Source organism: Perna viridis, chromosome 11, assembly GCF_037379345.1.
Source record: "Perna viridis isolate PV_CMFRI_1.1 ecotype Kerala chromosome 11, ASM3737934v1, whole genome shotgun sequence".
In the NCBI taxonomy this organism is placed as follows: domain Eukaryota; kingdom Metazoa; phylum Mollusca; class Bivalvia; order Mytilida; family Mytilidae; genus Perna; species Perna viridis.
The window spans coordinates 32,875,440-32,997,335 of record NC_142455.1 but is presented as its reverse complement, the minus strand read 5'-3'; the positions used below and the strand labels follow the sequence as shown (position 1 = coordinate 32,997,335).

At 32.2% G+C, this 121,896-nt stretch overlaps 3 protein-coding genes across 8 annotated transcripts; 1 reads left to right on the top strand and 2 right to left on the bottom strand.

Moving 5' to 3' along the window:
• Positions 1–11,860: 11,860 nt before the first annotated feature.
• On the bottom strand, positions 11,861–40,809 carry LOC148603775 (calcitonin gene-related peptide type 1 receptor-like). Its single transcript, XM_088553531.1, has 11 exons — positions 40,354–40,809; positions 34,848–34,945; positions 34,325–34,416; positions 28,340–28,475; positions 26,709–26,859; positions 20,564–20,630; positions 19,015–19,081; positions 18,482–18,564; positions 16,860–16,983; positions 16,084–16,125; positions 11,861–12,666 (listed from the first exon to the last, which is right to left on the bottom strand). Exons 1-11 carry the CDS (start codon positions 40,775–40,777, stop codon positions 12,469–12,471), a joined length of 1,482 nt encoding a protein of 493 aa, XP_088409657.1. The 5' UTR covers positions 40,778–40,809; the 3' UTR covers positions 11,861–12,468.
• Positions 40,810–46,748: 5,939 nt separating this feature from the next.
• On the bottom strand, positions 46,749–93,269 carry LOC148603774 (calcitonin gene-related peptide type 1 receptor-like). Of its 6 annotated transcripts, XM_088552053.1 has the most exons (14): positions 92,987–93,258; positions 92,134–92,168; positions 91,089–91,183; positions 86,401–87,111; positions 57,510–57,607; positions 56,997–57,088; positions 56,521–56,668; positions 53,239–53,389; positions 52,331–52,397; positions 50,789–50,855; positions 50,217–50,299; positions 48,868–48,991; positions 48,303–48,344; positions 46,749–47,669 (listed from the first exon to the last, which is right to left on the bottom strand). In XM_088552053.1, exons 4-14 carry the CDS (start codon positions 86,822–86,824, stop codon positions 47,430–47,432), a joined length of 1,536 nt encoding a protein of 511 aa, XP_088408179.1. In that variant the 5' UTR covers positions 86,825–87,111; positions 91,089–91,183; positions 92,134–92,168; positions 92,987–93,258; the 3' UTR covers positions 46,749–47,429. The 6 variants fall into 6 exon arrangements, with proteins under 6 accessions (XP_088408179.1, XP_088408178.1, XP_088408181.1 ...); XM_088552052.1 differs by lacking the exon at positions 92,134–92,168; XM_088552057.1 differs by lacking the exon at positions 92,134–92,168 and having other exon boundaries at positions 47,467–47,669; positions 48,290–48,344; positions 92,987–93,269.
• Positions 93,270–116,411: 23,142 nt separating this feature from the next.
• LOC148603773 (uncharacterized) lies at positions 116,412–117,847 on the top strand. Its single transcript, XM_088553119.1, has one exon. The coding sequence runs from the start codon at positions 116,516–116,518 to the stop codon at positions 117,668–117,670; it is 1,155 nt and encodes a 384-aa protein (XP_088409245.1). The 5' UTR covers positions 116,412–116,515; the 3' UTR covers positions 117,671–117,847.
• Positions 117,848–121,896: the final 4,049 nt, after the last annotated feature.

The following is a 121,896-nucleotide window of genomic DNA, read 5'->3' as shown; positions in this document are numbered from 1 at the left end:
CTAATTCCAGGTAAATTTTCATCTGTAAATACACCACTAAATGGATTGTCAAACGTTCAGACAATTCTTAGTACATTTCAATATTGTGCACACTCTTCTTTAGACTTTGACGCAAATCAATGTGGAGTTGGAAAGGTGCATTTTATCATATGAGGAAGTTTTCAATGCAATGAGCACTGCTCTACTTTAATTATTATATCTTTATAATTATTTTCAAAAGTGTTTCCTTGACTACCAGACACTAGTTAGTATATTTAAATTGTATTTGTACAACAAACATGCAAGTACCAATGCTTTCAATGCCTGTCTTTTTTTTTAAAAATATATTCATAATACACCATCGGCCAGACGAGCTAATATATTAGGTTAAAACACATCATTTGCTATGATGAGTACTTCTTAATGTACTGAAAACACAGTTCATTATAGGATATGTTCATCAAAACACATTTGTAGATAATCAAAACGATACAGAATCGCTGTTAATCAATTGATCAAAACGGAATTTAATAACACTCATTAGAAAAATCCTTGATCACACCGTATGAAGATGCAACTTCTAGACTATTTTCTACAACCATTTTAACTGCGGCTCTCCATTATTTCAATTAAACATTAACTTTTTTAAAGCATGCAAGCTAGGCAATACCTTTGTAAAAATACAGAATTGTAATATAATTTAAACACAGAAACATTCGTTATAATGGAAATGTTGAAATGTAATATTCTGAAGATAAAACAACTATTGATAGCTTTAGGCATATAAGTTTTAAAATATGTGTGCGCTTAACAAACACAACTTATCATATACACCGAAAGAAAAGATAATCGGATGCAAATTTGGGTGATCTAGAAACAGTTCCTGCTTCATTTCTTGCGAAACACAAGCTGTGAAGTCAAGTCTTGTGAAATAAAAGAAATCACTATTTGATTCATGCAAAGGCATTCTACAGCATTTATGAACACAGTAACAACTATAGATTTTTTTCGAAGCGATGGGCGTAAGGATAAAACAATAGTATGTCTGTTTCCTGCTACCCAACTCTGCCCTATTTGTTGTTGGCCTACTCTAAACATTTTATGGCTATTTCAGGTTAATTATTGTTAAAAAGTGTATTTTTTCCATTAAATCAGTGTAAGATTTTTCTGAAAAAAATCTCTACCTACCTATCAGGTCTTAATTTGAGAAAGATTTTTTAAATAAATCCTTGTAACTATTTTTTTTAAACTTTTCTTTCAAGTCTTGAATCAGTTATGAAGGTATTGAGAAGGCGATTATTGATTAATAAATTTAACATCCTAATTATAACTTAATTATATGATCATGAATATTAAACTGCTGTAATCATTAATGTATTTGACCTTAATGAACTTTGGTGACTACATATCGTATCTCACCTCTTCCTGATACGTATGCTATGCTCTAAAAACTACAAGCTCTAAACATAGAAACAGTTCTCAAATGTACAAATTAGCAGCCAACATAAAAAATACACGATCAATTATGTGATTTTGTCTTGATACAAAAGGAATCATACATGTATTAAATATAACTTAAGATATTAGATTAAATTCTAAATAAATGAAAAAAAAAAAACAAAACAAAAAACAAAAACAAAAACAAAAAACAAAAAAAAACAAAAAAAAACAAATAAAAAAAAACAAAAAAAAACACTATATATGATTCACATGTCCGTACAATTTCATTTTCGCATTTGTCTTCTTCGTTTTGCAAAATGGTATAAAACCCACAAAATAAAACAAACAAGTCAAACAAGGTCACAAATACATGTATATAAGAAATCTGGAGATTTCGATTTGGTGAGTCAAACTCATGATTAAAAGTATATAAAGATAAGCGCAAAACAAATGATACGTATGCTATGCTCTAAAAACTACAAGCTCTAAACATAGAAACAATTCTCAAATGTACAAATTAGCAGCCAACATAAAAAATACACGATCAATTATGTGATTTTGTCTTGATACAAAAGGAATCATACATGTATTAAATATAACTTAAGATGTTAGATTAAATTCTAAATAAATGAAAAAAAAACAAAAACAAAAACAAAAAACAAAAAACAAAACAAAACAAAAAAAAAAAACAAAAAAAAAAAAAAAACACTATATATGATTCACATGCCCGTACAATTTCTTTTTCGCATTTGTCTTCTTCGTTTTGCAAAATAGTATAAAACCCACAAAATAAAACAAACAAGTCAAATAAGGTCACAAATACATGTATATAAGAAATCTGGAGATTTCGATTTGGTGAGTCAAACTCATGATTAAAAGTATAAAAAGATAAGCGCAAAACAAATGATTCTTACAGTTAATATAGTCTTCTTCTGTGCTTCAAGTAAGACCTTAGTTACTCTATCAGAAACGTTTTGAAAAGGATCCATGAAACTGGTTGATATTTCATAAATACTTATATCTTTGAGCGAATGATTTACTTAAGTTTTTTGTGATAATTGTGATGATATAACATAATATGTCAAACACAAAATACATAGAAGTAAACTAGAACTGAACTATAGTACATACAATATTGATTTTTCCATCCATTTTTCCAAATGCAAAATATATGGTATGGACACAAATATCTCTGTATGGAGGCTTTAAAGAATATGTTTATGTATATATATTAAATGGTGCAACAAATCAACCGGGGCCTTAAGTAACATTATAGTCCAAGGGTCTAAAGTATATAAGCAATCTGGAGATATCGATTTGGTGAGTCAAACTCACGATTAAAGGTCTTTAAAGAATATTTATATGTTTATATATAAATGATGACTACATTTGTCATTTATTGTTTCTTTATGTATTATATAAGCAAAAGAATCTGTGTTAAATTGAGAAAATTCAAGACTTGAATCGATTTGTTGAGGAACAAATAAATAAAATGAAGGAGAAAAATACAGCGATGAATTATTTTAAATAAGTTTCTTAAACAAAATCACTGTAAAGTACATTACAACAATAAACACAACATAATCCTACCCTAACACTTATTATACGCCAGTTTTTAGGCTCACGGTACAATTTTATAACCTTTTAGTAAACGGGGTTATATCTATTACTGTTGGCGCTTCAACTCCTGTTAATACTCAGTTATAGTACATTATAAACAAGTAGGTTGCAATAAACATCATGTATAAATGACAGGACTGATCGATAGATTCCATTATAAGAAACCATAATCGGTATTTAGCGCCCTAGAAGCGTGATATATTCGAAGTACAAATGTAGTTGTCAATTATTTTCATTATAACTATAACTCGCCTACTATCTCTATGAAACATATACTTCAAGTTGATAATGGTTCATAATGAACCTTGACATACAATATAATACACCAAAACATTAATATTCACATATAGATTCTTCTTGAGTAATGAGAAGTTTAAGTATTTTTCCACTCGAAATCGTTAAATTATTTCTTTTAACATGCGAGCCTAAGTGATGTTTACCTTTGAGAGTGGATATAATCTTTAAATTTAGTATAGGCTAGAAGAGCAAAATCACGAGCATTTTTAATAACGACTCAGAATAACGTTTCTTCGTTACGTTGTGTAAACATGGAGAGAAAACCAATGGGTACATATGATTCTATTGGTTGTCTGGGAACAAAGGTCCAATACATAATACAATCTTTTCTTTCAACACTACATGTAATTTCAGAAGCGAAGCAGAGAAAAGTCCTTTGTTCGACTTCAAACATCCAAGCACACGAGATAAAGGAGAAAAGATGCATGAAAGACAAAATCTGAAAATGTCAAATTGAAAAAAATTCTGACTCTTCATAAGGAGTTCGCATTGCTATACCCAGATAGGAAATATTTAGACATTATTCCTTTTTTAATTTGGAACATGATATTTAGCATGTATTAGGTACTTGGATTAAAACATGTATTTATTACGCTTTCTATAATAGAAGATTTCATATATTCCACACACGCACTGTGACTGGGCTTTGAGATGTGTTGATGAAACCAATTCACGAACAAACTCTTAACATGTATACAACACACGACGAGTCTAGATTTATTTAATCAGATCCAGTATTATCTTTATCTTTGCTTACTCTGACCTCACACAATGTTTAATATTTCATTATGTTTCTTTTTGAGACTTTAATACTACTACTGATTGACTGCGCAGGTTCAAGGAACGGAATTTTTTTAAATCAAGAGGAAAATTTATTCCCAAAGCAAAAAGAACATGAAGTGCACCTTTCTATTTAAACGATGTGTGCATTTATCAAAATATTTAAGCTCGCAATTAAATTAGTCCTTTGGGCAACTGTGAATGTCTTGCTGCCCACGTATAAGTTAAATCATTCCATACAACAGATGGTGTCGGCTTATGGTAAAATATTTCTAAAATGTCGTGATATGATCATTTGCACACACGCTGCATTAATATGTACATCATCTTAGTTCCATGTGATATAGGATTTCATGTGTGTTTCGTTTGCGCTTATACATACCTTTCATTTCTGACTTTTTTGTCACCATTTTTATCACTTAGAAACGTTGAGCTTTGAAAAATATTCGTTTTGTAATAATGAACTTTAATGAAAAAAAAAAAAAGAATTATGCGGATAATGGTGAAGCGTAACAAATGCATCGGTGTCATCTAATAGCCCAAAATAGTAAATACTTTCATAATAGTTTCTAAATTTTGATTACAAAAGGCATTTCATACAAACATTTAATGATTTCTGCTTATGTCTTAGAATCGACTTCCATGTAGAAAAATCAAATGTTACTCGATGCTTTGGAAGAATAAAATCACACATCTGATGTTGTCCAAAATAATAACGATAGCTGGGAATAAACGTCAATACGAATGCTATTAATAAAAACATAAGACAATTTTAAATGCATTTATTGGGATTCATCTACATTTATCACTCATTTGATGTTGTATAAATGTTAAATAAACCAAGAGTGGCTGTAAATTTCTATTTCTAATCGCTTCATAGAAGCATGTTTATGTCTGTAATGTTAACATATTTTGCTGCGCAAATTAGCATTGTTACTAGCTTATAATATCCATTGAATTTGAATTTGATGTAACATTTGTAAAGGAAACCATTTTCTATTCCTGAACCTTTAGGTATACGATGTTACTTTGACACTGTGCGCATAATTGCATGCAAGTTAAAGATAAGAAGCGTAATGGGTACAAATTAAGTATAATTTGGATTCAGTATACCTGACGGCACGAGACCAGAATGGAGTTTTCTACTATGTTTATTATAACATTTTTTTTTTCAAATAAAAAAGAAATCAATTTGCGACAACGAATCACAATTTTCCGAGCAGAAAATGTGATACCTCTTATAAGACAGTAATCAAGGGAACCAACACGATAGCGGTAATTAAAATAATGTATTCCGGGGACAAAAACCAGAGATCGAAAACAGACTTACACAACAAAGAACATAAAGTAACTAAAATTATGCATACAAAGTAACGAATGCAAATGAGCAACTCGGACTCCACTAAAAAACTGTGAGCATGTACCACGTGCACCGATAAGGCAAGCATCCTCTGCTTTTCTAGAAACACCCGCCGAGTTGCTCATAAAAAGTCAAGTCCGGGGTAGACGAAAGAGGAAAGGAAAACTATGACACGTTGATCAAATCAGTTTTCGTGGCGCAGATGGATACACCGTAACGATCCACGAGTTCATGATGACGACAATAAAAAACTTCCGTAGTGATGACTTCAATCTTGTAGCAAAATAACCCTGTTCTAGAAACCTTTTTGTTAGAATTCTAGCGCGATACAAAAAGTCTGCGTAGTATCGGCAAGCTCTGGCATAACGTATGAGTTAATATGAACACTTCATACGCAGGTGCTGAAGGGATTATGCCACAAATGAAAGGAAAGTTGACAATTCTGAAAAGTCATCAAATTTGGTCAACAGTTTTCCTTCACCATCGATTTCTAAGTGTAGGTCAAGATATGAGGCTGACTTCACAGTGTCTGCAGTGTCCTTTATCTTAAGTTCCTTGGGTTAGATGCGATGTGTCAAATCTCCGAAATTAGTATTGTTTAAAGACAATACGTCATATATACAGCGGAAACTGAGATTAAAGGATCTAGGTAAACGATATTCTTTCTTCCGGATCGAATCAGCTATAACTTACAATTCGATAATTTCGCCATAATTTTCTTTTCATGGTCCATAATTACAGAGATAACCAAAATGGCTGCTACAAGTAAATGAAGTTGACATTGTTTGAACCCACAAAAAAAACAAACAAAGTATCATGTCATTTTTCAACCCATTTATTAAATTGATTTCATTAATCATTTTCCATTTAAGCACAACAATTTAACGGTGGTTATGAAAAGAGTCTACCATCAAACTGCTACGGAAAGATAAGGTCATACTTTGAAAAAGCGGCTTTGATCTCAATTTTGGAGATTTTTTATTAAAACCTGAAAAATCCTCCTTTTTAAAAGAATTTCATCCATGAATTTATATAAAAATCATAATAGCTAATTTTCCATTCATGCCAGTTATTTTTAATGTCATATCATTTCTTCTGAATTTAATATTCAAAAGCAATACATCTTTTATTCAAGTATGGTGTAACTTTTGTTGTTGAGTGCAGATATGTCCATGGCCTGTTTTCCGTTAATTACATTCGAGACCGATCTTTTTCATATCCTTTAATGTCTTTGAATGTTATTGAGATCTTCGTGTTTTTACAATTCGTGTATATGCGACAGGACTTTCGTTAACCTCGACTGTAAATATTGTCTTATATCATATTTTACGATTGAAATATAACTTCTTTGTATATGGATTATACGTGTTTGTTTAAACCATACATCGTCTACCCTATATTGCATATAAAATCATCTGAAATATATCAATAATATAAGGTTTATGTGTGCTATATCTTTATATACTGAATATTACATGTCAAAATCTGTATCACATGCAATATCAACCCTCGTCCTATATTACCTGCGGGCCGGTGGCCCTCAGCTGATGTAGGAGTCTCGGGTTGATACAGCATATGATACAGATTTTGACATGTAATATTCAGTATATAAAGATATAGCACACATAAACCTTATATTATTGATATATTTCAGATGCTTTTTAAATCTAAAAAATATGAGTACTTTTATCATTATGATAAAAATGATGACTTTCTATTATATATTCCCTGCTATTATAAGGCATTTAAATAACACTGTAACCTTTTTATGAATCAGCTGATAATTCACTGTTTCCATTTATCACACCTCCTATTCTATTGTATTTCTATATATTTGATATATTCATTTGACAACTTGCAGCTGTATATTCCCATATAGAACAGTCACCATCCTCAATATGAACCTATTCAGCCAAATTATAAAATCTGATTAAAGCAGTGAACGCATAGGGAATATTAATATGTATACATAATGTGTTAGACTTTTATACAGAACTAGAATATTTGATGCTTATTTGTAATTGGTCCTACTGGACATTAGTTTTTGTCTATTTGCTGTCGTTAGTCTGTACTGAGTGTTAAAATTAAGATTCCATAATATTAATACAAAAAATATAAATAGTATTACTTGGCTACAGGGTTCTTATATGTACAGAATCAAATTGGCAGACTAACGAAACACAATCTGTTGAGCTATATTGTGAATGTAGACACATTGCTGTCATCCATTGCTGCAAGCACGTCTTATTACTTTTCACATTAAAAAACGGTGATAATATTATGATCCAATCAAAAATGTTGATTTGTGCAAAGACCTTGATATGAAGTACATTTTCGTACCATTGAATGAATCATCTGTATTAAACTTTAAAAAGGTAACAAACAAGTCTGTTTTATTCACTTATTATTTTTAGCTTTATTGTTTATCTGGTTATTGGTTTATTCATTTATTCATTCGTTTTTAGCATGTCATCGAGGCAGGTTTGTGTATCGAGTTTTGATATCTCTGCATCGTTTTAAGTGCAGTTGAATATTAGGCAAGCGTGTGGATAACAAGAAAGGTGAAACAGGAACCAGAACTGTCATATGGAGTCAAAGCAGTTAGTTCACTGATTCAACGTTTTTAAAATGCTAGAGTATCTTCATCACAATACAACTGAAGGAACTATTTTCCAAAAAAATAATAAATCAGAGTTCCTTCAAAATAGTAAGTCAAGGGAACCAAGATTCTGGCGGAAATCAAAAGAATGTAATCTAGACCAGACATGAAAAACAGACAACTAAGACCATATTATGAATAAAATAATACATATAAAGTAAGAAAAGAAAATGAGCAACTAAACTCCACTAAAAACTGGCAGCATAGAAACACCCACCGAGTTGCTCATAAAAAACTAAGTCGGGTGATTACAAAAGAGGAAAGGGAAAAAACTATGACACGGTGACCAAATCTGTTTTCAAGGTAGAGATTGATACACCACAACGATCCACGAGTTCATGATGACGACCATAAAAAAATTAAAGAGGCTAGATCCTCTGTATTACATATCGATATTTTGAAGATGGTCACTGCATTGACAAATTTGAATTTAGAGAATTAATACCTTTCATTCATCTGCCAGAAATAGAATTTAAAGACTTTTTCGATTTTCACTGAAATTGATGTTTCATTTTTGCTTTTATTCAATTGTCAAAACTAAATGCGGTAAAAATAGTAATACAGATAAAGGTGAATTATTTTTGTCAAGAAAAATAATAAAATTCTCTGAATAGCGAACACGTTTTAATTCTCATCCCAAGAATACGACATAGAACGCGGCGATAGTGAATAACCTTCCCGAGGAAACAATATAATTTCAAGGAAAAGGTTTAACAGATAACAGATGAATAATTCGAGATATCGAATAAATACAATTTTGTTCCTTCCGTGTTTGTTTGGATTCCTTCCTTCTTGTTGTTTTTGTTGTTGTGTGTGTGTTTGTGTGTGTGTGTGTGTGTGTGTGTGTGTGTGTGTGTGTGTGTGTGTGTGTGCGTTGTTTTTATATCTTGTGTTAATAACGACTTCTATCCGGTTGAAACAGTATAATAAATATCAACAATAATTTTCAAACATTTTTCATCAGTGATACATGCATCGCACAGCGAAGGCCCTTGGCACAAATGTACTCAAGGGTCCGATGATAAAATCAAAATTCGGTTGAAAAACATCGTCGAGATTAAAAGCAAATTTCTATACATTCATAATAGTTTGACATTTATTTTATTATGTATTATCAACCCTCTCATAATACTGTTATAGTTTTTTTTTAATTTGGCATCATGGGAGATAAACAAACGATTAAAAGGAAATACTTATAAAAATGATGAGGAATTACATCACCCACGGTAATTGTTTTATGAGTTGATTAAATTTCAATTACAAGTGAAAATCCAAATTTAACAATTTTATTCCCCGATTTGGACAGATTTGCTCTTAGTTGTGTCATTAATTATTTATACTTTCAGACATGATCATATTGTTTAATCCGATTTTCAGTCAAATGTATAATTTATATTTTGTAAGTTTCTTTGGGAATATGGATGCTTACTGAAAGAGTAATCAAGGGAACCAAGGTTATAGCGATAATCAAAAGAATCCAATCCAGGGACAAAGACCAGACATGGAAAACAGACACACGCAACAACGAACATAAAGTAACTAAAATCATACATACAAAGTAATGAAAGCAAATGAGCAACTCAGACTCCACTAAAAACTGGGAGCAAGGACCATGTGCACCGGTAGGGTAAGCGTCCTCTTCTTTTCTAGAAACACCCGCCGAGTTGTTCATAAAAGTCAAGTTCGAGGTAGACAAACGAGGAAAGGAAAAGTATGACCCGTTGAATAATCCAGTGTTCATGGTGCAGATGCATACACCATAACGATCCACGAGTTCATGATGACGACCAGAAAACTTCTGTAGTGATGACTTCGATCTTGTAGCAACATAACCCTGTTCCAGAAGCCTATTTGTTAGAGTTCTGGCGCGATACAAAAAGTCTGCTTAGTTTCGGCAAGCATATAAATGTATCCGAATATATGTAATTCCTATGTATTGGTTTTCAGTATTCAACCTTAGAATATTATTTTTGTTGATTTATTTCGGTCACATTCTCTATACATTACTCGTTCTTCTAAGTACAATTAACAATTATATTGTACACCCGTTCAGATCACAAAAGTAAAGAAATCAAGATATTTTTTAAAAAATCAAAATTCAAGAATCAAATGTCTTTGTCAACCGTTGTTCTCATTAAAACTAAATAAAATTAAATTTGTAAGATGACATTTGATTTATTAACATATTGTGTGTACAAAAGGCAATAAAACGAAAACGCCGTAAAAGAAATGTATAGAATGTAAAAAAAATCTTTTACGTAGACCCGAGAACAAATTCTAACCACAATATCATCTACTATAGAAGTTCAAGTGTGGTATTAATGTTTGTCTGTTTCATTTTTGATACATTGATGGAGAAACAGGTACAACGTTTTTAAGGTTCGTGTACAATCATCTTTCCCGCAAAAAAAACATGTATTACACTCCCAGCAATTCACTATGAAAAAAGGTACTTAATTCATAATACAAACAAATTCGAATTTGCTTAGACAGAAACAAAAGAAAAGATGTAATAAACAAAAGATTGTTTAAGTCCTGTAAATATATGTCTTTTTGAATTTATCCAACACACTTGGGTTTAAACTTTTATTATGTCGCTCATATTGTCAGTTATCTTGTCCGTCTCGTTGTTCTCGTATCCAGTACTCTGGACCGACATTAACAACAGTAAATTAACGCTATCCCCAAAATAGAAAACATTTTGACACATTCTCTACAATATGAGCTACACGTGTCTGGTTTCTAATTCTAATTTGGTGATAAAAGTTAACTATGGCATTTAGTCAGTGTCAATAACCAATGAAAAAACATATACTAACAGAACGAACAGCCTAAAGAAGCACAACTATAGCTGAAACAAAAAACAAAAACATAAGACCTAATACACAGGATAGATAATCAGGGTACTTTAAATGAAACATACTGAAATATGTGAGTTTATTGTTAGCCTTCCATTTACAGGGTACCGACCTACCTCTAGAATGACTAATACAAACATTGTAATGCATGAAATATCGTCCATATGTCGTTAAACCACAATGAATTTATCAATCAAGACAGTGTGCAGTTGACAGTGTACAAATCTTTTCTGATACATATCATTTCGAACTATTCACAAGTAGATGTCACAGAAACAAACGAACACCTTTATCGTCACATCAATTCGATGTCATCGGAAGTTCATACCGCGGACAAACAATTATATCATGAATGATTAGAATATAAACGTTATAACTACAACAACAGCCTTTATTTGAACTTTACCTAATCATTCAAATACCACAGAGAGAAAGAAAAAGGATATTTGAAGGTCAAAATGTTTTCTACAGATGTCGAAAAAAAGTGCATAATTAGAATTGTTAAAACTGTTCAATTATGTGTTTAAATAATATATGTTATATCAAAGTGTTAAAATTGTTTGTGTGATGCAAAGGCTGCTACATGTGACGCTGCATTGTTTTTTTGATATTTTTTTTATTGTTTTTGTTTTATTTGTATACTTCCAAAATGATGCAAGTTATTTAATAAAACAGATTTGATTCGAAACTATCGTGGACATGCATGATGAATCAATCCTAACAAAAAAAAAAAAAAAATAGCTTGTTTATTAGACAAAAATAAAACTATAATAATAATGCGAATTTCAGCAATTTCCTGTTTTGTTACCTATAAAAATATCGTTTATCAAGGTTGGTCTGCTGTGCATGGTTTAATAACAGAACATGAGTTAGTCAACAGAATGAATACACGAAAAAGTTTGTTTGTTTGTTTGTTAGGGTTTAACGTCCGAGCAGCAGTATTTCAGCTATATTCAGACATTACACAAAAAAGAGGCTGCTGATTAATTTCATAGAAGCAAGTGTCTCGTTTCTCAAGTCGTTCATGATTTGTAAATAACTATTTGAAAAGCAGCTAGGTTTATATATGTTTTTTTTTTATTTCTGCATTTAACAATTATCAACATGTGTATACTATATACCTTTGTTTCTCGAAGTTACGAAATTCTGCCAAATTTAGAACAGCTATCCATACGGTGATAGTATTAACACCAAGTAAGAACATATCTTTGATATACATAATGACTTACATACAGCACTAAGTAAAACAATAAGAAATTAAAAAGAGGTAAGGATAGTAAAAATGATACAACTATATTACAATGTCAAACATTAACATTCATAAAAAACAAGTATAATGACAAGTCGATTCGTCCTGTCAAATGTCTTTTATTTGAATACATGTATTTAATATTGTCTGAGAACTTCTTGTTATTCTCTGTGACTTCAGAAATGAGAAAGTACTATCCAACTACATCGATGTTGTATGAATTATTCTATGTATTATGACCATTTGGTTTCATATTGTCATCTGATATTGCCTTGTGAGGTATATTATTGTGCTCGATTTGTTGAGTTCCACGACGTCTTGACGACACATGAGTAAATTGAGTTCCTGAAGCCCTACCTTTTGCTGTGTATTTGAATGAATTTGGCCATCTCTTTCGTAGGCAGCTTTTTAAATGCGTGTTTACCTATTAAGAAGAAAATTTTAACAAGAAAATGGGAGAATGTAACTATATCTACTGTTGAAATAAAAGCGAGGATTGACATAAAATATAGATAGTCGACATTGGAATGTCTACGGAATTTACGCTGTGAATATTGTTTACAGTTGCTTGAAAACATTTTATATGTATCAAAGTGACTGAACGAATAGTGGATTTACATAGAAAAAAAAAACGTTATTAAATTTCTACTGATTTTGTGTTTATAAGTATGCAATAAAACCTTAATTGATATCACTATTGCGAGAAGAACAATGATTAGGGAAAAATAAATCTACACAAAGGCAAACCATCTACATGTTGCCAACGTTAGCCACAACAAATAAATACTTAAGCGTTAGTTGTTATGAACTGTACATATGAACAGCATTTATGATAATTATGGACATTTCAATGTTTATATAAATGTTAATGGATATTGTTTTACGTTTTTGATGTTTGCTTATTATATCAATTAGTATTGATGGTGACTTTGCAATTTAAAGTATGGCATAATGCCATTTGATACGTTCACATTGAATTTTAAGGTTATGTTAAATTCATCTGTGTTACTTTACTTTTTAACAAGAGATATTTTTGCCTAGGTATCTGTCTTTTCAGAGAGAGGTGTAATTCTTTTACCACATGAGCCAACTTCACTTTAGGAACCAGTCTTTGACGAAATTTCAAGACGGGAAAGGAGTCATGGCCATCGCCACTATACGTCACCTAAGTTACATGATGTCTCCATAGATGGTCTCCTTCCGTTCATACAAAAACCTCTTGGATTTCATCACATTAGAACCAAACTTTATTCTATACCTCTCACTCTTCTACGCTTCCTTTACAAGGCAAGTCTTGACACTCCTGTTTCTGACACCCCACCTCATCATTATACAGACTTGTTGCCTTCATTTTGGATATTGGATTCTACAGACTCTTTAAACCAGTTTGTGTGAAAAATCAAAATGACGAAAAACGATCATTTCTTCCACTGCGGTTTGTAAACAAACGTATAGATGAAATTAATTTGGCTTACATCCTCCATAAAAAAAAAAACGTTACCAACAAAATTCCCCCATATTTCAAAGACAAATCCATACCAATTATTTCATATTCCTATACGTCAAAATTTTCAGTTCTGAAAGGCTATTGCAGAACCTCGAGATCAAAGCTAAACCACCTGACTGTTCTTGCAAAACCTCTCCATTCAAATATGGTCCTTCTGGTCACGTCGAAATTTAACCATCATCGAAAACGAATCTCTGTGTAATATACTTTCTAAAGGTCCCTAGTACCGTGAACCACGCTACATATATTGGAACTATAACTTCAAAGTTCTTATGGATGCCGTAGAGGACTTTTCGAGAAAATGAATAAAACGAAAACAAAAAGATATTAATTCTCTGTCAGAGTAATTAAAGACCAAGAGGTCTTTAATTTTAAAACGAATGAAAGTTGTAAGTAGGTGATTGAGTGCCAAGGCTACATCAGTTTTCAAAGACCCCGATGTAGCAAAAACATTGTCTACTATACATGACAAATGTTGTCGTACCAGCAGACAAAGCCCAAAACAACATTGTTTTTGTCGGCTTAACGTTTTACATCCAGTTTATTATCAGAGGTAGACGTAGAAAATATTAGCAGTGATAAGACCTGCTATAGAAGAGATTGTGGAAACCGTTATCTGTGCTATCCTCTTTTGGTCCCTCTACCAAGGACGATGATTGTGATTTACCGTCTATGTACTGGATTCCTAAACTCCACAAGAATCCATAGAAACAAAGTCATAGCAAAAAGGATCTGCAAAATGTACCACCAAACCTCTTTCAAAACTTTTAACTTCTATACTCACAGCTGTCTAAGAGGGTCTGCACTCCTACTACAACACTTGTTACTCCCGTAGTGGTATTAATTCAATGTGGATCCTGAAAAATTCGAAAGATCTTTTGGAGACAATCAACTCAAGACTACCATCTGAATATGATAGCATTGAAACCTATGATTTTTTAACACTGTATACTTTTATTCCCCATAATCAGTTAAAATCCCGACCTGAAACATTATATATCGTTTTTTTTTCAAAACTGATGGTACAACTAGATACAAATATATAGTTCTTGGTAGAGATACTTTGTAAGAAATAATTCCAAATCATCTTCCAAATATACAGAGGAAGATGTTAACAAAATGCTGGAATTTTCAATCGATAGCATATTTGGTGGTGGACGAGTTTTTTCAACAAACGGTCGGTATTCCAATGGGAACAAATGGTGCTCCTTTATTTTCCGACATATTCCTTCATTCTTATGAGGGTGGCTTTATAGCTGATCTGATCCGAAAGAAATAATATCGTTTGGCTAGATCCTTTGATATCAGTTTCCGCTAAATAGATGACGTATTATCTTTCAACATTCCTAATTTCGTTATTTGATACATCGCATCTACCCCAAAGAACAGACACTATGAAGTCAGCCTCATATCTTGACCTACATTTATAAATCAATGATAAAGGAAAACTATAAACCGAACTTTACGACAAACATTCAGAATTCAGAATTGTCAACTTTCCTTTCATCTGTGGCAACATCCCTTCAGCACCTGCGTATGGAGTGTTCATATCACAACTCATACGTTATGCCAGAGCTTGCCGAAACTACGCGGACTTTTTTGTATCGCGCTAGGGTGCTAGAACTCTAGCAAATAGGCTTCAAAACAGGGTTATGTTGCTATAAGATTGAAATTATCACTACAGACGTTTTCTGGTCGTCATCATGAACTCGTGGATCATTATGGTGTATGCACCTGCACCATGAAAACTGATTTATTCAACGGGTCATACTTTTCCTTTCCTCGTTTGTCTACCCCGAACTTGACTTTTTATGAGCAACTCGGCGGGTGTTTCTAGAAAAGCAGAGGACGCTTACCCTACCGGTGCACCTGGTCCATGCTCACAGTTTTTAGTGGAGTCTGAGTTGCTCATTTGCTTTTGTTACTTTGTATATATGATTTTGGTTACTTTATGTTCTTCGTTGTGTATGTCTGTTTTCCATGTCTGCTTTTATTTGCACTGCTATTTCCATATCATCTTTTTAAATTTTGATAAATGTTGCAACTTCACTTTGTCTCATCCAGTCAACGATTAGGGTACAAAGACTCACGTGTTCGAATCGGAACAATCATGTTTACAAGTGGTTGCGAAGTAAATATTTCCCTGGAGTTGTGAGTTGTTAAAGCATATCTTAGCCACCGGAGAAGAAACTTTGTAGAGATTGAAACTATACAGATGAAAATATGTGGCTTGACATTATGCTCTCCAGATGTTCGAAACCCCCCCCCTCCCCCGTCCACCTTCCTATTACATATAACCCACTCCAATAAGCTGATTTAACCCATAATCCTTACCTCCTCGTTAAAGATACAGAAAACAAGGGAGACAATTGCGCCCTGTAAGAACAATAAACAGTATTACCGATATTATTAATGAAGCCTCGCTATTATAGTTCATAAAGGAACTGATCCTCTGAAAAGTCTGTACATGAGAACGATACGATAATCATTTTCCAGAACGATGATTGAATAAGGTGACAAAATATTTTTTTTGTGCGTATACTTCAATTTGACACTATTTATTTGAACTGTCCTATGGAAAGTAACTGAAGAGAAAACTTATGTTTAAATGTTTTACTACTGCTAAAAAGTCCAGAAATGCAAATAATACAACGACTTATTTTTCATATGATCGTTTAACACAACTGTGTATTTGTATACCAAAATAACTTAGGATACCTAGAACAAAAATGCAATCTAATGTTGCTGAAGCGTAACGTGTTGTAAGAATCAGACAAAATGAGAAAAATCAGAAACATTAAAATCCCACCAAAAATATAATATTACTTAATGATGCATCCTTTATTTTTGAAAACACCATTTTTAAAACCTCTGCATCACTGGATATGCTCAGAAATATTTTCATAAAATGTTAAAGAAATGCCGTTTGACAGATTTATCTGCCCTTTAAAATTTTCATTTCAGTGCATTTTAATGAAATTACAATCCAAGTTTTGTTGTTTCCTTGATTATGATTGGTTAAAATAGTAACATTAAACTTTCATAATGGTGTTTGTTTTTCATACCATGTTTCACCCACTGCCTGATTCCTAAAGAGAAATGACACTTACCTGTGTATATGGTATAATAATTCTGGTAACTTCATACCATAATGTAAATTCTGGCCGATACATTACAACTGTCCAATGTATTCCAAATAATGGGATTAGTACAGACATAGCCTTTAAGGCACGTCTAAAAAGAGACGAGAAATACTTTGGATTTGAGTTTCAAGAAATCGCTTTTTTGTGGTTATACGCCGAGTTACTCGTAAACTTATTCAAACAAGATGTTGTAACACGACAAATCATAAAAGGTATACAATGTTATCCTTTCTACACTTTTGATATAACATAATTGTAATTTTGTATCATGAACAAAGGTCTTTTATATATTGAACGAGTAGGAAAGAATATTGTTACTCTTTATTGTACAGAACGTACGTTTCTATGACATTTTCACTTACCAGTGTTGAAGTACTTTGTATTTCCAATGCTTAAAGAGCATTTAATTCATTAAAGGTTACCAATTATGCAGTAAGAGTTATCAAATTGAAATCTCAATGTTGCTGTTGACCAGCTGTTTTGTATTAAGGATATATACAGTGTATTCTATGAATGGCCGTCGATACCATATCAAAGGTCTCAGAAAAAGATGTACATTACATTTTTTTATCTGCTTTGTGAAAAAGGTACATCGGTTCTCAACGAGAAAAATATTTTTTTGTTAAGCTGGTTACAGAGTTTCCTGCTTTGGTAGTTTATTCTTCATTTTAAAACATTATCTATAGTCCACTGTCATCATAGTTATTTATGCTTATGTGTTCTGAATGACACAGGCGTTTTTGAAACAAATGTTAAAGGTGTTTCTGCAGATGATTCGGAGTTAGTTGACCAATTATTGCATATCAGGGTAAAAGAGTAATCAAGGGAACCAACATTCTAGCGGAAATAAAAAGAATGTAATCCAGGGACAAAGACAGGACATGGAAAACAAAACATAAAAAAAAACAAAATAATGCATTCAAAGTAACAAAAGTAAATGAGCAATCGGAGGACTCCTTTAAAAACTGGGAGCATGGACCAGGTGCACTGGTAGGGTAAGCGTCCTTTGCCTTTCTAGAAATACCCGTCCAGTTGCTCATAACAATTCGAGTCTGGGAAGACAAATTAGGAAAGGAAAACTATGACACGTTGAACATATTGATTTTCCTTATAAAGAAAGGTTTATGATGACGACCATAAATTTTTTGTAGTTATGACCATAATTAAAAGTACACGAAACTTTTCACAGAAGCCATGTTTACAAAATACTGAAAAGATAAAGACAAAATGGGGGTTCCTAACATATTTTCATAGTGAATACTTTTTAGAATAATTAAATGATTTTTTTTTAAATATTGGAGAAAAATGGTGTAAGACCCGAAGATCTTTATTTAGTAACTTACAAAGTTTTCTTTAGTAGATCCCAAAAAATAAACGCAAAACTTCCGCAGTTTATCATAAGAAATGCGCATCCTTAATCTCATTTCATTCTGCCCAATAGTTTTATTTGTTTAGAAGTGTTTGGAAAAATGTTAACAGACGACGAAAATTGAAATTAACAATTCGTTCAAGAATAAACTTGAGTTTTAGTTATAGGCATATGTACATGTGTATGTTAAAGTTCTAATCATATAAGACTTTGTAATTACCTGTAATTACTGGGCTCATTTGGATGTGACTGTAGTTGAGTAAGTAATATTCTCAAAATATTGACAAAAAATACTACATTCGTCTACAAATAAAATACCGCAATTATTAGAACACGTTGTACCTGGGAATGCATGACCTATTAGGTTGCTTGAATAATTGTTTTTTTTTCATTTTAATAATCAAACGTATATTAATTGATTGAGATGAAATGAATATAAAATAGTGAAAATTTCTACAAATAGCTATTCTAATAACTTTATACATTTGTAAAGGATGGTAAAAGCATTGCAGAATAAACGGAATAAAACATGAATAGTAATATTAGTTCAATACATCCCAGCTCGTAAGTAGTATCTGCCCGCTGTCTGTTGGTCTGTTGGTAGTTATATTATAAATATTAAATTGTAAATTGTGTAGCTTCTTAACGGGTTCTTTATTCGAAAAAAAAAATGATTGAACTCATTAGAAAGTTTACGTTTCACATTTGCAAAAGAAATGTACTGGCATAGATGGGAATATTAATAAAACATACAAACAAGCATAAAAGTAGTGGTATATATATTATCCATTCAAAGTGATTTGCGTTTGGTACCCAGCATCTGAAAAACAAAAACCACAAAAAAAAATAAAAACATAAAAAAACCCAAAAACAAAACAAAAACAACGTAGATAACATAAAAAAAAATGTTAGCAAGTTTTTAAAAGCGTTCTAACAAACAAAAAGAAGATCCCAGGAGCTTGAATCACTCACCTGGTTAAATTTTGTCTTTCCAGGGCAATAAATTTTACGAGGAGGTGTCAAATAATTTTGACTAAAGAAGATTTTGGTAGGACTTATCAAAAAGATCATTCACCAATTTAAAGTTTCTTTCTATCAATTATAGGTATATATTGCAGTAAACAAATTCTCATTGCTTCCAATGCAAACCCATATTTTAAGTGATTCCCCTTGTAAATAAACCTTTAAGAAATCAAGTTTTATGTATCACTCTTTAAGGTTCATGAGCCAAGATATCTTTTGCAACTTTCAAAACATAGGGTCATGTAGCATTTTTTTTTGGGCAATATTCATGGCTTGTTTACGTACAAAATGAAAATGTGCTAAATATTTACCCTAACACCTTTCTCGTCATGTATAGATACAAAATCCCAGAAAATTTGCCTGACAATACCCCCCAAAAAAAGGATTTTGAGGGATCAATTTTCACATAATTTGACAATTTGCATTATATTCAACATAAGTAGAGAGATAAGACAGTTATTTTAGTCAAATTTATTGAGAAAATGAATTTCTTATGTCTACGGATGGCCAATTTTCTAGTGATTTTTTGCCATCCTTGTCCTATAAGATGAAATAGTGCACTCCTTAAATGTAAAAAATGCAAGAATTAACCTTTATATGTTTAGGTTTATTGAAAAACACAACTATTAGTGTCCTAATAGATTTCTTAAATAGATTTTTAAACAAACAAAGAAGGGCTTGATATATTACAGGCCATATGGCATACATTATTTAGTTCTGTTATGCATAAAAATGAGTCGCGACAGGAAAAAAGTTAAAATTTTACATTTCTTTTCTTGCACAAACTTACAATAAACATGACTTTGAGTATTTTGATCCAAACTATTGGTTTTCATAGCAAAACTATTTTGCATGAGTGTCAAAGACAAATGATCAGAAAACTGCTTATTCATAGCACTCACAGCCTTACATCTCCTTTAAATTTTAACCTAATGGGTTTGAAAGTATGAGTATGCACATAGTTTTAGTAACAAACCTATTTGTACAAACTCGATTAAGTTATTTGTTTGTTTGCTGGGAAGTTTTCTTTTTCTTTTTTTTTCTTTTTTTTCATGCATTTGTTGTAACTATGCAAAGTTATCCAATAAATATATTCAGCCTTTATATAACAATTCATAATGCATTCTAGGAAATGAAACTATTTCATATAACTTATTTTATACTGCAATGTTTGCTTTGAACACCATTGTTTCTGATGTAAACTTGTTTGCTTTCTGGAGTTGAAGCGATTGGTTCGGTATATAAAAACATCTCTATGTTAAGATTGATTTGATTTTACCTTTTGTTCAGATCGTCATTTGTAGCACGACGAATGGCATAAATAGCAACAGGTACACATGAAACACCTATAAAGATCATCAAGCAGATACACATGAAACACCTATAAAGATCATCAAACAGATGCATATGAAACATCTATAAAGATCATCAAACAATACACATAAAGCATCTATAAAGATATTCAAACAATACACATAAAACACCTATAAAGATCATCAAACAGGTACACATGAAACACCTATAGAGATCATCAAACAATACACATGAAACACCTATAAAAATCATCAAACAGGTACACATGAAACACCTATAGAGATCATCAAACAGGTACACATGAAACACCTATAAAGATCATCAAACAGGTACACATGAAACACCTATAGAGATCATCAAACAATACACATGAAACACCTATAGAGATCATCATACAATACACATGAAACATCTATAAAGATCATCAAACAATACACATGAAACACCTACAGAGATCATCACACAGGTACACATGAAACACCTATAAAGATCATCAAACAGGTACACATGAAACACCTATAGAGATTATCACACAGGTACACATGAAGCATCTATAAAGATCATCAAACAGGTACACATGAAGCACCTATAAAGATTATCACACAGGTACACATGAAGCATCTATAAAGATCATCCAACAGGTACACATGAAACACCTATAGAGATCATCAAACAGGTACACATGAAACACCTATAAAGATCATCAAACAGGTACACATGAAACACCTATAGAGATCATCAAACAGGTACACATGAAACACCTATAAAGATATTCAAACAGGTAACCATGAAACACCTATAGAGATCATCAAACAATACACATGAAACACCTATAAAGATCATCAAACAATACACATGAAACATATATAAAGATCATCAAACAGGTACACATGAAACACCTATAGAGATCATCAAACAATACACATGAAACACCTATAAAGATCATCATACAATACACATGAAACATCTATAAAGATCATCAAACAATACACATGAAACACCTATAAAGATCATCAAACAGGTACACATGAAACACCTATAAAGATCATCAAACAGGTACACATGAAGCATCTATAAAGATCATCAAACAGGTACACATGAAACACATATAAAGATCATCAAACAGGTACACATGAAACACATATAAAGATCATCAAACAGGTACACATGAAGCACCTGTAAAGATTATCACACAGGTACACATGAAGCATCTATAAAGATCATCAAACAGGTACACATGAAACACCTATGAAGATCATCAAACAGGTACACATGAAACACCTATAGAGATCATCAAACAGGTACACATGAAGCACCTATAAAGATCATCACACAGATACACATGAAACACCTATAGAGATCATCAAACAATACACATGAAACACCTATAAAAATCATCAAACAGGTACACATGAAACACCTATAGAGATCATCAAACAGGTACAGATGAAACACCTATAAAGATCATCAAACAGGTACACATGAAACACCTATAGAGATCATCAAACAATACACATGAAACACCTATAGAGATCATCATACAATACACATGAAACATCTATAAAGATCATCAAACAATACACATGAAACACCTACAGAGATCATCACACAGGTACACATGAAACACCTATAAAGATCATCAAACAGGTACACATGAAACACCTATAGAGATTATCACACAGGTACACATGAAGCATCTATAAAGATCATCAAACAGGTACACATGAAGCACCTATAAAGATTATCACACAGGTACACATGAAGCATCTATAAAGATCATCCAACAGGTACACATGAAACACCTATAGAGATCATCAAACAGGTACACATGAAACACCTATAAAGATCATCAAACAGGTACACATGAAACACCTATAGAGATCATCAAACAGGTACACATGAAACACCTATAAAGATCATCAAACAGGTAACCATGAAACACCTATAGAGATCATCAAACAATACACATGAAACACCTATGAAGATCATCAAACAATACACATGAAACATATATAAAGATCATCAAACAGGTACACATGAAACACCTATAGAGATCATCAAACAATACACATGAAACACCTATAGAGATCATCAAACAATACACATGAAACACCTATAAAGATCATCATACAATACACATGAAACATCTATAAAGATCATCAAACAATACACATGAAACACCTATAAAGATCATCAAACAGGTACACATGAAACACATATAAAGATCATCAAACAGGTACACATGAAACACCTATAAAGATCATCAAACAGGTACACATGAAGCATCTATAAAGATCATCAAACAGGTACACATGAAGCATCTATAAAGATCATCAAACAGGTACACATGAAACACCTATGAAGATCATCAAACAGGTACACATGAAACACCTATAAAGATCATCAAACAGGTACACATGAAGCACCTATAAAGATCATCACACAGATACACATGAAACACCTATAGAGATCATCAAACAATACACATGAAACACCTATAGAGATCATCATACAATACACATGAAACATCTATAAAGATCATCAAACAATACACATGAAACACCTACAGAGATCATCACACAGGTACACATGAAACACCTATAAAGATCATCAAACAGGTACACATGAAACACCTATAGAGATCATCACACAGGTACACATGAAGCATCTATAAAGATCATCAAACAGGTACACATGAAGCACCTATAAAGATTATCACACAGGTACACATGAAGCATCTATAAAGATCATCCAACAGGTACACATGAAACACCTATAGAGATCATCAAACAGGTACACATGAAACACCTATAAAGATCATCAAACAGGTACACATGAAACACCTATAAAGATCATCAAACAGGTAACCATGAAACACCTATAGAGATCATCAAACAATACACATGAAACACCTATGAAGATCATCAAACAATACACATGAAACATATATAAAGATCATCAAACAGGTACACATGAAACACCTATAGAGATCATCAAACAATACACATGAAACACCTATAGAGATCATCAAACAATACACATGAAACACCTATAAAGATCATCATACAATACACATGAAACATCTATAAAGATCATCAAACAATACACATGAAACACCTATAAAGATCATCAAACAGGTACACATGAAACACATATAAAGATCATCAAACAGGTACACATGAAACACCTATAAAGATCATCAAACAGGTACACATGAAGCACCTGTAAAGATTATCACACAGGTACACATGAAGCATCTATAAAGATCATCAAACAGGTACACATGAAACACCTATGAAGATCATCAAACAGGTACACATGAAACACCTATAAAGATCATCAAACAGGTACACATGAAGCACCTATAAAGATCATCACACAGATACACATGAAACACCTATAGAGATCATCAAACAATACACATGAAACACCTATAGAGATCATCATACAATACACATGAAACATCTATAAAGATCATCAAACAATACACATGAAACACCTACAGAGATCATCACACAGGTACACATGAAACACCTATAAAGATCATCAAACAGGTACACATGAAACACCTATAGAGATTATCACACAGGTACACATGAAGCATCTATAAAGATCATCAAACAGGTACACATGAAGCACCTATAAAGATTATCACACAGGTACACATGAAGCATCTATAAAGATCATCCAACAGGTACACATGAAACACCTATAGAGATCATCAAACAGGTACACATGAAACACCTATAAAGATCATCAAACAGGTACACATGAAACACCTATAGAGATCATCAAACAGGTACACATGAAACACCTATAAAGATCATCAAACAGGTAACCATGAAACACCTATAGAGATCATCAAACAATACACATGAAACACCTATAAAGATCATCAAACAATACACATGAAACATATATAAAGATCATCAAACAGGTACACATGAAACACCTATAGAGATCATCAAACAATACACATGAAACACCTATAAAGATCATCATACAATACACATGAAACATCTATAAAGATCATCAAACAATACACATGAAACACCTATAAAGATCATCAAACAGGTACACATGAAACACCTATAAAGATCATCAAACAGGTACACATGAAGCATCTATAAAGATCATCAAACAGGTACACATGAAACACATATAAAGATCATCAAACAGGTACACATGAAACACCTATAAAGATCATCAAACAGGTACACATGAAGCACCTGTAAAGATTATCACACAGGTACACATGAAGCATCTATAAAGATCATCAAACAGGTACACATGAAACACCTATGAAGATCATCAAACAGGTACACATGAAACACCTATAGAGATCATCAAACAGGTACACATGAAGCACCTATAAAGATCATCACACAGATACACATGAAACACCTATAGAGATCATCAAACAATACACATGAAACACCTATAAAAATCATCAAACAGGTACACATGAAACACCTATAGAGATCATCAAACAGGTACAGATGAAACACCTATAAAGATCATCAAACAGGTACACATGAAACACCTATAGAGATCATCAAACAATACACATGAAACACCTATAGAGATCATCATACAATACACATGAAACATCTATAAAGATCATCAAACAATACACATGAAACACCTACAGAGATCATCACACAGGTACACATGAAACACCTATAAAGATCATCAAACAGGTACACATGAAACACCTATAGAGATTATCACACAGGTACACATGAAGCATCTATAAAGATCATCAAACAGGTACACATGAAGCACCTATAAAGATTATCACACAGGTACACATGAAGCATCTATAAAGATCATCCAACAGGTACACATGAAACACCTATAGAGATCATCAAACAAGTACACATGAAACACCTATAAAGATCATCAAACAGGTACACATGAAACACCTATAGAGATCATCAAACAGGTACACATGAAACACCTATAAAGATCATCAAACAGGTAACCATGAAACACCTATAGAGATCATCAAACAATACACATGAAACACCTATGAAGATCATCAAACAATACACATGAAACATATATAAAGATCATCAAACAGGTACACATGAAACACCTATAGAGATCATCAAACAATACACATGAAACACCTATAGAGATCATCAAACAATACACATGAAACACCTATAAAGATCATCATACAATACACATGAAACATCTATAAAGATCATCAAACAATACACATGAAACACCTATAAAGATCATCAAACAGGTACACATGAAACACATATAAAGATCATCAAACAGGTACACATGAAACACCTATAAAGATCATCAAACAGGTACACATGAAGCACCTGTAAAGATCATCAAACAGGTACACATGAAGCACCTGTAAAGATTATCACACAGGTACACATGAAGCATCTATAAAGATCATCAAACAGGTACACATGAAACACCTATGAAGATCATCAAACAGGTACACATGAAACACCTATAAAGATCATCAAACAGGTACACATGAAGCACCTATAAAGATCATCACACAGATACACATGAAACACCTATAAAGATCATCAAACAGGTACACATGAAACACATTTAAAGATCATCAAACAGGTACACATGAAACACCTATAAAGATCATCAAACAGGTACACATGAAGCACCTATAAAGATTATCACACAGGTACACATGAAGCATCTATAAAGATCATCAAACAGGTACACATGAAACACCTATGAAGATCATCAAACAGGTACACATGAAGCACCTATAAAGATCATCACACAGGTACACATGAAACACCTATAAAGATCATCATACAATAAGAATTTTACAACGGTGTGTCCAATACTTAAGAAAACAATATCTTATTCAATACTATTCTAAGGAATTATATAGATGTATGACAATTATAATGAAAAACAAACAAAAAATTCAAACATAATATCCAAGATAAAGTATTGATTGTTATTGTGAATGATTGATAACTTTTTTAATTGACATGATTGACATATTTCCAGATATGATTGAACGTTCAAGTGATTGATTAAAACAGTAAAACAAAAAAAAATATTAATAGATTTGTGCTAATCGAAACAAACTTGAAAAATATACCCACCCCAGCCAAATATGTAATATCCGATCAGGCCTTTTGGCACGTTGAAGGCGTGCACAACAAGTCGATGAAGATAGAAGCCTTCACAAAACATCCAGAAAAAGTTGGATGTCTGGGTGTATCGTAACAATGAGTACAATAACTTACATCCATCCTACAAAATAGTTTAAAGACAAATAAAACCGTGAAAACATGACAAATATAACCGTAATGAAAACAAGAGCTTAAGTGCTATAAACATGATTAAACCATTAGCAATGCTTCTACTATGTCAGAGCATATATATATATATATATATATACATATATATATATATATATATATATATATATATATATATATATATATATATATATATATATATATATATATATATATATATATATATATATCGCAAACCTGAGATCTTCTAGCTTCTTTACTATTTTATGACATGAATATCTTTCAAATGTTTCTTCCAAAATTTAAAACAGAAAAACACCATTCCTCTGCGAAGGAAAAATACATAATTAATTATTAAAACATGTTAGAAACAGTTCAGAAAGCTTTCCATCAACAAATTTCCCATCTTTGTTGTCGCCAATTATCAAAATACACATATCACATCGTTCAAGTATGCACAATCTACAGCACATTCACTTCTCCAAAACTCTACAGACTTACGACATTTTTCACGCCTACAATATCATTATTATTCTTTGAACATAGTGTCAGGTGATCGTATTCCCTGTCATAATCTACCAAACAGACATGTAGTGATCATAATAAATCTTCTGTTTGAATTAAAACATCCGTTAAGAACGTTCCAATATTTCAGTAATTATAATTAAAAAGCACAAAATAGGTGCAAGTAAAATCAAAAACATTATATGCATTCGACAAAGGACGTACATATTTCTCTGAGCGCTATAAATTGAATTTTGACAACTCATTTAAGAATAATCAAGGGAACAAAGGTTATAGCGGTAATCATAAGAATGTAATCGAGGGACAAAGACCCGACATGGAAAACAGACATACATAACAAAAACATAAAGTAACTAAAATCATACATACAAAGTAACAAAAGCATGAATGAGCAACTCGGACTACTCTAAAAACTGGGAGCATGGACCGGGTGCACCGGTAGGGTAAGCGTCCTCTGCTTTTCTAGAAACACCCGCCCAGTTGCTCATAAAAAGTCAAGTCCGGGGTAGACGAAAAAGGAACGGAAAACTATGACACGTTGAACAAATCAGTTTTCATGGCGCAAATGGATACACCGTAACAATCCACGAGTTCATCAGTCGTTTATTTTTTCAACAGTGATATTGTTAAAAATACTGTTACTCTTAACACATTAAAAATGCAATAAATGTGTGTTATTTTTAATTGAAAAAAAAATTGTAAAAATGTTACAATTGAAAATTGGTAACAAAAAAAAAGGAGCAAACGAATAAAAAACAATTGCGGATAACGACGGAGAACGGTAGATGCGAAATAATGGCATTGATTGACATGGTAATCTAAATTCGGCAAATCAGACTTAAATGTAGAAAATGGAATCGTTTTCAGTTTGTAAATATTTCAACTTATATTTTAAAAGTAAACAAATGTCTAAAACGAACTTTACCACTTACTTTGTTTTTACTTACCATAATGCTCTCAGATTCCGTCGCCAATCTGTTAAAGTGTACCAGAAAGTCCCACATTATGGTAACTACTGCCATGAGTATAAAGGAAGTGAAGAAACAGATATGAAGCTTGATTCTGTCTTGACTTCTAAGCTGCCTTTAAGAACAAAAAGAACACACCTTACAAATCAAAGATATAGGCCTCATAGTAAAACTTCTCGAAGATGGATTTTTTTATTTTGATAGTTTTGGTTTTCAGTACTTCTTGTATACAATAAATTTTGAGATATAGATCTACAAAAAACGTGTTTTTCAACAATTAGCGACAAAACATGATGAAAAATTCAGTTCTGAGAACCTGCATGACTAATTTATATTTTTGTTACGGCCAAAATCGGGATATTGCCCATTCCGGAATTTCAGTGCATATTTCGAGATTTGTAAATGGAACTTGCTAAATTAGCTCTTACACTCTTTTTCATTTTTAATTAAAAAAATTGCTGTAGAACAACACCTTATTTATCCATAAATCCCCCCAAACGGTGCATTTAAGTGATTTTTCCCTTTTACACTCAATAATCAACTGAACTTTAAACCATAAGCGGATATACCATCTGTTATATATTCATTAATTTACTTGTGTTACTTTTTGTGTATTATTTTAGTTACTTCATGTTCTTTTTTGTGTTGATCTTTTTCCATGTCTGGTCTTTGTCCCTTGATTACATTCTTTTTTGATGGAATTGCGGCTCCCTTAATTACTTTTTTATTATACACTACATTATTACCATATATTTTATTTTATATTGGTTAATTTTGTTGCTATAGAAATATTTCTATTTGAATTTATTTCTTTAATAATTTAATTTTTATGTATATAATCGACAAAAATAATAAGTTTACCATTTCTAATTTACATTGGACAGGGGAGCTGCCAAAGAATTGTAGTCACATTTCTGTTCTTTTTTTTCGGCTACATGTTTAGCATGATGGAACATTTTATTCCTAATTGACTCTATCACATATCATGATAACAATGATATGCAAAACACTTGGTTATGTTTGATACATTTAAATATTGTGGCAATATTGTATTACAGATAATTTATTTTTTCTATTAGTTCCACCGTTTTCATCAGAATTAGAGGAAATAAGTTCTTATTTGTTGGTGGGTTGATTGAACTGAACAAGAATAAAGAACCATGAAAGATCCTAAAGATTATTTTTCCCTTTTTCTTAGGATGAAATTTATTGTTACAATCACTATGTAATCTAGCTGGCAGGGTTTAATAATAAAGTTCCTTTTCTACTTTTATTCGTACAAATGTTTTTACTTTTTCCTGTTTAGCTGTATTTGTATATATATTGCTAATTGGGTGTTGATACTTTTCAAAACTTATGGAAAGTTCGACCTTGTTATAGGGATCAGACTGCACTAAAATATTTACACTGTATTTTTAAATTGAAGATTTGTACTAAATAAAACAATGTTAATACTTGTTTATATATGTTCTATAGACATTTGTACTGAATATGATGTAATCTTCTTTTTGTTGAGTACAAAACAACCACCTGGTGTATCCTCGTACTGGTAATAAATTCAATTTTAAGATGAGAAGGAAATTCATGAATCAATGTATAAAGACTGCACATGGAAAACAAATGCATTCAAAAAGCTTATACTAATCAAAATAAAAGGTACAAAGATGAGCAAATTTCGTAAATCCTCAAAATTGGAAGCATGGACTAGATGCACTTGCAGCGTAAGCATGCTTTACTTTTTAATAAAGTTGTGCCAGTTAACACAGAGGAAGTTAATGGAATAACATATAATGTTTTATTACCAAATTAAAGGACCAAATAAGGCATGTAAAATATTTGGGACTGATAACTCTAGGTAGAAGGAAAGAATGTAAAACACGATTTCTCTTTCACTGAAATAAAGGAAGGTTAGAAGCAAATACATTTGAGAATCAACATAAATGAATGACTTTTATAAGTTCTATATGTATGTGAACAGTAAAAACACCGAAAACAATAGTGTAATCAAAGTACCGAAGTACTGAATCAATGAAGGCATTCATGATTTGCTCTGTTCACTTTTTTAATTATAAAAAAGAGAGTATAATATTAAAATAGGGACAGTAGTTTTTAAACCCCCTTCCGGAAGGATAGGCATACACTTATACCCTAGTCCGTATATCCGTTATTATTTTGTTCGATATGTTGCTATAATAGTCAGATTTCGCATTTTTAACGGCTAGTTTACACTTGTTTCTTATTTTTTCTTATTTTAGATTTTGGGAGGTTTAATATTCCAAGAATGGGTAAATGGAAGTGAACTTGATCTAAGAGATGCGGACCTACATCAGTGATCAACAGGTTGATTGAATTGTTTAACATGATATGGTCAATAAGGGATGATGAGTGTTCAGTAAAATAGGTAGGTTCACTGAATACCTGCTGAAGGCTAAACATTTGAAGATCTTTAATTGTATTGTTTGAAGAATTAGATAGTTGATAATAAATAAAATTACCTGTTACAGCAATGTCTTTATCAGTATTCAGGGCTAATTCTAAAGACTCGGAGACTTCTTCTTCCCATATATTATCGTTACTATTTGGTGGAACATAAAATGTACCGTATAACACGATTTTCTGTTTAAGTCTTATTTCTAACCATAAGCATTCTAATGGACCAACTCAAAGGTCGGGACGCCAAATACAGTCGATATTGGATCTTACATACACAACAACACCCCACCCAAACGAACTAGTCTATCTTTGCGGAATGGTTGGTATCCTGTTATCGATATTTCATTATCAGGTACAGTCGTTATATTCAATTGATATTTGCTCAAGTTTTGGTTTTATGCCTTGCACGTTCAAGTGAAGACAAAATAGTGAATTCTTCATGATTTGCGAATAACTTAGGTTTAAGCTGGTGGCGTTTGTATTAAATGGTTCTGTGCTACAACTGGATGTAGACGAGGGCCCAGGATTAGATTCAATACCAGCAATTATAAATAAAATGCAAGCAATCATGTAGTAGAAAATTTCAATTTTTATTTGGAAGTCTGGAACAGACTGAGTATAACTCTTTTCCTCTTTATCTCGGTACTTGCTTTTGTATTTAGTTCCCGATTTAGCTCATGATCAAAATGGACTATGCTTAGCAGAAGTATCAACGGGACGGGACGGAGGCTAATCCATAAGTGATAAATAAACAAATAAATTCGATATTCTCTCTCTCTCTCTCTCTCTCTCTCTCTCTCTCTCTCTCTCTCTCTCTCTCTCTCTCTCTGTCTGTGTGTGTGTGTGTGTGTGTGGTATATCATCTGACATCATGATCACTTAAGACAAGATTTTATTGATAGCCTCAGACATAGTAGGTGTACAATAGGACAACAAAAAACAAATACAAACATTTACATACATGTAAATAAGACAAATACACAGACACAATACACAGAACAGTCAATACCATTAAATATGTGAATACATACAGATTTACATTTATATTTTAACACATTCACTTTCACATGATATTATCATTTTTCGTAAGAAACGCACACATTCTTTTGTATAATTGAACATTACAGATAGACAATAATCCAAAAAATTGACTCATATTTGGGTGCTTTGAGTCGTAATCTGGGATGTACCGAGATCTTAAATACTTAACCGTTGGACGAATATGTGAAATTCATCTCCCATCCCTTTTTTTACAAGGATTACATATTCTTTGACTCCATGGGATTCCAGACCACCTTCCAGTTTCTATTGGCAGTTTTAAGTTAGGACATCTTAATTTTATCAAATGAATACGTTCTGCTGGGGGCAATCTGAGAAGATATTGTTCAATTCTGAATTCATGTTTAAAAGTGGTATAGAATTCACCACGAGATGTGTTGTTCATTTGTAAAAACCAAGATTAATAGAATTGATCACATAATGTCTGTTTAACTGCGACCTTAGGCCAGTTAATATTTACTTTGACGTGTACGTTTCATAAGTACCTGAGACCCGTATCATCCAAGATACATTTATCATGATAGTTATTCCACCTAAATTTGGTTGGATTATTGTCATGCAATTTTAACATGAGCCAAAGCATTTTATTTGACAGCTATTGTTCTTCTGGCATAGTTCTTGCCCAAAAGCTTACCATTCTGACTTTAACAAATATTTCAAGTGGAATTCTACCCAACTCTCCATAAACTATAAAATTGGAGTGCTGCTTCTCAGCTTAAAAATATTTTTACACAATTTAAGATGCACCTTTTTAATGTTTTGCTTATTTTCAAACCCCAGAATTCAGAGAGTAATTAAGGGAACCAAGGTTATAGCGGTAATCAAAAGTATGTAATCCAGGGACAAAGACCAGAGATGGAAAACAGACATACACAAAAAAGAACATAAAGTAACTAAAATCATACATACAAAGTAACAAAAGTAAATGAGCAACTCGGACTCCACTAAAAACTGGGAGCATGGACCAGGTGCATCGGTAGGGTAAGCAGAGGAATATAAAAGTATCGGTGATATCAAAAGTATCAAATAACTTCAGCTATAAATCTATTTGCGGTGGAATGTTTCTTTGTTTTCTATAGAGAGCAAAAAAAGCTTTTTGGGTTTGATCTATTAGACGCTTTCTTGCAATAGTGAAACTCCCGTTGTAATTGAAAACCGTGTTTAGAAACATGTATGTATACGACTCTACTATTTCTATATTTTTGTTATAAATTTGGAATTGAAAATATTGTTTACATTTTATTTTACTGAGAACAATAACTTATGTCTTTTCAGTATTAACTTGTAACTTCCATTCTTTACAGTAATTAGCAAACACGTCCAATGCTTTTTGCATAGCTTCCTTTGTTTCTGATATTATAATTGTATCATCTGCATAAAGCATCACAAATATTTTGATATATACATTAAAAATTTCTGAACATGAACTTTCTATTATATCTCAATTTTGTACTTCATTGTCTTGCAAAAAGATTTCTAGATCATTCATTAAAATTGGGAACAAAATAGGCGACAAGTTTTCCTCCTTGTCTTTCACCAACTCCGCAGTTAAAAAATGCAGAGAGTTTACCTTGATGCCTAATACAAGACTTGATATTCTGATCCATATTGAAAATAACTGAAAATATTTTCCCTGTTACATTGGATTTTTGTACTTTTAGCCACAGACCATCTCTCCAAACTGTGTCAAATGCCTTTTTATAAAGTCAACAAATGTGCAAAATAGTTATACCTTTTGAAAAATTTATAGCTAAAAGGGAGTGCAACACAAAAATGTTGTCAACAGTAGAATAACCCTTTTGAAATCCAGTCTATAATTCAGATAAAAGCTCAATCTCATCATAAGACTTCGTAAGTCTTCCATTCAAAATGGATAAGAAGGTTTTCCCTAAGCATAAATTTAGTGTAATGCCTCTTTTGTTATAATGCCGTTATTGTACAGGGTAAATATCAAGCTTTGACACAAAAAAAAAATGTTTTTGAGGAAAAACAGTATTTTCAATGCTTCAGAAAAGGTGTCTATTTTATGAACTCAAAATAAAAGTGAAAGTAGAAAAGGTCTATTTTTAGTTTGACCAGTCCTGGTGTTCCAAAGTTTGTGCCTTTTTTGCTAAAATGGACATAAAAATTATTTTTGACATTTCCTAAATAAAAAACATGGTTAAAAGTTGAAACGCATTGTCTATTTTTTTTAAACAAATCATGAAAATTTAAGGTATACTATAGAAGTCTATGAGGCAAAGAAGGCAAGACTGAGACATATTGTTGAGTCTGCTATATTCAAATAAATACCGCCGATAAACCTGAAATACCGTTGTTTATTTAATAAACGAGATCGTCCCATTCCGGAATCGGACGTCCTGAAACGGAATAACGTGGAATCTCACGTTATTCCAATTCAGGACGCGTCCCATTTCGACCGTAACATTTTCATTTACAATCATGTCATAAGTGGATTATTACTATACTTACTTGAACGACAGAAATATAATACATGATGGGATAAGCAACATCAAACTGATTATGTTACAAGCAATGCTGATGTAGGCTAAACTCATCGGATGCTAAAAACATATTTTTAGTTTGTTAATAAAATATAATTGACCGGTATAAGTCAAGTCAACAATATGCTCTTCTACTATAATGTGTAAATGGCCAAAGGCTTAATATATAATAAGGTTATTTTACATTATGTCTTTGTTGTGTGTGTCTGTTTTCCCTGTCTAATTATTGCCTGGAAGTCATTCTTTTGGTTTCCGCTAGAATCTTGGTTTTTTTCATTACCCTGGCTTGTCGTTGTGAATTTTTAAGTGGTTTCTTTTTTTTTTTGTAAGTATTTTCTGTATCGTTATAGTATAAGATCAAAGTTAGGCATATAAGGCAACCATTCATTCATCCATTTCTTACAAAATATGAAATCCTTTTAATTCTATATGTTTAAGTTAACATTTATTTTCTATTTATAATTTATTTATATATCACGGTATATACTTACCTCTAAAGGAACACAGTTAGTGTAGTTAGTCCAGGTTCTGTTAGTGTCTGGATTTACATACCAAGTACCATTCACCGTACAATATTTAAATGCTTGTCCTGAAAGAAGGAAATTATAAAAAAAAGAATCATACAATGTTTCGCAGGCGCAGCATGGCTCGTTCATAAAGTCTATCCCTTAACACTTGGGGCAAGTATAGCCATACCATTCATGCTTTACACAGCTTTGAATTATGATTTCAGAAAAAAAAACATTGGACGACGAATTAAAGTTGATCAGATTAATAGTAGTCCTTTGTTGTACCTTATTTAGTTATCGTTCCATTGTATGAAAATCTGACCAGAACATTTAAACTTGACAATCTGTAATGACAGAAAACTTTCAGAATAACCAAAGTAGCCCCTTTTGCCCTAAATTCTGCTTGGGTAAATAACAACCTTCAAAATTAATCAAATTTTTTTTTTGTGGGGTATGGCAACTTGTTATACAACTTTAAAGAGGTCCATTCCCTATTAATCATGTTATTGTGTAGACAAACAAATCTTTGCGTATTGCTTTTTTTTTTTTGATTGCTATTCCTAATTTGTTTGAGTAGAATAAAATGTAAAATTTCAAAAAATGTAGAGTAAAAAGATTGACAAAAATCATGAGGAAGGGATGAATACATTACTATTTTATATAAACAGGATCTTATACTCCAACGAGAGAGCAAATATAGTAACAAAAACCAAAATATCTTAGTATATAGAAATGAAAGAGTAATAAAAGGGACCAAGATTCTGCAAAACGAATCTGTCCGTAACGTCCTTTCTAAAGGTTCCAATTACCGTAAACCAGACTCCATAAATTTCTGAATTATAACTTTAAAGTTCTCATGAGTGTGATGGAGGACTACGCAAGAAAATGGATAACATAAGAACAAGAAGACATTGATACTCTGTCAGAGTAGGACAAAGTTATGAGGTCTTTAATTGTGAAACATATGAACGTTTAAAGTAGTTCAGTATTAAGTCCTATGTTGCCACTACACTCTACAAAGAAGAGAATGAGAATCGCCTTTTCGATTGCATGGCAGTGCACGGTAAACGAAGATTTAACGGCTGTCCACGTATGTTTTTTTTACGAAACAGTTTGAGGGTACACATTGAACTTGGTCAAACATGGGCATAGCCTTAAATCATATCATCTAACGTTAAGTATAAACTACAATCATGATACATGTATGAATAAAGACAAACACAACAAAGACCATTGAGTAACTAAAATCATATATACAAAGTAACAAAAGCAAATGAGCAAATCGAACTCCACTAAAAACTGGGAACATGGACCAGGTGCACCGGTAGGGTTGGCGTCCTCTGCTTTTCTAGAAACACCCGCCGAGTTGCTCATAAAAAAGTCAAGTCGAAAGAGGAAAGGAAAAATATGACACGTTGAACAAATCAGTTTTCATGACGCAGATGGATACACTGTAACGATCCACGAGCTCATGATGACAGCCATAAAGCCTTTGTAGTGATGACATCAATCTTGTAGCAACATAACCCTGATATTCAGATACAAGATTGAGAACATAACTGATAGTCAGTTATAAGAAAAAGAAAATAATAATTAACAGACATTTATGATATTTTTTCCATGTTTGTGGTACTGCATAAGAGAGGGTGGTAATTTGATCCGAAACTGGTCAGTGAGACCTAATTATATGCTTAAATGACCTTCCCTTACACATACATCAATGTAGAAAAGTGAACACTCATTGTATATAAAACTATTTGAAGAAAGTCTTTGTAAATAGAATAAAAATAAGTTTCGATCTATCATGCACAACTATCAGATTAAATGGGGTAATGTTCTGGCAGGTCGAAGTGGGTGAAGGTGAAAGACAGAGTAGGGCATATTTTGACCGAGTATTATATATCATTTTAGAAATTTTGAAGCCTCCGCCAGCACCAACCAATGGTTTTGCTAATCCTTACGCTTCCTCAGTCTGAGTGAGACTCAAAAGAATAATCATGGTCGTAAAAAAGACAAAAAAGGAAAGTTCACTCAACGCGAGGGGACAGTGACACGTGGTCAACCGACCCTTCGGCAGCGTGAACTTCAATATTTTCCGCTTATAATGACCTTCGTTTATTTACAGTAACTGCAGAAAAAATTAACAGTTCTACGATCATTTTGAATTTTTTTGAAATTGTTTCGAGGGACATGGTGAAGGATCCTCTTTTTAGGAGGTTTATCCCCTAACCCCTTTGTAAAAGGGGCTAAAAAGGGGGTCATACTTAACATTAATAGAAAAGGTTATAGTTGATCCGATTTTGATGATTGAGATGTCGGTATGTCACCTCGGCAATTCTGTTTTAAAATTGTTTTCTAATGAAGACAGACTCATCTTTTACTTCACATCATGAAGGTGTATGGGGCTTCGGGGCTTTTTTTTTTACAAAAGTGGTAGCACTTGACACACCGAAACAAAGTCAAATTCACAGATTGCAATTATCGATATTCTCTTTTTTATTTGAGTTCTTAAATAATTCGTGAGCAGTGGAGGGTAGATATACATCATGTAAAGTAGAACAGTAACTACCATAACATTTTGTTCATTACAATATAATTCGAAAAAATTCGTGTGTGAAAGGGTTTAAAAGCCTGAATGATTTACATGAAAAATAACAAATAAATGTATACACAATAAAAATGTTTTCGCTTTAAGGAGGTAGACATAGGGTAAGGGACACAACTCTTGAAATCTGTGATATGTTTTTATTATTTTCAATTTCACCAAAGCCTTTCAAGCTTTGGTTTGAAACAGAATGAAAGTTACTTTGATGCTTACACGAGATTGATGTAAATTGGTAAATACAAACGTTCCAATGACTTGTGAGAGTTGTGTCCCTGACCCTAGACCTATCCCCTAAAGCATGTAGTTTCGTTTGTCTTCAAATTAGCATTTCAGATATATATATATAGAGAGAGATAGATATGAGATAATTTAGTTGTAATGTTAATTGCTATGTAAAATATAGGATACTGAATTTTGTTGTTTTGCATGGTGTCTAAACGTATTTAAACACTTCTCACGAAACTGAAATATTGAAGCAATCCATTTATATATATTTACATGTACAGAACAAAACAATGGCTCACAGAGCTAAAAGGGACTGGGAACAAGTAAACGAGTAGAATAGAACGTCAAAAATAGAGCTAAAATTTGTTATGTCATCCAAAACAAAACCCAACAAATCATCATTGAAAGCAAGAAACATCTGTGTAATATAGAAAAAGTGAACCGCGGTAATCAAAGCGAAATTAACCTTGACTTTAAGTCTGACAGGAAGTTAACCTGTAATACCGAGTATTGATCTTCACTGGTTTTGTATCTAAAATAAAATATCTATCTGTTTAATACCTTACTTGTACATATTGGGTAAATTATGAAGAGAAACATGTCCTACCTGGTGTTATATTTTATGAAAGAGTAATCGAGGGAACCAAGGTTCTAGCGGAAAGTAATCCAGGGACAAAGACCAAACATGAACAACAGACATACACAACAAAGAACATTAAGTATTTAAAATAATACATACAAGGTAACAAATGCAAATGAGCAACCCGGACTAAACTAATTTGTTTTTTAAAACAACACTCCCAGAACCCCATACTCCTTATTTTGAAAATGATCGATGACAAACATTTGCCTCATTTGGTAAAATCGTGATATTTTGTGTCCTTTCTTATTATTTTGTATTGCTTACGGTTGAAAAATACTTGCATGCTATTTTATAGATCTATATCCAAGAATTAATTGTATACAATAAGAACCCAAAACCGAAACGGTCGAAATAGAAAAAAAATACATCATCAAGAAGTTATAATATGTGTAAAACAAGAAATGAAGCCTACATTTTGAATTTGTAATGTGTGTCTTTTTTGTCCATAAAGGCAGCTTAGAAGTCAAGACAGAATCAAGTTTCATATTTGTTTCTTCACTTTCTTTTATACTCATGGCAGTAGTTGTCATTATGTATGACTTTCTTGTACACTATAACAGACTAGCGAAAAAATCTGAGAGCATTTTGGAGAAAAACACAGTAAGTGGTAAAGTTCTTTTAAGGCATTTATTTACTTTTAAAATATAGTTGAAATATTTACAGAAAACGATTCCATCGTCTTCATTTAAGTCTGATTAGCTGAATGTAGGTTGCCATGTCAATTAATTCCATTATGTGGCATCTACCGTTCTCCGTCGTTATCTGCCATTGTTTGTAGTTTGTTTCTTTTTTTGTCTGTTACCAAACAAGTTTCCAGCATTTTGTTTTCAAATTTTCAAATTAAACATTTTTACAATTCTTGTCTTCGAAAAAGAAAATAATAATAAACTGACATTTATTACATTTTGAATGTAGTAAATCCATCTTAGGTTTAAGGATTTATGTTCCTCTATCCTATTATTTATCATATTTATCTGTCCAAGTGCTGAATAATAGTTGTTAGTAATTCATAAATTCTGTATTGAACTTGTTTTCTACTCTTGCCGGAAATTGTGATAATTCATTTAACATTGTTAAACAAATTATCGGAAATCAATTACACAACGGATAATGAAATGTGTTAGTCCTTTGTTGAACGCATATAATGTTTTTGATTTTACATGCAACTTGTTCGTGCATTTTCGCGAAAAATTATAATTAATGAAATATTGAAACGTATTGGCATGTTTAAATTCAAGCAGAAGATTTATGATCACTACATGTCTGTTTTGTATTTTTTCTATTTTGAATTTTGGAAGAAACAATGGAAAGATATTCATTTAATAAAATATTCAAGAAGTTAGAAGATCCCAGGTTTTGCGATTTATATATATATATTTTTTCAAAACTAATTGGTTTTATTGTGACGTAATACAAGAGAACACATTGCGTTAAAATTTTAAAAAAGATAAATCTATATGTGCACAAGAGACACTCGAGCAATAAAATCCGTGACATAATTTACAAATATCATTTCAAAGGTTTATTTTTTAACTTTACTTTAATAGTTTTGTACTCTATAAATATGTGGTATATTTGGCGACGAGTAAAGATATACATGGAAGTGGTACCTGTTGGACATCGATAAGCGCTCTTCATAGGGATGGTATATGCGTTGGACAGTGAGGAGAGCTTTACACAGACGACTGGTATATTTGTGTTCATGACGAGAAGAGCTCTCCTTAAAAGTAGTTTATGTTGAGGGCAGGACGAAGAGAGCTCTCACTAAAGGTGTAGGACAACGACCAGAACTCTATATATCTACATATATAGTCAGTAGCATTATTTTGCACTGATCAAAAACAGAGTATTAAGAAAACAGTAAAGCATTTTTGTAAATCCCCAAAATATGCGTGGAAAATAAAACTTAATGCATGAAAAATCTATTTGCACATTATAGAGTGTTTATTTGTGTAAGCGTTAAAACCCAAAATACACCAGGTAGATTTTCCTGAAACTTACAAATATTGACTTACTATTGTTTCCATGTTCGATGTAGGACGGGCACTGAACATAACTCCGGATGCCAGGTAGTGTATCGTGAAAACACTCATATCCGTCCCAAATCCTCGGACAGTAACTTCCGTTGTAGATCTGTGATGTTTCAAGTTGTTTTTTACAGCATGCGATAGCAGCGTTGCAGCATTTTTTCCAACGCGAACAATCCTCTTCTCCCGTTAAAACATTGCACACTTTAGTCGTAAATGTTGAGTTTATTACATCAGCAGGAATCCTTGTGCCCTCTTGATATTTTGATTTGCCTGAGGCAATTAATAATTCTCCTTTGTGATATAAGTTATTATTTTTCGGAAATAAATATTGATAACACAAAGAACAAGTCAAGAGTTTGAAATACTGCTGCGGATGAGTACCCGCTACAGAACGACATACACCTTCCATTCCGATTTGCAATGTTTGAATTTAAGTCTACAACTACGATGGCCTTTCAAGAATTTTGTTTACCCTGGCACTAGTGGTTTTTACAAAATTGTTCTAAAAATGTGTCTGTATACTCCAGGGTTTATTTCAAATGACAATAATTTATTAGCAATTATCGCCTATTAGTTAATTGCATTTTAATCGCCAGATGGTGCACATGCTCGCCGCTGTTTCGTTCAGTGTAAGATTTTCAGCAACACCCACAGAGTTAATTTGAACTTTCTCAATTGACGCTACCAATTTATCATAATTTGTCTTGGAATTAGATTCAGGAATTTACATCGGCATAATATGTGTCAGCTAAACCAATGCCTGGAAGTAAGAAATCATTCTAAAAAAGCGGCCATGCCGGGAGAAAGGAGAAGGAACGCCTTGGGCTTGATGACTAATAAATAGACTAAGCGTAGAAGGACAGAGCCTGAAATTCCGTCCGTTAGCGAAATTGACCTATAATTTTATTTACTAAAGTTATTCAGTAAACCAGTGACTTGGGTGAAAACTATCCCAAGAATTTTTAAAATAAATTAGGCTTTTCACAAATTAAACCAGTTGAAATAAAAGGATATATGACGCTATTTGTAACTTCATTATCCGTAAACTGAAAGAAAAAGTCTGGATCAATGAATTTAACATCCTCTCAAAATCACAAATAGAGTTAAACAATTCCCCACTGCACAATGGTGAAGTTGTTGTTAAGGACAGGCACATGCAAGTGGAATCCTCCCTTCTTCTAACTTTTATTCCTGGACAAGCGCATTCATGATACACACTACAGTCATCACAAGAATCACTTTACCAATGAAAGTTTTCCGAAGCGTCTTGTTCTAGTTTCAAAAGATTAAAATGGAATTACACTAATACCGGAAAAAACATGGTAGAAACACAAGAACTTATTTTTTTAATGATAGTATAGGGGACTATGATTTTGGAATCTACTCAAAGGGCAAATGGTGCGACAGTTAATGGCCCAAAGACTGAGCCGACATTACTCTTACTCCCAAAAACCGTTTTAGAGATATTCCCTATATATGAGTCCATTGTTCTGTGGTGTCTAACTTTTTGTTTACACTGATAATGAGGCAGTCCTGTCTGTGGTAAATAAAAAAAAAATGTCTAAATAACCTGAGGTGATGTCAGTTGTACGAAAACTTGTATTTGAAACGTTCAAGTTATATATAGTCAACAACATTCTATTGCTGACGCTATTTGTCGTTGTCAGCCAAAGTTTGGAAGCTAGCTCCAGACGCATAGGCGATTCTTACAGCTTTAGCAACTATAGAATTAGAACCGAATAGATTGTTGGCCAGTTCTATATCCGACAGTGCACGTAAAACGCATGAAACATAACGATTCATATTTATATCATTTTAAAAACACTATTAGTTAGACAATGAACAGCTTACCATATTTATAGCATACCTTAAATTGGAAAGGTTGTCTGCCAAACAAGTAAAACATATATTAGCGGGATTTTCTACTACCATAAAATACAAAGTACAAAGGACACAGCCAAAAATTATGTTATTTCAAAATTGTACGTTTTCAAATACCAGGGTCTTTCTATTACAAAAAAAAAATACTACTTAAGGCTCTCCATAGTATGTGTTCAAATGAGTACGAATCTCCTTTGCTGTAACATTCTTTGGCGTGGTTAGGGTTAGCGAGTTCACTTCTAGACGCAAAGGAGATCCCAGTGCATCAACTATTCAAATGTATGATGTAAGCATAACTGACAAACAAGTGCGTGTAAATATTAGAAGGAGTAAAACCGAATAAATAGGTTATTCTAAGGTCATCGTGATTAAATAGTACGCAAATTGCACAAAATGTGCCACGTGGTTAACATGAGAAAGTTTCTAAAATTACGCTCGAAAATTCCGGGATGTCCACAACTCTTCATTCATTTCCGCGGTTCTCCATATCAGTATCAGGTGGCAGCTGTGCGACGTAAAACAATAGATATTTGTGAAATTAGTTGTTTTAGCACCGATAAGATTAAATGAGGAATATGGACATCAAGTGCTAATGAAATGTATATTCGAATTTATATATAAACGATTAGGTAAATTCAAATTTTGGTTGCAGGTCAAATTGTGGTTTGGATACATAGGTGCTCAATTCTACACTGGCTGGAGAAGCAAAGAAAAGCGATTTAGCGTGAAAAACCTGAACCTTAAAAGACAGAATGGAACGTAGAGATACACTGGATAAATAAATCTGATTTGAGAATGTGTGAATCTGTCTTTGGGACGAGTTACATGTCAGGGAAAAACCAAATTATCTCTTTGTTATTTTAATTTTATCAAATACTAAAGAACATCACCTGTTCCTTTTTAATAGCAAAACGTTTTGTACCAGACCTAAACATAATTTGGTCGGATATGTTGCCAAGACCTTATTGGCATGAAACACTGATGCCAAAAAAGAACAGATAAATCAGAGGACGTTCTCACGTTTGGTCCACTCTTGCATGTGAATAACTAATGGGGATTCTTGACACCAGCGGTATCACATGTACAGGTCTAGGGTCACCGATAGGCCGCATCGACAAATCTGTCGATCGGTTTTTGACTCCATGCAAAAACTGTTTTCGCTGCGACCAATTTGTATTCCAACAAATTCTGGAACGTGCTGTATTACATTATTCTTATTTCTTTAATACAAACTATTAAAACATTTGCTTCATATTTGAATATATCATTTACGACAAAAGTTCGTGTATTAATGACTCTTAGACGTCCTGGAGTTTCTGCTGGTTAAGTAGCCCATGTATTATATTCTCCACTTAATTTACTCGTCTACTAGTGATAAACACTCCAAAGACCAGACAATTGATGACATTGAGGAAATAAACGCATATTCATTATACATAATACAAGTTGGGTCATACAAGCGCTTCTTTTTAATTGATATACAACTTTGAACACAGAAACTATGGCAATCTTGTCTCATAATGAATTCTAAATGAATGAATGAGTAAACAATATATATATCTATTATAAATATCTCTCGCTACTTCATTATATTACGAGTCTTTTGACATATTTACATGTACAAGTACAGTAAGCATCGGCTACATGTATGGATGGGAAAAATTTTAAATATTTTAAATTGTGAAGGTTCGTGTACGTTTCATTCTAAAAATTATGATTTTCTCCAGTTTTCAAAACCCGCCGTATTTTTGTGAGACACATAGTACTGGATGGTATTAGTTTGTACAAATTTGTTGATTATAGTGAATCTTATCATATGATGTATGATCATTTTTGTGACGAAGAATCCCTTAGTCACCAACACCATGTCACAGGTCTATTGTTATCAGAAGCTATAACTTGGCACTCTATAAGGGAAAACTGAGTACACGAACGATGTTCATATTGTACACCCTGTCAGTTCATGAAAGAAAAAAAAACAGCAATTTATTTTTTTTTAAATTTTAAGAAAACAATTTTTTTGTTAACTATATGCATTATTCTTTTTTAAACTTAATAAAAATTACCTTCACGAGAAGACATTTGATTTATTAAATTATTGTATGCACATAATTTAACAAAACAATGTTGTGAAAGAAATGTATAACACGTAAAAGAGCATTTAACGTAGACCCGAGAACAAAATCTGTCACTATATCTTTATAGAAGTTTAAATGTGGTATAAATGTTATACTGCGTCAGTTGCTAATACATATTCCTTTCCCACATATAAACAATGTATGACAATATTATCAATTCACTTGGAAATAGAGCCATGATTCATACAACAGTTCGAATTGGATTGGACAGATACAAAGATAAGATGTAATGTACATAAGTTTGTGAAAGTCCTGTAAATATATGACTTTTTGAATTCTTCGAACCCACATGGGTTTATATTTTAATTATGAAACTCATATCATCAGTAATTTTGTGCTTCTGGTTTTTAACTTGTCATATTTAGAAATTTAAGATGAAGAAAAACGATCATTTCTTCCATTACCGTTTGTCAACAAAGGTATAGATGTAATTAATTTGGCTAACATCCTCCATCACAAAAACGTTACCAACAAAATTCCCCCATATTTCAAAGACAAATCCATACCAATTATTTTATATTCCTATACTTCACCCATCGCATCCAAAATTTTCAATTATAAAAGGCTATTGCAGAACTTCGAGATTGAGGACTTCAAGGCTAAACCACCTGACTGTTCTGCAAAACCTCTCAATTAAAATATGGTCCTTCATGTCACTTCGTTACGGGAGATTTAACCATTATCAAAAACGAATATCTGCGTAATATCCTTTCTAAAGGTCCCAAGTACCGTGAACCACGCTCCATAAATTGGAATTATAACTTTAAAGTTCTTATGGATGCCGTCGAGGACTATGAAAGACAATGGATAAAACGAGAACAAGAAAACATTGAATCTCTGTCAGAGTGGTAAAAGACCGTGAGGTCTTTAATTTTGAAACGAATGAAACTTTTAAGTAGGTCAATGAGTGCCAAGGCTACATCAGTTTTCAAAGACCCCGATGTAGCAAAAACATTGTCTACTATACATGACAAATATGCTGTCGTACCAGCAGACAAAGCCCAAAACAACATTGTTTCTGTCTGCAAATCGTTTTATATCCGATGTTTATTATCAGAGGTAGACGTAGAAAATAATAGCTGTGATAAGACCTATACTGCTACCACTCTCTCCAAAGGAGAGATTGTGGAAAGCCATAAATCTGTGCTATCCTCTTTTGGTCTCTCTATCAAGGACGATGATTGTGATTTACCGTCTATGTACTAGATTCCTAAACTTCACCAGCATCCATACAAACAACGTTTCATGTCTGGATCTGCAAAATGTACCACCAAACCTCTTTCAAAACTTTTAACTTCTATCCTCACAAATGTCAAAGATGGTCTGCAGTCCTACCACAACACTTGTTACTTGTGTTTACTTGTTTTTTGGAGGCAATCAGTTCAAGACTATTATCTGAATATAATAGCATTAAAACCTATGATTTTCAACACTGTATACTTCTATTCCCCATACTCAGTTAAAATCCCGACTTAAAAACATTATACATCGTTGTTTTTTTCCAAAAAGATGGTACACCTAGATACAAATATATAGTTCTTGGTAGAGATTCCGCATACTTTGTAAGAAACATCTTCCAAATATACAGAGGAAGATGTTTACAAAAGCTGGAATTTTTAATCGACTACATAGTTGTTCAGTGTCGTCATCATGAACTCGTGGATCGTTATGGTGTATCCATCAGCACCATGAAAACTGATTTATTCAACGGGTCATAGTTTTCCTTTCCTCGTTTGTCTACCCCGGACATGACTTTTTATGAGCAAGTCGGCGGGTGTTTCTAAAAAAGCAGAGGACGTTTACCCTGCCGGTGCATCTGGTCAATACTCCCAGTTTATAGTGACGCCCGAGTTGCTCATTTACTTTTGTTACTTTGTATGTATGATTTTATTTACTTTATGTTCTTTGTTGTGCATGTCCGGTCTTTGTCCCTGGATTACATTCTTTTGATTACCACTATAATCTTGGTTCCCTTGATTACTCTTTGACATCTCTAGAAGTTTTTGTTTTGTTTTGTTTTGGTTTTGGTTTTTGTTTGTTTGTTTGTTGTTGTTGTTGTTTTTTTTTGTTATTATTATATGTTAATGATATTTTTATTTTGTCTGTTAACTTTCAGAATGATGAAAGTTATTTGAAAAAAAAAACAGATTAAATCCGTAGTAATCTTGGGCAATATATAGTAAATAAATTCTTATAAAAGAACAGTTTGATTACTAAATAGCAATAAAACGATCATTCAACAAATTAATTTCAGCAATTTTCTCTTTTATTTCCTACAAAAATATCGATTATCAAAGTTCGTCTGCTGTGCCTGGTTTGATACTGGTATATTCGTGTTGTTTGAAGAGAAAAAGAAGTCGATTTAAGTTCATATACATGTAATTATACTATACTGACGTTTACAGTGCTATTGTACATATCACAGAATGCAATACATGAAAAGATCCTGCTGATTCTTTAATGCATAGAAAACAAATGTTTTGTCAAAGTCATTCATGCTTTATGAATACTTATTTGAACAGCAACCATGTTCATTTCTTTTGGTTTTTGTATTTAACAGTTATCAACATGTATATACTGTGTATCAATATTTGTGTACGTTATAATGTTCGTCCAAATTTAGAACAGCATACAATCAAGGTACAAACACAAATAAGTTAGCGTCTTCACTAATGTAGTTAGAACATATCTATGATTTACACAGCGACTTACACACTTCAATCTAACACACAACACTAGTCAAAACAATAGTATATAAGGAAGAGTTAAGGACAGTTATAATGCCACAATTATATTACAATGATTGTCAAGCATTTACATACATTTGTATACGAAACAAGTATAATAAAAGGTCAATTCGTTCTCTAAAGCAGTATGTCCTTTATTTGAAAAAGTAATCAGGGGAACCTAGATAGCGTAAAAAATAAATGTCTGTATAATATCTATTGAAAATATGTCTTTAATATGGTCTTAGAACAAGAGGCTACACCGGAATAACAATTAGATTAACTTGTTGTTATCCATTTCAGAGATGAGATGGTTCTATCCAATTAAATCATTATTGCATTGACTATTGTTTACAGTATGACCATTCGGTTTTATATTGTCATCTGGTATTGTATTGAGAGGTATGTAATTGTGTTCGGTCTGATGTGTCCCGCGACGTCCTGACGACACATTGGTATACTGAGTTCCTGAAGCTGTGCTTTGAAATTTTGCTGTGTCATCTTTGAATGAACTCGGCCATCTCTTTCGAAGGCAACTTTTTAAATGCAAGTGTACCTGTAAAGAAGGAAGAAACATGTCGTACGAAACTGTAAAGAAGGAAAGGTAGTTGGAAACTGGGAGAATAAAAGTATATATAACGTTAAAATAAAAGTGAAAAATTAGTACATAAAAGATATGGTAATAGTCCTTGAAATGACTACTGAATTTATACAGTGAAATCTTACTTAAAAACATTTATTTTTACAGGTATGAAAATGACAGAACGAATTGTAGAATTACTAAGACACGAAAATGTTATTGTTGATCATGTGTTTGTAAGTTTGCAAAAGAACCTTTTTTATGCAGTCCTTTATCATAAGACTATTGCGAGGAAATCAATAACTAGGATATAAATCTACACAAAAGGCAAACCATCTACATTCATGAGTTAATGTTTTGCCATTGTTAGCCACAACAACTGAAGCATATATAAATACGTAGCCCACTCCTATTTGCTGGATAGAGCAACATGAAACTAAACAAAAAGTATTTCCACTTTCTTTAAGCTATTACACTAGTTTGATAATCATTTGGTTATTTTTGTACAGCAGTTTCATGTTACGATGCATGACATTTATAATAGGATATCTATCTATTTCAAACTACAGACATTCTGAGAAAAAGTTGATTTTTACCCGTCATCCTTACCTCCCCGTTGAAGATGCAGAAAATGAGGGAGACAATTGCGCCCTGTAAAAAAGAAAACAATATTACCAATGATGTATCGATTTAATCGGTTACAAAGGAACTGAATTTCTGAAAAGTTTGAACAGATTTGGTCCATGTGTAGGGTAGCACTTTCTAAAACGATGATTGAATTCGGTTACCAAATGGTTTCTCTGCATATACTTCAATTTGACACTGTTTAGTTGAACTGTCAAAAACCAACGGAATGGGACTGAAGAGAAAAATGATGTTTAACTGTATACATCAAAAGGTCCGAAATGCAAAGAATGGAACGACTTATACCTTATATGATCCTTTAACACATCTGCACTGCATATTGTGCATAAAATATCGCAGGATCGCACCTAAAACAATATTGTTATATAGCGATCCTAAATGAAATTACAAGTTTCCAAAATGATATAGAAAATCTTGTATTGCTTGCTTGATTCTGATGGTGCTGATAGTCAAATAAACTTTCAAAATGATGTTTTTCTTCATACCATGTTTCACCAACTGGCTGATTCATAAAAAGGCTTACACTTACCTGTGTATATTGTATTATAAGTCTGACAACTTCATACCATAATGTAAATTCTGGTCGACGAATTATAAGTGCCCACTGTATTCCAAATAACGGGATCAGTACAAAAGTTGCCTTCAAAGCACGTCTAAAAAAGGAGCTATAGCTTCAGATTTGTAATTCTAGAAATCGTTTATTTATGATTTTATGGTGAATTATTCGTAGACAAGATATTGTTCCAACATGAAAGGTAAAAACTGATTTGTTCAACGTGTCGTAGTTTTCATTTCCTCTTTCGTCTACCCCGGACTTGACTTTTTATGAACAAGTCGGCGGGTGTTTCTAGAAAAGCAGAGGACGCTTAATCTACCGGGTCACCTGGTCCATGCTCCCAGTTTTTAGTGGAGTCCGAGTTGCTCATTTACTTTTGTTACTTTGTATGGATGGTTTAATTTATGTCCCTGGATCATATTCTTTAGATAACCTTGGTTCCCTTGATTACTCCGTTACACTTTTGAAACAAGGTAATTTCAACTTTGTATTATCAATAAAGGTTTTTCATCTTTGGATCGAGTTAAAAGGAAGATTGTTACTCTTTTTCTACACAGAACGATTTTAGTCACCAATGTTGAGGAACTGTGTATGTCTAATATTTTTAGTGCATTTCATTCATTAATAGTTGCCAAATTATTCAAGAAGAGTTGATCCATTATTGATACAATTGACCGATAGTTCTGTATTTAGAATATATATTGTGTACTCAACGAATAGCCTTCCCTTGTATTAATAAAGTTCTTAGGAAAAGACGCACTAGCTACATCTTGTATTTGCTTCATGAAAAAGTACATCGGTTTTCAGCAAGAAAAATAATATTTCCGGCTAATCTGGTCACAAAGTATCCTGATTTGTTAGTATATTCTATAGCAATATCTATAGTCTGAATTTAGAGTTAGTTGACCAATCATTGCATATGAGGGTAAACACATCAATCAAAAGAGAGTTAAACAAAATCAATGTTTACAAAGTGCTGAAAAAATAAAGACAAGACAGGAGGTCACTTACATATTTTCACGATGAAACCCTTTAAGAGCGATCAAATGATTTTCCAAAACATTGGGGGTGGGGAATGGTGTTAAGACCCCTATTGTCTTTACTTAATAACTTGCTATGTTTTAATCAGATCCTTAAAATAAACACCAAGTTTTCCCAGATTATCAAATAAATACACGTTCAATAGTTTTAATTGATGAGAAATGTTTGGAAAATGTTTGGAATTAAAAATTCACTCAAGAATAGACTTGAGTTGTCCTTTAGTAATGGTCAACTCTATATGTGTACGTTATAATTATAATCATATAAGACTTCGCAATTACCTGTAATTACTAGGCTCATTTGGATGTGACTGCAGTTGAGTAAGTAATATTCTCAAAATGTTGACAAAAAATACTACATTCATCTACAAATAAAATACTGCAAACATTAGAACACGCTGCAGAAGTACCTGATAATGCACTATCTAGTAAGTGGCTTGAATAATTTAATTCTTTTTTCATTTGTAATATTCAAACACTTATCGATTGGTGGAAATAAAATGAATATAAAATAGTAGTGAGGTATGTAAAGTTCGATAAATAATCATTCTAAATTAATTTTTCATGCATTTGGAAAAGGTGGTGAAAACATTGTAGAATATACGGCATAAAACATGAACAGTAATATTATCTCAACCAATACAACTGTGATGTTTGAATGCCGACTTCCGGCTCGTAAGCAGTATCTGCTCGAATATTGTCTCTTGGTAGTAATATTATAAATATTAAATTGAAAATTGTGTAGCTTCTAAACGAGTTTTTTATTCATTCGAAAAATTATTTATTTTATACTATAGCTCACATTTAACCTTTACAAGAGAACTATATTCGTTTAGAATATCAATAAAACATACAAAAAGGCATAGAAGGTTTGGTAGATATATTATCCATTCAAAGTGATTGGCGTCTGGTACCCAGCATCTGTAAAACAAAACCAAAAAGAATAAAAGGGTTACACAAAATCGAATGAACAGTTCAATCGTTATTAAGTGTAAGGATAATCAAGGGAACCAATGTAATAGTGTTTATAAGAATCCGGCAAAATGGGAAATATCAGAAACATGCATGTCAAAATCCCACTGATCTGACAATATGATATCAATCAAAGATACTTTTTTTTTCTATTTGAAAGGACCATTATTTGATCTTTGCATCACTGGATTTGTTCGACATTTTTTCAATAGATTGTTAGAAAAGTGAAGTGAGTCCCAGTAGCTAATTTGCTTTTTTTTACTATGACTTTAGTTACTTTATGTTTCTTGTTGTGTATGTCTGTTGTCCATGTCTGGTCTTTGTCCCTGAACTACATTCTTTTGATTACCGCTATAACCTTGGTTCCCTTGATTACTCTCCTGACAGAGTTATCTGCCCTTTAATTGTTCATGTACAGTGTATTTCAATGAAATTATATCTCAATCAGGAGCGGATACATCTCAGGTTGGCGGGGGCGTAAATAGAATTTAAAAAAAGTTGTGAGTAAAATTTGCGAAAAATCAAGTTTTTATGAAAAAAAAAGTTTCTTTTACAATTTTAGGGAGGCGTACGTCCGGCACTCCCGTCCTCTGATCCGCGCCTGTCAATGCACCAAAATAATGTGGAAAATCTTGTTTTCTCCATTGATTCTGATTGTGCAAATAGTCAAATTACACTACAAAATGATTGGTTGTTTCATACCATGTTTCACGCATTGCTTGATTCTTACAAAGACTGACACTTAATTAACATATGAAAACATTTTATAATATATTAAAGTCAGTATATTGAATTTCTAATCAATTGAAAGGGAACATACATTACAAGTGCAATTTTGTCACATGTTAGTTGTACCATAAATGTGTATCAACGCATCAAGTATACATGTTACGTACTGATCGTCTTTGTTTAAGGTAGATCATACGTAATACTTTAAGTTAGAAAGAAAATAGGTCACCGAACGTTATTTCTTGATAATTGAGCGTTAAGATTTAGCCTAAACATTATATATAGTAGGGAATTATATATCTGTAGGGATTTTTCAGTTTCGCCTACTTTAAAAAATAAACAAACAAAACAAAAACAAAAACCAAAAAAAAATGGTCGATACAGTTTCTTAAAAAGAACACTTATCTGACATTATTTTTATTTCAAAAAGACAATTGGGTTTTTCGAACTCGATCTTTTGCTTGTAATATTAAAAGGATTCCCATTACATTACTGTGGAACATTTTTCCGCTAATTATCTCCCCCTAAACGAAATTCATGTTCGTAATTTAACTATGTATCGGTTTATGCAAAATATTTTTTTTAATAATTGATCTAAATAATAATGTTAACTTGTTTGCTTTCTGGTGTTGTGAGCGATTGATTCGATATACAAAAAAAAATCTTTATGTTAAGATAACAGGTTTTTTTTTTACCTTTCGTTCAGATCGTCATCTGTAGCACGAAGAATGGCGTATATAGCAAGAGGTACCCATGAAACACCTATAAAGATCATCAAACAATACACATGAAACACCTATAAAGATCATCAAACAGGTACACATGAAACACCTATAGAGATCATCAAACAAGTACACATGAAACACCTATAACGATCATCAAACAATACACATGAAACACCTATAAAGATCATCAAACAGGTACCCATGAAACATCTATAAAGATCATCAAACAATACACATGAAACACCTATAAAGATCATCATACAATACACATGAAACACCTATAAAGATCATCAAACAGGTACCCATGAAACACCTATAAAGATCATCAAACAGGTACACATGAAACACCTATAAAGATCATCAAACAATACACATGAAACACCTATAAAAATCATCAAAAAGGTACCCATGAAACATCTATAAAGATCATCAAACAATACACATGAAACACCTATAAAGATCATCATACAATACACATGAAACACCTATAAAGATCATCAAACAGGTACCCATGAAACACCTAGAGAGATCATCAAACAGGTACACATGAAACACCTATAAAGATCATCATACAATAAGAACTTTACAACGGTGTGTCCAATACTTAAGAAAAATATATCTCATCCAATACTATTTTAAGGAATTATATAGATGTATGACAACATATCAATAAAAAAAAAACAAAAAAGAAACACCGAATGATAATATCCGATATAAAGTGTTAATTATTTATTAAGAAAGATTGATAACTTTTTTAAATTGACATGAGTGACATTTTTCAGACATGATTGAACTTTCAAGTGACTGATTCAGACAGCAATACAAGAAATAATAACATATGTGTGCTGATCGAAACAAAACATGATAAATATACCCACCCCAGCCAAATATGTAATATCCAATAAGGCCTTTTGGCACTTTGAAAGCATGCACAATAAGTCGATGAAGATAGAAGCCTTCACAAAACATCCAGAAATAGTTTGATGTCTGGGTGTATCGTAACAATGTGTACAATAACTTACATCCATCCTACAAAATAGTTAAAAGACAAATAAAATCAGAAAAACATGACATAAATAACCGTAATGAAAACAGGAGCCTACGCGCGCTATAATCCTGGTTAAATCATCAGCAACGTTTCTACAATGTCAGAACAATCGCGGTTGTTTCAAACAGTACGGGTTTTATCTTGACATTGTTATTTTTATTCGTACTTTGTTTCACGATTCATTTACCAAGAGTTTCCCTGTTAGTTCGGTGATTTTGTTATCATTCTTTCGTGTTTAACAAATACAAATGCAAGCATTGACAACAATAGTGGTTTAATAACTGTCACATTAATGTAGAACATGGACCAATTGCGCTTATTGGGTTCGTAACTTCTGTAATATTAAGTAGAATCACGTCAAACCTTAACAAAATGATCAATTACAAACAAACTGTACTTGTTATTATCATTTTTATATTAGTTACATTCTTCTATTGATTGAATGAACAATGATATTTTGGTAAAAAAAGAAAAGCTTTCAATTAAGAGGTATCAGAAGTGAAAATTAGCCAGGCAAAAGAGGACATATCTCATATGAAAAGAAGATGTGAATGTACAGTAGCCATTTTAGTCATCCTCCCTATCCTACCACGCTCATAATATACATTTGTTTGTTTTATCTTCGTTGTTTGAGATAGGAATAATGCTAAAGCAATAATGCTTTCTCAGATTACTGTTACTTTTTTGTTATAAGTATCAATCCGTGTAAAATTCCTACAATGCAAAATTTACATCAGACAATTGGTGCTCGGTAACAAACGCCATGTTTTACGTTAAAATAGTTTAAACATACTTAATTGTTCCAAAAGTACAAAAAATGTTTGAAATTAGTGAAAACCACTCCATTAAATACATGATATATGTATTATGAATAAATTACAAATATATAAGAATAAAATTAATTGTTTTTAACTACTACTACGAAAGATGCTGTGAAACATCACATAACAGCCATTGATACCAGCTGCATCTCGAATAGTTGAAATCTTCAAATTAAGTTTATTGTTACCATTGTCCTTTCTCAGAGCAAATACCACATTATTACTATTTCCTAATTAAAAATTAAAGTGAAATTTATTTGTTTTTGAGAGGCATGCATCATCTCCTGTCTGATATTAATGAAGGCTGCTTCTTTAAAGTCGAGAAGAATTTATCTTACAACATCAAGGAAGAATAACGAGAGACTAGCATGATTGTTTCACCAGTAATTTGCGTTTTCCTCTTTTTTTGGTCACAAACATTTTAAATATGATCTGTGAAACAATTAACGAATCAGTTAGCTTCCATGAGTGATGAGATGGACTGCGGTGAAAAGTAATAATTTTTTTCTGATCGTTTCGCCAGAATCAACGCAAATTTAAATACAGTTCAGATTACACATTTTTATATAGATCATCGATATGTTTTTGAAATTCGATAGAAACCTTTTTGTTTAACAAGTAAACTCAAACATTACTGTTTACAAACCAAGTAGGTATTCAAAAATTTGGAATATTTTAAAGGTATGCAGAACTTCTATGCAATGTCTTGCTAAGGTTTTCAGTCTCGCTTTCAGTCTATTAAATATGACATCCTGGTCACACATAAACATGTGTCATGATTAATTATATAAATATATTGCAAAACCTAAAATATCGGAATTTCTTGAATACATCTCTCAAATATTTCTTTCAAAATTATAAATAGAAAAACCATTCAAAATTATAAATTAAAAAAGCGCAACTCTGCGAAAGCAAAAAAAAATTATAAAAACAAGTTAGAAACAAATCCGTATGAATTCCATCAACAAAATATATTTACCAAAATAAATATATTATGATGCACGATCTACAGAACATTAACTTCTCCAAAACGCTGCTGACTAATAAGAAAAACAACACATGTTTCACTCCTACAATTTCATTATTAATCTTTGAACATAGTGTCAGGTGATCGTGCTCAATGTCATAATCTACCAAACAGACAAGTAATGATCATTGTACTTTTAAATCTTCTGTTTGAATCCAAACATGCCGTTAAGAACGTTCTAATATTTCAGTAATCATAATGTTTCTTAAAAGGGCGCAAAACAGGTGCAAGGAAAATTAAAAACATTATTTATATATTCAACAAAGGACTAACATATTTCTTTATCCGTTGAAAAATTGATTTCCGACAATTTGTTTAACAATGTTACATAAATCATCACAACTTCCGGCAAGAGTAAAAAACAAGTTTAATACAAAAATTATGAATCACTAACAAATATTATTTTAGCACTAGGAGAGATAAATACGAAATACATCATTTCCATGCATATGATTAGTACTAGGGAAGAGGCACATAATTTCTTAAACATATAATGGGAAGTTTTTCATCATTGGTCTTCTTAAAAAAATTGTTTGTTTTTCTTTTGATTTACCACAAATGATAATAATGAAATGAATGTTTTTTTATTAGAAGAAAAGGATTGTAAATGTATACATTATAAAGAGTAATCTAGGGAACCAACTTTATATCGGTAATCAAAAGAATGTAATACAGGGACAAAGACCAGACATGGAAAACAGACATACACAACAAAGAACATAAAGTAACTAAAATCATACATACAAAGTAACAAAAGAAAATGAGCTGCTCGGACTCCACTAAAAAACTGGGATCATGGACCAAGTGCAGCGGTAGGGTAAGCGTCTTCTGCTTTTCTAGTAACACCCGTCGAGTTGCTCATAGAAAGTCAAGTCCGGGGTAGGGTAGACGAAAGAGGAAAGGAAAACTACGACAAGTTGAACAAATCAGTTTTCATGGTGCAGATGGATACACGGTAACGATCCACGAGTTCATGATGACGACAATAAAAACTTCCGTAGTGATGACTTCAATCTTGTAGCAACATAACCCTGCTCCAGAATGCTTGGAGCTTTTTGGTAACAGACAAAAAAATTGCAAACAACCACAAACAATGACAGATAACAATTAACAACTAAAAATGCCAAATAATACATGAGCTGACATGGCAAACTAAATTCGGAATATCAGACTTTAAAGTAGAAGATGGAATCGTTTTTCTGTAAATATTTCAACTAGCATTTTATAAGTAAACAAATGTGTAAAACGCAGTACTATCACTTACTGTGTTTTGATCCATAACGCTTTCAGATTTTGTTGCCAGTCTGTTATGATGTACGAGAAAGTCCCACATAATGGCAACCACTGACATGAGTATAAAGGAGGTGAAGAAACAGATATGAAGCTTAATTCTATGTTGACTTCTTAGCTGCCTATTGGGGACGGGAAAGAAACCAAAGTTATACATTAAGCAGTTATCAGCAATATAGATGCAAAACACTCAAACATTTTTATCAAATTGAGATATAGGTGTATTTCATTTCCCAAAATGTTTGATGAAATTATTTATGATCGGAAAATTATGTGTCAAAATGGATACAAATGCACTACTGTAAAATGACATATTTTATTCAAAACTCTTAGCTACACAAAATAGTGAGGATATTTTGGTGTTCATAATAAAAAATATTAAGGAAATAAAGTATCACAATTATAACCTTAGTTACATTAATTTCAAGATAGAATTATTACTATACTTACTTGAACGACAGAAATATAATACACGATGGGATGAGCAACAACAAACTGATTATGTTACAAACAAGGCTGATGTAGACTAGACTCATCGGATGCTAAAACATTTTTAGTTTGTTAATATAATATAATTGACCGGAGTGTGTCAATTAAACAATTCTCTCTTCTACTATAATGTGTAAATTGCCAAAAGCTTAATATATAATAAGGTTATTTTACATTATGTTCTTTGTTGTGCGTGTCTGTTTTCCTTGTCCGATCTTTGCCTGGATGTTATTCTTTTGGTTTCCGCTAGAATCGTGGTTTCCTTGATTACTCTGGCATGTCATTGTGATTTCTTTTTTAAGATGTTTTGTTTTTTGTAAGTATTTTCTGTATCGTTAGAGTATAAGATCAAATTTATGCATGTTAGGCAACCAATCCGTTTCTTACAAAATATGAAATCCTTTTAATTCTACTTGTTTAAAGTAACATTTATTTTCTTTTTAAATTTATTTATATATCACGGTATATACTTACCTCTAGAGGAACACAGTTAGTGTAGTCAGTCCAGGTTTTGTTAGTGTCTGGATCTACATACCAAGTACCATTCACGGTACAATCTTTAAATGCTTGCCCTGAAAGAAGGAATTGGTGAAGTTATAATAAAGAATCTGTAGCTATACAATATTTGGCAAGCACAGCATGACTCTACCGCTGGATTCCAAACCTGAACAGTTGGGGCAAGTATGGGTAAAATATACCAGCTAGATACAGCTCTGAATTATGATTCTAAAAATTTATTTGACGCCGCATTAGAATTTGACCAGAATCAAAGTGGTCCTTTTTTGTTATGTATCTTTAAAGAGATCCATTCCCTTTTAATCGTGTTATTGTTCAGACATAAAAAATATCTTTGTATAAGGCCTTTTTGGCTTGTCATTCCTGATTTGTTCAAATCACTACCCATAAATTAATGCCATCATTTCGTTGGTGATGTGACACCACCTGATTTAGTTTTAAAGATATACATTTCATTTTTAGTAAAATGAACGGTTCAGGTCTAAACAACCAAACTACAATCCCATTATGACGTTTGTGGTACATGTATAGAATATTGCGGATCAATATTATCATCTATCTTCTTTTGCTGGAGTTTTATATTAAACTTCTTTGATAAACTTACATTAGTATTTTTTTTTCGGCACCGAAATACAATCGGTTTGGTAATAACCCCAAAAATCATTGCCAATGTGAATTGGCACTTTGTAGTCATACAAGGTTTTTGTTTAAATGAATTTAAATTATTGCACGCAAATCAAGCATGTACAGACAAAGATTCGTACGACGACTACGACGACACGAACGACAGCTCCATAACATTATAATGGCGCAATTCGTTTAAAACGTATTGACATATTTATTGGTGTTATAAAATCCTGCATCAAATCTCACACGTATTTGTCATCTTGTATGATTAGAAATTAAACATATCAGATGTTTTAAAAAAGGACCTTATTATGTTTTAAAACAAGACCAATGTCATGTTTCGGTCTAAGTCCTAATATAAATATATTTGTCAGCACAAAATTGTCTTAAATAGGTACAGAAGCATTTCCAAATTTCAACAACAACAGGTTACAAATTACCTATAGTATATACTCATGATAGCATATACTGATGACTCTTTTAAACAGATTGAAGCTTTATTTTCATTCGATTTAGACGTTTTGTTTACAGCTTGTTTTGATATCCAAAAAGCAGTTGTGTCTCAATATACATTCTTGATCATAATACAAACATACAACTCTCCATTTAACAGGCTGCGTTTCCTTTTCTTTATCTCCTTTTCTATATTTCTTGACGAACAAAGAAACATAATGCGTGGCAAGATTTAGGTTAAGGAAATAAATGTCTCTTTTAAATGCTGATGCATCGTTTTATCTTTTATAACAAGATATAATTAAGAGATTCAATTTTCTTTTTATTCCAGATTGTTTAAAAAGTTTTTGAAGTTAAATTAGTAAAACATATTTCTACTTGACTGCTTAACAAGGAATTGTCATTTTGAACTTTCCTCTGATATCCTCTGATATAGGATTCCATCCCACACCCCCTCCAATGTATTGTAGCTTTAAACTTGATATAATGATTTTTGACTTAGAATATATGTTCAAAGTTCAATTAAAACTCAACTAAATTATGAACAGATGGAGGAGTTACATCCTTTTTTTAGATTTTTATAAGTGCCTACTAAGTGATATATTTTATTTTCATAATTCCACACCCTTTTGTGTAATAAAAATGCCCAAAAACGTAAGCTTTTAGATTGCTATCAATACTTTTATAACACTCTATTCAGTAACTGTATTATGGCATTTTTATTTTACAAAAGGATTATAAAAATTGTAAAAGATAGACTTTCATTGTACATTATATCTACACATGTAAGAGACAAGACAGTAATCACTATGGTAGCACAACGTGGTCTGTTATTATAGCTACTTGATTGTTATTGACTTTTGTCATGAAAATGTACTAAGAAATTACACTAAATGAATGTTTACTGTGTTGTGATGAATGACGTTAAGACAAAAAAAAACAATGGAAAAGATTCACCCGAGGCGTAATGTAAGGACACAGCCATGCCGGGTTCATTGAAAAAACAACACACAGTTGTTATGAAGACAAAAAGAAGAACAAAAAACACACATATAAATAAAATCCTGTGGCAAACTCAAGTGCTCCACCAGGTCGAGTAGTTCAATATCCGTTTTTTACCTATTAATGCCTTTTCTTTTTCAAAAAACTAAGTTATATAAAAGGCGACTCATAGCTTTGAGTTAACAAAATAATGTTCATGGGATCCTTTCAACACTATAACAGTTATGTATGTTACTGCAAAAACTTTCAGCAAAATAGCACATGCAGTAGAATTCCTATTTTTAATAACAAATAGACAAAACAGAGCAAGTCAGAAACTTACCACGTATTACATATTGCTATTACATATTTGAACAATTTAAATACCCTAGTTTCCATTCAAATTGATTTAATGAGTAGCTCTAATTCAAACATTCAATCAAACTATCCAGACATGATAATTATTTAAAAGCATTCCCCTCCAAAAAAAGCATTTTATCTTTTTATAACAAGCCTTTTACACGTTATAATATAGCCAGTAAAATCAACTTAATGTGTGATATCAGCAGGACATAATATTATTTGACTTGGGGACACGTATTGTGTTATCAAGCAGATAAATTTTACGTGCAATGCAAAGATTCGAAATGCAAATCTACTGAGTACTTTTTTGATGACTTGTTTATCTAAAGATTTCGTGTGCATACGTTCGTGCAGATACTCTTTTAATTTCATATCACGCCGCTACTTGTACTAAAAGATTTCAAGTAGTATTACATGTTTGTTTTGTTTTTACCTGAGGACTATGGAACCGCATATCGTATAGTGTGAAGGTTTGTCGCCCAATTTGCGTTTTTCTGTAGACACCAGCTATTTTTACCAAATTTAACACCAAAAATGAATTGCGAAAATACCTCTTCAATACTGACCTATAAACGTTTAGGTATTATTTTAGGAAAAACATATTAAATACACTGAAATTTGACGAAAATATCTCTCAAAATACAATTATTAACGCTTAAACAGCACAACACTTAACAACGGACTTTCTTATGAGACAAATGAAACAATTAAAAACAAAAAACAACTGTTACGTAATTGGACACTATTGTGTTAACTGTGGGATACTCGATGGACATGCGTGGAACATGCCCAATATACACTTCCGCGAGTAAAATTATTATGTTCTATCCAAGCTCTACCTTGCAGAAGTGTATAATGAGCATACTCACCAGCCGACGCAAAAGGATACTTAGCAACATTTATGCTTCGGTACTTCTTGATAAAAATATTTAGGTATCACATCATGGTATGCTGAAATATTCATATAGAAAGCAAAATTGCCCCTTTAATATATCATCAACCAATTATTTTAATTTAAAAAAACTTTTCAATAAGTGAAACGCCACGAGTTATCTAAACGTTTTCCTCGATAATTGAATATTGCACGTTTGAATTGCTTCTTCCGTTGGACAAGCTTACCTACTTCATAAATGAAACTTCCAATTATAGCTAACATATTTTAACATATTTTATGCTGATAGATGTACAAGGATAATTACTTAAGAATGTTAAATATGATATTAACTTAGGTAAAAGTGTACGTTCTTTCTATTATTGCACTTTATCACTCATACCTTGAAACTTGAATGCAAATTTCATACCACAGTACAAACAATGCATTATGTATTCAGAGAATCACCATCAAAGTAATTAAATATCTTGCGTCCCTAAAGATACAGACGCTTTATCAATCATTACTTTATGTTTTAAACACTCGTTACTCGCTTAGACAATGCAAAGAATTTAAAATAACATAAATCTTTTACTTTCTTATTTTATATGCTGTAAAATAAAATGTTTATCACAAATCACAGAGTATAACATTTCTTATTCCTAAAATAATTCCATCTTGTCACGAATCAGGAAAGCATGCCAAGCACAACGCATCGCGACGGACGATTTTAGCATTTTAAGAGACTTTCGAGAAGAATATAAATCATCTTAATGAAACCTTGTCTTCATAATGAATAATGATACACCAATCTATATAGTATGTCGTTATAATAATCATATATTTGTTGTTTTAACAATTAAAAATTGTATTTTTTTTTTTTTGACGATTACTATTATCTTCTTGACATTTCATTCATATTTTGAAACCGGTTTTAAAGAATTTTTTCAAATGAATGACAAACCCAAATATTTCATACAATCTCTGCAGGTAAATAAAGCCCTTAAGGGTCATTACTCTTGACCAAAATTATTGACCAAACCATACGATAAATGCGATGACTTCATTCCGTAGTGTCTACTTTCTTTCCATCAGTGGAAACATCCCTTCAGTACTTGCGTATGAAGTTTTCATATTACAACTCAAACATTATGCCAGAGCTTGCCGTAATAACCAGAGACTTCTTACAATTAAGCTTCTGGAATAGGGTTTTGTTGTTACAGGATTGTAGGCATCACTAAAAAAGTTGTATGGTCGTCATCATGAACCCGTGGATCATAACATAATTCATCTGCACCATGAAAACTGATTTGTTCAAAGTGCCTAGTTTTCCTTATATCCTGACTTTTTTATAAGCAACTCAGCGGGTGTTTCTAGAAAAGCAGAGGACGCTTACCCTACCGGTGCACCTGGTCTATGCTTCCAGTTTTCAGTGGAGTCCAAGTTGCTCATTTACTTTTGTTACTATGTATGTATTATTTCGGTTACGTTATTTTCTTTGTTGTGTTTGTCTGTTTTCCATGACTGATCTTTATCCCTATCCCTGGAGTACATTTTTTTTGATTTTTGCTAGAATCTTGGCTCTCTTGATTACTACTTAGCAAGCAAAGTCTAATATAACTTTAGTCTAAAATGTCTTTTACTGGAAAGCTTCATTTTAAAATTATTCATTTCATTACTTCAAAAAATTTGTCTGAAGCTGACTAACATACAACATGTCACAGTTTTCGAATAAATCCTTAATTTTGAATTAATATGAATTCAGAAAAGAGATATTCTAAACAAATTGACAACTCAAAGCATGTAAAAGTAAACCTTCAGCACTGTAACATTAAGAACGTACAAATATGGTGGAGCGATGCTAATTGATGAAATTAATGTGTGCTATATAGTACTTGGTGACAGGGAAACCATACGATACACAACACAATCCTTGCAAAATGTATCATCTCGTCAACATATGTAGATTTATTTTTATAATTACAAATTTAACTGTAATTTATTTGATCACTTAGCCAGTGTAATTTAAGTTTGCAGTAAGTTATTGAAGCCGTTTTGTCTCTTCATTCGCCTTTGACAATAGTAATTATATGTATTTTACACCATGATTTGACACCATGAGGTCAGCCTCATATCTTGACCTACACTTAGAAATCGATGGAAAAGGAAAACTATTGACCAAACTTTACGATAAACGTGACAATTTTTCATTCAGAATTGTCAACTTTCTTTTCATCTGTGGCAACATCCCTTCAGCACCTGCGTATGGAGTGTTCATATCACAACTCATACGTTATGCCAGAGCTTGCCGAAACTACGCAGACTTTTTGTATCGCGCTAGAACTCAAACAAATAGGCTTCTGGAACAGGGTTATGTTGCTACAAGATTGAAGTTATCACTACGGAAATTTTATTTGTCGTCATCATGAACTTGTGGATTTTTATGGTGTATCCATCTGCACCACGAAAACTGATTTATTCAACAGGTCATAGTTTTCCTTTCCTCGTTTGTTTACCCCGGACTTGACTTTTTATGAGCAACTCGGCGGGTGTTTCTAGAATAGCAGAGGACGCTTGTCCTATCGGTGCACCTGGTCCACGCTCCCAATTTTTAGTGGAGTCCGAGTTGCTCATTTGCTTTTGTTACTTTGTATTATTTTAGTTACTTCATGTTCTTTGTTCTGTATGTCTGGTCTTTGTCCCTGGATTGCATTATTCTTTTGATTACCGGATTACCGCTATAACCTAGAGACCCTTGATTACTCTTGCAATATATGAAGGGATAAAGTATCAAATTTATCGTATTTAAACATTAAGTGTTATTGGTCTACATAACCCACATTTTCCTTGTATGCATATATGTGTCTTCTCGATTTTTTTTTCTACATCATAACTCGGACGTAATTTGATTATATCTAAATTAACAAGTATGCTGTTATTTTAAGTTTCTACGTTAGTGAATTCCTTCAGTTCTTTCATTAAAACTGTTAATCATTGTGTTAGCAACTGTGAAGCTGTTATGCAACAAATTAGTCACGACTCATACTAAATATTTAGTTATGTTATTCATTTGTTAAAATGAGTTATTCATGCAAATATGACATCCATGTAATTAATCTGAATTTTCAATTCTACTCGTGATATATTAACAATGGTGAAATAAAAAACATATTTAAGATAAATACATCAATTGAAACAATTAATTCATAATTTTTCAAGGCAAAATGAAACTACTTTGCAGAGCGCAGTACGATACGACCACAAAATTTGAACTCTGATCACTTGAGGCAAGTGTGGACACAATATTATTTTTTAGCAATAAGACTAGCGATCCTTATGAACACAAAAATTGGTTTGGATACAATATAGCACACAATTTGGAATTCAATCAAAGTTGAACAATCACCTATTTTAACCCTTTTGGTCCTTTGGTTGCAGAACGGTAGAGACTATTGACCCCATTGTTAATAGCAAGCTTATTCTAGCAGCAAGTAATAATTTCGAAATTTCATGCCATTTGGTTTACTACAACTTAATTAACAACATCGACGATGCCAACGACGACGACAACGACGACGACATTATAACATATTACTAATTTTTAGGTCGTAAGAAGATGTAAATAATTAAAAAATCACACACACACGCAAACACACTAATGACAGTATAAATTTACTACTATTTATTTCACACCGTAGCTGCTAAAAAGTCATATCAAACAATTAAAACCGTATCTAGCCATGCGTAAGCATCATACTTCATAAATATTTTATCATTTAAAAATATCATTTCAGAATATAAATAGAGTATTTCAGTGTTATTTTAGAATATGATTAGCAACAGATCGCATAAAACTTACTCCTGAATTAATTGCTACGGTTTCCCCCTAATGTTCAGAATATCGAGAGATTGAGGTGTAAATCAATTTAACCACCCTGTAGAACATATTGCTCTATCAACATGAAATTAACACTGATTAAAATCTGTTTGTGTGATCACAGTATCCTAATGTATCAAGTTGTGAATAAACAGTGTTAGTTAAAAGCATTTGTTCTAAATTCAACACTAAAATATTTTATTGAAACATGCTGTGGCAGTGTTAACTGGGCTTTTGAAAGAACATTAAAATCGGAAATATTCTGCAAATGATATTAATGCATCACAAGTTATATGTTTACCATGGTTTCTAACCAAGACCTTATTACGATCAAAAGACGGAACAGTCAATAAAAGAAAGGAACATTCACGATATGAACAAGGGATGCCAAGTTTTTCATAGAAACGAATTATGTGTTTTCCCACATAAACGTTATTAAGGTGACAAGGAATATTGGAATTATGAGATTCAAAAATGCATACGTAGATTTAGTTTACTGTCGTTCTCTCCCAAATATTGTTAAGAGCAACGAATATTCATATCAAACTAAACAAAATAAAAATGTTGAATTTCAGAATCAAGCAGTTTCATTCAAAATATTGTAACTGTGTTTTTACCGACGATTCACAAAATTTGTTTAAAACCACTTAGGAGGTAAAAAAATCAAAGATGATTGTATTTCGCATATTACTTCACATTCATATTATTGACTAAACATGCTTTGGGAAAATATACATTTTTGTTAAATGATTTGTAAGCTTTGAAATATATTTCCATGTGACAATTAAATTTTCAAATCAATTTATTCGGGAGCAATTTACAAAAACGATTTCTAAAAATTTCACTTCGCTAGTTGATAAATTCAATAACAATTCTCTAAATGTCAACAATTAAACTCTAATCGAGTTGGTAGTAGCGAGGAAGTCTCTTGCCTTTTGCGATTATTCAATTAACAAGAACAATTTACATCTGAGATTATGTTTATAGACAGTTCCTGATTGAAATGCTCAAGTAAAATAGCAATACCCCGAACCTATATATAATACAAAGATCTCTGTTTGTTTTATAGATTGTAGTTTAGGCTATGGGTTTTTATATTACTACAATTTGACTGATCAGAACTTCAACATGAACATCAAATGTTTGCTTTGGTGAAAGGGTTCACATCATCCAGAGCAATAATTCATTACAACAACAGAGAGAGGTTGACTAACTTGAGGGATTCAAAGAGTTTGAGCATTTTTTGCATGTCATTAAGGAGACATGTCATTTATGTAACAATCAAACGTTTGTCCTAATTTCTACAGATCTTGATAAAGTCGGCGACAAACGTTTAAAGTTATTTTAGTTGAATAATCAATAAATACCTAAAACATTCTTGTTTTTAGAAACATGAAAAATGATATCCACTTAATAACATAAAAATGTTTGTGTGTGCATGTGCATGTGTACGTGTGTGTGTGTCAAATTCTTATAAGTAGACTTTCCGGTTACCTTAATGTCCTTACGTATTAGTGAGTAGTCGTGAGGAACTCATGCTTCGAGCATACTACCGTTATTGATATCATAGAGACTAGTGAATATAAAAATTATCTTTGTGAACAAAGATTAGGATATTTTTGCTACCTATGATCAGAAACCTTTATTTTCTTAAATCATATGGTCGCGACTTTCGCATGGTCTACTGATAAGAATAGCATTGTCTGGTCTTGAAAATCATATATATATATATATAATACATGTGTATTGCCGGAAAATATCACATTTATTTGAAAAGTTTTAGTAACAATCAGATCGCGAGGATTCCCCGAGCTAATTTCTTTTGAAGCGAGACCAAAAAAAAATGGTTTGATATTCCCAGCAATGTCCATGTATTGTTTTATACTGCATACACATTTTCTAAAACAAAAACAAAAACAAAACTCGAAATATTTTTTCGGCATTCTGTTGAGTGAGGCGGCCCGTGAGGGTATCTTTAAACTTGTTACCTGCTTCCTGTTGTTTTGACGTTGCTCATTACTGTTAAGGTAACCAGAAGGCGTTATTATGCAGCCTTACGTTATTTGACACCCTTTATTTCCAAAATAGAAATCTTGTTTGCAGGATACAACACTTTACCAGTAGGCATTACATTATTCAATAGATCAAAGGTTTAATGTTAAAAATGAAGCTACGTGTAACAACAATAATAATGCATACGGACAATTAAATTGGTTCTCTTGGTATCAGGAAAACACAGAATCAAAATGGATTGAATATAGATGTTTATCTTACCTTTATTATCAAATGAATATTATTTAAACTGATTATTACAAATTCTAACATTTTAATACATTATTGATTTAAAGGAAAATATTATAGTGCCATCGGGAACTTTAACTAAAACAAATGACTAAGTACATGTTCAATCATAAAGATAAATGCGTTTGATTTTGCACGGTTTTCTATCTTAATTTCATTTCTTTTTATTTAGTTTACTAAGTGCATACATTTAACATCAATCATTGGATGGAGAAATGTATCCCTTGGTAATTCAAACATTCACGCTGTAAAGGCAAATATAGAGATATATCTCACAAAACTTGTTATCAGTAGTAGTGTTATCTTATATCAAAAGAGAGTGAGTTTTAGTTTGTATGTCAAAATAAACACCTTTTAAAACCACATAATCCCTAAGATGTAACATTTCATGTTTACTTGGTAATATTATTTCAAGAGTAAATGTGTAACGATATCAGCAGTAAAGCCTATATCCGGAAACATGATAAACTTACTAAGAAATATCAATGAGTATAAAATCGAAGAAAATCAAGTTAATGGTTACAACCGCATTTGGCTGTTGGTATGATTAAATAAAATTGCGTTTCTATAAATAATATAAAAAATAATGTAACTTGGAAAGTGGGTTAGTTAACTGTGCAAAGATTCAGTATTATCATAAAGTTTTGTTTTATTGAAATGGAATCAAGAGAACCAATATTTGAACGGTAATCAATATTACATATTGCAAGGATAACGACTAGACATAAATAACCAAAGAAAAACACGTAAAAAGAAACGAAAAGAACTACGCAACCGGACTGCACTTAAACTTAGAACGTAAACGAGGTACACCGGAAAGATTAGCGTCCTTTAAACAAGGTACACCGGAAGTATTAGCATCCTTTAAGCAAGGTACACCGGAAGTATTAGAAGCAGACGAGTTTCTCATTCAATGTCACATCTGGGGTCTTTTGTTCAATTTGTCATTAATCTTAATTAGAAATTAAAATACCTTAATCAATTGATTAAAATTAATTATGTAATTAACTTGTTCAACTTGTCATTGAATTTAATAAATCATTACAATGCTGATCGTGTCATTAAATTTAATTCACCCACTGGACCTGAATTAAAATTTTAATCACATAACGAAAACACAATTTACACAGTTTGCAATAATGAATCAAAGTCAAAATAATGTTTTTAGTAGGACCCGGGTAAAGAGTTATCTCCCATTGACCTTGAAACAATGTAAACCAAGTTTGAAAAGTTAAACGTTTTACTTTTAGTAAGTTAAAGTGAATGTAATCTCAATAACATGTACTTAGCTACCACAAAATGAAATACTCTTATCTTGAATGCAAAACTATGAAAAAAGTGTATTTTTTACAAAACCATTCAGAAATGAGTCTTGGTACATTTTTAACTTTATTTTACTTTATAACTTGTTTTTGTCACATACAAATGTAATATTTAAGAAGGATATGCTACATTGTCAATATTTGGTTATATTAATGTGACAGAAAGTGCCAGAAGTTGATATTTAAAGTGCATTATGAGATGCACTTGTATTTTAATCATACAATTAAAATTCAATACAATGATTAAAAAATGCAATGATTAAGTTGAACAGCAAAATTTAATCATTTGATTTACTAATAACTCAATTAAGTTTTAATGACTCATTAAAATTAATTATCTACAATGTTAATGACAAGTTGAACAACAGACCCCTGGTGTAGACAAAAGTCAAAATGAAAACTTTGTCATGGTGAACATATAAAGTTTAAGTTTAAAGGAACTATATCATGTATACCAATACTTTAATAAAACAGCTGCAAAACATGTGGCTCCGGCAATGGAAACTACAATAAAATTGCTGTTATCTTCTACTTTCACGTTAATTTATAGAGAAAAGAAATTAAGTTAATCAAGAAAAGCAAGCCAATAAAAAAAACACAATAAAAAAAAAGACAATGGACACACCCTACAAAGTACAATACAAGAATAAAAACCTGACTAAGAAAATAAACACACACTACCTATTCAAAAATAACAAGAAGACGGAGAAAAAAGATACACACTACAAAGTCAAATTCAAGGATTACCACACCACCATACACAAACTAAAGATAACACAATCCAGGGATAGCCCCCAGACAAAGAAAATAGACAAACACTACAAAAAAGAAAATACAGTGATAGCAACCAGACAAAGAAAGTAGTCAAACACTACAAAGAGGAAGTCCAGGAATAGCCATCAGACAAAGAAAAAATATAAACACTACAAAGAACCCAATCCAGGGAGGGCACAAGACAAAAAAATAGACATACTTCAAAGAACCCAATCCAAGAATAGCCACCAGACAAAGAAAAAGTATTTACTACGGTAACACCAAATATAAAATCTTGGAGCATGGACCAGGTGCGACACTAAAGTTAGATAATGAATATGAGAATAAACAAAGTTTGTTGTATTTCTGAATATAGATTGGCGCCATTGAGTGCACACTTTTATGGTTCAAACCATTGTACTTTGAGACCAATCATGCCTAGTATTTTCATTATAACTCGAAAGAAAAAAGAACATCTAAATCCATTTACTGAGTAATGTTTTATTGTTTTAGTTCACTTAATGTCCTAATATTGTTTTTTCACTATCAATTTATCTAATTACATAGGAATAAAAACGAAATATCGCTGATATAATTCTGATTGATTTTCATAATGGTTGTCTTTGGTATAATTAGTTAGTGACAAAACATTTATTTGTTCAATTATTTTCAGATTCTCTTCATTCAGACTCGTATCAATCTAATCGTAAACTCCAATACTGGTGACATAGTTTTGAATGAAACACTTACAATAAATGCATCTACAAATCTATTTTACTAGTAAGATTGGGAATATATTTTCATCCACAGAAAGATGAATTGATGAATCGAGATGACAAAGAAAATTAACATATACTTTTTGAATATCGAAATGTGGAAAATGAAGTTAGTCAAGATTCAATCAGTACGATGAAAGTACCTCGTATACACAAGTTTATCATGTGACATTATGTGAACACTAAAATATGCATTTAGGAATATATAAATAAGAACGTCAAATGCAATATCTAAAGGTTGAAACACAGGAATATCCGTCCCATTACATTGAACAGAGCTCTAGGAACGATAGTTAATTATAGCATATTACTTGATCCTGTTGACTTGACGACAAACCACCGCAATACAGACGTATATGCTACTCTTTTTCACAAAATATCTTCACTCAGAAAAAAAGCACACTTAAAAGAATATTATCCTAAATACATTGTTCATTCTTTCTCCAATTACCCTGCCTGGTCAGATTGAATAATTGAATAAATCCCCCCACAAAAATAAAATAAATAAATCATTGAATTTTTTTTTATTTCATTCTCCAAAAGTTTTAACTCAAAAGCATGACTACAGTTCTGTTAATATGAATTATACAATTATTTTCAACCACAATACTATGAAAAAAAAACAATATTTTTTAAGGACATGACGGAAATTTACTCTCAATTGACAAATAAATGATTGACAACTATGATTATTTTAAATGTTCGGTTAATGATTTAGAATTCATTATTTTTATCTGGTATCTGAATACTTTGACACGGCCATGCGTCCTATAAGTAAAGGAGTTAAATTTGTTTCGTAGAATCCATGTTGGCAGTTACATGGAAATTGTAAGGTTTTTTTAAACCAACATAAATACATAAATACTATCCAGAATCTATGAATATACTATGCTTTCCCTTTGAATAATAATTATATTAAGACAATATAACTATCGAAGAGACTCTTCCTAAAAAGTAATGAATGATATCCCTGCATCCAGTTTTATGACAACGATAAAATAACGGGTTAATGTATAACTGTTAAGGTGGTAATTATAATGTTCAAATTTATAACTAAGAAATGTAATGAGCCTATCAGAAACCAGGGCACAACCCTAACTAACGTGTATTGTGTCAAGATTTAGACATATGCTCTATACAGACCACGAAGACGTTTGTCACACATCATTATAATTCCATAGAGAAATACATAAGACAATCAACATTACACTTTTGATTAAAGTCATATTAGAAGTCAATGGTTTAGATAAAGCCCAGTAGAAGTGTTAGAACTACATTGTTTTCTAAAATCAGGATTACGGATCCATCTTATTGTAGAACTGTAAAGTACCGTGATAATATTTGTTTAGAATAAAAAAAAAGTGATGACTCTGTCAATTACGTCGACAAACCTTAACCATTTTCGTGTCTGGTGAGAAAAAAAACAAAATATATACACGGTTTGCTACATTAATATTGTATATCATTTCAGATTTAATTTAAAAGATTGTCAGCACAAATTCATCAACTGACTGACTATTGCAACAGTGTAGCGACCGTTACCTTCTCATTTTTTATATTCAGTCTATTGTTGTAGGTCATTTACATTGGGATAATTAAATAAGTCACCAACAGTTCATAACGACTATTTCCAAGCTCATATGATTTTTTGTTTGAAAAATATATAATTAAACCACACAGTGTATGGAGCAAAACTATGTCCATTGTGAGCATGAAATCTGAGGATAAAAACGTTAAAACTGCACGATTGGTGTCATATAATAAGAGCAAATAAGACACAGATCTTCGTTTCCAATTGAGATATAAAATGAACACGAGGTATTGTTATGGTATAATAATTAAAACAATACAGTTTTGTTTTATCCTTTGTGACCAACATTTTTGACGGTAAGCAGACTGATTACAATATATTGGTCACAGGTTTTCTCTTTCGACAAGCTATTATCAGATCAGAAAACAATACGACTTAAGGGACACCTGCAAGGATGCCAGAACTGTTAGTACTTATTCGACGTCCGGTATGATTATAGATGTAGTTTAAAATATAAATAAGGTGCAAACTTTTCCGGGATTTCGCTAATTAATGATAAATGTACATCAATACTAATGAAATACACAACGGATTAATATATTCTTTCACTCACTTATCAAAAGTATAATTCTGACAACAGGTTTCTTTTTTTCTTTTTTTTTCTTTTTGATGAAGTCTACTTTTTTATTTTCTGACAAATTATACGGTTGGCTAATGGAACTTTATGTCTTTTGATAACCTACAGACTAATTTTGTCTCGTCATCAAATATTCCTTTGGAATCTGTCATGAGTTAATAAATAAGTCTGTTTGCTTGTTTTCCTGGAAAGTACCATTCAAATATATATTAAATCAACAAGAAGACAAAGATTCATGACAATAATGATAAAAGAGACACAAAAAACAAGGCAATTTTCAAGGGATGGTTTTGCAATGAATAAATGGACTATTTCCACTATCTACATAACTATTAGATCAGAACAGATATATTGATCAGACATTAGACATTTACATGTAAGACCAATAGGTACGATTTTCTAAAATTGATTTTTTTATGCAAAACTCTAAGTTACAAATTCATTAACAAATCTCCTAATGTAACTTGTTATGATAGTGGACTAACTAATAGTTGTTAGTCAAAAATATGCAAAATCTTAAAACAAAATATTGTTTATGTGTGGATGTTCGCAATCCTGTGCATCTACTCCCTCTTACTTGTTAAAGATGAATTACAACCATCTGTTGGTGGCAATTTTGTACACAGACATTATCGGAGTTTACGTGATTTCATATGAAATGTTTGTGATTTGAAATGAACTTCATGTCAAAAATTAACATGAAATTCAAATAAATTTTCAATCACATGGATTTTTCACATGGAATCTGTCACAATTCAGGTGCAAAACATGAGTACATGATGTAAAAATCGTGTGATCTTAATGAAAAAAAAACACGAAATAATCCCAATCGCTTGAACGAAGAATTAAAGGTAAATGATTAACCTGTACTCCACTATAAACTGGGAGCATAAAAATCATGTGAAATAATTTTATGTGTAATATAAATTGTGTTACAACTTTCTTAACCATGAAAATTGTCCTCATGGCAGATTGATATTTGTGTTAAATAACACACATCTTATTTTGGAAATTTTAACGCTGAAAGGACTAAACAAAAACGCCACAATCTTATGGTAACATGATTTCTACACTACACTACATAGAATGAATAAAAACAAATGTATCTGTCATCAAATATCATTCAAATAACATCTGACATTGAGTGCTAACCACATTCCTGGTATAATAAGATCTGACATTGAGTGCACATTCCTGGTATAATAAGATCTGACATTGAGTGCACATTCCTGGTATAATAACATCTGACATTGAGTGCACATTCCTGGTATAATAGCATCTGACATTGAGTGCACATTCCTGCTATAATAACATCTAGTACAGACCTATTTCATTAAAGATTTTATCAATCAAATGTTGTAAGTGTTTTATCGCAACCTGCTAATTCAATACGTACATTAGGACTTTACTACGTCCGTAAGTTGTATTTGTATACGGTTTCTTTCCCTAAAATCTTACTCCATTAATGACGTGTGTTAACGTCTTTTTACTTTAAAAAGTTGTCAATTAGACAAATAAATTGAAGCTTAAAGTTTGCTGATAACACTTTGCTTTAATGTATCAGCATTTACCTACAAGATCAATTTTGTTAGTATATACAAGCCGAAAACAGAATCAATAACGCATGTTAAGATATACATTAAACATACTCAATATTATCTACATTATATGTCTACGTAAAAATTTTGTTTCAATCTTGATTCCCTTGATAAGTCTTTCATTCAATACATTTTGTATTGTAATGCCCTGTGTATCTGATAGTATACAAATTCCGAATCTAGAGAGTTTTGTACAAATTTTTCATTGGATATATAGTTAAAAATTTAATTGTTAATTTATTCCTGTGTAACGTAATTTATATGAAAAGCAATATGTTGTTGTTCTATTTCATTACACAAATAACAGTTTATTGAAAATTAAAAGATTTGTGTGGTCCAATTCTCCCTTCATGACCTTCAAGTGGTTATCTGATTCACCAGACACATTTAATTTAGGCGTCATCTAGAAAAGCAGAGGACGCTTACCCTACCGGTGCACCTGGTCCATGTTCCCAGTTTTTGGTGGAGTCCGAGTTGCTCATTTGCTTTTGTTACTTTGTTGTGTATGTCTGTTTTCGATGTCTGGTCTTTGTCCCGAAATTACATTCTTTTGATTACCGCTATAACCTCGGTTCCCTTGATTACTTTTTCTGACGATGGCACTCCCATTTAATGTACATACTGTTTGAGTCATTTAATAAATTACCTTTATCATTTATTATGTGCATATGTTACTTAATTTTCTGTTTGGGTAAATGATCTTTGTGCGATATTTTGTTTTATTAATGTCCTAAGTATCTAACAGAATAATGCAGGAATAGCTACAATATAAACAGCCTGTAGTAAACGAAGATAGCGGTTCTCACGCGCTCTTCACTATTATACAAAAATTAGGGTTCCAGAATGTCGTCATGTGACATTCGAGATTGGTGCCATAGATTGTTTTTCGTGTGGCGTTTTCAATCTACCATAACGGCTAACTTCCCTTTAAACAAATTGGTAATCAATTAAATGGATAGTTAGTCTGGGAATACGATTGAATTACCTTCTATTGAATAAAAGACCATAGCTTGCACATTTTAATTCCATTAACTGGTGCATCTAATGTCAGATTAATACGTCTTCTTCTGTAGAATAATAATTTCGCTATACTAGCCATATTCAAAATTACTAAAAAGCTTCATTTGCAAATTATGTAATTGACATTTGTTTTGAAAATCTGCAGCATTGCATTTTTTTTTGCACTTGTATCGTTTGTTTTCAGTTTTGTTTTTACTTTATTTTTTATTTTTTTTTGCCTTTGTCTTAATATTATTATTATTATTATTATTATTATTACCAACTATTGTTATATACATACCTTGAAAACATTCATTTCATTTTAAACTACACAGACAAATGTGCCACACATGACAATCATATGGTTTGCATCATATGATTATCATATAAGTCAAGCACCATATGATAATCATATGTTTTGGTATACATATAATTTTCACATGATTATCATATGATAATCATATGTTTTTCACAAACATATGATTGTCATATGTTTTTAAGCCAAAATTGTCATATGAGAATCATATGATAATCATATGACTATCATATGTTCAGTACCATATGATTGTCACATGATTAGCATTTGAATGTCATATGATTACCATTTGAATGTCATATGATTACCATATGGTTATCATATGAATTGAGCACCATATGATGATCATATGTGGCGCATCTGGCTGTGTAATGCACTGAACATTCTTTATCGTTTTATATTTTAAATACGTTTGTTTTATCTCTGTCAAATAAGTTTCAGGTTTAGCTTTAGTACATGTTTTGTATTGTCGTGAAATCGCGTGTTTTTATTTCCAACATAAAGCTCTTCTAAAATGTTTGGTTATTTTGGTTATGCTTTTTTTTCTTTCTGTCAGTAAGTCTGTGCAACCTATAGACTTCGTGTAAAGTAAAATTAAATTGCATCTACTTATACATATCTATTTGGTCATAGACTCGAGCAACAGTAAAAGGTTATAAGGCTCGTCCATACAAACAATGGTTTTTGTATTCTGTTTTCACGTTTAGGTCATGTCTTTGTATTTATTGTCTACAATAATTTTCTTCCGTTTTGATGTTTTGGCATTTTTGTCGTTATTAAAAGCGATTCACAATGAAGAAACTTGATGTAAATGGAAAATGGAAACAAACAACTGATGATAGAGGTACTTATAAAAATATGATATCGTTTTTTTCGTGTTACATGTAAGAAAGTTTCAACTTAAAAAGATTCATTTTATATATTGAACATATTTTTCTATGTATAACTGTTTTTATATACATTTCCTGACTTTTGAATGAACTTATTTGCTTTATTTACCAATATGTTACACCTCCCTTTAGGGATCAATCAACTAAATATCCTTGAAAGTGTTGAAATTGACATAACACGATACGAAGAAATGATACATAATACTACGTGGAACATACATTCGGGGTAAACATCCTTAACGAATACCATTGTACAGGGTATCAGGAGTTATTTTGCTTAATTAACGCCGAACTTAGATGCACCTTCAAATGTTGAACTTTGGTAAACCTCTAATTTAAACCTTGAATGCCCATGTTTTACAATTTAATGTCGAAGAACTTGGATGCATTGTTTGGTATCGACCTTTAGTGAACCGTTTAAAATTGAACAAGGATATTAACAGTTTCATATCGAACACATTTGCAAACACTTTAATATTGAACACGGATGCTGACAGTTTGATTTTGAATTTTGGTGCTCCATTGAATATTTAACTTTGATGAACAAGAAAATGAATAACATAGGAGACAAGACATCCATCTAGTTGACATTATTTTTTGTTGTATCTAGATCTGTTTTATGACAACAAACTTTTAGTTAAGTTGAAAACTAGTTTCCTTTTTTTCAATCATTTGCAAGAAGAATTGTAAATGAATGATAAGATTTGTATTTAGCATACCCAAGATTCATTTTCTTGACGTTCCGAGTCTGGTAAGATACATATTTTCATTTCTTTATAATTGAATTTGATATTTACCGGCTTTCTGATTGGTTTATTCCTTTTAAGTTATTTTGTATACATTTCTTTGGGACCGTCATTAATGTCGATCTATCCGCAGCCCGCGATTAAAATAATCACAAACACAAAACAAGTTTTGTTAACAATTCCCTTTTTAATATTTGCATTTTAATCATTAGAATCCATTATTGGGAATGTTTCTAATATCTAAACAGATTATGCGAAATAATCTAGTTGGGGCCAGTTAATTTTTTTTACTACCAGATGTATAAATGTGAGCTGTCGCAAACTGAATCGTATAGCATGTTCATTTAGAAAAAATCATAAAAATACTAAATCATCTGCTTATATGTAAAATTGTACATTATAAGATCTCATTAATGTCAAAGACATTTTGCGACACGATAATAGCCAAAGACAATCTTCACAGAAACAATAGTAGGATTAGGCTTTAGTTACCACACATATTTAATAGAAATGCGCTGATTTTTATTTTGAAAACATTTTGTCGTGGATATGAACGTAATCCGTAACCCTAAATTTATCTTGAATCTATTTGCTGATTACAACTATCAAAACTACTTCTATGTACTTGAAATTAATCTTTACTTAATTTTTCCAGCTGAAGGGCAACATTTCTTTAAATCAAAATAATTTCAATAATGATTGGCAATCTTGGCAACGTTTAGTTATTAATCAGTTGACCCGCAATGTAATGAAGCACTGGTATTTCTACATTTCAATCATGTTTCATTACAAATATTTCTAAAATTAATTACAAATTAATCTTATGTTCTATGCAATAATGTAATTTCATTAATATTATATTCGCCTACTCAAATACTTTTAAAGCCAGGAGCTTAAAAGGACGTATAATCTTCAGTCATAGCTCATATATCATTATTCTACAAAATCTACAAATTTCAGTCCTTGCATTTTAATGCAGTTTACTAAAGTGCATTACACAATTCTTTTGTTTTTGATTCCGCTAATAAAATTACAAATCCTGTTGTAATTGTTTTAACAACAATGTAAACCTCCGTGGTGTTATTTGATGTGTTGAGTACCAATTCATCTCACATTTTGTACAAAGAAAGTTTATGCGATTGCTTCTTATGCATTGAAACTAAGACAACGACTGATGTGGCAGTCGGCAACACTCATGGGGTCCTTGGGGTCACTATGACAACATCCCAAATAGAAAAGAATTTCCTAAATACTAGAGGTGCTCAGGTGCAAAAATTAAAAATATATGTCAGTTGATATCATCGTTCATCATCATTTTTTTTTATTTCCATATAACTTAACAGATAGATCCGTATTAAGAATTATAAATAAATACAGTCAGTATAGCTTATATAACGCTGATATCCTGCGTTTACAATTTCCTAAAACAGTCATAAATCACACTGGTGTTTTTATATAGCCATGAGTGCTCATTTAGAAATCCTATTTTTTGGATTTACACAAATATATTACATAACTTCATAATAATTTGTATCTTTCCCTCCACTGTCAGAATTCACTAACCCGGAAGTGCTATGTCCTCCTTAACATACACGAAAAACGCTATTTAACTCGGGGAGATGTTTTCACATACCTTAACGCAATTTAAGGAGGTAGACCTAGGATAAGGGACATAGCTCTTGAAATGAGCTATATGTTTATATCATTAATTTCACTAAAGCCTATCAAACGTGCATTTGAAACAGAATGAAACCAGTCCAAGTTACTTTGATGCTTACATGAGATTGATAGAAAATGCTGAATACAAACGTCCCAATGATTTGTAAGAGTTGTGTCCCTTACCCTATGTCGACCTCCTCGTACCTACAATTTATTTACAATATTTTGATTTTGCTTCTTTATTCAAAATATATCTTGTGTAGTACAAACAACGGGACAAAAAGGTAGTGTTTTCATCTTTTTGCAGAATGGTATTTCTGTTTGTTGTTATTGCAATGCCTAGCCTAACAAAAGTATTTAATAACCAAAACTATATTAAAAAACATAACTATGTTGAACTAATCACACTATTTTTGAAATGTTCGGTTTTGCTATATTAAGTCAATTTCTTTCGTTTTGTTCTATAGAGAATCATTTGCCTCGTATTGTCCGGCTAATCATAATCTTTACGTTTGGCTCCTAAGTTGGAGACTTGAAGATAAGGATATTTTTCAGACTGGTCTGGATCATTTGCTCTGGTCGTTTTCAAAGTATTTCAATATTTCATTGTGTTTAACCCGATGTCATGAGGACACGGGATATGTTGCCATCAAAGGGTGTACTACAAACGTGTGATTAATTTCTGTATAGATTCCTAAAATTTCTTAGATTTTAATACTTCCTTTTACGAAATATGTATCAATCTTGCATCCAAAGAAAGATTCGGATCTTTCTCTAAGATAAAAGTCCTCTTCCTGTTCTAAAATCTCCCACATATATATGTTAATTCGAGGACCGGAAGTTTATTGTCTTATACTAAAACAAACCATCAATTGTAACTGAATTCAGGCGTAACTTCATACTCGTTTTCTTCCACTGAAATCATACTATTTCTTTATGTCTTTTATAATGGTTTGGTATGTATTATTAATAGACAAAATCAGAAAATCAGAAAAAAAATAAATCCTACAATCAAATGAATTGTGATAACAATGATCAGATCTTTAATTGAATGAGTGGTTTACTTCTTCATTTGACAGTGAAGCCTACAATGTGCGCTTAGCTTTTAGTGTCATATTTTTACACAATCCATAATGCGCTGAAAGCGAGTTTGTCAAAATTTATTTAATTCCAAGAGACAAATAAGTAAAATGAACAATAAATACAAATATTTTGAATGTTGTAAAGTCGATTTTAAGAACATTAAAGTTTTGAATTTCGCGAGTAAGGTGGAAGCTGACTTGTTTCTGTTTGGTATATGGCAGTAGAGTTTAGGGGTGAAATTTGTGCACTAATTTCTTTGGGATTTGAAATATTTGTTTGAGATTTTTTAAGAAGAGAAGGCAGTTGTATGGGCAGATCTATAATGTAGTGTTCCTCTGATTCATTATCTTGGTGTTTAGGCAGTAATAAATCCAAGACCATAACAGTTTCCTGGTCGTTTGTCTCTTCAAGAGTTTTATCATATTGTAATGCTTCAATTTCTTTAAGTGGGGACCAGTTTATGTTAAATTGTGACGGACACTCTGGCTCCGAGTCCAACATGACTGAAATGACAGGGGAAGTCGTCTGCAAACTGATAATGAATCAAATCTGAACGAGATTTGGGATTTGCCATATATATGACGGTGAAAAAATATAAACAAAATCACTATTTGGTTTACATAAAATCTTTTATTCGTTTAACAAATAACCTCATTGCAGGATAAATGAAAATCTTTACTATGGATCATTGCCGTTTGACGTAATCATATGAACGGAAAACTCTATTACAGCTCATGGTCGTTTGATACCAACCAATGAAAATCAATGTTACGGCCCCTTACTTAAGGAGGTAGACCTATGATAAGGGACATAACTCATGAAGTCAGTGATATGTTTGTGTCATATTCAATTTCACCAAAAGCTATCAAGCTTTCATTTGACACATAATGAAATTAATCTAAGTTACTTTGATGCTTACATGACATTAATGTAAAATGCTGAATACAAACGTTCCGATGATTTGAAAGGGTTGTGTCCCTTATCCTAGGTCTACCTCCTTAAAATACTTTTAGTTTGTATTTACAGTGTTATGATAAGATGTCAAATTCTAGCCTTTACTTAGTTCATCACGAGTTCATCTCCGACATTATCTATCTCACCACCAGCAATGCAAATGCATAAATATTTTACTTATTAAAAGCTAAAGCTAAGTTTGTTTAGCCTTCTAGTCAAAAGTACTAGGTAAAACAAAAGCTATCAGTTCTGCAAGGCATGTAAGTATTTTTGTTTATACAAAATGTTTATTATACATGGAAACCTATTTGGAACTGCAGGTTGTCATGTCTACTATAGAATGTACTGGTTACTTCTTTTATATGTTAAAAAAAGGCACGGTTTTACTAAATAACATGCTATGTTTATAATTATACATACATGTATCAACTGTTTTTGTTTTTTTTCTTTTGTTATATATATAAATTTCTTAGCAATAAGAGATGTACATCTCCAATATGTATTTTAATACTGTACAAAGTATGAATAATATTGGTTATATATTTTTGACTTACAAATAAATCTATGTAGGTACACTCCTTGAGACGTTTAGGTTTCCCATTTTAGCGTTCGTGTATCGTTTATCGTGCGTTTACACATCGTTTTGCGTTCGTTTAAACGCACGATGAACGCACAATAGAAGCGTTTGTTTAAACGCACGCTAGAAATGTTCGTTTAAACGCACGATACGAGCATTCGTTTAAATGCACGATAGAAGCGTTCGTTTATTTTCTGTACTTTGATTATTTCCTCGATTCAACTGTTATTTTTATATTATTTACTATTATTATTTTATATTTTTTCATTAATTCAATTTTCTATTTTCCCTTTCGTCAGTATTTGTTAATATTATAATTTTTCATCTTTCGTCTATCGTGCGTTTAAACGCACGCTCTGAGTGTTCGTCTATCGTGCGTTTAAACGGATGCCAAGAGCGTTCGTCTATCGTGCGTTTAAATGCACGTTGGGAGCATTCATCTATCGTGCGTTTAAACACACGATGGGAGCGTTCGTTTAAAAGCACAATAGAAGCGTTCGTTTATCGTGTGTTTTGTGAGCGTTTATCGTGCGTTTTGTGAGCGTTTAGCGTGCGTTTAGGTATCGTGCCTGCGGGAAACATAAACGTCTCATGAAGTGTACCATTAAACATTAGAAAACGGAGCATACGTGTATATCATGATGAAAAGCAACAAATACACCATCGTACAACCTTTAAAAAATGAAATAGAAATACTCACAGAGATTACCAACATAAATAATAAAATCCAAGGTAACAAAACAATGAACAAGTGAACAAAGTGAACAAAATAATCAAATAACGACACGAACACATTTATGACCATCAACATTGACATTACGGCGAAATCATTAACTTCTAACAAAGAATCATGCTGCAAGCGCATCAGCCTACTGTGGAAAAGTGGACAATAAAAATGACCATAAAGCATGCGTCATTCATCGATTATTTTTTTGTAGATTTGATATTGAACTTGATATCACAAAGCAATAAATCGTGTAATGATAAACAAATCAGGGCCAAAAATTTAGTATAAGGTTTCAAAAGAAATAATATATATATATATATATCGATGGAGGTACCGACACGATATTACGACGAAAATTATATAAAAAATAAGTTCAATAAAAAAATATCAACATTTATCAGACGTATGGATATCGGTGTAGCTCGAATATAGGGCATATTTTACTCACGTAAGGATATCGGTGTAGCTCCAATATAGGGCATATTTTACTTATATAAGAATATCGGTGTAGCTCGAATATAGGGCATATTTTACTTCCGCAAGGATATCGGTGTAGCTCGAATATAGGGCATATTTTACTTACATAAGGATATTTGTGTAGCTCGAATATAGGGCATATTTTAAGAGCATTTTATTTAACTAAGTACAGACTTCAACTCTAAATAAAATGTTTTGTAGAAGCCAAGGAATAAATACAAGGACAAAGTCATTAAATATTGAAGAGTGCTATTATCAGAAAAAAATATTACCAAACACATCCACTTCCGGTAGAGGATAAAACAAATTTTCCCCCTCCAGAAATGGACATCTAATTAACTTCCATAAAAACTTAAATAATTTGATCGCACTCTCTGAATAGCGATGTGATCAAAAATTGTAATTGAGATCGTAACTTGAATACTATCACTTAGACACTGGCGGACTGATGTATGGACTGACTGAGTCGAGTGTATTTATGGCTTGCCGCAGACCTTTTGTATCGCGCTAAGTTTCTTATAATTAGGCTTCTGGCACAGGGTAATGTTGCTACAAGTTTGAAGTAATCACTACCGAAGTTTTATGATTGTCATCATGAACTCTTGGATCGTTACGGTGTATCCATCTGCTCAATGAAAACTGATTTGTTCAACGTGTCATAGTTTTTCTTTCCTCTTTCGTCTACCCTGGACTTGACTGTTCATGAGCAACTCGGCGGGTGTTTCTAGAAAAGAAGAGGACGCTTACCCTACCGGTGCACCTGCTCCATGCTCCCAGTTTTAGTGGAGTCCGAGTTGCTCATTTACTTTTGTTACTAGTATGTATTATTTTAGTTACTAATGTTCTTTGTAGCATTTATTTGTTTTCCATGTCAGGTCTTTGTCCCTGGATTAAATTCTTTTGATTTCCGGTAGAATCTTGGTTTCCTTGATTACTCTTTCAACAATGGTAATGCAGGTGAAAACATCGACAAGTTTTTATTCAACAAACTGATGACCCCCCACGTATAGGCTGGGAAAGGTTTGACACCTACTGACCTCCTTCCTTTTGTTCAAACCAAATATAGCGGTAGAAGTAATTATCCATGACAAAGTTTGTAAATATATCATATTAAACGTCTCGGTTCGTTTTATCAAGAAGTTCTTTTATCATTAAAGTTTACAAATTGTTATCGCTGTTTTGTACGTTGTTTACTTTTACATGACAAATTATTGCAGAAACATAAACAAAGAGTGCACATTCCTGAGCGAGTACGTGGAAATGTCTTTAAAAAATCTTTTGATAGAGAATTAATACATTTTGCTTTATATGACATTTTCAGCGTCCTTTATCAGACAGAAAAATCATGAATGTTAGTTACTATAGTAACTCCTATTTACAAGCAAACAATCATTATTTTCTTCATAACCAGATTTATCAATACAACGAAGTTAGGTTGAAATGCAACTTAAATATAAGTAATTCCTTCTTTATTTTTTTAAGCTCGAAAGAAACCATTCAATTGTTGATAAATATAACATATAAATGTTTTCACCCAAAAAGTAGTCTCCAAAGTTTATAAATTTAATGACAAATGTAAACAAACGAAAATGAGGATTTTTAGAATACTTAGTGAATCGTAATTTATTATACGATGTGATATACCTAGCTATTCAATGACTAATTACAGTTATAGTTAGTAAAACCAAGGCCCTTTTTAAAATTTTGGCAGAGATTTAATTCAGACTTTCAGTGAAATACGGGTATCATTTAAGGCTATAACGGGTGAATATAATATCTACAAAGTCAAATAAATACCAGTAGTAATGTTTGCTCACTAATTCCCCACTATTGACGGTGATTCAATAATTTCAGTATCAAATATTTACCTGTAAATCATCGCAAACTTTTAATGTTCCTGAATACTAACTGATATCCCTAAACAAATATACAAGGAGATTGTGCCATGTGGGATTTATAAAAAAATGTATATATCAGACATTAAAGGTCGTATAAGGTGCTTTCAACCGACATATTTGAGCAACTGATTTACAGGAGTGGATATACAGGTGCGAATCCAATGCGAGTGGTGTGATTTGGGATTTATACAACAGAAAGTTAACGTATATATAGAAATCCCCCTTTTTATCACGCGGATTGATCTGAGTTCGAGACAAAAATACATATGGTTGTCTTTTACTTTTTTTTTATTTTACTCATGATCACCAATATTCTCCGAACAAAGCAACGGGTGAATAATTTGTTTTACGATGTACTGCGCACCTTCAGTTTTGAAGGCGTCTACAAATATTTCATACTTAAAAAACAAAATTCTTATACAAATGATACCCGCTCCATCATAAAATGTTCAAATCCACTTATGAAATATTCAAATGTTTTTGACTTTAAAATGCATTTCGTGTTAACTGCAAAACTGATTCTTTAGTAATGCACGACGTGTCATTAGCAAATCATTAATTGGAGTAAATTTTATAACTTCTTTTTGAGAAGCATTTTATATAGTATGTGTGTTATAATATATATATATATATATACACCTCGTCATTCATTGTGTTTTGATCTTCTCTCCTTTAGCTTAGTGTTGCTTTAATATAATATTTCATTGTATAATCTCATTTATGAGGAAATAATTATATGAATGAATGAATGAATGAATTAATTAATTAATGGCTTGTCATATTTTCTGAGTATGAAAAAAAAATGATGATTTTGTTCTGCATCATGAAAATTGATGTGTTTATTTAAATCGTAATTGATTCGTAAAAGTTCTAAGACTATAAACGTGTACATGTATAGAGAAAGGTAAATATTCAAGAATATGCAAGAATCTGATTTACAAGGATGCTGTATTTACTGAAATACAGCCTCGTATTAACGAGATGAATATCATTAAAATTGAATATCAACTATCTTTTACCTAAAAATAAACATACAACTTAATTGTAAATATCTTACTCATTATCCATTGTAAATTTCTTCTCAGAGTTCCGCTTGTCGTCGATATGTTGTGACGACAATGGTTTACTAAATATTTGCTTGTTAATGAAATTCAAGTGAATTTTATTGAACCTAATTTTACCTGAGAAACGAAGAGTAATATGAGCCCTTTGATCCAAATGAACTGATCAGTTAATTTGAAGTCATTAAAATAAAATTCTACCATAAAATGCAAATAGCATGTAATTGTTAAACAAAAAAAAGACTGTAAAGTCACAATAAAGCAAACTCTGGAACATTTAAAATTCAAATTACTTCACTTGGCTATAAAACTTTCCCTTTCACCTTCTGAGGACCATTGTATTCCACGATAAATATTCAAGTTTTGTTACTTTGTTAGAAGTAACAAATTGATTACAGAAAATTTAATTGTTTGAACAACAAAAGATACATCTTTTTTTTAACGAAAAGCCAGAAATAAAGGAGAAAATTCACAGTGTACTTTCCTTCCTCGAGCCTTTGATGTCATCAAGAAAATTAGTTCGAGATGTCAACAGCATGTTAATTCCGCCACTGTAACCAATAAATGTTATTTGTTTATTTGGAAGAGAGGAACTATTTGAAAGAAAAGTCACGATCCCCTGAGGAGAAGTTAAATTGGTTTCCTTAAAAGGCGGTAAGACACATGCACAATGTACCACACAACCACGGAATGGGCTCAGGTGCAGACACTGCAATAGAACAAAGATGAAGCGCGAGAGGAGTCGTCCCTAGTAGGAAATTGGTTAACCCCTTTGACATAATTCCTAGTCCAAATTTCCATTCAAGAAATGTTTTATCAAAAGTAATTGGTTTTGATGTAACCTGATATAAGAGAAAACATAGAGTCAAATTGAAACAAAAAAGAATTAAAGCTAATGTAGGTCAGAATTAAGTGCCCAAGAGACACTATGTCAATAAAATCTTTGACATAATCATTCTGGTTCACACTTTTCTCGTGATGAGAAAATGAATTTTCAAGATAAAGTAACTTGAATTAAACTTACGTAAAAAAAATCTGTCCCGCATAAAAATCTCTACAAAAACACCCTAATGGTGTGTGCATAGATGTAACTGCACGTCTATATCATACCTCAATTGTCGGACAGAAGGAAGCGTGATAAAAATATGTTCAGGCAAAAAATACAGTAGTTGCATTATGCAACATTCTCTTGAATGGATTAAAACCAGATAGTATTATGAAAATGGTAAAACAAATTCAAAATGTTCCCAAAATATGTGTTGAAAATTACACTTAATGCATGATAGATCTATTTGCACAATATGGATTTTTATTTATGCAAACTTAAAATATCCCCAAATACAAAGTCCTTAAACTTCAAATATTGACTTACCATCGATCCCATGTTCGATGTAGGACGGGCACTGAACATAATTCCTGATGCCAGGTAGTGTATCGTGAAAGCACTCGTATCCGTCCCAAATCCTCGGACAGTAACTTCCGTTGTAGATCTGTGGTGTTTCTAGTTGTTTTTTACAGCACGCTATAGCCGCGTAGCAGCAACTTTTCCAACGCGAACAATCCTCTTCTCCCGTTAAAACATTGCACACTTTTGTCGTAAATGTTGAGTTTGTTACATCAGCAGGAATTTTTGTGCCTTCTTGATATTTTGATTTGTCTGAGGCGATTAAGAATAATCCTTTAGAATCTAAGTTCTTATTTGTGGGAAATAAATAGTGATAACACATAGAGCAAGTCAAGAGATTGAAATAATGCTGCGGAAGAGTATAAATTCTAGAACGACATACACCTTCCATTCCGGTATGTTTTGTTTGAATTTTAGTCTTCAACTACGATGGCCTCTCGAGCATTTGTTTACGCTAGCACTTGTGGTTTTTACAAATATTGTTCTAAAAATGAGTCTGTATACTCCTTGGTTTAGTTTAAATGACACTAATTTATTGACTCTTAAACGCTTTGGAGTTTCTATTGGTTAAATATCCCATGTATTACACTTTCCACTTACTGTAATCGTTTACTTGTGATAACCACTCCAAAGACCACGAAATTGATGACACTGATGAAACACACGCATAGTCATAATCTGAAAAAAATATATAAGTTTGGTCGTACAAGCGCATGTTATTAATGGATTTATAACATTTAGAAAAAAACTACGGCAAACTTGTCTCATCATGAATTTTAAAAGAGAAATATTGAAATATTGATTTAATGAATAAGTTAACGATATATACCTATTATAACTATTACTGGCTCCCTCATTATACGATTGGGAACCTTGCTTTGAAACAAGAGAAATCTGAAATACAAGCTTAACAGCAATTTCTAATTAGTCGACCGTTTTTCAATTTTTCTACATTTTGTAAATGTTATTAGCCTTTTTTCTGCTACTCTTGCCTACCTAAGTTTAGTCCTGGTTTCCTTTATATCAATTATGAAATGTATATATTCCTTGACATTTTAGTTTTTGAAACTAATGATAAGCGACATGACGGAAAGCGGTATACGTTTACCTTTACAGAAATAAGATAATTACAGACCGTGATTTGTCAACCTGAGACGTGCTAAACGTATGAGTAAGGACAGGTTCAGTACTTGATTGAAGACAAAGCATTTAGATGGAGGTTTTTGACAAATTAACATGTACAAGTAGAGGATGATTTAGATCAAGTTTATAGACATAATTACATGTACAAGTAGAGGATAATTAAGAATATTAAATAGGTTAGATTTTTAAAAATTCTAAATGCACAGGGTCGTGAATTTCATTTTAAAAATTATGATTTCTTGTTTTGGTCAGACACATTTTAGATTAAAAGAATGCTGAATGGAATGAATTTGTACAATTTATTTATTATAGTTTTGTTAATCTTACCAGATAGTGTATGATCCTTTTTTGTGACGAGGAATTTAACTCCTTAGTCACCAGCACCATATCACAGATCTATTGTTATCAGAAGCTATATCTTAGCACTCTATACAGGATAACTTAGAATACGCAGGATGCCATATAAAACTATTATATTTTCAGTTATAACGAGATAAAGCAGCTATAACTTGTCCAATATAAAGATAGCAAATATCAAATAACCGTTTATAACATGCTATTATTGTTCTCGACAATTACCCGACCCGCTAAAGGCCACTTCTAGCTTCTAACTAGGCAAATTAACCTCAATGTAGAAACAGTCACCACACATCATTAAAACTGTCTCTGTAATATCGTTGTTTAAAACGCTCAGATGATGTTTGAAGTAGACAGCTTCATTCACTCTGATAGCATCGCTTAATTTGCCGTTCAGTAAATTGTTAGTGGGAAAGTAGAGATTGTATTGAAGTTACTACCGAGAAAACGCCATGTTTATCACAGATAGATTTATGAATTACCCACAAGTTCATTTAAGGTTTTACACGAAGGTATATCACTCAGTAAAAGCTAGGCAATTTCAATGTTTGAAGTTTAGGGAAATGTGCTTCTTGTAATGCCTAATGGGTTTGAATATACGTGACAATCCTAGTTACTGCATGAAGCATACCGTTATTTTTTACAAAATAAAAATTAAAACTTATTTATGATGTATTGATTCATATCATATTCATCCGAATCCAATATAATGATCTAGTAGTTTTTGATGCATGTTCTTTGTTTATTCTTACGAATATTTGAAAAATACATTGGTTATTGTTGGGCAAAATGCAGGTGCAGATCCAGAGATTTTGAAAGGTGACGGCTATTATTTCTATTTGATGCTTAATTTACAAGGCAAAGATTAGTCCTTTCAATGAAAATGGACAGGATGGTAACCCTAGGTCAACAAAGATTTGAAAAAGGGCAGTGTCAGCAAGATCAACAAAATTTTACAAACAACAAGAGGGATTCAGTCCGCTAGAACAAAGCCCCTCCCCGTGTGGATCCAAAAATGAATTGTAAATGGGATCTCCATTCATTTCATGTATTGTCCTTGTTAAATAAAAATGAATTAATTCTGATAAAACAACATCTTAATTGTGATTCTTTTTAAAAAGTTTAAAACTAAATGATTTTGTTAACATGCCGAAGGCTGAACAATTCTGTACTGTGCGTGCCTACGTGCGTTTACGTGTGTTTATTATTATTATTATTATTATTATTTGTTTTGGTTGTGGATGTGATGTACAAAGTAACGATACCTTAGAATTATAACTTAGTCAATTCAATCACAATATAGTTTTGCCAAATTTTTACACTGAACAGTTTTGCAAGTGACATTATTATCATTTTATTAACCACCTGGACTGAGGTGTCTTCTTGGCTACCTGGTTACGTGTACAGTTATACAAACACAACAACATACAATTTTAACATGCGATGACTTTTACAAGTTAAATTGTAAGATAACGCCGAAGTTTTATCAAATATTGATGTGGGTATAATTTAACATATTAGTAGACAAATAAATTATTAAACATCAGTTTATTGGCAGGTTTATTGCTGCCAATCTCTCATAATCATGTACCGGGTTCGTGAATTTCAAAACTATTTAAGTGCGTCATGTTTGAGTGCAGATGTTGAATCATAATTTCATTTTTAACATGAATTCGTTTATCACGAACATGATTATTTCAATATTAATTTACAATGACAAAATGTAAAACAGAATTTTAGAAGTTCTTACTTATAGGGCAGATATATTCCTATCATAACTATAGAATTTGCACTTGCTTCCCATACTTTCAAAAGTTATTGTTTTAAAAGCAGCAACCATTCTGTTTGTACCAGTTTAAAGGAGGGTTTGAATGCTGAAGTAGACATCGGACATTAAAATAGTTCATAAGAGAAACACGACTGTCCTCAACATAAATCTAACTGAATTAAATCTGAAATCGCTGGCTATTCGTTTCCTTGGAAATGTACTTATGTTTTAAAGTAATGTCCGAGGTTGCTGTCATTGTCTCGCTATGTAAAAGGCTTCGTAAAACCTAAAAGTGGGGATTGTCATTACAGTAATTTTGAGTCAGTCTACTGATTTGACATCTATATCTGACCATAATTTTATCGTTTCCTTTCTGATTCCACGGAGATAGTTATTGTTTCCTGATATAAAAGGCATCCGTGGTCTATGTAACAATAAGTCATACACGGCTTGACTTCGTGTTCCTTGAGGACTTCAATAAACTGCTAATGTTATAAAAATCCATGGACTTGTCAGACAAACCGTATTTCAGTAGACATGACATTACAAAGAAGATCATGTTATGTACACAGAACTTCGAACGCATATGAAATACTTGCGCAAAGTGAGGGTATACAGGTATTGTCTTTTTCAAAACTATAACACCTCTGCAGCACTCAGTTCTAAAGTGCTAAAACCCGCCTCATAACGCAAATCAGTACAACTTCAAGAATTTATAGGAGTAGTGCTCGTGTCCTATTTCCAAAGTTTAGGATTAAATGTAACAAGTCAATTCAAAGGCTATACATCTAATGTATTATGAATTTTTAATGTACATGTATGTAGATTTATCAAGGGTAGATAGGTTTTCTTACACAATTGTTTTTTTTTTCTCTCGAAATAACTATGATAAAGCTGGCTTGAAGTACACGTATGTAGAAATAAAGTTGATACAAAATTCTTGTTGTTTCCGACGCATTCCCAGTTGCTTAGTTATCTCCTATGAATAAACTTCTAGAAATCTATTAATTTCTACTCCACGGAAAAAAAGTTCTTTTAGATATAATAAAGATGAATATTGTGAAAATAACAAAAAGATAACAACTCCATTCGGCTGAGAAATGTCAGCTCATTGCCACCCATTGGTCTTCAATAAATTACGTGGAAACCCTCACAACACAGGGCAGGCCAAAGCCACCCACTGGTCTTCAATAAATTACGTGGAAACCCTCACAACACTGGGCAGGCCAAAGCCACCCACTGGTCTTCAATAAATTACGTGGAAACCCTCACAACACAGGGCAGCTGGCCCCAAAACAACATTATACACATGTACAGCGAAATAGTCCTTCCAGTATACTCCAACAACATAGAAGTAAACTTAGAGTGAAAACGAAGCAATACTTACCGAGGCCAGAAATTCCTGACTTGGGATAGGCGAAAAAATGCGTCGAGTTAAAGTAGTTTGGTATGATACAACCCTCCCCATTTTAAATCTGGCCACTGCGAAAAAAATATTACACAATTAAACTTAAAATCAGTTAAAAAATTTCTAAGTTCCTTGTTAAAACAGAAAGAAAGAAACTACAATAACGATAAACTGTATCGCCAATTAAAGTGAACGAAAAAGTTGACTAGTTTTTAACACTCCAAAAATAGTTATTAATTCCAATATTTTCATATTAAGCTTTGTTACCAAAAATGTATATTTATATATTATGATATCGAGAGCACTAGTAAGTGAAATAGAAAGTATGACTTGAAAAGGAAATATTCTATATATTGTGGGTACATAGTAGTAATTGTCATGCTCCTTCGTTTAGCGCAACCTTGTAAAGAGGTAGCGACGAGTTTGTTTTTGTTTACAATTTCACTTTCTAAAAATTAAGTCATTTGGAATATAGGTAAATTCGTAATTTCTTTTGTCTAATTTCCATATAAAATTTACAGCATATAACAACAATATTATTTGCATCTTTATCAGCAGGAATAAAAACAAATTCCTTGCTGCGTTCATTCAATTTGATTTTTATTCGGGAAATACGGCTTTTAAGTTTTTCATTATGAGTATTTCAATAATTGTTCCATTCGAATATATATCATATTTTCTTGAAAATTTTTTTCATTGTTAAGGAAGGAGATCTAGAGTAAGGGACCCAACACTTACAAATCATTGGAGCGTTTGTATTCAGCATTTTAAAGCAATCTCATGTCATAAGCATCAAGGTAACTTGGATTGATTACATTCTTTTTCAATTGAAAGTTTGATAGGCTTTTATGAAATTGAATATATATATATATATATATATATATATATATATATATATATATATATATATATATATATATATATATATATATATATATATATATATCACTGATTTCAAAAGTTATGTCCCTTACCCTTGGTCTACCTCCTTAGGTTAACCTCAGATTGAATAATTTGTACTTACTAGTACTTCGGCATATGTAATTCTGCTATATTTAACTATAAAAAAATCGACAGTGGAGGAAAGTATAAATTAAAGAGTCTTTCTCAAAGTTGGAATATCGTTTTTAATATAGATTGGACAAACTTATTTTTTATGTTTTGTTCAAATCGGAAGTGCATGTACTTTCATTAGATAAATTGTACCGCTGGTTACAGCTGTTAATATATACTTTAACATCTATTTCTAAAACATCATTGATACTCAGTGAAAAATAAAAAGGTCTTCCAGAAAAAAATTCCGCGAGTTTAATTTATATGTAACTTGCACTGATTATAATACAACGCCTTAACACTTTACCACATGTTTGTAAAACAAAACATCTAATGCTACCGCATGTTTGTAAAAACATCTAACTTCGGAAATACAGTCACCACTCTTTGTCCTTTTTTTATTGTGACCTCCCTTTCATAGTAAATTTACGTAACTTTAAGAATGGTTAATTAGCAAGCAGTGTTTTATTAAAAAATAAAATAACACAGTAAATTTATAAATTGTCTTGTCTTGCAAGAATTAAGCTTAACATCATAGAAACAAGCATTCATTTCTTATCTTAGAAAAATAATATATTACTACATGTACATGCACTTTGTAGTCAGGTTAGATCAAACTTCATAAAACAATTTCAATTTCAGCATGATATAAGATAAACAAGGAAGTATATGTATACATGTTTTATTTATTTATATTTTCAATATAAATATTGAATGTTGAACTTGTTCTACTTTAATTTGCCTAATTTGAATGCACCATATATTTTTAAAGTTATCAAACATACACAAATCTAAGGAATCTGCAATAATATAATGTTTCTTACCCTCCTTTATTTAATGTGTGCATGGACATCCCACTTAAAACATATAATTATCACCCTCGGCTCTGATGTACTGGTTTCCGGTAAGAATACTTCAGATCGGAATTTCGATACAAAGATTTGTTTCCTGAGGCGTTATAAATAGCCACCAACAAAACTTTAAGCGCATTATTTGAATTACATAATTTTATGAAGACGCCAACAAACTGTTTGACAAAGGCCTCAGCATACAATACACTGTACATATCTTGGTATCGAGGCAGCAAAACCGCACTCTATAATGTGATGCACCGTCCTATTACTGTTACCATGATCCTGTAATTAATAAATAAATAAAGGTAGGAGACACAGGCTCGATTTAAATAAAAAAAAAAAAAAAAAAAAAAAAAAAAAAAACTACAAAGGGTGATTTCCGGGTTGCCGTTTCCGACATCAATACAACTGTACTTCGCAATTAAACATGTGACACAAAATATATTGATTACTCACTACATGCTTCCTCAGTTTGGTGGAATTTGGTTACCTCGTTTTTGTAAGCTACTGTATGGCTTCCGCTGGTCGATTGAACAACCTGAGATGGATAAGTACACATGGTCTGCACAGTTACAAGCAGTTGTATCGTATGTCCTTTGGTAGGAGGGTTAGATATTGCACGACTTTTTAAATTATACGCAAAAATCTTTTTTTTTTTTTTTTTTTTTTTGATTGTTTTGATTGTTTTGTTTTTCTTTGGTTTTGTTTTGTTTGTTTTGTTTGTTTGTTTATCTTTCTTTTTGTATGGGTAGTTTTTGTTCTAGTAATTTATCTTTACATTGTCCCTAAAATGGATTTTTTTAATGGCCTAACTAATGAACTATTTCACTGTTTTTTACCATGTTACACCATGAACTCTTTCATTTTCAATTATAAACGTATTATATACTCTACCCACACAACGCTCTTTATGATATCCCATAAAATAGCTATTTAATACTAAATATTAGTAAGATCCACTCTAATCCACAAAATGTAATCTGACAGATTCTTTGCTAGATTTTAAAAGATATGTCATATATCTCGAGTCCCTAATGTCTCGCAAACATGATTTACCGTTCTTCTAAATGCAGCAACGAATCTACTATAATTCTCGAATGTAAATTTAACTCCATGTATGTAATATTATTCATTTAAAGCAGGAGTTACTTAAATGAACGCCCCTAGCGGATTACGAAAAGAAAAACGTTGTCTTTTCCGTTACTACGCGAGTTATTTCCCTTTTACCACTGACTAAAAATTGTTCGACGGCAATCGAAATCCTCGTGAATATTTCGTTCGTAAATTGTAATTATTATTAAATAACATAACCTTAGCGGAAAAGAGAGACCAGAAGATGTTTACGAGAAAGAAAAAATGAATGCACACGAAATTATTAACGACAATTTGGAATGAAGACAGAATAGAAGAGTAGTAGACATCTGGCAGATATGCTGAAAGGATGTAAAAACGGTATATAATACTTCTCTGTTTTTGCATGATTGCAAATCTAAGCGAAGACATGGTCTTGGGATCATTCTAAATGAAAAAAAGAGAAACTCCGATTAAAAATAAATGACCAGTCATGTTTCGAAGAATAAAATATATATGAAAACAAGTTAGACGAACGATAATTTAAAATCATTTGTGAAAAAGAAATAGGTAAAAGGATTGAAAGATGCGCTGATGTGCCTTGCCAAAGAGCCATACAAAAGGAAATATCCCTGAATAAGTACAGTTTACAAAATTTCATAGGATTAAACAGTTATTTATAGATTTAGTTCTGGGACAATTTAATTTTGAAGCGAATTTACTTGTAGTTACACTTTAAGCGTTTGTAAGTTTTTCTCCGAGCTGAAAATTACTCTCTGTAAATAAACTGTACCGGTACAAATGTGGATGTAATAAACTTTTCTTATACGGCTATATTATGCCGTTTAGGTCGCTGCCACACTCTTCCGAACTACACGGCTGCCATGTTGGTTTCAAGTTGACTAGTGTTCATGCAGGTATGAACGATCTGGCGAAGTTCATGCAAGTATAAACTTTCTGGCAAAGACGTTCTGGGCCAATCAAAAACGGCTATTAGCATGAAGAATCTTATGATAAGATTTATACAGTGATACAAAGTTATTATCTATGTTCACCGCGCTTCATAAGAATAAACAGGAGACAGAATATCACACGATATATGAGACCAAGACGGATTCACAGACATTGAAAAGTGGGTTCCAGAGAGGTTACATGATAATATATGCTCACTCTTGACAAAACATTGCGTGAATTTTTTTATCCGACTTTTGATCAACCACTGGTATAAGAAATCAGACCATAATAATGTGGTAAAAGTGGTGGGGGTTGTCAAGGAAAAAGCGCAAGATATCAAATTGGTATCCCTACAACAAACTATCAAATAAATCAAAGTACTATTGTACTGAATCAATTTACATCGATTGTTTAAATTAATCGTCAAATTGCAAACATAGGGTTAAGATAGAAGGAAAGAATCGAGATGGTTTCCAAACGTATCTAAACAAAAGCTGATGTTGTAAATTGTCAAAATTAAACTCAATAACATTTATTTAAATTAACCATTCTGATTACAAATGACGATCAATTTGTCTTTAAAGTGGCACAATAAAATTCAGTTGGCACCGTAGCTGTGCGCCAGTTTGTGTGATATTCAGGTTCGTTGTCACTTTACATTCAACACCTGGATGAATGAACACAAAACTCACTGACATCTTGCATACTTGAACTACACACTACTAGTTTGCCTTTTTTTAAGCTTTGCAAGTCAAAATTCAATTTAGCGAACTTCAGATGCCCTTTTTAACATGTGCATGTACTTCGCATAATACAATTTGTTATCAGTTGATATGCTATAAATTAAGTGCTACAAATAACACCATACTGTAGACTGACACCGTTCCTTAGAAAACTGCATGATCAAAATTACTATGCCCATGAAATATCAGTTGCCTTTGACAAGGGTTTGCAAAAGAGGGGAATTGGACGGGGTTACAGTAGTTTGACAGGTGCGCATTACACAAGTATAATGCATTTTTTTCATGTCTGACATTTACAAGCCCTGTGTCAAAAAACAAGCCCTAGACCCAACGTAAAAAAATGACATGAAAAGCTATTATGATGTATTTCCAACAAGATTGCTGTGAGTAGCTATACATCCCCTGCCGTTGCAAAAAAATGACATGCAAAAGTTCCATAACTCCTGTAAAATTAGTTAAAATTAAATGGCGGCGCAATGATCAATTACATATGTTGGTAAACAATCCTACAAAGGGGTGAGTGACGGACGGACGCACGCACGCACGCACACACGCACGGACACCGGTCTTAATTTGGGAGTGTATTGTATAATCAAATAGTGGAGGGTAGAAAATAATTAGAATTGGTATGTGCTACAATAAACTGATTGGATAAGGTCAGAATTATACATAATTTGTAATTCACCGGTATTTCTACGTCCCATTTCCCATTATGGTGGGAAATAAATTCACTTTAAAATAATCCATAAAATCAGTATCTCAATTCGAAGGCACCTGTTGTGTAATACTTCAGAAGATTTCCTAGCTTTCCTATCACTGTCAGCTGGTGTCTTCTTCAGTAAGAATACAATGTCTTCAATAACTATCACCCCTAGACCAAATTTCACATATGTTCATTGAGCTTTTTTTATCATTTAGACCATACAATAATGCAACGATCATGTATCCATCTTTTTAATTTTGAAGAGATTTTTTTTTCGATACAAATACGTGTTATAAAATAAATGATTATACAGAAAATGCATTCGTAAAATATAGCAATCTAAAACAGAATGGTTAGACAATGCTACACGTATTTGTAAATCGCCTTCTCTTCTTCTTCTGCCTTTTCGGTATTTTAATTCCCTTTTCCAACATCTTTGAATTCATTGGAAACTGAAAAAAGCCTTCCGTACACTAATTTTGCTACACGTACTATACATGAAACAAGTGTCGTATCAAGCCTAGCCTTTCATTTACAACCGTATAACATGTAAAGATGTGTGACGTCGCCGAAATAAAGTTTGACGTTACCGAAAAAAAAACGGCAAGTATTTCCATTTTAGGAGAGCATGACAGGTTAACGAGTCCCTTTGTCAAGTCATTAGTATGCATCTTTACTTTTGTTACTTTGTATGTATGATTTTAGTTACTTTATATTCTTTGTTGTGCATGTCTGTTTTCCATGTCTGGTCTTTGTCCATGGATTACATTCTTTTGATTGCCGCTATAACCTTGGTTCCCTTGATTACTCTTCGATAGCTATGATAATTATATACTATTTTTTAAAGAAAATTCTAGGCACCGTTATTTCACAATACTAAGAAATAATTTAATACTTGCCTTTTTTTTACAATTTCCCTACATATCGTATGTATTTTCATCATTGAAATAGTGTATTTCAAATCTATGTACTTAGAAAACGAAATCCGATACGATGTCATTTTCTTCTGTCATATGATTACATTCGAGTCGATTTATCCATATGCAAAATTTCAGAAAAATTCTAAAACACGATATTTACGTATCTCCTACCTTAAAACAGACATCTACTTATGTTTAGATTTTATCTGCCGATTCCAGCGTTTTACATATATTTTAAACATGATTGCAAGTGAAATCCTTGTTATCTATATACACAATCGATATAAAACCCGTTTTTTTCTTTAAACTAGAGGGTCTTTATTGATCAGATGTCCGTCCATTCGTCCGTTCGGCCGTTACGTTTTTGTCCACATTCTCATTGACCACGTGATGAGTTTTTGTTAAAAAAAAATCCAATAAAAAAAGGAACGAATGTGGGAAAAAGCAGCAAATAAACAAGCGTTTAACCCAAGTACGAAACTGTAAATACTTTCAGATATCATTAAAGGGTCTTCAACAAGTGTAAACCTTTTTTTTAAGAAAGCTTTGAAATGCCCTGAACACAAAAATAATAATACCCACGGAAACAGAATAAACTAAAACATGAATGACCGACAGCTCCTGACTGTGGATATCTGTGATATATTTAAACTAGTTTTATAAGACCTTTACCATCCTACTTCAATGTAAAATTTAAAAAAATGAATCTATAGACAAACAAACCATAACATTCACATCCAACTCTTTCAATGGAATACCTCATTTAAGTATTGTCTTTAATTTTTGTCCAGAGTATAAAAAGTAACCAACTTTGGGGCTGTTTAAGCTACACGAACAGCGACGTGGTTTATGAACAAGGCTTTAGCGTGAACTGTCCAAAATTGGTTATACGAGCCTAACTTGGTCAAAAATTAAAAACGATTCTTATAATTTCATTTCGAATCGAATAAAGTCAAAATTAAGATTTATTCCTTCATCAAAGCTTTAAGTTTAGAATTATTTGAATAGCAGACTGCGGGCCAATCGACGATAATGACGTCACAGAACCAAGTTAGTTTATGGTAAATAGATGAGTAATAATCATTTTAATCAAATTAAAGTATGTACAATATATACAAAATGGGATATTCATTTATTGTCATATTAAAGAATGAAAATACCATCAAAATACTAGCATTAGAAGAATATCAGACAACGATATTGTGCACGTCAGATTAAGTGTAAGTGATATACATTTTGTATCAGTTAACGTTAGATAATGTACGACGACAGGTGAGTGGCTGCCAAGTAATGTACGACGACAGGTGAGTGGCTGCCAAGTAATGTACGACGACAGGTGAGTGGCTGCCAAGTAATGTACGACGACAGGTGAGTGGCTGCCAAGGTATGTACGACGACAGGTGAGTGGCTGTCAAGTAATGTACGACGACAGGTGAGTGGCTGCCAAGGTATTTACCTGTTATGATTTAAACGACGTTTGATAGAATCTTTAAACTTCAGACATTATAGTGGTTTTTGATGAATAATGGATGTCGATTTTGACCTCCATATTCTTTGCTATTGTCGCTATTGAGTAATGGGCTTTAAATTCATTCAGTGATATGGGTAACTCGTCTAGAGGGAAATTTTATCTAAATTTGAAACAGGATCTTAGTTGGAAAAACATTTGTTGAAACTCAATAGAGCAGATCGTATGACAATATGTAAACTGAGATGCTTTAATATTAAGCTGCCAGTCGAGACTGGGAGATAGGCAGGGATCTCATTAAAACATGGGACCTGTCATTGATATAACTTGGCTCAAATTGGGAATGAACATCATTACTTTTTTGTTTGTAATCACTCTAAACATTCCGCTCTTAGAGATAAATATGTTCCTGCGTATTATACAATGTACCCTAATATTTATAAACTATATGGCTTACTATCAATTTGTAATGTTAGAGTAATGAAAACATGTCGCTATTTTCCTGTGTCGAGTAGAAAAAATATTGTAACAGCAAACTCTGTATAATATTTTGTAATATGTATCTGTATCTGCAATTTCCATTCATGTGATTTGATTATTACCTGTTGTTACACTGTAATGTATCTGAATGATTACAATAAATTATGGAATCTTGAATCTTAAATATCAAATCTTCCAAATCCATACAAGTTGTTTCCTAAAAAAAAGGACACTCAAAATCTTTATTGATATTTATTTTTCCGTTTTGAGTTATTGTCCTCTTTTTTTGCAATTTGTCAGCCGCCTCTTGTTCTTAAATTATAGATCACGAAGTACCAGTCAAATAAGCTTATTTGAAACTTCTTGACTGGAAGAGCTCCACATTCAGATGTGCGGCAATATAAAAATGATGCTATCGTTAAAAAGGATCTAAATATTTTGGGATCTTAACAAATCGCGGAAAGTGGACTTTGTAGGTATTCTAACAGGTGTTTGAAGTATGGCTCCAAAAGATACCGATGCAATCCTAACTTTTAGTAGAGCAGTCTCAATCCGTTATATCAGTATCACAGCAAAGAAAAGAGTAATATGGTCAGAGAAATTTGGATTACTCATAAAATTCTTAAATATTCAACATAAGTAACCTTTTATGTGATTTATGATGAACTTGGATAATCTTCTTAATTCAAGAATTGTGATTCTTTTTTCAAGACGTCATAATGGCAAGCAAATTAAACCTTCTGTTTTTTCTTATATACTTTTGGAAGTAAACTATGCAGTCCAATTTACTTGTATCTGAATTCCACATCTCAAGAAAACATTTGAGGACTGTGAGTTTTCATATGTAGATGTATATCATTCTGGTAAAATTCCAAACAAAGATTGGCGAACAGATCTATAAAACAATAAGTAATAGACATTTTTTATTACAATTCCATATAAATGAGTTACCCAAATCTTTAGCTATAAATTTTGCAAAACTGAGATTAAGTTTGAAGAATATTTGAACACTCTAGTTATTGCAAAAGGCAAATGTAGAACAACAAACTGTTATTGACCAATGGAGAAATGAAATTATAAAGTTCTAACTCTATAACAAAAATAAGTTTGTAATGAATTTTATTTTGTGTATGTTTCTCTCACAGTAAATCCACATTTATCGTTTAAAAACCGCGATACATTAAGTTTTATCAGTTACTTTCATAAAAATCAGTTCTGAAAAAGTTGTATAAATTTATAAAACCAATAACTTGGAGCGTTTTAACTCCTGGCTAAATTGTATCTTCTGTATGTGTGTATATGTTGTATATAACTGTTGTTGTGTGTTTTTCTTTTAATTTTTTCATGTATTGTTTTTTTTTCTTTTTGTTGTTTTGCTCTGCACCAATGTAGAATTGACTATTACAGAATAAAGATATTCAAAATTTATACCATGAAATAGAACAGTGAGTCTTCGAATATTTAATTAATCTTTTCAAGGCCATTACATATAGTTGGACATTTTCAACTTCAAGGCATTTATAATGATCTAATCATGGCCATTTTGCTATTATATTCTATTTGTAAAACGTTCTTTTAATTCTTTTCTTATATTTTTACGATTACTCTTAAGCTCTGCAGCAGGAATCAGAAAATAAACAAGAAAGGCAGGAGGAATAGTATAAAGATGTTTTAACGATTATGTTCATCAAATCTTTACAAACGTTTAACAATATACATTCTTCCATTCGTGATATTCACGTTTCTTTGATGTTTATCAGAGATGACATGCAGGAATGTGTAGAATGTCTATTTTTCAAATGGAGCATCAAAAATATCTCAACTTGCTGAAAAAGTCATTTATATACATTGATTAGAAAGTGATTACTGTATATTTTGTTTAGGAAAAATCTTGTTATACTGAGATTTAATTTACATTATACAGTACTTGTGAGATATACTGCTATTTGAATCATTTTCATCAACATGATCAAACGGTTATAGAAGGGTGCTGATGTAACCACAAAAATATTATAAACAATTTGGACTCAAGAATAATGATATTGTTGCAAACTGCTAAAGACAAGGGGATGACGACTGTTTTTTAATACTATCAACCGTCACCATTACGAATTTGTAGATCAGTAAAAGCAAAAGCTTATCTCTCGTATGACAAGAAAAAATGTACTTGCTGATATTTTCAGTGATGATGATGATGATGGGGTTTTTAACACCATGTCGATTCTCGTATGGACTGAGATAAGACATTATATGTTTTATAGGTAGACGTAGACACTGACCTTCACCACAAAGCACCTGATATCACACCAGTTTCAGTTATAACAATTTCTGTTAGATAATTGATCTAAGTATGTGAACTTGTGTGTTCTGTATTCAGAATTCACAAAATAAATCCAAAATACTTTCAGAGATTACAAAAGATCTTTAACATGTGTAAACAAACCCTTTATTAAGATATGAAAGGCCTAGACAACAACAGTAATAAACCATGGTAACAGAACTATGACAATTCAAAATCAAATGTCATAGTAATTCCATAAGGTCAAACATGAAACAACACACAAGCACCATCGTAATAACCTTATCCTCTTAATAAAATACCCCAACTTAATAGACTATATTTCTGTAAAAACCTGAGTGAACAATATCTTTTTTTGCTTATGAATCTTCAAGTGCTATTATATTGTTGTATCAAAGTTTAGTTACAGTGAAAAATTTGGAAGACTGCAGTAAAACACAAATTTTTGTTTGTTAGGAATCTGTTATGTTCATTTGAGTTAAGCATTTAAGTACAAATACGAGCAAAACGAACCTGTTATGAAGTTTAATTACCGCAGGAAGGTGCTCCCAATCTAGGAGTGGAAATAAGGAAAATCAAAATTATCTCAGTTGTCATGATTAGTACATGTATAAAGGCTGCAATTTTCTTGCGTACATGTAACATCTAAATTAGGAAAGTGTAAGGGTAGTAATATTGTTAGACTTAGTCAAATTGAGGTTTTTTTGGGTAGATAACTTTCGAATATTTCTTTTTCCGCATAAGGATTATTTACGGCCAAAATTTCATCAAATATATCTAAAAGAATTGTTAAACTCGTACAGTATATGATGTTTGAAAGGATCGTTACAGAGTGTAGCCATGAATTGTGATTCGTAACAATGGAGAAATGAATCGGTTATGAGAGGAGTACAACAATTACCAATTGGAATACCTCAACCCTCAACCTGTTTGCTTTGAGGATTACCAAATCGAATATAGATATTATCAGTTTAAAAAAATTAAGCGTTGTTCATATCTGAATATGTCCAATACAAAAAAAACTAATCATATATATTGGATATTACGATATGCTGTACACAGTTAAGGTATTTATCTCGTCTTGTCTGAATCGTGATTGTTCGAGATTTGGTGTTAGCGATGGTAACATACATAGAGCATGATAAATTAAGAAACAAATGTCAATTGTCACATTCCTAGCTTGAAAGATGTAAAATGTATTCAGGCTTGCGCAAAAACCTGCATTTAAAAATAATTATGCGGGAACGTTTTTTATGCCATTGATTTTACTGATTGACATTAATTCATAATTTTAAACATTTTTTGTCTCTTATCAACAATGATCTATTTTAGTATGTGTTTTTTTTAAATAGGGATAATCTTCTAAACTTCACAAGAATCCATAAAAAAACAACGTTTCATAGCTGGATCTGCAAAATGTACCACCAAACCTCTTTCAAAACTTTTAACTTCTATACTCACAACTGTCAAAGAGGGTCTGCAGTCCTACCACAACACTTGTTACTCCGGTAGTGGTATTAATTCAATGTGGATACTGAAAAATTGGAAAGTTCTTTTTGAGACAATCAGTTCAAGACTACTATCTGAATATAATAGCATTAAAACCTATGATTTTTCAACACTGTATACTTCTATTCCCCATACTCAGTTAAAATCCCGACTTAAAAACATTATACATCGTTGTTTTTCCAAAAAAGATGGTACACCTAGATACAAATATTTAGTTCTTGGTAGAGATTCCTCGTACTTTGTAAGAAATAATTTAAATCATCTTCCAAATATACAGAGGAAGATGTTATCAAAATGCTGAAATTTTTAATCGACAACATATTTGTCCAGTGTGGTGGACGTGTTTTTCAACAAACGGTCGGCATTCCAATGGGAACAAATTGTGCTCCTTTACTTGCTGACCTATTCCTTCCCTCTTATGAGGTTGACTTTATAAGTGATCTGATCAGAAAGAAAGAATATCGTTTGGCTAGATCCTTCAATCTCAGTTTCCGCTATATAGATGACGTATTATCTTTAAACAATCCTAATTTCGGGGATTTGATACATCGCATCTACCCAAAAGAACTTGAGATAAAGGATACTACAGACACTGTGAAGTCAACCTCATATCCTGACCTACACTTAGAACTCGATGGTAAAGGAAAACTATTGACCAAACTTTCCTTTCATTTGTAGCAACTTCCTTTCGGCTCGTGAGTATGAAGTATTCATATCACAACTCATACATTATGCCAGAGCTTTCCTAAACTATGCAGACTTTTTGTATCGCGCTAGAACTATAACAAACAGGCTTGTGAAACAGGGTTATGTTGCTACAAGATTGAAGTCATCACTACAGAAGTTTTATGGTCGTCATCATGAACTCGTGGATCGTTATTGTGTATCAATCAGCACCACGAAAACTATAAATTATAACCTGTACAATCTGGATTGTTCAAGCAATTACTTAAATACAACTTAACTTTCTCAACACAAAAATCTATATCTTGTACAGGGACACAAATTATAAGTTCGTGGCTAGAAATTTTGGTTCACTAATTTTGTAATGAAGACAAAGCGCTTGTAGCATATAGAATAATGTAGTTTGATATTAACAGGAAAGTATGATGAACTAGAAGCTTAAGGAGTTCATTTTTTTTTAAATAAAAAGAAATGCAGTAATTGAAATAAAATGAAATGTTGTTTATATACGTTGGCCCCTCTTCACTGTTTTTAGTTAAAACGACTGCTTTGGGTTCCGATAAGTTTCCTATGTAGTTTAGTTCGATTCGGGTATGCATTGGGTATTTTCAACATCATTGCATTCATTTAATAGGTTGACAGTACAATAACGCTTTAAATATATTGCATGTGAAATCTCTTCTATTCGTCTATTGACTTTAAAGGGGGAAATATTTTCAAGAAAATTCGTCATTTGATGTACGACATTGACTAATCATAAGCACTATTTTCCTTTTCACAATTAATACACATTGAAGCGAGATAATTCTACTGTCCGGCAATGGAGAATGTGCAATGTGGACACTTATACCTGAATACTTTTTAGTTTCAATCATGCAAATATGTATTCAGTTGGACTTCGTTGCCGATTTTATTGTATTTTTATATATAGAAAGTAACAAATAAAGAAAGTAATTCATTATTGATTAATGATATGGCATATTCCTTTAAAATGTGACAAATCAAAGTCCATTTTTAATCATCATGATTTCATTAAATGACAATTCCTTTGTTATTTGTATCCTATTGTCCAACATACATTTATTTTCAATGTTAGATCTAAAATTAGAAAACAATAGGGAAGCAAAATAATAAGGTCTGAATGTGTGTCTGTACACATTTTTGCTCTAATCAGTGGGAAAAGAAGTTATTGTTATCATTATTATTGTCATTGAGTAAGTTGTTTTAAACTGAGATTTTAAAACCTGAAATTGCAACGAAAACTCTAAACAGTACATACATTCTTATTCAATATGAGTAATTATTGACGGGCGACTAATAACCATATCATACTACAATAGTAATACCAAAAGGTCAATATGTCAGTCGATGATCTCGTGTAGTTGTCATAGCATCATCTCCAGGGATAGGTTTATAGTCACAAAACAAATATTAATAAGCTATTTCATCTTATAGATTGCTCAAGCTATAACCTGTCATCGTCTGTGAGAGTGGTTAATGTTTTGCACGGAGTTAATAACATTAAAACAGTTGTTACGTAAATATTTATAATGATCATAGCTAGATATCTATGGTGTTTATAAGTATCATTGTTTGTTTGCACATACTACAAGACCTTCCTTCTACCATCAGTAAATTTAATACATGTTAAGTAGCGGTCTATATAAAAATCAGAAAGAAGGTGATTCATGCATGTCAAAAACCCACCAAATTCAATTTTATCTCTTATTCAGAGTCGGTTACAGACCACATAACCAGTCATAGTTTTTCATTTGGGTATTGCATATTTGAGATAAAATTTATATAGATTTTACATGGAATTAGCACTTTGCAAGAGTTATCGTTCTTGATTCTGTTTAATTTGGTTGATTTTAGTGGGAGATGAATGTATGTTTTTTTTTCAAAACTACAGATCTGTATATGGAAAAGACAATTATTACATGAAAATATGGCATATGTAGATTGAAAAAGCATTGTTTGTTCGGTGTTCTTTTTTTTATTTTTTTTTTATTGTTTCACCATGAATCACTTTAATATGATGAGTGTCTGAATTTGGTATGGACTGGTACTTAATGATATAATTAGCCGGTTGATACTTGTATATTCCGTTTGCGTGTCTTTTTAATAATCTTTTCTTTTACGGCAGAAGGGAGTGTATTATGTGTTTTTCTTTAATACGTCAGCAATTAATACCTTTGAACAAGTAAGCACATGTCACACATTATAACTGCATGAACACGACAAAATTTGGAAAAATGTTTTATTGCTTAAGGCATGTTTTTCATCGGAATTTAAATAAAGAAACGACCCTTATGCTTATGTAAAATTACACAATTTCATTTAAATGTTTTGTGCTTGTGAAATTTTTTCCCATTGTTAAAATAAACTCCTAGATCGTTATGGTGTATCTATGTTCACCACGAGAAACGATTTGTTCACGTTGTTATTGTTTTCCTTTCCTCTTTGGAATACGTCGGATGTGACATTTCATGAGCAACCCGGTGGGTGTTTCTAGAAAAGCAACGGATGCTTATCCTTTCGGTGACCTGGTCCACGCTCCCAGTTTTGGTTCCCTTGATTTCCCATTAATGTATTCTGTACTTATATCATCTTTCAATGACCTTTATATTGCGTTATCGTCATGCATGCGAATCTCTGCTGTTTTCTTCAGTTGTAAAATTGCTCCATTAAATGGCAGGAATTATTTGAATCGGCTGATAATTTATGATGAAGGGATGAAAAGGATATGAGATAAACAGTTTTTTTCCTAAACGTCTGCTGTTGGTAAAATACCCTTTCCATAGCATTTAATATAACATTTCGTACGTGTTCGAAGATTTTAATGATAAATAGTTGTCAAATGTTGAAGTAAGTGGTCAATTAATACATTACTCTTTTGAATGCATGAATAGTTTATAAAAGTCTAGTTCATTTCTATATGGTAGTTTCGAAGATCAATTTTATTTTGCGACAATGATAATGATATTTGTTAAAAAAAATCTAATAGCTTTTGTAAAAAATACAAAGTCGAAAGCGAGAAAGATGCCAGAAAAAACATCATCCAAATGGGAGCAGCTCAGAAACCACTACATCAACTAGAGGATAATTAGTAGATGTTTCGTATTTTACAGCAATGCAGGTTTTGTAAGACCACCTGTGTTCTTTCTTGTTCATTGGTAATTCAATAACATTGGTGGAAAATTTGTGATATGCTTTAAGCGTATTAAGATATTACGTCTTTCACACCTTCGCTCGCTATAAGAGTAATATGAGAAACATCTCATCGGTTTATATATATATGTATATATAAACCGATGAGATATTTCTTTGTGGTATTTGAGTTGATATTTTTGTCGTACTCTCAACATTTCTTTATGTCGTCACTTAAGTCACGTTTTATTGAAGTATATATTGTTTCTTTCTTATATGACACCGTAAACAGTTAACAGTGAAAAGTTAGCCCACCCTTGGTAATAATGAATCAATTTAATTCTTTTTGCGTCCTCTACAACTAGTCAGTCATTTCAGGAACATTCTGTCGTACAAATGAAACTAAAATTCGTTTGACATCACGATTCTACATTTGATCATCACATATAAAGATGTCTCTGAATCCCGTAAATTAGATGTGTTTGTAATGACTGTTTAAGTAGCAGTCTTTTTAAAAATCAGACAGAAGGTGATTCATGCATGTTAAACACCTACCAAATTCACTTTTATTTCTAGTTAAGAATCAGTTACCGACCACAAAACTGGTCTTAGTTTTCATTTGGATATTGCGCTTTCGAGATAATATTAATATAGATTGCACATAAAATTAGCACGTAGCAGGAGTAATCATTCTTGATATGGTTGATTTAGTAGGAGGGTTTTTTTCTCAAAAGTACAGCTCTTAATGCAGGAAAAACTATTGTCACATACAAATATAGCATTGGTAGAAAAAAAGAATTGTTTGTTCCGTGGGTTTTTTTTTCACCATGAATCACCTCTTCCATAGGCAGTGTCTGAAATGTATGTGGACTGGCATTTAAGTAAAGCATTCAAAAGAATCAGAAATAGTTTGAAACGAAGACCAATTTACATGATACTTCTTTAGGCGAAAAACCCAAGGAAAAATTAAATTTTGACTTTTTTTCCCTACACTAAGGTTGATAGACGTTCACATTAGACAAAAGAAATTAGTCAATAAATGCCCTTATCTACCTTACTACAAATTTGTGAGTTGATTCCGTTGATATAACAAATGATATCAACAGTTTACAGCAGATGTCATGAAGCGGAAGTTATTGTCAAATTCCCCGTATGAAGCATCTAATTCAAATCCATTAATGTCTTTGCACATGCTTGAAATTTTCGAAATCTCATTTGATTGTGATTAAGAGATTTAAGAAAACAAATAGGCATATGGTTTAATTTATGAGCTTTGAATCGTTCGTATAATATCATACAAGGGTCTCGTAAAAGTTTCTATATTTTTCTTAACAAATGAATAACTACCATACAAAAGCTGTTTAAATACAGCAGCACATAAAACAATCACACAGACTGTGGCGACGTCAAAAAGAGAAAAAAGTTAAAGTTGCTCCTTTACTCTAGTTAACTTGTATATATTATTCAAATAAATCTGACAGATTCATTGCCAATACACAAAAAGTTTAAAAGAATTTACACTGTTTAAAACCAGTACTAAAAAGAACGATTGTCAACTCCCGGACTGGACTCTTAACGAACAATTCGGCGGTTATTTCTAGAAAAGCAGAGGACGCTTATCCTACCGGTCCACCTGGTCCATGCTTCCAGTTTTTAGTGGAGTCTGAGTTGCTCATTTGCTTTTGTTACTTTGTATATATGGTTTTAGTTACTTTATGTTCTTTGTTATGTATTCATGTTTTCCATGTCTGGCCTTTGTCCCTGGATTACAGTTTTTTAGTGGAGTCCGAGTTGCTCATTTACTTTTGTTACTTTGTATGTATGATTTTAGTTACTTTACGTTCTTTGTTGTGTATGTCTGTTTTCCATGTCTGGTCTTTGTCCCTGGATTACATTCTTTTGATTACCGCTAGAACCTTGGTTCTCTTGATTACTCTTTTAAGTGTAATACATTTTACAACTTTTGGTCTGGCAGGACAGGTCAATTAAATTGATCTGCATCGTAAACAGAGGCAAATTTAGTTTCTTCCTTGTATTACAGAGTTGTATTTTGTTTGTTTTGATCTGGCGAATGTACACCTGTGCAGCTAGCACAGCTACTACGTACATGTGAACAGCTGTCACGTTCATACATTGTACAGCTAGAAACACATGCATTTGTATAGCACCTATACCTATAAGTGCAAGGCAAGCACCTAATGTAACACATACATGCATGTGTACATCTAGCACCTATATGCATGTGAACAGCTACCACCTATATGCATGTGTACCGCTAACACCTACATGCATGTTTACAGCTAGCACCTACATGCATGTGTACAGCTAGCACCTACATGCATGTGTACAGCTAGAACCTACATGTATGTGTACAGCAAGTGTAACAGCGACTTGTTTCCGTTAGTGTATTTTCATCCGGGAAATGAAATCCCTTAGTGTGTGTTAGTTCCAAAAACCACATTTTCCTAGTGATAAGGATCTGCGAGTCGTGTAATATATCCTGCAATCATATCAAGTTTCTGAAGAGGACTTTTGTAGAGGGGAATCATGAAAAATGGATGTAGGCCTTGGGAGAAGTAATGGACATTATTTTAGTTAAAATTAGTATCAGTGGTCATTGTGGGAGATAAATTAATAAGTGACGGAATGACACAATTGGTGTCTCGAATCCATGAGTGTGCACCGTGGTCTTCAATATCTGGTTCTAATTTACCTAAATTCACGGATACATTGCGATGTCACATGAAAATATTTTGTAAATGCAAATTATCAATGGGAAAACGCACAGTCATAAAGAAATATTGAGGTATTGCAAGATATCCTCATATTCATATTATTTTTTATCCATGTTTAATCTGTTATTGTGAGTAAACCAGTTTCAATAATTTCTCAGTGCCTTTGCTATTCCAGTACAGTTTGATGTATTGTCTACACACTATTTCGTCTGGTTTTCCCTAGTAAAGGTTAGGTTAACCGAAATGAAAACATGACAGGATGAAGGTACGATGTTTTCCTATACTAGCACCTTCATACATGTGTTTACCTAGCACCTACATACATGCGTGTAGTTAAACCAACACATGTGTGTCTGAATAGCATCTACATGCTTGTACCAAATCAAAACTGAAACGTATATGAACAAGTTACCATTCTCAAAAGAGAATGATGCTACAATTTTAACGTTTATTCTTTAATTAAACATTCAATGTTACCATGTCTTATCTGTCAGAAACTACTTTACAATAAAATCCAAATAAGGATACAGTGAACTTTGTAAACACTTTACACAAACCGTGGGTATCTTAATCTGCTTTTTAATCCTACAGAGCGATCTGTCAACCTGTCATACGGAAACCAGATACTAAATCAATGATTTATTATAATAATTTGATAAATATAGTTCTTTGTTCGAATTGGAATCACAATTGATATAGGAATGAGAATATATCAATGTTTAAATATGTTATAAAATATATTGACTATAATCTTTATTTTTCGATTTCGCGATTAATTGAAGGCTAACGTACACATATTTTTCCGACAAAAAGCCAAAGTCGGTTTTATGTGTATTTCCATGTAAAATAAAATTGACTACTAAGCCAAATTTTACGATAACCGTTAGACTGGATCGTTTACAACCGTACAAACAGTATACAAACAGCTAATTTTCGTTAATGCATATTATATGCATATATACTGATACTCGCATATACTTGGTACCATTTATTAACATTACATGCATTTTCTTTTAAATACAACCATATCCATACATCTTAATATTAGAGGTAATAAGAACCACTCTGACGAAATGAATTTAAAAAAAACATTTATGAAATACCAACAAAGACTCCCTATTATCAATAATACATTAAAAGATCTGAGTACAGAATATCAAAAAACAGATAATCTATATAGTTGACTAGAAGCATTTTTTTTTTTTTTTTTGGTTTTATTTAATTCCTCTTTTTTTCTTGAGGTTTGTTTTGTTTCCTTTTTTTGCCGAATCCGCTTTAGGAACTTTGATGAACATTTCTGATGTTTTTGGTATAGATGTATCTTTTATTTCATTTTGGTGCTAAAGTTTTGTGTTTTTTTTCTGTCTGGATCATGTAGGTGGCCTTTGTACATCGTTCCATTTGCGTTTTCTCTCGATTATGATTTTGATTCGATAACAAATATTGAATTGTCCTTTTATTTTTGACGCTTCGGTAATTCTGTCCCATATTTGGAATTCATGGAGCCATATAGATGATGTATTACATTTTATCCAACCAAGTAATCTGACAATATGTAATGTGTCATTACTTCACAATCATCGTCACAGCACTTCCGAGTTTTATAATTTAGTTATACTGATTTTTTTGTAGATTGGATATTTCTTTCTTTGTTCGAAATGATTAATATCCAAACTGAAGGCAGTCGGTTGTATTTCACCTATGTTAAATCATATTTATGATATGAAATGCGTGTTTTTTCTCTATTGTGAAATTTTGTAGATTATGGACGTTTAATAACATCGTGAGAACTAAACGTTTATAGGAGCAATGAAAATGATTTAGCGAAATTGATCTGATTTGTACAAGACATGTACTTTTAAACATTGATAAAAAAAAGGCAGTTCTATTATTTGTGATGTTATAATCGTATAAGGTTATTGTACTTGTATCGGTGAATCGGTGTTGGGCATATCGTTTATGATATTCTGCAAGTTATAATCACTGTCATGAATTCAAAAACACCTGTATACTATGAAATGAATATTTTGAAAATTCGTATGTGCTCATCTACAAAATATATATCGGGTAGTTTTTAACTATAAATATGCTTTTTGAAGGATCGGTTTCCACTTTTTTTTAAATTTTAACCTCAGCACGATACAATAATATCGGAGTCAATCGTGTCTTTATGGAAATGACTAAGAATTTTGGAATGTGTTTTTTTTTATCAAAATAAATAATAAGGTTTACAGTCAAGTAATGCAACTGTTCCGGGTCTGGGTGAACTTTTTTTCTTACCTTTGAATATCCCGGATATTTTAACGTCACAAGTAATAGTTACTCTGCCTACCCGGTCTCCATAAGTTAAGATCTCAATCTACTAAATTTCGAAAGTTGTTTTTGATTGAACATGGTTTTACATTTTAAGAGTTCAGGCCGATTATTTTTCTATTTTACATTAACACCCACGAAATGCTATTTTTCTATTATTGCCCCCGCGACGCATACTTTTTTGTAGATTCAAACTGGTCTGGAGCTGGCATGGCAGTTACATGTAACTGCTACAAGTCCTTTATTTGTTCATTTGTGTAATCAATTTTTGTTTTAACAAGGGACTAGGACTTTATTTAACTGATTTCCAGGTGTGTTTTGTTCTGTAATATTTTTTTGCGAAATAATAAAAGTGAATAGTTTAACCCCGTCGAGTCCCATGTCAGAAATTTTTGGACTCTCTATGTATTGTTTCGTATATACTTTCAGTTTACTTTTATGTTGCTTGAGTATATACGGAAGTATTTCGCTGTACCTTTGTATGCATGTAATGTTGTTTGGGGCCAGCTGTAGCATACCCTGTTGTAGGAGGGTTTCCTTGTCGTTCATTGAAGACCCGTGTGTGGCCTTTAGCTGACATTTTTAACCTAGTGGGGTTGTTGTCTCTTTGACATATTCACAATTTCCATTCTCGTTGTAATTATTCCAATGTCATGTATCTTGTTGACTGTCAATATTAATAGGTCTGCAACAAAACTAACAGGACTGTGATAGGAAACTAATAAGAAATAATTTTGGGTAAAACGTTAAAAACTTTCCACAACAAGCCTGGATAATAGCGCGAAATTAACATGCCACAAATACATGTATGTACTTCATATGGCGTACAAATAACTCGCCATATTAACTCGTTGTGGTAGTAACTTTTACATATTGTAGTACGGAGACAAAATTTATAATAGGGACGGGTGTCGGTAAATTTTATACGAAGATACTCTGAAATATGAATAACTCAAAATCGATCTGTAGAAAGTGACTTAATATGCCATATTTTACCAATTTAATCAAAGTTTACTTAACTTTTTCTAAACTTTGCTAAAATAAACTAAATTTTGCTTAATTTAACTAAATTTTACAAAATGTTAAATTGTCCTGTATTTTACTACATATTGCTAATTTATTTCAAATTTCTACTAAATTAAACTCTTCTAATGTAAAAAAGACCAAGATACTACAAGACGCTTATAAGAAATCCGTTGATTGCGAATCCTTTATATTGTTTCAATATATTTCTTTCCTTTTTTATTGTTACGGGTGGCCTTTTACACAAATTGATTCTATCTGTCTTATCATTTATTGATACATAATCAACAATGTTACTTGTGTTACCAGGGAGAGAGAAGTCTGGCTGTCCGTTTTCCCCGCAGAAAAAAAGTATGTACAACTTTAACCGATTGATTTATTGTAGTTTGTTTTGTTTAGTGTTTGTTTTTGTATTGCGCTATTTCATTTGTTTATATTTGGGGGTTTGTTTTGTCTGCCTGTTTGTTTGTTCGGTTTATTTTATGTTATGTTTTGGTTTTTTTCTTTTGTGTTCTACTATGTTAGTGTTATGTATTTCTCTTGGGGAATGCCGAATATTTCGGGTTTCTTTTTTGTGGTATATTTTTTTTTTGGAAACATCTATCAATTTCTATTTCTATGATTACGAAAACATATACTAATACAAGAAAATGAGGCCAAAATTGCATTTGATGTAAGAATATTTACAGATCGCCGTATCCATTGAACAAGTAAATTATTCATTATGAATGTTTGTTTATGTAAAGCGTTGTAATCAATTAAAATTTCAATCTACATACAATGTTTCAGCTGCGAGAGATTGATAATTTGGTGTTTAAGTTAACGTCATAACAAGTGGTAACCTGTTTGCAGTGTTATGCATTGATGAAGTTCCTACCGTTTTACTTGGATCCTAGATTTCAAAGATAAATAACTCTGCGAAGCGTAAGATTGTTCCAGTTTGTTTGTATATTGACCCATTACATATTTAGATGGTGAGCAATCGATGAAAAATGTCTTGGTGTTGAAAATATTTAACAAACTATGGTGGTTGAAATTTAAGTAGCAGTCTTTATAAAAATCAGACCGGAGTTGATTCATGCATGACAAATACCCACAACATTCACTTTTATTAATTAGAAATATTAAGATACCATGTAAGTCTACATTTTATAGAAGATTCATGATTTATGCTTAATAGATGATATTCCAATGCCCTTTGAGGACAAAAATTACGTTTTGCTCTTTTTAGCTTGAAAATCAATGTAGATAGAAAGACCGTGTTTGTTGATGAAATTATTGAAGCAAAGCTTTTAAATGATGACAAATTTTACAAGAATGACACGAGGTAAGGAGAGACTCAAAGAAAACAAAACTGAAATATTTGTTCTGCTTAATTGAGTTGTATGGCCACAAGATTTCTAATATTGTCTTATGAGCGATTCAGACCCTTGATATTTTAAACCAGAACTCAACGAGCAGGTAGCCACTTGGATTCATCTTATCCCGTCAGTCCGTAATTATTTGGTTCATCAAAGGCCGTAGTTCTTTTTGATAAAATAAAATATAGAAAAAAGAAACATGTATGGTGACACGTAACAAACTCACCACCTAGACCTTTATAAAAATAGTAAATACTTACAGAAATCATCAAAAGGTCTTCAAAAAGTGTTAACACACCTTTAAGTAAGCTCTAAAAGGCCCCGACAACAAAAGTGATAAAATCCACGGTAAGAGAACGATGACATTGATTTAAATTAAACTTGAAAATCCAATAACGATATGAAAACCGTCTAATGACCAACATCTTCTGTCTGTGGACAGATGCATGTGATTGGGTTAAACCAGTTTTATAAGGACTTGACCATTGCCCTTCAATGTAATGTCAAATATGTTTTGAAACAACAAAAACACACCATAAAATTCACTCAGTAATACATTATATTCTTCTTTAGAATATCTCAACATCCAAAATATAGACACAATGAGAAAGCTAGCTCAGAACATATTAAAGAACGATAATACCATCATCATTACCAGCATTTGAATGATAAAAAAATGGATGAGCAATACCATTTTTAATTAAGAACCTGCACGTACTATTATATTTATGTATCAAACTTTGTAACAATGACAAAAATATTATTAAATGTGTTATTAAAAATTTTGTGGAATTGATACACCTTGTGCAAAAGCTTTTCTGTGAGGAACCTGTTGCGTTCATTATGATTTGACAATGTATTACAAATAAGATCAAAACAGACCAATTACGAAATACCAAAGGAGGGTGCTCCGGGAATATCAGAATTAGGAATGAAAAATTTACTACAGGGAAATCAATATTTTCTCTTTTGTCATACATTTTTATGAAGGCTGTCATTTCTTAGTGTGATGTATACACAACAAAGGTGTACGAGTACTGTTTATGTTAGATTTAGCTGAAGGTTTTTAGAGGAGATATATCGAAAATAGTTTTTGAAGTTAGGATTATTTACAAATGTACGGCCAAAATATCTTGAAGATATCTAAATGTATTATTAAATTCTTGCATATCATGTTTAGGAGTTTAGCCATGAATTCCGATTCATATCAGTAGAGGAAAGATCTGCTATCAGAGGAGTACAATAATTACCCATCGGAATACCAACAACCTGTCTGTATAGAGTATTACCAATATGAATATGAAAAATTGTCAATTAAAACATACAATGCAGTAAACGTTGCTGTCCTTTATCTGCTTTTTTGTACGAGTGGGATCATATTAAGTAAGCATGTAATCAAGGGAACCAAGATGCTAGCGTAAATCAAAATAATGTAATCCAGGGACAAAGAACAGACCCAGTAAGCAGACACACACACAACAAAGAACATAAAATAACCTAAATAATACACACAAAGCAATAAAAGTAAAATGGGCAACTTGGACTCCATTAAAAACTTGGGGCAAGGACCAAGTGTACTGGTAAGGTATGTACCCTCTCATTTTCTAGAAACACCCGTCGAGTTGGTCCTAAAAATTCAGATCTGAGGTACGCGAAAGGGAAAGTATGACACCTTGAAAATATCGATTCTTATACTGCAGATAGATACAGCGTAACGATCCACGAGTTCATGATGACGACCATAAAACTTCTGTAGTGATTACCTCAATCTTGTAGCAATATAACACTCTTGCATAAGCCTAATTGTAAGAAGTCTAGCGCGGTACAAAAAGTCTGCATAGCTATGGCAAGTTCTGTTATAACGTATGAGTTGTGATATGAGAACTCCATACGCAGGTGCTGACATTTCTTTAAGCTCCATGTTCATTTTCCATGTATACTTATACCACGTGCACGATAGTGAAGCGAACTACGGTTGTGTACTGTACATTGGTAATATTATATCACAACGTGCAGCTTATTGATAACTGTTTGTAGCTTGTTTTCGAAAACAACTTCAGTATTAGTTTCATATCTTAAAAACTTGATGATTTTTTTCAACGCTTTGTATCTATTAAACATGGAGATATCAAAAATGAAAACGCTGCTTATTTTGACTACAACTTTAATTTTTGAAGAAGGTTCTTTTGTTTCCTGTAGAACTGATGGACCTTACGAATACAAGAAGTTTTCGGCCAGTTGTTCATTTTTCGACTTTCAGCAGAAATTGTTGGAAAAACTCGTACGCATGGAATTTAGAATGGAAGCCTTGGAAAAACATGTTGAACGTTTAGAGCCAGACTGTATACGGAAAAACGTTTTGTTTAAAGAACTGGATGAAAGGTATGTTACCTTTCAAATGCTACGCAACGTCAGTGAAACTTTGGAGACGAACAATGAGAAGGAACAAATGAGAATAGATAAAGATATGGAAATGTATAATTCAATGCTCAGGTCAGAGGCTAAGAAATGCGAATCAGCTGAGGAGCAGTTGAGTAATCTGCAGGTACACTTTCAACAATTTATAATCTTACAAAATCGAACGACTAATCAATTGAATCTTGAAAGCAAGCGCTTAAAAGCAGAATTTGGAGAGAACTTTGGAAGATTGGAAGGTTCGTTGAATAGTCTTATGATTTCAGCAAACCGAACAAATTTAAATCAAGAGAAAATTAATGCTGAAATGTCTAAACAAATATCTCAGAATATGAAATTGTGTGAAATGGATTCATCACAAACAAGAAAGCTGGTCAATAACAAAACTGCGTTACTAAATGTAACACTTCAAAACCTTCTACTCCAGACTCCGGTCGTATTTAAAGCATATGGGTTGAAGGATGATTCAAATATGACAGGAAAAACTCTTCAATTTCCAAATATTCGACTGAATGAAGGAGGTGGCTATGATCCTCAAACTGGAATTTTCACCGCTCCCCTACCGGGAATATATATTTTTATTGTTCAAATGTGTGTTGAAGGACACAAAACTGTTAAACTTTATATAGACGTAGTACATGGTGGTAGGATTGGAGTTCTATTCTACATTAACGAAGGAAAAAGCTTTGACTGTGTTACGGGTGATGGGGTTGCTAAGTTACAACCCGGTGACAAGGTGCGTGTTGTATCTGTGTCTGGAACTTCTAGTGGAGATGCGCTTATTAGCGGCGGGGACTACTCGTCATTTACTGGGTTTTTAAAATAGAATATGTTTACTGAATGCCACACACTTACCCTTCGATTAATTGTGTAAACCTTAGCTGGTCTGCTGAAAGTATTGATGAACATGACGAATCATTAGGAATAAATATTGAAACTGGATGTTGCTGGAGCTAATTATGCAAGGTCCCATTTTTTTTTATAAAATATCACAAATGGTTAACATTTATTACTAGTTAATGTAGATAGTAATATCTACGTTTTATAACCTTTGACTCGTCATTTGGTTGGATTGTGTTTCTTTCCTTTATTTGCTGACCTATTTCTTCACTATTATGAGGCTGACTGTATAGCTGATCTGATCAGAAAGAAAGAATATCGTTTGGCTAGATCCTTCAATCTCAGTTTCCGCTATATAGATGACACATCTACCCAAAAGAACTTGAGATAAAGGATACTACAGACACTGTGAAATGAGCCTCATATCTTTACCCAAACTTTACGACAAACGTAATGACTTTTCATTCAGAATTGTCAACTTTCCTTTCATCTGTGGCAACATCCCTTCAGCACCTAAGTATGGAGTGTTCATATCACAACTCATACGTTATGCCAGAGCTTGCCGAAACTACTTTTTGTATCGCGCTAGAACTCTAACAAATATGCTTCTGGAACAGGTTATGTTGCTACAAGATTGAAGTCATCACTACAGAAGTTTTATGATCGTCATCATGAACTCGTGGATCGTTATGATGTAGCCATCAGCACCATGAAAACTGATTTATTCAACGTGTCATAGTTTACCTTTCCTCGTTTGTCTACCTCGGACTTGACTTTTTATGAGCAACTCGGCGGGTGTTTCTAGAAAAGCAGAGGACGCTTACCCTACCGGTGCACCTGGTTCATGCTCCCAGTTTTTAATGTCCGAGTCCGAGTTGCTCATTTACTTTTGTTACTTTGTATGTAAAATTTTAGTTACTTTATGTTCTTTGTTGTGAATGTCTGTTTTCCATGTCTGGTCTTTGTCCCTGGATTACATTCTTTTGATTACCGCTGTAAACTTGGTTCCCTTGATTACTCTTTCATAAACTCTTCTGGACCATCGCGTAGCGTTTGTCGTCGTCGTCATGGTTTTTCGTCGTCAATTATAATAACTTTTTTTAATAACATTCTTTTTAAAATCTCTTCTTAACCAGCCTAATAGATTATAATCAATTTTATTTAGCAGGAATTAAAAAAGTATTTACTTTAAAACACGTGTTGTTTACTCTGACCAATTATAATAAGTGTTCGCCAATGCCATTTTAACCTCAGGAGTAAGGTACACATTTGTTATTTCATAATCTAAGAATAACTGGACAATATATATGACATTCCTTCTACAGGTTTTGGAGTTCCATGAAAGTCTTTTCTGGGTCAATGTATAAAACATCTTATTATTTGAGTTATTTCCCCATGTCATTACTTAATCATTTTCTTTTACAATTTTATCTCATATATTGACACTTTGAAATGAGAATATTTTCTTTGTGTTAAGGCCAATAGTAATCCCTGGTGGTGTTTTAATGGTACTCTAGTGTAAATACAAAACTATATGTAACATTTATTCTTCTGTTTGTTCAAATAAAATGGCCATTCGAAAAAAAAATGTTTTCAGTTTAGCGATTCAGAAACTATATAACCTCTAGTTTAGGAAAATGCATGTATTAATATTTCTACTTTGTTCCTTCTATGTGTTACTGATTTCGTCTTTGACCTATTATCGTTAAATATTAAACTGAACTAGTATCAAAGGCTGATATGAATATAAAATTGATATTTTCATAAAACGTACAATTGTTCTTCTATTTAGTTGAAAACGACATTAGACAAAAATATTATAATTAAAGTCATCGATTTAAAGCAATCGTTTGAAGTTGCAAGGCACAAAAATTGAAATTTGGCCATTTTTTATAAAAATTTTGCTTCAAGTAAAACTATATTTCTATTTTCAAACTTTTTTTAAACTAAATTCAATCTGGCATTTATTAAATTTTACGAGTTATGCAATTTTACTTAACAAAATGTAAATTTCTTAATAAAATCATTGTTTTGTTTTGGGGTTGGGTAGGTTTTTCACTTTAACTGCTATAAGACATTATTTAATATTATATTGTTTGAGCTCAACGTAAAGCATCAACTCTGGAGGATAGTTTATGACAACGAAACTGTAAGTTCAGTGATTGGTTATTTCAATACTTAAATTAAAAGACACAAAAAATGTTTGTTTGTATGTTTTTTTTCTATAGTGTGTTGGTGTTTGATTTTACTATGCGTGTCTTTTGTATTTCTGTTAGCGTCAAAATATTTGTGTTTTGTTCTTGTTTTGGTTTTGTTTTGTTTGATTGTGTGTGTGTTTGTTTGTTTGTTTTACGAATTTGAAATAGATATCAATACCCTTTCAATGACTGGTTTAAATGTAATCAAACACATATACATGTAAACTAATGCCGATATGACAGGTTGTCAGATCGCCTGAGATATTGAACAAATAAACCATTGATCATGGTGGATGTTCATTAATGTTAAGCCTTAAAATCAATTAAAATTGCAACCTGCATATTATGTTTCAGTTGTGACAGATTCATAATCTGGCGTTAATGTGAATGTCATAACAAGTGTTTATCTGTTTGTAGTGTTATACATTGATTAAATTCTCCAATGGTTCACTTGAATCCTAGATTTCCAAGATACGTAAATTTGTAAAACATTAGGTTGTTTCGGTGTGTGTAACTTTTTTCCCATGACAAATGTAGACGAAGAAGAACCGTTACAACATGTCCTGGAGTTATTAATACTAATCCAACTATGGTGAATGAACTTGTTTAGTAGCATTCCTTAACAAAAAAATAGACAGGTCGTGGTTCATATATTTCAAAAATCCACCACATTCAATTTGTTTTCTTATTAAGAAAAAAATAAAGACCATATAGCATTCAGTGGATAGAAGATGAAAGACGACTCTTTAATAGCTTATAACCCATTCGACCTTGTATGGTAAAAATAATTTTTGCCCCTTAATCTTAGAAACCATAATAGATAGATGTTTGTTTGTTTGTTTGTTTGTTGGGGTTTAACGTCCGAGCAGCAATATTTCAGCTATATTCAGACGATGAACATGAAATGATGATGAAATGAAAAAGGGATGGGACACAAGGGCAATGGGGTCGACAAATTTAGATTGCCACTGGAAATAGGGAGAGGTGGGTAGGGTCGGGCAATTTAGCCTCCTGTGGCGGAGCCCTATGGTTCCTACTCCGGGAGAATACCACAGTAGGGTTCTTTAACGTGCGAGGAACGTGGCATCTTTCGCAACACGATGCACCACTATGGTTTGCGGTCAGGTTTTTTCGTATCATAGCCTGACAACCCCAGCATGCAACACGCCAGGGGTACCCCATTCCACCACCTGCGGCACACATCCCAGTTGTTCTGTGGGCAGAGCGCCCTAGCCCCCGGCTAGGGTTCTGAGCACTATTTAGTCGCGTTTTACGACAAGCTTAGCGCTGCTGCAGGCCTATTCTTTTAACACCCGGACCTGCATGGGGTCATAATAGATAGAGAGACAGTTAGTTGATCAATTAACGAAATGATTCAAAATTAATAGATCTGGAAAATAACTATAAAAGGAGGTTTTTATTTATGAGGAATTCAGCAAGAATGATGTTAGGTTAGGATAGGCCCAAGAAACAATTTTAAATATTTGTTCTGCTAAATTAGATGATACGGGCATACGAACTTTAATTTTGCCCATTGAGCATTTCAGGCTCTTCAGAACCTTTAATATAATAATATCATTTTTGGGGGGTATTTTATACCTGCACTCAACGAGCAGGTGATAAATAAGAATAAACGTTTGTTGTCAATGATAATACTACCAAAAATACCAGCATAAAAAATAATCGTTTACTACAATTCCACTGGACTGGATTCTGAGTACTATCGTTTAATACTAAAAAGGTAAGAGTTGATGAGGTGAAATACTATAAAATGACTAAGTTGAAAGGTTTGCATGCAATTAGGGGTCATTATCTGTATTTGTGAAATTAACGTTCAAATATAGACAATGATTTAAAAATCGTATGCTTTACGAATAAACATATTTAGGGCAGTTGATTAATCCGTCGGATTTCGTTTGAAAGACTGTGTTTTATAGACTAAATTCCTTAAATAAACTGGGTGGGTACCAACTTTTTTTCATTACGAATTTGCAAGTACTACTATATTTTTGTA

Bases quoted from the DNA above. Each gene is read 5' to 3' on its own strand.
- LOC148603775 (XM_088553531.1), bottom strand. From the start codon at position 40,777: ATGGAAGGTGTATGTCGTTCTGTAGCGGGTACTCATCCGCAGCAGTAT. The intron at 34,946-40,353 runs GTAAGTCAATAT...TCCTTCTTTCAG, and splicing joins CATCGAACATGGAAACAATA to GACAAGCATTTAAATATTGT. The intron at 12,667-16,083 runs GTAAGGATTATG...TCTTCTTAATAG, and splicing joins TCTGTATCTTTAACGAGGAG to GTAAACACGCATTTAAAAAG.
- LOC148603773 (XM_088553119.1), top strand. From the start codon at position 116,516: ATGATTTTTTTCAACGCTTTGTATCTATTAAACATGGAGATATCAAAA.
- LOC148603774 (XM_088552053.1), bottom strand. From the start codon at position 86,824: ATGGAAGGTGTATGTCGTTCTAGAATTTATACTCTTCCGCAGCATTAT. The intron at 57,089-57,509 runs GTAAGTATATAC...AAAATGTTTTAG, and splicing joins CTAACTGTGTTCCTCTAGAG to CATCCGATGAGTCTAGTCTA. The intron at 50,300-50,788 runs GTATGTTTTATT...TTTTATTTGTAG, and splicing joins CAAACCTTCTATGCCTTTTT to ATGAATGTAGTATTTTTTGT.